General features: G+C 39.6%; 5 protein-coding genes, 1 long non-coding RNA gene and 1 pseudogene across 11 annotated transcripts; 1 reads left to right on the top strand and 6 right to left on the bottom strand.

Moving 5' to 3' along the window:
- The first annotated feature begins 26,387 nt into the window (after window positions 1-26,387).
- Window positions 26,388-29,724, top strand: LOC130100581 (uncharacterized; annotated as a pseudogene).
- Window positions 29,725-48,017: 18,293 nt separating this feature from the next.
- ssb (small RNA binding exonuclease protection factor La) lies at window positions 48,018-60,363 on the bottom strand. Of its 4 annotated transcripts, none has more exons than XM_056266050.1 (12): window positions 60,247-60,363; window positions 59,703-59,761; window positions 59,515-59,618; window positions 58,415-58,589; window positions 58,096-58,203; window positions 57,056-57,159; window positions 56,882-56,953; window positions 56,757-56,799; window positions 50,799-50,936; window positions 50,493-50,685; window positions 50,272-50,388; window positions 48,018-49,065 (listed from the first exon to the last, which is right to left on the bottom strand). In XM_056266050.1, the coding sequence occupies exons 2-12, from the start codon at window positions 59,757-59,759 to the stop codon at window positions 48,971-48,973; spliced, it is 1,206 nt and encodes a 401-aa protein (XP_056122025.1). In that variant the 5' UTR covers window positions 59,760-59,761; window positions 60,247-60,363; the 3' UTR covers window positions 48,018-48,970. The 4 variants fall into 4 exon arrangements, with proteins under 4 accessions (XP_056122025.1, XP_056122026.1, XP_056122029.1 ...); XM_056266051.1 differs by having other exon boundaries at window positions 59,703-59,764; window positions 60,247-60,360; XM_056266054.1 differs by having other exon boundaries at window positions 60,243-60,307.
- On the bottom strand, window positions 56,046-56,514 carry LOC130100570 (uncharacterized). Its single transcript, XR_008808892.1, has 2 exons — window positions 56,242-56,514; window positions 56,046-56,160 (listed from the first exon to the last, which is right to left on the bottom strand). It is a non-coding gene; the product is annotated as an uncharacterized LOC130100570 (long non-coding RNA).
- A 1,986-nt stretch (window positions 60,364-62,349) lies between the features above and the next one.
- Window positions 62,350-63,389, bottom strand: phospho2 (phosphatase, orphan 2). 2 transcript variants are annotated; one of them, XM_056266076.1, is made up of 2 exons: window positions 63,291-63,389; window positions 62,350-63,195 (listed from the first exon to the last, which is right to left on the bottom strand). In XM_056266076.1, the coding sequence occupies exon 2, from the start codon at window positions 63,192-63,194 to the stop codon at window positions 62,469-62,471; it is 726 nt and encodes a 241-aa protein (XP_056122051.1). In that variant the 5' UTR covers window position 63,195; window positions 63,291-63,389; the 3' UTR covers window positions 62,350-62,468. The 2 variants fall into 2 exon arrangements, with proteins under 2 accessions (XP_056122051.1, XP_056122050.1); XM_056266075.1 differs by having other exon boundaries at window positions 62,350-63,200; window positions 63,291-63,384.
- Window positions 63,390-64,340: 951 nt separating this feature from the next.
- ppig (peptidylprolyl isomerase G (cyclophilin G)) lies at window positions 64,341-80,489 on the bottom strand. 2 transcript variants are annotated; one of them, XM_056266048.1, is made up of 13 exons: window positions 80,366-80,489; window positions 79,566-79,630; window positions 79,386-79,460; window positions 78,839-78,946; window positions 78,708-78,752; window positions 78,542-78,629; window positions 78,247-78,276; window positions 78,005-78,144; window positions 77,247-77,415; window positions 73,705-73,908; window positions 73,480-73,561; window positions 73,072-73,223; window positions 64,341-65,545 (listed from the first exon to the last, which is right to left on the bottom strand). In XM_056266048.1, the coding sequence occupies exons 2-13, from the start codon at window positions 79,624-79,626 to the stop codon at window positions 64,612-64,614; spliced, it is 2,088 nt and encodes a 695-aa protein (XP_056122023.1). In that variant the 5' UTR covers window positions 79,627-79,630; window positions 80,366-80,489; the 3' UTR covers window positions 64,341-64,611. The 2 variants fall into 2 exon arrangements, with proteins under 2 accessions (XP_056122023.1, XP_056122024.1); XM_056266049.1 differs by lacking the exons at window positions 79,386-79,460; window positions 79,566-79,630; window positions 80,366-80,489 and having other exon boundaries at window positions 78,247-78,322.
- Window positions 80,490-82,345: 1,856 nt separating this feature from the next.
- On the bottom strand, window positions 82,346-91,973 carry klhl41b (kelch-like family member 41b). The gene is made up of 6 exons (XM_056266024.1): window positions 90,734-91,973; window positions 89,714-89,871; window positions 89,499-89,606; window positions 85,672-85,857; window positions 84,496-84,642; window positions 82,346-82,887 (listed from the first exon to the last, which is right to left on the bottom strand). The coding sequence occupies exons 1-6, from the start codon at window positions 91,835-91,837 to the stop codon at window positions 82,776-82,778; spliced, it is 1,815 nt and encodes a 604-aa protein (XP_056121999.1). The 5' UTR covers window positions 91,838-91,973; the 3' UTR covers window positions 82,346-82,775.
- A 2,829-nt stretch (window positions 91,974-94,802) lies between these two features.
- Window positions 94,803-141,182, bottom strand: col28a2b (collagen, type XXVIII, alpha 2b). The gene is made up of 36 exons (XM_056266025.1): window positions 141,112-141,182; window positions 140,341-140,517; window positions 138,641-139,194; window positions 124,654-124,674; window positions 124,500-124,559; window positions 123,712-123,765; window positions 123,585-123,629; window positions 123,460-123,486; window positions 122,758-122,802; window positions 122,637-122,681; window positions 122,502-122,555; window positions 118,333-118,401; window positions 118,186-118,254; window positions 118,025-118,093; window positions 115,968-116,036; window positions 113,404-113,472; window positions 113,235-113,303; window positions 113,048-113,116; window positions 111,530-111,601; window positions 111,366-111,434; window positions 110,142-110,213; window positions 109,951-110,019; window positions 104,840-104,908; window positions 104,701-104,769; window positions 104,509-104,577; window positions 104,339-104,407; window positions 103,099-103,167; window positions 102,943-103,011; window positions 102,781-102,861; window positions 100,884-100,919; window positions 100,767-100,803; window positions 98,797-99,354; window positions 96,920-97,176; window positions 96,653-96,842; window positions 95,158-95,349; window positions 94,803-95,066 (listed from the first exon to the last, which is right to left on the bottom strand). Coding segments are annotated over exons 1-36 (3,621 nt in total). The 5' UTR covers window positions 141,113-141,182; the 3' UTR covers window positions 94,803-95,058.
- Window positions 141,183-144,179: the final 2,997 nt, after the last annotated feature.

The following is a 144,179-nucleotide window of genomic DNA, read 5'->3' as shown; positions in this document are numbered from 1 at the left end:
TTTAATGACCCTTCGACAGCAGGGCCAGACGGTGAGTTGTCTGGCTCAGAAGTTTTGGACTCTCTCTAGAGGTTTGGACTATAAGGATGCAACATTGAAAAACTTTTTTAATGTCTGTCTCGATGATCCATTGCCTGGGTGGGAGATGAAGGGGCTGGAGATACTGGATTTTTGGGGGTTTACCAGCTATTTAATTCATCGGAGCCAGTGGGATGTATCGGAGCCTCGCCATGCCGATGCCGCCCCGAGTCCGGTGGTCCCGAGTCCGGTGGTCCCGAGTCCGGTGGTCCCGAGTCCGGTGGTCCCAGTTCCGGTGGTCCCAGTTCCGGTGGTCCCGAGTCCGGTGGTCCCGAGTCCGGTGGTCCCGAGTCCGGTGGTCCCGAGTCCGGTGGTCCCAGTTCCGGTGGTCCCGAGTCCGGTGGTCCCGAGTCCGGTGGTCCCAGTTCCGGTGGTCCCGAATCCGGTGATCCCAGTTCCGGTGATCCCAGTTCTGGTGGTCCCGAGTCCGGTGGTCCCGAGTCCGGTGGTCCCAGTTCCGGTGGTCCCAGTTCCGGTGGTCCCGAGTCCGGTGGTCCCAGTTCCGGTGGTCCCAGTTCCAGTGGTCCCGAGTCCGGTGGTCCTGAGTCCGGTGGTCCCGAGGCCGGGGGTCCGGAGGCGGAGGAGGAGGAGAAAGGCCTTCTCAACGACTTGTCCGGTGGCTCTTAACCCAGAGACCATTCCAGAGGTGACTGCCATCCTTGACGCGCCGCCCAGTCGCCCTGCTTTGCCGGCCCCGCCCGAGCTGCTCGCCTTGCCGGCCCCGCCCGAGCTGCTCGCCTTGCCGGCCCCGCCCGAGCTGGTCGCCTTGCCGGCCCCGCCCGAGCTGCTCGCCTTGCCGGCCCCGCCCGAGCTGCTCGCCTTGCCGGCCCCGCCCGAGCTGCTCGCCTTGCCGGCCCCGCCCGAGCTGCTCGCCTTGCCGGCCCCGCCCGAGCTGCTCGCCTTACCGGCCCCGCCCGAGCTGCTCGCCTTGCCGGCCCCGCCCAAGCTGCTCGCCTTGCCGGGCCCGCCCAAGCTGTTCGTCTTGCCGACTCCGCCAGTGTCTGTTCCTGAGCCGGAGCCAGTGTCTGTTCCCGAGCCGGAGCCAGTGTCTGTTCCCGAGCCGGTGGCTGTCCCTATGCCGGTGTTGGTTCCTGAGCCTCCGCCGTGGCCGTCTGAGAGGTCTTCTCCACCGTGGCCGCCTGAGAGGTCTTCTTTGCCGTGGCCGCCTGATAGGTCTTCACCGCCGTGGACGCCTGAGAGGTCTTCTCCGCCGTGGCCGCCCGAAGTGTCTTCACCGCCGTGGCCGCCCGAGAGGTCTTCTCCGCCGTGGCCGCCCGAAGGGTCTTCTCCGCCGTGGCCGCCCGAAGGGTCTTCTCCGCCGTGGCCGCCCGAAGGGTCTTCTCCGCCGTGGCCGCCCGAAGGGTCTTCTCCGCCGTGGCCGCCCGAAGGGTTTCTTCCGCCGTGGCCGCCAGTTGGACTGTCGTCTCCGCCCTGGCCGCCAGTTGGACTGTCGTCTCCGCCCTGGCCGCCCGATGGACTGTCGTCTCCGCCCTGGCCGCCCGATGGGTTGTCTGCTTTGCCCTGGGCGACTGTTAAGTCGTCACCTCGTGTTCCTGTTTCCCTGCATGGTCCTGGCCCTCCCATCCCTCCCTCGGATCTTCCACGTTCCACCTTACTCTTGGACTCTTGTGTTGTCTTGTTTTCTGTCATGGAGCGTCTGGTAGCCGCTCCGTAGAGGGGAGGTTCTGTCACAGTGTCTGGTTGTGTTTCCCTGGGTTATCACTAGAGGTCCTCGTTCTCACGGTGTCATTCACATTAGACTACAATTCCCAGCATTCTGTTCTGCCACTTATCTGATTATTGCACTCAGCTGTTTCCCGTCACCTTGTTAGTTCTGTGTGTATATATGCCCTGTCTGTGTTAGTGTTTGTTACGGAGTCCTTGTTTTATGTCCCCACACTTCCGTTCATGTATCTGCCTGTTTCTTGTTTGTTTCTGGATTGCCTTATTGGATTTTTGACCCTTGCCTGGACTGTTGTGAGTACGGATTACCCTATATTAAATACTGCTCTTGGATCTCACGTCTCTAGTGTGTGTGTTGTGACACAGACATGTTGTTCAGATGTGAAGATATAAACCAAAAACATCTCAAATATATAATTTATTTAATTTTTATTAAAAATTATTTGAATTATAAGGATAATTGATAAAACAAATATAGAAAGACTGAAAACAAACAGGCTTGATTAAAAGGACAGGGAAAATGATGCATTAGTGCACAAGCATTCGCTGAAAACCACTGAGTACAGTGACTAAAAAACAATCTTTTACTGCTGCTGTTATTAACTGCCTTTATATTAAGTGCTTCACTTTGTAAACACCGTTTTAATTTAACCTATTTCTGCGGTAGCGCTATTTTAATCCATCACTTATGTTGCGAGCGAACTGATTGCGCAACCTGATGCTCGAGACAGACATCCCAAGTCTCGCGGGAGTTCTGGAAGTCACCCGCATATTGATAGCGGCTCCCTGATGCCCGCAGAGCGCGCATGCGAGACAGAAGAGACTGTGCTCCAAACATATAGACTGTAAAAAAGATCTCTGCGCGCACGGCAGATCGGCGAAGGGAGAGAGACCTTGCGTGTGTCTCATGAAGCGCAGCGCATGTAAGACAGAGAGCATCATGATTGGCCTGTTTCAACCAATCACCAGTAAACGCTCCCCGTGACGTAAGCAGACCAACTAATCGATAATGACATTCGTTGACAACTATTTTAATAATCGATTTTAATCGATTAAATCGATTAGTTGTTTCAGCCCTACTCCAAATACTCCATGGTGTTGATGGATGCTGATGAGACGGGCGCGTTCACAGATAACCTGGTGCACACGCACTGACGAGCACGAACTCGGTGGGAGGGTATCCGCTGATAGTGGGGGAGGGGCATGAGAGTTGTAAACATTCAAAATTTTGCCTAAAACCACTCAATCTGCCGGACTTGCCGACTGCAGCTTTAAAGTGTGTAAAATAAACTTGTGCAGTGTTATTTTAACATCAGGGTAAACCACGGGGTTTAGGGTTTCAGGAAGGCCTACATTAGGTTTATTTCACAACATAAACTGAATAATCACATGTAAAAATATAACACTGCTTAGTTTTCACTATATGAATTAAATATATATATATACTGATTCTTATTAAAGCCACATAAGTATTTCAGCCAAGAGCAGCGAGTGAGTTTCTCTTTGTCTTTTGTTCATGACCAGTTATTGCAAGCCGTTGTGAAATGCATATCGCGATATTCCCATAATCTCGATATATTATTGTGCAGCCCTATTAGCAGTACACTATGTTCACCATAGTGAGAACTCATCATCACACACATTGACACACAGATTTTGGCACAGAGCAGCTTCAGTCAGCATGTGAGAGAGCATAAAGACGGCAGCTGTGACGAGGGAGAAGGTTAAAGATATGCAGCCCAGGGGAACGAGAAATGCTATGCAGTCACCACTCATTAGCTTAATATTTCCCCAGCATGATTACAGCAATCACTGTCTGTCCCGCTCCGACCCCACACCAAAATACCCCTCGCTATGACGCGTGTGCAACTGCTCCATTTTGTTGTCATGGAAACAAAACTATTTTACCCCCATCAGCCCGTGGTTTCTGCATCTAAAGCGTGCATCTCGTGTCCTCTGAAACAGAACGTTTCAGGGCTCTTTTAAAGCAAAGTAATGATGCTATCCAGATTTCATAGACCCCCCCCCCCCCCCCCCCCATTTTAAGCTTGAGCTACTGAAGTCATTTAAATCTTCTTGTCTTAAAATCTTACATCTCATTCGCTCTTATAAATGCTTCTCCATCCTCCCCATTTAGATAGCTTATCTGAATGTCAAGCTGGTACCTACAGCTGAGCTAACTCAGGAAAGTTCAAGAGTTTAAAGGGATAGTTCACTTTGAAATTCATTTTTGGTATGTTTTAGCTTACCTCAAGGGCATCCAAGATGTGGGTGTCTTTGTTTCCGCAGTAGTTTCAATTTTGATATTTTTAGGTCAAACCGTTCTTGTCTGTCAGTCATATAATGCAGGTCTATGGTCACCACCTCAAAGAGCATGCACAGAGAAGTCCAAATTAAACATGATTTAATGACTCGTAAATGTAAGTACACATTGATGGCCTAAGACACGAAACGAGCGGTTTGTGTGAGAAAACCAACAGTATTTATATCGTTTTTACCTCTTGTAACCACAGCCACGTCCAAGTGATCTGAGGGCGCCGGCGCTTCGGTCTGCGCAAGCGCTGGAAGTGATCTCTTCCAAAAAAACAAAAAATATTCAACGTTGTCTGTTGATATATCGAAATCGTCTTCCATTGCGATTTCCTGTATCTCTAAATATGTTTAGATCTTCGCAGTGAAAGGTAACACTTCCGAAATCTCTGTGTAAACAATGAGTAAAAACGATATAAATACTGTTCGTTTTCTCACACAAACCGCTCGTTTCGTGTCTTAGGCCATCAATGTGTACTTACATTTACGAGTCATTAAATCATGTGTAATTTGGACTTCTCTGGTCATGCTCTTTGAGGTGGTGACCATAGACCTGCATTATATGACTGACAGACAAGAACGGTTTGACCTAAAAACATCAAAATTGAAACTACTGCGGAAACAAAGACACCTACATCTTGGATGCCCTTGAGGTAAGCTAAAACATACCAAAAATTAATTTCAAAGTGAACTATCCCTTTAAAAGCTCAGTTCAACAGCCAGAGTCCCTCAGGAACATAGGGAAGGTTAGAGAGCTTACAGTGCTGTTACAGGTCTCCATCTCATTGATTTGTACTTCAAAATGTGTTTAAAGGTTGTGAATTGTCTTGCCGCCACTCAATACTCAACAATCACCAGATAATGTGGATCAATTGAAAGGAATGGAAGAAACAAACTCAAATCTATGCATATGCGGGCAAACTGAACACTATTCAGAAATTCAAATAAAATTTTCATTTACATTTATATTATCATGCTAACAATACAATTTAAATGGAAAATGCTTAAATCATAAAAGAATAGAAAATAAAAGCATTTTTTATTTTGTCGCAAAATGTAATATTATCACCCAGCTTATATCGTTATACAAGTTATATTGTGTGTATATATATATATATTTCTGTGTGTGTGTATATATATACAGTATATACATACATACATACATTCAATAAATACACTATTATAGCAAATCTCAACTGCTTGATTGCTTGCATTGTAGCAAAATGTAAATAGTAGCCAAAAGTGACAAATTGACATCTTTAACCTTTATTCAAATAAAAATGTGTGAAAGATTTTGTAATTATATTGTATAGTTGTGCTTGGAGTCAAATGTTTTATTTGTGATATTAAGGCAATGAAACATGCCAAATTATTCAACAACAATAATGTTTGACCAGGCTGTCATACAAAGAAATTATGAACCAATGAAATATTAATAACCAATTATGATGTTGTCAATGTTCCTGTGAGCTTTTGGTTTTTCTATGCATTTTTTTTTTTTTTTTGCATAGTAAAATAAAACCGGTAGCTGTATTACCTTTTTTTGTGCAGAAAAATGATGTCAGATAAATTCCTTAACCAAGTTTAGTGTTTTGTTCTTCCCTTCCAACTACATTTACAAAATATGAAACACACATTTACATGTAGTAACTATAAGTTATGCATAATTACATGAAGCTAAACCAAACCCTAATCCTAATTCTATAGTAAGTACATGTAGTTACTTAATATTACAGTATAATCACTGTAACAAGTACACCAATAAATGCAACTATAAGGCATGAAGATATTAAAATATTATAAAAATAAAAAATGCCAGTGTTTATACTGTGCATATTGCAGTAGACACTGTAAAAAATTATCGTGATTTTAACGGTAAAAGACTGTAAAAATGCTACAGTGAAAAACTGTTAATTGGTTAACAGAACCTTTCCTTACTATATACGGTAAATAACTGTGATAGATCTAATGGTACATTTCAGGTCATTTTACTGTAAAATACCGTTAAATTTACAGTTTTTGAAAGTGAAAATGAACAACTCATTATAATTTACAGTGAAAAAACGTAAATTGACATTCCCACAATTCCCTGCGTGACACTTCGCATTTGATGTATTTTTGTCGAAATAATGTTTCTTCTTAGTTTGCTTAGTCTTTTTCTAATCAGTACATTAGGGTTTTATGTGACATTTAATGTTGTTAAATTAATGTTTATTGCCTTTTTAAAATTTCATGTGTGTTACCATGATGGTGTTTAATGTTTGTGTGAATGACAGTGTGCAGCTTCTATATATTAATAATAACTTTCTTGTGGAAGAACATGTGACTAGCTTTGATTGATGTGACTCTCATCCCTGATGTGATGATTGTTGGTTGTCAGTGTATTACAATGGTACAAAACAGATATTAATACTTCAATAGGTCGGTAAATTAACATTATATCAGATAATGAAATACGGTTTATTTCTGTAAATTGTAAGTTAAGTCTGTAAAACCTTGCTACCGTAAAGTCTTGCTACTGTATTTTATACGGTAAATTTCTGGCAACCACAGCTGCCGGTATTTTACCGTAAATTGAACAGATTTTTTTTACAGTGTATTATTGTAATCATACTCGTGTCATATAATGTTTATTTAATATGAAAGGAACACGGTAAAAAGTGTTTACAGGTTTTCTGGTAACCTATAAAAACATTTAGATTAGCTAAAATTTGGTTTTATTCAAATAAAAAATATAATTTGAACAACAAAAGTCAGAGTTAGATGATGTAGAAATAGATCCTTGAGTTGCATGAATAGAGTTGAGCCTTTCATTGTGAGTCTACAGCACAACAGTAAAACACATCCTACGCCTCAAACACACAAGGCAGAAGCTTATCTTGACAAATCAAACTCAACGCCTCTGTTGCTTTTCTTTTAAACATGCCCAAGAAAAAAAACTGCTGATGGCAAAATGTGATGTAACCAACTAAAGAAATAGGTCAGAACAGAGCGTGGAAAGATACTGGACCCTGTTTACATTTCATTTATGCTTATTTTATTTTCATGCCTGAAAATATATATTTATGCATTCAATATAGAGGAGGCAGAGGCTGGCTGTCACACTTTTTAGCACATGAAAGATATTGAACATTTCTACCCCTAATGCAAAGGTAAAAATATATGCGGGGCATGTTGTCACAATATAGTGATTTGTCCCAATGGATTGAACAGCTGTAGGTTTTCAGTAACATTTAAACTATTTATAAAAGGGGAAAAATTCCAAACTATGGTTTTGCCAGAAAACGGTAATTAAATAAACTGAATCAATTTAAAGGATTTGAAACATGAGTGACAACTTGCTAGCCTGGTTAAAACCAGCCCATTCTCAGTTGTAACTGAGTTATGGTCTGGCAAAGCGTCATAGACAAATCATTTCCAGAGGGGCGTCACCAACGGACGTCGCGGATAGACCTAAACCCAATCAGAGCGATGAAGGAGATGACGTATGCAGAGCGGCGGAGACACATCTCCGAGTGTTGTTCTTTGCTCGGTTTTTAACTAAAAGGAAACGTTCAAATGGCTTAAAACAGACGCGATAGCTGATTGGAACGAGTGATGTTCGACGGCGGCATCCATCTTTGTAATGTAGGCTACAAAATCTGCTTCAAAATCCCAGCGCTGTCGTCATCGTGTAAAGCCCGCCCCAACGTTTCTGATTGGTGCCGCGATTTCGGCGGATTGGAAATGGGCTTGAATGAGCTCTTTGCCAGACTAACTTTCAGAGCAAATCTAAATTTGCCGGAAGTTGTCTGGGTTTTCCCAGGCTAACAACTTGCAGCAATAATCATAAAAATATCGTTTATTGAAACAAAAACACTACAAAACTAAAAGTACACCTTTTTGACTACTTCCCAGTTTGATCTTTAAACACTTCTAGCCATGATAGATCACTGCAAGGTTCAAATCAACATTTCTCTGAGCCATATTTCCTGTCACATTATTTTACATGTCATAATATGTCAAAGACAAATGGCTTTCCTTCGCAATATTACAGTAAACAACTCTTTAATAGCAGACGCACTTGGTCAAGGCAGATAAAGTTACAAGATCATTTTTAACCAGGCTTAGATGGATCCTAAAAGTGTTTTAGTGGTTTACAAGTGTTTAACAGATAATAAATTTGTGATAGAAACCACAGGGTGTGTTATACAGTGAACACACACTCACATTTCATTGTTGTTATAATTAAAAGCAGCATCTCCCCCAGGACACCGCATCAATGAGTTAATGAGCTTTACTGCTATTGAACGAGTGTGTGTGTGTGTGTGTGTGTGTGTGTGTGTGTGAGAGGGAGAGAGAGAACTATTCAAGAAAATAAAAGTTAATTGTTGTTTTTATTTGTCTGAGCATTTTATAATGTCTCTAATACTACATCCAGACACACAACACTAGTTGCAAATTAATTAATTTTATTTAAAGCAGGGTTATTATCATTAACTAAAACCATTAAAAAAAATGTGTTACTTGAAACTAAATAAACGTTAAAGTTAGACTCATTTTATTTCAGCAAACTGCTAAGGCAACATTTCTCATTTTCATTTAGCTTAATTTGAAGGACTAAAACAGGGAACACTTTACAATAAAGTTTCATTCGTTAACATGAACCAATAAACAACAGCATCTATTAATCGTATTTAATGTTAATTTAAGGATTTACTAATACATTATTAAAATCAAAAGTTGTATTTGTTAACATTAGTTAATGGACTTTGAAGTAACTGCATTTTTATTAACTAACATTAACGAAGGTTAATAAATAAATAAATAACCAATGTTAAGAAATGAGACCTTATTGTAGTGTTACCCTAAAATAACTAAAACGATAAACACACAAAAAAGAATAAATAAAAATTAATAAAACTGTATAGACATATAATATATAAAAAACGAATAAATTGAAATTACTAAAACTTTAACAAAAATTTAAGTAAAAATAGCACAATTTAAATCTAATTTAAAATATGAACAAAAACTTTAATAGTTAACAATGATACTAAAATAACATTGATTTAAAGTGCAGTGACATTAATATCTGTAAATACAGAAAAAATATAGATATAGATACAAAAATATATGTGATATGATAAGGATGAATGAATATGGACATCCCATTTCTCTCAGTCATTCACCCATAAATTTGCCTTTTCTCTCGTGATTCACTAGAATACAAATCTGAAAACCAGTTTCCTTCCACTCAGTTTAGCCAACAGATCTCTTCTCCACCTCTCTCTCTCTCTCTCCTCTCCTCTCTCTCTCTCTCTCCTCTCCTCTCCTCTCTCTCTCCTCTCTTCTCCACCTCTCTCTCTCTCTCTCTCCTCTCCTCTCTCTCTCCTCTCTTCTCCACCTCTCTCTCTCCCCTCTCTCTCCTCTCTCTCTCCTCTCCTCTCCTCCTCTTCTCCACCTCTCTCTCTCCTCTCTCCCCCCTCTCTCCTCTCCTCTCCTCCTCTTCTCCACCTCTCTCTCTCCTCTCCTCTCTCTCTCTCTCTCTCCACCCCCCACTCTCTCTCTCCTCTCTCTCTCTCTCTCTCTCTCTCTCTCTCTCTCTCTCTCTCTCTCTCTCTCTCTCTCTCTTTGAGCCCCAGGTGGGATCTGACTCTTCATTCGTCAGGCCGAGTGGAGGAAGAATATCTGTCATCCCTCTCTCACATCATTCCCTTCTCTGTTTTTCTTGCCGTGGAGAACACATCCTTTATCTGGACACATATGATTTAATGCCACACACACACACACACACACACACACGTGCACTCTCACACACGCTCAGGCTTTATCCATCTATGCTTTAGTACATTATTTTATTTCATTCAATATAGATATCAAGTGAGAGTTGAAAGTTGCCCTTATATTATACAAAGATATCACATATAACAATATATCATTGATCATTGTGACAGAGAGAGGATACACTAGCATTTCTCGCTCTGTCCTCTCATTTCACGCTTACACACATGCAACCTTTTCCCTCAGACGGTTTTCATCTGTTTCTTAACCAACTTGATTCAAAGAGAAATTTGTTTTATTTATTCAGAGAATAAATTGAGAGACATTTTGGTCGTTAAGATTTTTTTATGTTTCTAAAATAAGTATTTTGTGCTCACCAGGGCTGCGTTTTTTGGGTCAAAAATACAGTAAAAACAGGAAAATTGTAAAACATTATTAACATTTAAAATAACCATTTTCTATGTGAATATATTTTAAAATGTAATTTATTCCTGTGATCAAAGCTGAATGTTCAGCATCATTACTCCAGTCTTCAGTGTCACATGATCCTTCACAAATCACTCTAATATGATGGTTTGCTGCTCAATAAACATTTCTGATTATTTCTGATTTCTGAAAATGTTGTAAATGTCTTTACCGTCACTTTTGATCAATGCAATGCATCCTTGCTGAATAAAAGCATTCATTTCTTTAAAACCCCAAACTTTTGAACGGTAGTGTATGCTTTAAACTGCTTTTATTAATATCATAATTTGATATTAATAAGGAGAGTGAAAAGGAATGTGTTTGTGTATCACAAAACAGAGTCCATGATACATTTTCCTTTAGAAACAACATTTCAATTTCAATTTTGAACGACTTTTTTTTCATAGTTCAATGCAGTGCAGTTACTTCCATGTGAGGGAGACGTTCAGGAAGAATGTGTTGAGTCATTGAGTGGCTGTTGGTTCATTTGTTTTCCCCGCTCTCTCTTTTAACTCTTAGGGCGTAATGCTCTTTTAATAGAGTTCTGATAAACTCACACGCTGCTCTCTTTTCATCCCTCATAGTAAATGCCTTGGAAACCTAATGATGATGGATACCAGTGCAGACTACAGCACTTAACATGCTCGTTTAAACCTCACGCATAAATTCAGCCGGGAGCGGCTCTAATGATTGGCTAACGTGGGACACGCTGCTGCTAAAGATAAGGAGGTTAGTTACAGCAAGTTTGTTTTGTGGACCAAAAGAATTGAAAGCTATGATGCTTCCAGCAAACCCTGAAGACATGGGCGCTGTGAGGAAGTGTGAAGGCGATTCGACTGCTCAGAAAACTGGAAACTATTTCTTTTCCTGACCGTGACAGCTTTTACATAACATAAACAGTGTGAATACGAGAAGCCCTCATTAACCACTAGATAGTAGTGATGTATGTCTCGAGACCACTTTTACGTGGTCTCGTTCTTGTCACGGCCTTGACAGTCTTTGGTCTTGGTCTCGGACCTCTCGGTCTTGTCTAGGTCTCGCTGTCTCAGACCGACATAGTGGTCGGGGGATTTAGCAATACAATACTACAATATCCACGGCGATATCCGCAACGGATTGAAGCGCGCGTCCGAGTGAAGACAGTGCGGTGTGCGCGAGCCACACGAGAAAACACCGTATCCGCGCCACTGATCGCAGCGGCAACGAGCACTTTGATCACTTGATTTAACTTGGTCTCGGTCTTGGTCTCGGTTTCGACTTGGTCTCGACTTGGTCTCGACTTGGTCTCGGTCTTGGTCTCGACTTGGTCTCGGTCTTGGTCTCGACTTGGTCTCGGTCTTGGTCTCGGTCTCGACTTGGTCTCGGTCTTGGTCTCGGTCTTGGTCTCGGTCTCGGTCTTGGTCTCGGTCTTAGTCTCGGTCTTGGTCTCGGTCTCGACTTGGTCTCGGTCTTGGTCTCGGTCTTGGTCTCGGTCTCGGTCTTGGTCTCGGTCTTAGTCTCGGTCTTGGTCTCGGTCTCGACTTGGTCTCGGTCTTGGTCTCGGTCTTGGTCTCGGTTTCGACTTGGTCTCGACTTGGTCTCGGTCTTGGTCTCGACTTGGTCTCGGTCTTGGTCTCGACTTGGTCTCGGTCTTGGTCTCGGTCTCGACTTGGTCTCGGTCTTGGTCTCGGTCTTGGTCTCGGTCTTGGTCTCGGTCTTAGTCTCGGTCTTGGTCTCGGTCTCGACTTGGTCTCGTTCTTGGTCTCGGTCTTAGTCTCGGTCTTGGTCTCGGTCTCGACTTGGTCTCGGTCTTGGTCTCGGTCTTAGTCTCGGTCTTGGTCTCGGTCTTGGTCTCGACTTGGCCTCGGTCTTGGTCTCGGTCTGGACTTGGTCTCGGTCTTGGTCTTGGTCTCGGTCTCGGTCTTGGTCTCGGTCTTGGTCTCGGTCTTGGTCTCGGTCTTGGTCTCGGTCTCGGTCTTAGTCTCGGTCTTGGTCTCGGTCTTGGTCTCGACTTGGCCTCGGTCTTGGTCTCGGTCTCGACTTGGTCTCGACTTGGTCTCGGTCTCGACTTGGTCTCGACTTGGTCTCGGTCTCGACTTGGTCTCGGTCTCGACTTGGTCTCGACTTGGTCTCGGTCTCTACTTGGTCTTGGTCTCGGTCTCGACTTGGTCTCGGTTTTGGTCTCGGTTTTGGTCTCGGTCTCGACTTGGTCTCGGTCTTGGTCTCGGTCTCGTCTCGGTCTCGTCTTGGTCTCGGTCTTGGTCTCGGTCTTGGTCTCGGTCTCGACTTGGTCTCGGTCTCGACTTGGTCTCGGTCTTGGTCTTGGTGTCGGTTTTGGTCTCGACTTGGTCTCGGTCTTGGTCTTGGTCTTGGTCTTGGTCTCTGTCTTGGTCTCGGTCTCGACTTGGTCTCGGTCTTGGTCTTGGTCTCGGTCTTGGTCTCGACTTGGTCTCGGTCTTGGTCTTGGTCTCGGTCTCGACTTGGTCTCGGTCTTGGTCTCGGTCTCGGTCTTGGTCTCGGTCTCGGTCTCGACTTGGTCTCGGTCTTGGTCTCGGTCTTGGTCTCGGTCTTGGTCTCGGTCTCGGTCTTGGTCTCGGTCTCGGTCTCGACTTGGTCTCGGTCTTGGTCTCGGTCTTGGTCTTGGTCTCGGTCTTGGTCTCGACTTGGTCTCGGTCTTGGTCTCGGTCTTGGTCTCGGTCTCGGTCTTGGTCTCGGTCTTGGTCTCGGTCTTGGTCTCGACTTGGCCTCGGTCTTGGTCTCGGTCTCGACTTGGTCTCGGTCTCGACTTGGTCTCGACTTGGTCTCGGTCTCGACTTGGTCTCGACTTGGTCTCGGTCTTGGTCTCGGTCTCGACTTGGTCTCGGTTTTGGTCTCGGTCTCGGTCTCGGTCTTGGTCTCGGCTTATGCTTTCTGTACACCTAAAGACTTTGAAAAGATTTAGAAAATACTTTATAAGATTATCAGCTCACATCTAAAGACTTGGGTTCACAGTTTTTAGTCCCAGACTAAAGATTTTACAAACTCTGAATCTTGTAGTGACACTATTTACAGGACTACAACTAGATTATTTTAGCTTTTTATTCCCACCAAATTCCTCCCAGCATGCTCAGCAGTGATTTAACAAAAATGGAGAAGCAGCTACAGTTAGCTACTGTATCACATTATGTTGTATGATCCAAAATATTTCTGAAGGTAGGCCTACAGTGGTGGTGGTATATAAGATAAGATAGACCTTACATTCCCACAATGGGGAAATTCTCAGTGTTGCAGCAGCACAGTGGATAGTAAAAAAAAAACAAAATTATAATAATAATGTAAACAATATATACAACAAATAAACAGTGCAGTGATGGCTGCTCAGTGCAGTGATGGTGTTCTGCAGGGGGTGGGAGTCACTGTCCAAATTATGTGATTATCATCATTAAATAATAATAAAAATAATAATAAATTTCATTATCATTATTATTAAATTATATAAAGGCAACCATATAGTCGTGTGAAAAAAATAGGACACCATGAAAGCCTGTCTATTTTTCAACATACGGACATGTAATAACAATTTTAACAATACTGAAGGACCCTAGCCTAGAAATCTAGACGCACCCTAGCGGCAGCAAAAATAATTTTGCAGCAAAGTGTGCATCTTGATGTAGGTCTGGCTTGCCAGGCTAGAAGGACCCAGTGATTTAACTAAACTATTTAAAAATAAGGAAGGCCTTTTTAAGACTCTCTGTGAAATGTAATTTTAAAAGAATGCAATTTTTGAGGAATAAATTAGGACACCCCCCATATATTTCCCCCACACTGCTTATGAGTGTGGAAAAGGATTTAAAAAGATATCAAAGGACTTTGACATCAGCCATTCCACCATTTTACCTCACTGAATTAATTTCAACAAAGGGGGGTATCACTAGTTATTAGGGGTCCTATTTTTTTTCTTCCATTAAAATAGGCATTTTTATGCATATTTTTTGTTTGATGAGTAAAAAAAATATGAATTTATATTGTTTAATTACAACAAATCACTTTCTTTTCCAGGAATGAAAAAACATCAAATTAGACATTTCTTAATAAAGAGTTGACTAATGGGATGACAAGCTCGACAGGGCGCTCCTCTTTATCCACGGTCCATTTTCGCCTACTTGGCGCTCGTTGTGTTTCCACGTCCGTCAACATGTTTCTTTGTTGTGACTGATGGCTTCCTGTTTCCTGTTTCCGTTTTTCTGAGAATGATTTTATTGGTTGTTGATTGTTTTACGTCACTATGACTACGCTAGGACTTGCGATAATATCAAACATGTTTGATATGAAAGACTAGAGAAAGACTGGCATAAATCGGGTCGCCGACTGCAGATTATCACCTCACATTTAACAATCGAGACGACGGGAGCGCGCCGAGACTCCAGTAAGATTCCTAAAAACGGCCGGTCTTTAGTCTGGGACTGTGAAAATCCTTTGGTGTACGCCCGGCATTAGTCTCGGTCTTGGTCTCGGTCTTGGTCTCGACTTGTCTCGGTGTTGGTCTTGTCTTGGTCTCGATACCCTCTGGTCTTGGTAGTGTCTTGGTCTCGGTTTAGGCGGTCTTGACTACAAGTCTAGAGGAAGCAATGGGGTGCAAAAGAGACGAGTGATATAAAGCAGAAAGAGTCTGAGAGAGAGAGAGAGAGAGAGAGAGAGAGAGAGAGAGAGAGAGAGAGAGAGAGAGAGAGAGAGGCGTTTTCCGACTGTCACGACTCTACTCCATAAATACAGATAATCAGTGGCCTGCACACCAACCCAAATCTTTCACTTCCTTCGAGTAATTCATTTCTTGCTGACGGGTCTCATTCATTTAAACCTGTGTGTGATGGTTATCTTGTTTAAATGAAGTATTTTCTCTCTCGCCTGTCTCGTTGAAGAGAAGCCCTCAATCTATAGTTGCTTATCTCGAGGACAAAATCTCTGTGATAGAAATGTGCAAACTCCTGCTCAGCTTCAGCATCCTCATCTTATCCTGCCACTGATTCATCTGAACCTCATTTAATCCCTCAAGATTTTAAAACACATTGCGCGAAGGACGACAAGACAGCGTTTGCTTCAGGATTTCTGATACATGAAACCAACTGGATAACTGAACACCAACCATGAAACACACAAATATACACAACCATGCAAAAGTTTGGGGTCGGTAAGATTTTTTTTAATGCTTAAAGCCTCTTCTGCTTATCAAGGCTGCATTTATTTGATCAAAAATACAGTAAAATCAGTAATATTCTGAAATATTATTACAGTTCAAAATAACTGTTTTCTATTTGAATATATTGTAAAATGTACTGTGATCAAACCTTCATTTTCAGCATCATTACTCAGTGTCACATGATCCTTCAGAAATCACTCTGTTATGCTGATTTGATGCTCATTTTTTATTATTATCAATGTTGAAATCAGTTGTGCTTCTTCATCATTTTTGTGGAAACTGTGCTAAGTTTTTTTCAGGATTCTTTGATGAATAGAAAGTTCAAAAGAACAGCATTTATTTATTTGGCGTTCACTGCACGCCATGTCGTGATTTTGAGATTTCGACTTATTCTTTAATTCTGTTCGAACTCGAAATGACAAAATAATTTTTAACGATAACATAAACATTTAAAGACAGCCTTAGCGTGAGCTAAACGAGGTTGTTAATCGATAGTATTTGCTTCTGTTGAAGCCATCAGCCAGCATTATTTCAGCTTATTTAAAAAAAAAATCGTGTTTATAATAGAAAATTCGACCAATCAGAGTCGAAACAAGCTAAATCTTCCAAAAGATCTCATTAGCTCCGCCCACTCCCATGAAGCACTGTGAATGATGTAATCGAGTTCGGCCTCCTTACTCTCTCAAAACACTTAAATATCTGAATATATATGCATATTTTGCAAAAAACGTAAAATATATTGGGCCCTATTTTAATGATCTGAAACGCAAGTGTCAAAGCGCAAAGCGCAAGTAACTTTGTGGGCGGATCCTGGCGCTGTTGCTATTTTCCCGGCGGGATAAATGACTCTTGCGCCTGACGCAAATCTAAAAGGGGTTGGTCTGAAGTAGCTTCAGTATTCATAAGTGTGGTTTGGGTGTAACGTGAAATAAACGTGAAAAAATCAGAGCGTCTTCCAACATACCCTTTAAGAGCAGGTGCGCATGTTGCATGGCGGATTGCTATTATAACGGCGGATTTACCAGGCGCGCGCCAGGAGCGGTTCACAGCCGAGGAGACCGGCGCTCTTGTCAGGGCAGTGAAAGACAGAGAAGTGACGTTGTATGGGGATGGGAGAAACCCACTCAAATCAGCGTCGACAGGCGTGGGAGGAAAAAAACTACATTTTTTACATCTTCATGGACACCACAATGATTTCCCTCATGTGTTAATATTTTTCCTTGTTTTAATGTATGATTTGCAAAAATAACTGTTGCATCTGTGTAGATTACATGAGCAAAGTGTATTCGCGTTGTGCACGCTATACATTATGGCCAAGCATGCGCCCTTAAAATAGCATAATGAACAACGCGCAACGCGCCACTGACTTTAGACTCGGTTTTTTCTGGTCAGTGGCGCAATTGTTTTATAGAACAGCAAAATAGCATGAGGGAAAGTTTGCGCCGGAACACGCCTCCTCTTTGCGCTGAACCGCCCCGGGGAGCGCAAGTGTATTTCTTAGTTAACCGACGTGCGTCTGTGGAGGGAAAAGTCCGCTTTGCGCGGGTGCAAAATAGGAATGATACATGCGTCAGTGTACAAAGTCATTTGCGCCGGGTGCAAGATAGGGCCCATTGTCTTATTTACATATAATCGACATTTTTAAAAGAGTAGTTGTATATTTCTCCATCGTTTTTAATTAAATTATTGGAGCTAGTACAGCTCCAAGTAGAACGTCACATGTTGTCATCTCATAATAACAGCAATTACGACATGTGGTGAGCGCAGCATTTAGAAATATAACATCCTCACAATTCCATTCAGTTCTCTTCATAGCCTAAAGTACACTCACAAAAATACCAATTAATTATATTTAATTTCTTTAGCTGCATTCTATTCCCTTCTTAGTCACAAATAATCTCCTGAATGTACTGCACAGACACACACAAACAAACACAAGCACACACACACAACACACTTGAAATAAAAGTTGGCCTTTTCATCTGTGCATTATCATTACACGTCAAATCCTGCTCTGCTGACATCGGGGATTCAAGAGGTATTTCTGCATCTGAACAGAGTCACATGTCAGGCCTGTAGGACGGGAAGAGCCGAGGAAAAGCGCTGAATTAACCGCTTTAAAGTGCCCTGCAATTTGCCAGGTGCAGCAATTACTTGTTTCTATGGCAACCAGGCAGGACAGTTTTGTATTTTTTCGCAGAAGGATGAGAGGATTGGCTAACCTAAGACCGCCTGCATCTTCACTGTTTTTGTAATTGCGCATTCTGCGTAGACAAAGAGACCCTGTAAAACTCAAAATAACCCCCCAGGCGCTGTAGCTGAGTGTAATTTGTTTTTAAAGTTACCTGATTGGATTTCATGCCCTGAACTGAATAAGAAAGAACACTGTCAAATGCATCCATAAACCAATTTACACACCGAGATCTTTCCGCTCTACTGAAGGCCGGTCACTTGTTGTAAACTGAAATGTCACAGTAAGTCCACGACCCACTTATTAAAACTTTCAGAACTGCTTTTACTTACGAAAATCACAAACTACTCAACTGAAAATTAAAGGTCAACAAACCAGAAACAAATATTCTTATAAATGACGAATAATGATATGATTTATTAAAAAGCTTTTTGAAAAGAAAGGTCAGAAGAAGCTGCCCAGCATGAGGATAATAAAATGAACCAAAGAAAAGAAATAACATCTGCAATGTGGCAGAACAAACTGTTTAAAATGCGTTATGTATTTATGCACCTCTGTTCATTCATGGGAAACTTTAATGTTATGTAAATATTAAACTTTCTGTGAACTGTGTGTCTGAAAAATCAAACTGTATTATGTACTTTGTATTAAGGTTTTGAGAGTGTGGTTTATAATGTGTATATTAATGTAAAACTGTGTTTTGTAATTGGAAACGACTGTAAAACAACAAATATGGTAAAAATTTATACATTATATGGAACCGAACACTTTGTCTTGTCACATTACAATGATCCACTTGTCGGGTTTTGCTATTACCTCTTATGTCTCCGGGTCGGATTTTCTGCGAAAGCCATCGGATGTGACGTGCATGCGCGCTCCCGAGCCTCTCTCCATCTTCTATACAGTCTATGGGAGGGGTCCCCAACCCCCGGGCCGCGGACCGGTACCGGTCCGTGGGTCTTTTGGTACCGGGCCGCACAGAAAGAATAAATAACTTACATTATTTCCGTTTTATTTATTCACACATTTACCTGTTCACATATCGTGTCTTTTGCGCGCTCAAGTTTGTTATTTCAAATGTAGGTGCGCGGTATGCGCGCTCATAATTGAAGCGACGCGCCCGTTTTTTCCAAGCGCGTCCGCGCCGCATCGAGATAAAAACATCTCAACTTTTCAGAATGCCGCAAGCGCACTGTAGGTCACGTGACAAGAACCAACCAATCATCTTCCACACTGTAAACTGCTGCACTATTACTAGTAAAAAATATTAATGCTCACAACTGATTCCTTGTTAAATCCATCATTGTTTATACAGAATTGTTCTATATTCTATATATAAATGTGTATGTGTTTGCTATTTCTGTTGTTTTATGACCACTTCAGTATAGTCTAACCTCAGACAAATACAGAGCCGTTGCGCAGGAGAGATAAGTTAGTTTCACGGCAGAAGCTCCGTTTACTGATGCTTGGGCCAACTTTTCTTAAAATATAATCAAACTGGTCCTTGTCCACTCTGAAATAGGCTTTGAACTTCCCATTGTCCAGGCGGAGCTCCTGAATCAGCTGGGGGAAATTCCCCATGGTTTTTGCGTTTTTGTAGTATCGGTTGCACGGTCTTGCACCCAAACACTGCAGCGTTTTTTTTTACTCTTCTTAGTTAATAAATCTTGTTGTAACAGAGTTACAGCAAAGGTTTTTCGGTGGTGGAAATCCATTGCTGAAATTTCCTTGCTGTAACGGAGAGCGCAGCTGATGGTTGCTTAGCAACGACAGACGCCTCCGGAGTGCAACCTCTCGCCTAGCGTTTTCTACGCGTTTTTAGGAGCACCTTAAAGGCCGGTCCGTGAAAATATTGTCTGACATTAAACCGGTCCATGGCGCAAAAAAGGTTGGGGGCCGCTGGTCTATGTGATGGCACTGCAGCTGACGACATGGAGTCTGATAACACTAAACACGACCTGCCTCCAGCTCAACACACACCCAACACAAACTCCACATAAATATACAAAACTAAACAAAACAAAAATGTATCTGCTGAAGCTTGTCAGGCCAAACGTGAATCGGATCGACTTAGGACGAAAACACGGATCAACATCGGCAGAGCGTTTGAATTATGGAGAGACCTCTGCTATTTTTATTGTGATAAATTACAAGTTTTCAGATATGCTGAAATAATGGTAAACTGTGATGAAATAGCAAGGTAAACTACAACATACATGAGACATGAAATAAATACAAAAGACTGTTTCAGGATAACAAAAAGTAGGTGCTTTAGGATGTAACTTTTATGTACTAGATCTACTGTCTAACGTCACTCATCCCACTACTATCATATTGTTTATAATACACATTTCCGACACGTTCAGTGCAGTAATGTTACTTCCTAGGATCTTACTGTTACACTGAAATTGTTCAGTCTAGTTCACTAATCGTTTTCATTATCATATTATACATTCATCTAGGCTATGTTGACATTGCTGATTGTGAAAGATACACAAATAGTTAGTGAAATGCCTTATGCTAGATAACACCACAAATGTAACGTTATCATGGTACGAGCATGGAGCATTAGTTCAACGTTAAGCTGATAAAAGTAGCCTATTATTGTAAGGTTGCAGTGGGAGTTTACATGAGTTTCCAGCATGTTGTGTGATGCTTTCTCCGGTGTGTTGAAAGTCTCAGTGTGACCATGTGCTCGCTCTTGTGTTCGAGCACGAGTGCTCTTGTAAAAATTGGTTGCAATCTGAAACATCACCGATAGAGGCCGCTAAAAAATACATATAGCACCTTTAAATATAAATATAATACACACACAAGCAGTGATTCTCGCATGGTTCAAACACCAGACTATCACTATAAATACAGCATATAAACCTTAAAAAACGAACTTCTCAATAGCAGACTAAACAGGTTATACATGTTCGATTGGGTCCAAGGGTTTTAGACCACAAATAAAAATTCAGTTCTGCATTTAGAAAAATTATATTATAAACATAAACAGCAGCACTTGAGCTGCTTATTTGAGTTAAGTATCAATGATACTTACTTAACCTACCTATAAATAGTGCAGACATATTTATTTGATTGTAACACTATAATGTTCCTTTATTTTACATTGTTCGCAATACTAATTGTTTCTTCTTGTGCATTGAACCCCAGATTTGTAATGTGGTTGTAGGCATTTGGACGCCACTGTTCATATCTGATTTATATTTACAAAATGTAACCTTTCATGAATTGTATATATATATATATACTGAATATATATGGACACACACACACACACACACTCAGAGAAACCCTCCACCTTCCCCAGCTCCACCTGTATAGATCTGCTATGGGTAATTCATGTATGTTATATTATATTATATATATGTTTATATATATATATATATATATATATATACATATATATAAGAGCAATACAAATCACTGCAGAAGTATTAGTCCTGCTAGTGTGACATCGTGTGCGATCGAGAGGAGCTCCACAAAGACTAGAGGGCCAAACAAACGTGTCTCAGACACACACACACACACACACTCACACACACACACACACACACACACACACACACACACACACACACACACACACACACACACACACACACACACACACACACACACACACACACACACACACACACACACACCTGCTGTCTGGTACCTTCTGTTCCAGTGGGCATAAAGCTGAGCTCTGCTGCCACCTACAGACAGAAGGATTGACACTGTACACACTGTGCATCTGTAGGGTTGAACATTTTATAACAGGCTTTCCTAACCAGCTAATGCCATGACGTCTCTCAGAGTCGTCATCATGGATGACGCCATCACCGTGCCCCCGCAGTCGCCCGTCATATGCCATCGAGTGTCCGTTTATCATGAAGGATTCTCCTCTTGTCATACAACTTTCTATTGTTGTGCCTCAACATGTCAAAATCCATAACTTTTGATCGTTTGTTTGTGTGTGTGTGTAAAGCTACAGCAAATGCACAGTAGGTTTCCATATAAATATTAAAGACAAATTATACACAGTTAAACAATATATGAAGCAACTAATGGTGTGCAATGAAAACTCTCACATTCACATGTATGTCACGTTTATGCTTAGATGTTGGTGTGTTCTTCAATCAGTGTCAAGCTCACAGTGACAATGAGGAGCTGCGCAAACAAATATGAAATAGATGCAAAGCTAAACTGACAGTTAAGCGTGCACACACACACACACACACACACACACACACACACACACACACACACACACACACACACACACACACACACACACAGAGAGAGAGTTTAAAGCTAAAGTGACAGCTCTGCTGAGAGAGAGACTAAGCTTTTCAATGAGTCATGACAATCCGTGTATATTAAGGAGAAACTACCTTATTCACGGACACAACAGCGAGAGACAAATACATAAGCATGTTTGTCTAAAAGGTTTTATTGTATGGCTGTTTCTGAGCCTTTTGGCATCCTAAGCAATTGGTATTTTTTAAATAATACTAATCTCAAGATGTATTAAACGAAAAATAACATACAATAAACACATTAGATCAAGTCTCTATATATTTATGGTTAGTTTACATTTCTCTGGATGACATAAAATTAAGTAACTAAATTGCCAAACAAAAACCTTATATATAAATTAATTTTCATTACATAAATTTGAATTTGGCAGATCTTGCCCTACAATTAGGTGAACAAAAAATAATTTTACTGATATTCCCAGTATCAATTTCAGATATAATACGACCGAGATGGTGATCGATGCATTTAATTAAAATAATGATATAATTATTCAAAATATTTCATTGAGACCGAAATCTATTATCCTGATCTTTTTAGTTCCGTATATTAATGGAACACGTTTTGTTTTTCTACACAAATAAAACTGTGTTCCTAAATCAAATTATTTTAATATAGGCTAAGTAAGGCACTCAAGGCTGAATACATTGAATATTAGATATTGTGAATATATTAAAATGTATGCACTTGCTTACTATTAGTGGGAGGGACCATTTGAGAGCATTTAATTGGACAAAAATATGTTAAGTACAACACAAGTTATCAGTTTTTTTGGCCCATTGAAGAGAAAGACTCTCATTTTGTTTTCACGTGGTCTTTAATGTGAGCACTGTTTAAAAACAAATGCAACCCTCCATCATCCTATAATTGCACTGATGATGGAAGCATTTGTACTGAGGTAATTTTGGACCCTTTGAGCTTAGGGTTATTCTTGTTTTGTTTGTAAATGTATGACCTTGCACAAATTTTCTAGCAATCTTTCCTTCAAATGGAGAGCTCAGGCCTTTCATGATGTGTTTCAGTGCTTCCTAAAATAAGCTGAAAATGGGTCGCTGGTTATTCCAGCGTCTAATTCTGCTGAGCGGAGGAAAAGAGGATAATCCTCGCTATCCTGCCGAGAGAAAAGCCAATTTTACAGCGAAATGTGAACGGCACAGGGAGAGCATCTGCGGAGAGCTGATAAGAGTCACACACACACACACACACACTGAACACAAGCGAGGATGAGAGAGGGTAAGGTTCAGAGGTCACTGGTAATGGTGTATTAACACTAGACATTTGTGGTGTGCAAAAGATGAAACCCCAGAGGAAAATTTGCTCAGATGTTGCTCTTTCATAGCTCAGGAAATGTAATTGTGTTATCAATTATGTTTAATTAGGTTTCAACTTTGCCTCAGATGTTTCTCCTAAAATGAGAAATAAAAACAGACTCAAATGATTGACATATAGTAATAGGATAGAGCAGTTGAGATCATTTGATCTAGGAAGAATTCAAAGAGAAATATTTGAATTCATATTGAGATATCTGAAATCTGAGCACAGTTAGAGACATTAATGAGAAATCTAGAGGTGACGTGTGACTACTGGACTTTTTCCTCAAGAGAAACTAATGAGAAACACCACATAAGCTAATATCTTCAGTTAATCAAATTTTAATGGTCACACACACAGTACGACACGCAGTAACACTTTATTTAACACAGTATTTATCATTAATTAATGCATTAACAATAACTATATGAGCAATACATTTGTTACAATATTTATTTATTAATACTTGTTAACGTTAATTTATAGAAATACAACTGGTCATTGTTACTGCATGTTAGCTCAAGTACATTAAATAACATTAACAGATACAAATGTTGAAATTAAAATGAACTAAGATTAATAAATGATTAAGACATATAAACTAATGTTTAGTGTTTTGTTCTTCCCTCATATTTAAGATATAATAATAATAATAATAACAATAATATTTTCCTCATATTTTGATGGATTAATCGAACTTGTATGGGTATTAAAAACAAATATTCCCTCAGAAATCACTTTTCCCCACTACTGTATTTTAATTTCTGTATGTTGGCTTTTGATGTGAATGAGTTATGAAATATCTGATGAGGGCCTCCAGCTGGACTGGGCATCTGTATCACAAACCATAGGAAATCATTTTAATTGTATGATGTGGGAAAGGCTCAGCTCCTAAGAGGAGCATATTCATATAATCCTGTGAGTCATGACGATGAGCATGTGTGAACAACTGCATACGTCACGACTTCTGACAAGTGCTGTCAGCATCTTGTGTCAAGAGTTACTGGTATACTCTTAGTCACTTATTTACAGACATCAAGCCAAACATGTCTAAAGTTGCCCCAAAATGTCTTAAACCACATTTAAATAGGTGAATGTCACTGCCTTAAAGATACAGAATGATGAAAACACACAGGAATGTTCTACTGTTCTAACACAAATGTCACTTGCTCTGATATTTTGTGTATACTATATATATATATCGCAGTGACATTCAGAGACTTTTATGCACACCTTAAATGTCAAAAATACTTTTTTGGGTCCTGAAAACATGGGAATGCTTTAATTTATTCGTTTATATGTTTATATGCTATTGTATGTCGAACATTTTGGTCAGAGTATTTGATGACCCTGGATGTTAGAATAAAACGAATGACATTTAGTAGATAAAATGTAAAGCAGAGCTTGTCACTCATGGATCCTAAACCCCTTCATCACACTGACATCTCAATGACGCAAACGAGTTTGAATATAGAAGAGATATCTAGAGAAAAGAAACGGAGAGGCAAAGACATGGGACGCGTGGCAAGAATATAGATGACGTCCAAAAGGACACAAAGTGATTGGACGGGAAGAAGTGGCATATTTTAATCATGTGCGCCACTCACTCAGGGCTTTTCTGTGCAAAATGGGTGTGTCTTTAATGTCACAAGCCTCTAGGGCTTCCTCTCATCTGATTGGCTACTGTTATGCCACTCTTCTATTGGATGATACGTTCCACAGACTCACTGCTAATTGCACATGCTGTTCTCGCACCAACACAGCAGCTTGTATTTATATTTCATTTGCATTTGCATGGTATTTTATTAGGTGAAGCCAATAGCATTTTTCGTCAGGACACAAAATCAAACATTTGCCAACAATTAATAATATGACAATATTTAATCACCAGAAGGACACAAATTATAATTATGGGATGTATATACACATGGAATAAATACAAACCTTCAAAATTCAAGTATTAAAAATATCTAGTGTGTGTGTGACACTATTTGTGCATGCTAGCATGAAGCCCGTTGTAAATAGCTGGAGAGGATGTTAGCGTGAGGGTTAGTTAATCGCTGTAGACAGCTATCATAGCACATTAGAGCAGCCGAGAGGTGACCAAGAGGCCTTTTTGTGCACAAATTAAGGCAGAAATTTCTATTTGGGGTCAAGGACCTTTGATTTTCAGAAAAGATATCAAATGAACAGCAATTATTTAATCTATTGACTGAACAAAATATATGCTCCGTAGCTTTAAATGTTTCTTATGCCATCAAAGACATGCTTGCTGACGCTATAAGATAAACCTAATGTTGGCCAAAATCTATAAGAGCACTGCATATACTTCATTGATAAGGCAATCCCAGAATGCACTGTGCCTTGCTCATTGAAAAAAAACATTAAAGATGACAGACAAGGAAAGAGAAACGCTGATTATAAATATATAATTCAAAACTGAAAAGTGCACTAGTTCAATTTGAATACAAATTGACCAAATATTTATGTATGCCTTGTATTTTTAGGCTTATTGGAGTATTGCTGAGCAAACTGCTAATGCCAAACTCTAATGCAATTAATTGTGTGACAAATCTCCCATGCATTTCATGCATCGAGCGCTTCTTGTGAGTTTCTGCCTGTGTAAAGCGTTCCAAATCAGTTACCTTTGCCTGTATGGCTGTAGACGGCAAGGCAGCTCAGTGCTGTAGAGCAGAACCATAGAGTCAGAAACACACTCCATGATTCATGCTCTTGCACACACACAAAGACACTGAAATTATCTCTTTTTCTGCCCAGCAGGGAAACCCACTTATTCATCCCCATGGCAACCGCAAGAATGGAAAAAGATGCCCATGATGTCTAAAAGAGAAATGGCCTGTCAAAAGTCAGCCATTTTCGTTTACTGTGTGCGGCTTGGCACTCAGTGTTACTTTATCTCCCATGAACAGGTTCATCTTGCCAAACACGCTGTTGGAATCGGCATACGAGCATGATTACAGCACATTTGAGCTGGTAACAATGATTATACATAAACGGGTTTGTATATAATCATAATGTACACATAAACTGTCCAGATCCATGGTTTCCACTTTTAAAGACAACATGAAATACAAAATGCAAGCCATTTTACTTCAGAAAGATACCCCCAGGGGTGCCCGAGAGGGGGGGAGGATGAGCACCCCAAACATACGGATTTCACGGTACCTGATATACGCAATGGATTTTCGACGACAACAGCAACCTGCGTTTGTGGCAAGAGCTGTAAGAACCTCAGAGGCCTGAGGATCCATCAGGCCAAGATGGGCTGCATAAGGAGGAAGCAAGTGGAGCAACGCACAGAGACAGTGCTAAGCACTGATCCAGGTGAGACAGAAGAGGAGCAGGAACCGGAGTCACCCCACAGTGTCCAGAACCTCCATGCTCGACATGCTACACCTAGCAAACCATCAGAACACCGGCGGGTTTTATGGCCTGCTGCAAACAAGGAGGCCGAGTGGCGGCAGTTTGACGAGGTTGTTGAGGCTACTCTAGATGCATCATGCAGAGAAGAAGTTGATCAGCGACTGCAGTGGATGAGCATTCTAATCATCAGCATCGGTGCAGAGAGATTCGGCATCAAAGTACCGAAGGCTCAGAACACCGCTAGGCCAAACCGGCGTGAGACCAAGATCTCCCAGCTCAGGAAAGAGCTGAAGGACCTAAACCGAGGAGGCGAGGAGGAAAAGCCAGCCCTGACAGAGCTCCAGGACATCCTGAGGCAGAAACTTATCTTTCTACGGCGGACTGAGAGACACAGGAGGAGAGGCAGAGAGAGAGCTCGCAAGTGAATGGCCTTCGTTGCAAATCCCTTTAGCTTTACTAAGCAGCTGCTGGGGCAGAAGCGGAGTGGGACCCTGCGATGCCCAAAGGAGGAGATCAATCAGCACCTCAGTGACAAATACAGCCATAGCAGGAGAGAGGAGAATCTGCCCACCTGCAGAGAGCTACCCACACCACCAGAACCCTCTTTCCAGTTTAACATCAAGGAGCCCACCTTGGCAGAGGTCAGGAACATCGTACGAGCTGCATGTACTAGCGCAGCTCCAGGCCCAAGTGGAGTGGCATACAAAGTCTATAAATATTGTCCGAGACTCCTGGAGAGGCTGTGGAGACTCATCAGGGTAGTATGGCGGAGGGGAAAGGTGACCCAGCAATGGCGTCACGCAGAGGGTGTTTGGATACCAAAGGAGGAGAACGCGAGTGACATCACGCAGTTCCACACCATCTCTCTGCTCAGTGTGGAAGGCAAAATCATTTTCAAGATTCTGGCCAACAGGTTGTCTTAGTATCTCCTGAGGAATTCCTACATTGACACCTCGGTGCAGAAGGGCGGAGTCCCAGGCATGCCAGGCTGTCTGGAACACACAGGAGTGATCACCCAGTTGACCCAGGAGGCGAGAGAAAATCGAGGAGACCTGGCAGTCCTCTGGCTTGACTTGGCCGACGCCTACGGATCAATTCCACACAAGCTGGTGACAACAGCTCTGATGATACACTACATTCCTGAGAAGATCACTGAACTCATAAGGGACTACTACAGCAGTTTCAGCCTGAGATTCACCTCTGGAACAGTAACATCTGCGTGGCACCGCCTAGAGAAGGGCATTATCACAGGCTGCACCATATCGGTGGTATTGTTTGCCCTAGCGATAAGCATGCTGGTCAAGGCTGCTGAGGTGGAATGTAGGGGCCCCCTGTCCAGATCCGGCATACGCCAACCACCAATTCGAGCCTACATGGACGATCTGACTGTCACATCAACATCAGAGACAGGGTGCAGGTGGCTCCTCCGCGGTTTGGAAAGGATCACGGCATGGGCAAGAATGATGTTCAAGCCAGCTAAGTCCAGATCCTTGGTCCTGAGAAAGGGGAGGGTGGAGGACAAACACCGTTTTTATGTGGATGGAATCACTATTCCAACAGTGTCAGAGAAGCCAGTGAAGAGCCTAGGGAAGATCTTCGACAGCACCCTGAAGGACAAGGCAGCGGTGGAAGCAGCCCACATGGAGCTGAAGACGTGGCTATCAGTGGTGGACAAGTCCGGTCTTCCGGGGAAGTTCAAGGCATGGATATATCAGCATGGTATCCTGCCAAGACTCCTGTGGCCACTACTGATTTACGAAGTCCCAGTATCCCTTGTGGAGGACTTTGAACGTAATATCAGCCAATAACTGCAGAGATGGCTGGGTCTGGCGAAGAGCCTGAGAAGCATTGCTCTGTATGGGCACAACAACAAGTTGCAGCTTCCTTTTACTGGCCTGACCGAGGAGTTCAAAGTCACCAGAGCCAGTGGTGTTGCTTTACAGAGACTCAGCTGACACCAGAGTATCTTCAGCAGGCATCACGGTCAGAACTGGGAGGAAATGGCGAGCGCAAGAGGCAGTCGACCAAGCAGAAGCAAGACTGAGACATAGGGTCTTAGTTGGCTCTGTGGCAGTGGGAAGAGCTGGTCTAGGTAGCCACACAAAACCACGCTACGACAAAGCCCAAGGACGAGAGAGACGCCATATGGTGCAGGGAGAGATTCGTGCTGAGGTGGAGGAGGAACGTCTAAGTAGGACCGTGGCAATGCGCCAATTGGAATCATGCAGTTGCCCAGAAGATCACCTGGACAGAACTATGGAAGTCTGAACCCGCAAGACTTAAGTTCTTGATCCAGTCGGTGTATGATGTCCTCCCAAGTCCATCTAACCTTCATATCTGGGGCCTAGCAGAAACACCAACATGCCCTCTGTGCCCGGCTCATGGTTCCCTGGAGCACGTCCTAAGTTGCTGCCCTAAAGCACTAGGAGAGGGGAGGTACACTTGGCGCCATAACCAGGTGTTGAAGGTAGTAGCGGACACCATCTGCATCGCAATCCGGGAGTCTAAACATCAAGTCCCAGTGAGGCACAACATCTCCTTTGTTAGGGCAGGGGAGAAACCTCAGGGAGAACGTAAGGCCGCAACAGGACTGCTAGCCATTGCCCGTGACTGGCAGTTGCATGCGGACCTTGGGAGGCAGTTAAAGTTCCCAGACCACATAGCAAGGATGTCACTGAGGCCAGATCTGGTCTTAACATCTGACTCAACAAAGCCAGTTGTGCTAGTGGAGCTTACTGTCCCCTGGGAGGACAGGATGGAGGAGGCTTTCGAAAGGAAGAAGGCCAAATATCTTGAGCTGGTTGAGGCATGCAGAGGGAGAGGATGGAGGGCCCGCTGTGAGCCAATAGAAGTGGGCTGTAGGGGCTTTCTAAGTCAATCTGTGCATCGGGCATTCGGGCTCCTTGGCATCAGAGGGTTGCGTGAAAGAAGAGCCACTAAAATCATCAGTGAGGCCGCCGAAAAAGCCTCAAGGTGGTTATGGATCAAAAGGGGAGAAGTATGGAGTAGCGCGCTGCTTGGACACAAACCGGGGACTGATCAACCCCAGTTGGGTCGCCCAGGTGAGGGTGTCTGAAGATCAAAGACCCGAAACACCCTGTGACCCTGGGTCCTTTCTCTGAAGATGTGTCAAAGCTGCACCTTTAAGGTGTTTCAAAATCTGACATTTCTGAGTGAAACAATGTTTTTCAGGGTTTTAAGACTTCTAGTTCCCGCCCCCTTTTTCAGCAGTGCTGGTTCTGGAAGTATTTGGTCCATTTATTTTTCACATAGTGATAAAAAAAAGAATTATAAGCCATGAACCAAGCCAATCAGCCATGAGTTGAATCATAACATGCACTTTGATTTGAAGCAAAAAAGAAATTGAAAATCGGACAAAATGTCAAAGGTAAAAGACTGTTTACTTAACGGCTTTAGTGAGGGAAAGATCTACAATCCCATGAAGCATTGCGAACAGCATAATCGAATTAAATATAAAACTTAAGATCGACTCGATTACATAATTCGCATAGCTTCATGGAAGTGGGCGGAGCTAAAGAGCTATTTTGACGTGACCTTTTTTTTTTACTTACTGATGGTATAATTTTCTGTCCTGAACCAAGGGTAACGTCTTTTTTCACTAGGAATTCTGCTGTTAAATACAATTATATAAAAAATAAGCTAAAATAACACGGACTGACGGCTTCAACAGAAGCAGATACCATGAATTAACAACCTCGTAGCTCACAGTAGGCCTGTCTTTAAAGGTATACAAGTTATTTTTGAAGCAGATTTATGATTGAACCGCACGTTTTAAAATCTTCTCAGTCTACTGACATTTGTTGTGATGTCCGCTTCAAACATTACAATGTTCATGATAACTTTCGTTAACTCTACAATAAATGAATCCACTTCACAAGCTAATTCCTCTTTGACAGCGATGCCATAGAAATATACAGAGCTACTGCAAAGAAATTTGTGTGCGCTTGTTTCTCTGTATTATGCTAATGCTGCCCCCCAGATTGATTTGATTGGTCCATTGCTTTACAAACTGACAGTGAGCATTGCACTGTCAAAACTGAAACTATTTTTTTTAACTTGACACATAATAAACACACCATTCATGACACGAGTTTCTGAAAAAAAAGCTACTTAGCAGACAAAGCACGTCTACATACACTGAAAATTAAAAAATAAAGAATACATCCATGACATGCTCCTAAATCCAGTAAATATGGTCAATTCTGCCCTAGGACAGCTGTGCCTCATTATTTGGAGAATAACCTTCTGACGTAGAACATTATGACAATCATCTCTCTCTTTAACACCTCCTCTCGGTGCATTTATCTTTCTCTGTCACAGTCTCCCACCTCTCTTTTTCTGGGTGGTGATGGGGCAGAACAGTATTGACAGCGCCTCCACGGACCACTGGTCAAGAATGAGCGCTTTACGCCCCTCATCTCCCACTTCCACAGGCCAGAGGAGGGTTGTCATAGAAACAGACCAGGTTTAGCGGAGTGCGTGCGTGACTCTTCCGTCGTTTCTCTCTGCAGGTTGGACCACTGAAAAATTGGGTCACCACTGAACTCTTATTCTGCCATTAACATTTCCCCACACAGACAAGTTGGTGGGTTGCTGTTCTGAGTGGTTGTTAGATGATTGCTTACTGGCACGGGTCAAAAAGAGCCCAAGGGCCAGATTTACAAAACTATTGTCAGGATTTTCTAAAGACACGCAGTGAAAAATCAATGAGCGCTGAAAAGGTGTGGACAGGGTTATTTTTGCGACTGGCCTTATTGCATATGGAGTTTCCCTTTCAGACGCAAAATTAATGGGAGGAGAGTATTTAAATGAATCATGCAAGGTGATTTACTAAGGTTTGCGCTAGGGTTGCCACCTGTCCCGGTTTTACCGGGATTGTCCTTCTTTTTAATAACCTGTCCCGGGAAATTTACGCACTCTCCCGGGACACTGAATGTCCCGGTTTTCAAAGGGCTACGTGAATATGTATGTTCAAACTGTGTAGCGCGCGCAACGGCAGAGAGGGAGAGAGCGAGAGACCTTGCGTGTGTGTGCTAGTGTGAGTCGAGTCTGCCTCAAGAAGCGCATAAGAAGCGCATGTAATCGGAGTGTGGAGCGCGCTTGCTGCACGAGGCGCGGGCGCGAGCACTTCCGTTTTTCTATCAACAGTGGAAACAACTTAAAATAGGCCTACTACTCTATCATTTCTGGTCATAGAAAATAAACATCATTCGCAACAATACATCATTCGCAACTACTTTTATTTGTGTAAACTCACAATAACAAGAAAACGTTGTGCTTTTGTAAAATAAAATAAAACAATCAGTCGCGCTCTTTTATGGTCTCCGTGAACTGGATCGCGTCTCAAAATAAACAAGCCCATAGGCTAAAGCTTGAAATGTCCACTTTTAAACGAACAAATTCGAATCAAAAGAAAATACAGTCTGATTATGTAATCCATATGAATTTCTTATCTAAAGGCGCATCTGCTTTACAGCGGAGATGGAGATATGTTGCAGCCGATTTAGAAAATACTAGTTTATTAATAAACAATTAAAATGCCTCGTTACTTTTTCAGAAACATTTATAATAGCCTATAAATCATCTATAGCCTTAGAAATATAGTGTTTGGCCTTAGAAAACCATTTTATCCATATAATTTGTGAATATTTTAAATGCTTAATAAAGGGGCAAAAAAAAATCATGAACAAAAATCTGAAAATACGCGAATATAGGATATATTTTTGCGCAGCATTCGGTGTATAGGCCTACAGTTAAAATTTAAATTTTGGTGTTCAACCGTTCATTTTTGGTCTTCAAACACCCCCCCCCCCCCCCCCCAGTTGGGCGGGTAATCGATATGTCCCGGTTTTTTATCAGACATAGGTGGCAACCCTAGTTTGCGCTCGTCAATTTACTGGTATTTGAGCCATTATTCAATGCCCCCAAAAAAGCATGTTTTAAACCAGACGCTAATTTGTGCTGCTCTTGGTAGATTGTGTTGGTCATTATGGAAATGATCCGGCTGCGTCTGTGTTCATTAATTTGCGTGTTGTCAGTAGATCACGCGCTGAACTTTCCACTCTCATCAGCGCTTTTATGGGATTGTGCGCATGCTAATTTTCCCTGTTTAGTAAATCTGGCCCCAAGTCTTTATGCACTCAAATTCCTCCTCCAATGCCTTTTGGGAGTTTTATCATTCACAAAGTGAAAATTTTACATCCAATTGCTCAAAAAAGTACAAATACAGCATGACAATCCATATTATCTGCGTGGCATGTTAATAGTTTAATGGTTAGAGTCACACCAAATCCTAACCAGACATGACAAGCAGTTAAAGTGATTCTTCAATGTAAATGCCAAAGTTAGGGGTCAGTACGTTTTTTCCCCAAAATAAATTAATACTTTTATTCAGCAAGGATATATTCAATTGCTCAGAAGTGGCAGTAAAGACATGTATACCATGTTACCAAAGATTTCTATTTTAAATACATGGTATTTTGTATAGAAAGAAGGATCAAAGACACCTTTTTCTTCCTTCTATAAGGAGTTGAAGTGTCTTACGCGTCGTCAAAGAAACACACGGCCAGTCCGTTATTTTCACGAACACAAAAATGCAAAAACATGGAAAATCCTTGATATTCATTTAGCCTGTACTTCCAAACAGTGCTCAAGTATGGCTCCAATTTCTTTGAAATCTTACATTTCTTAAATCCGTACAATATCTTCCTTAGATTCCCATTTAGACAATTTTCTCATTTTTGACAGCCAGGCTGTAAGATAACAGTTTCACCTTCTCCTCCTACATCTCTTGAATCCCTTTAGATAAAACAGCATATACTTTTATGAACATATAAGGAGGAGTGGCTTTAAAGCAAACTTCAAGTCAAATATACAGACAACTTTAAAGATGCAGTCCTTAACTTTTTTGGGTTAAAAATTATCCAAAATAAATGTTTGAGAAAATACATAACCAGCCAGTGTTCAAAACTCTCTGCTTGCCGTAGCTCGATTCAAAGCGGTAAGCTTGTAATAGTGTTGTTAATTCCAGTGGTATTGATGGATTTCCGCCGGAAATTCAAGCATGTCTTTGCGTCATTACATCACATCTGTACCATAGACTGTAAAAAATATGGACAAAGCGTCTGTGACGTCACCCACAGACTCTCTGAAGAACAGTTTTGAGGCCGTTTATGGGGGGTATGGGCGGCGCCATCTTTTAAAAATCTTGGGAAATCCTAACCCCGCCCACCTTCTGGCCAATACATATATGGGTAAAAGGGCGGGCTTTGTGTGAGACTGAGCCGGCCGGTGGACGCGCCTCTTCAGCCAAGCAGCCTCAGCTATCTGTAACGTTACAAGATCGACTGGCAGACTAGGCTACTGTTTACAGCCAGTATCATTCTTATGTTGAAACTCCTTTTCCTCGATTTACTGAAGCCTATATGTAAAACGCATTTGCAGCTGCATAGCTCGCTCATAGGCTGTGCTGCGGCAACTGCGCATCCAATGGCGCGGGCGCCTCTGACGTGCGACCAACTAGCTCGCAGATCAGTCTATTCTTATGTTACATTTATTCATTTGGCAGACGCATTTACAGTGTTTCAAACGTCAGTTATAACCATAGGTAATGTACCTCGGACGCTAACTTATCTGAGGCGATTTAATGCTAACTGTTGCAGTGCCACTGCCCACAAACATTGATGCTAAATAGTGCTAACTACGTGAAATAGTAGTGGAATGTCACTTACCGGAAAAAAAGGAGCGATGTACTCCTAGTCCTACAGTGTCGGTTAGTGCAGTTTAGCAGAGCAACCCATGTTAGGCCATCCTTAAAAATATTTTGGTTTGCAGTAACGACCAAAATTCAATGAAAAAAAAAAAGGACAATTTTGGTCATGGTGATTACGTCGGTATGAATTTAAACAAATTTGCATATCGTGACGCCACTGACAGTGTCTTCAACCCATGCCTTTGGGCGCACCATTGCGAATCTCATTCTGATACAGGTTATAGACAACAAACAATTTGAAATCTTTGTCAAAAAACATGTTTATTGCATTAATTCCAGCTGCATTCATTTGGGGAAAAAGAGTGGATTTTCAGAGGGAAACAAATAAATTAATGACTAATCTCACCAGCGCCGCGCCGACCAATAAAACAGCGCATTTGGCACTATTCGTTTAAATTGGACCCATGAACATCTGCTATTATTAACGGAAATCAGTGAGGTCAAATGGCTAGGCGCATTGTAGAAACTATATTAAGTAGTCCTGACATATTATGGAATGGTCGATTTTCTTTAGTGTAATTTAGTACATTTCGGTATGGGATGTGCTGTTTTATTGGTCAGCGCGGCGCTGGTGAGATTAGGTCGCGCAAGCAAACACTTCCTCCCTGCGCTGTCGAGTCTGTCGCGCTCGCGCGTCTCGGTCCATTGAGCCACGCAGATTAGCTACATGTCCGCGCTGCGCGAACTCTGTAACACCCCGCCGTTTCGTCCCACTTTCGGTGTGTTTGGCTTCCCATACTTATGTGTGTTTGTCAGAGCCTGCCGTTGCTGTGTGACGCGCGTTCGCGGGGGCCATATCGTGACGAGCTGCTGACGCTCCGAGAAAAGGCCGTTAACATCTATTCCCTATTTGACCATTAAGAATTTCGAATAATGAGCGCCTAAATGTAGGCTCATACAGACGTATTTCACAAGCAGCCGCGCCGCAGCCATCATCACCGAGCGCGAACCATTGACAGTGAATGAAATGAATCGAACGCACAGACCATAGTGTGACATGCGTAAACCAATGGTGTAAACATAATCATCATATAGATGACGCCACGGGTTTTTATTTAAAAGAAAGAACGTAGCCTGCTTACTATAATATAATTGATATTTTATTGCATTTGTATTAGTTGTTTGAAGAGTAAAAAAAAAATCGGTCGGTCTTAATGCAAATTTACAACCGGCAAGTCGGTCGGACTAAAAAAAAAAAAAAAAAAAAAAAATTGGGTCGGTCCTAAATTGACAGGGTCGGTCGGGTTACGGCAAACAAGAATATTTTTAAGGATGGCCTTATGTACGATATTTCAATACAAATGTTCAGAAAGGATACAGAGGTGGTATGATGTGTTATGTCAGATCATGGCCGAGACGTCAAATTTCAGAAATCCCACTCGACGGAGCCCGTTATCAGCTGTAAATCAAGCTGTCAATCAAAGTTAACCACGTCCTTATTTGTCATTCATTTTATTTCTAAATACGATCTAAACTAACGAGTTAGAAAAAAATTCACCCCCCTCACAGTTGTCAGGCACACGGAACCTATCGAAAAATACAATAAAAGTCCATGGGACCAACCTGTAAAAACATGCATTTAGGCTGTGAAAACGGACATTTTAACATGGGGTCTATGGATATTTGCTCCCTTTTGGGACCTCCCTCTATTTTCGATGTATTGCCGTTTTTCGCACTTCCGGGTAGGCTTCATTTTTCAGATTAGAATGTTGCCACTTGATCTGTACACATAAAGAAGAGTCTCGGCTAGTAGACTATATTGAGTGTGAGGATGCTGGAGGTGGAGATTTATAGCCTTTTCTCACAGCACTTGATATAATTATACATATCAATTTGATGTAAAGTTGATAATTCCGTGAATGACTGCAATTGCAGATTTCGAACAGAGATGGCGACAAAAAGGAAAAACTACAGACTGCAGCTTTAAAGGTGAACTAAGTAACTTTGTTGCCTTAACCGAACAGCTTTGGAGTCATTGTAATGTTTATATTACTGATTTCGTGTTGAATGGTGGTCGTCTTGTCTCCTGGTGCCTGTGAGCTGCAAAACCACCCTTGCAACTTTGGGCTGGCGGGTGTGTGGTGTTCGAGGCGCACATACAATACAGACTGCCGACAGTTAAACAGGGCGCGCGCAGCTCTTAAAGGGGCCACACCTTATTTCCACTCGTTACAGCGTCCATCCTACTGAACAGCTACCGGTGTACAGGGGGAGGGGATCCGGCCGTGAGTGCAAGCCATCTCTGCGTGAGTGCTATTCACGACAGTACAAGTACTCCACAGCGACTCTAGGGGAATTCCTACTTAGTGCTGCTTTAAGTAAATCCTATTCAAGAAAACTTCTAATTTCTATTCAAGGAAAACTTTAAGTAAACTCTTATATACTACAGCACTGTACATAAAACAGAAATAAGTTGAGAATAATAAAAATACAAATTGAAAACATATTGAATTGGGTCTAACATTTAGAATTTTCTATTCATCAAAGTATCCAGAAATGCATGTTTTTCACCAAAATATGAAGCAGCACAACTGTTTTCAACATTGAGAACAGCAAGATTTGTTTCCTGCAGCAAATCAGCATATTCTGATGATTTCTGAAGGATCATGTGAAACTGAAGACTCGAGTAATGATGCTGAAAATTCAGCTTTGATCACGGGAATAAATTATATATTACAATATATTCACATAGAAAACAGCTATTTTAAATGATAATATTTCACAATTTTACTGCTTTACTGTATTTCTAATCAAATAAATGCAGCCTTGGTGAGCAGAAGAGACACTTCTTTCTAAAACATTTAGAAAATCTTACGAACACTGAATATCGAATATGACTGAATCCCTCACATTATATATGAGCAATAATAATAGTGCCCACTGAGAAAGAATAAAGGAAGAAAAGCAACATTATATTGAAGTAAATGTGTTTTTACGTAGCCCCCCATGCCCTAGTTACACAAAACGAATGTCAAAAGTGTCGCACACACACACACACACACACACACACACACTCCACACGACTGTGACCATCCGTGAGTCTCGCCACCCAGACGCTCCTCTTTCAGATGATGAATGCCTTTGTGCTCCACCGTTAAACATCTCTCTATTGTCTTTATGATTATGGCCGCACAGATAACAGCAATATTTCTGTTCATTGGCTTGCCTCTGCTTAGCGTCGGTGTGGTCATTAATATTGTCAGGATGGCTGATAGCGACCCCACTGCCATTTATCAAAGCAAAAACTCGCTAATCATATGCACATACGACCTGGGCATTAATATCACTACAGCTGCAATAACTGACAGCAGAGAAAAGCCCAATGCAGAGAGATGTTCAGCTGACCTTGAGACTACAGAGTCTGTGAGACTGAAGAACTGGGTAGAAAAAGGACGTGACCACACACCGCTGGTACATGCTATGAAAAGGGAAATTCGCCTTATCTGTTTTCTAAATGCATTATCATATTGTGACCAATTGATCCATGGACTGCTTGCAGACCAGATACACCACATGCTTGGTCAGACTGTCATTTTTCATAAGCGGAGAGGAATCATCAGACTGCTGTTTAGTTTACATTTCTGGAAATTATTAGAAAATCCATCAATCAATCCATCCGCTATGACAGGTAGGTAAGCAATGTTTGGCTAATTTGTTAAAGCTAATCATCTATTTAATTAGTGGCAGGTACAGAGGACATGCAACCAGGTACTAATTACTTTCTCACAGATACATACCGATATGGCTGTAGTATATTAGAGCCAAACATGTCTACAGAATTAACCAGATTTTTATATTTTCCCATGCAAAAATGTTGCTAGGTCTCCAGATAATAGCTTAATGTAAACTTACAGGATTTCATTCTCTTGTTTTACCCTCAGCCAGAAGAAAATCATAATTCAGATCGCTTCTTAAACATCACAATTTGAGGAGTCATTCATATCCGTAGCAAAAATCCTACTTAAGTTTAGGGGTTTTATCAAGTCTTCAACCCCATGTATGGGGCAAGCACCAATAATTAGGGATTCACAATATATCGGCCACCCTATCGTTATCGGCCGATATATGTTCATTTTTGATGTCATCGTTATCGGTCTGATTAGAAAATTTGGCTGATATATTAAAGCCGATATATACTGGATTATTTCCTTCAGCCGAGACACTTCAGATGCGCACTGTTCAACATGATGGTTTTGAATTGCTTAAAATATGATTGGAATCACTGTCATATATAGGTTACATAAAATTATAATGAGAACATTAAAATTGTGTGTTTGGGTCATGGCTTTTAAAGGCACAATATGTAAGTTTTTTCGCCACAAGAGGGCGCAGTTTCCAACAATAACACAGGCGTAGGTTGATGACGCAGTGATGAGCTGAATGATGGGACTTGCTCTCAAACTGATGGATCTAATAATGTTTATGGATGAGTGCTAACATTCGTGTTTTTTAACATTAAAGTGGTATGAAGCAGGTCGCGATTGCTAAAGAGACAGATATCACACGCGAGTCCCGCGGATATTGTTACGATGTTGGAAGGGTGAAGAAGGGAATGAACCCAATCGCAGACAGTAGTCACAGCACACGGTTTATTATGAACAAAAAGGGAAAACAAAACCCACGAGGGGGCGAAACACGGACAGGACAAGGACTCTTAGGCTGACAAGACTAAACTATGACTTCACAATAAACAGACAATAATACTAATAAATGCTCACAATGACAATAATCTCCACAAAGTACTCACAGGTAACACTTGGCAACATTTGGCAACAATTGGCAATGAACCGACACAAGACAGCAAACACAAGGGGATAAAATAAGAAGACTAATCAAGACATGACAGGTGACACGGGTAAAGCAATGATGACTAAATCAGGATAACAAGGGGGCGGGGTTAAGAGACGAGACAACACAAGCACATGACCAAAACACAAGGCCATGTGCTTGCACACAGAACATGGGTCTGTCATGATCCTGCCGCAATACTAAGAGAATCACGGACATGATGGCAGAATCATGACAGATATAAAGGAATAAGGACATTTAATTCTACCGAACTACCCGCGAGTGCTGGATTACTCACACAGGTCAGTTTATTAGACGAATTAAACTTGTGAGGTAACGCAGCGCTGCTTCACTTGGTCTAACGTTACACTATCACACTAAACGGCGTTTAAATGTGTGTTGAAAGTTATAATGTTATACTATGCGTTAGTTCGTTTGCTATACGAAACTAGCAGTAAGCTAGATCAACATTAGAATAACACACTGACCATATTCTAACATTTCATCATGTTGAGCTAACGTTATATAACATTGATTTGTTTTATGTACATTTGCTCACCTGTCTAATAAAGCTGTCAAGTCGTGACTCGTGAAGCTGTGTCGAGTCCAAGTTAGTCGCGGACGCTAGCTCTCGGCATCTCAAAAACGCCACGCTGATGTTGATCCTCATTTTAGTTCTCCTTGTTTGTCCCAAAGTCTGCTTGCTATGGTCTATGTTTGAAAGAAACAAGAACTGCGTGCCGCTAAACGTTACGCACTACGCGGTTGTCCACGTCTGTCGCCATGGTTACGTCATGGCTATGGCAGTATGAGCGGAAACCGAGGATAGCGGATATTGCGTCATTGACAGGCGACATTTTTTTCCGGGACGGCCACTTATTTAAAATTGGAATTTCTCTGAAATAAAAAATCTTTGGAGACTTTTGGGATATTGTAAGTACACAACTGCAGGAAATATATCACACTGTGCAAGTGATTTTTGGATATTTTATTACAAAATTCTTACATATTGTACCTTTAATTGTGAGACTTTTGTTTTTGTAACCAGGCTCTCAAAAATTATATGAAAATTTAAATTTAGATTTATCGGCCAATATATCAGCTTTCAAATATAAAGAATTATCAGTATTGGCCAAAATTCTCATATCGGTGCCAGAAAGAGATCTATGCATGGACAAACACAGAATTCATAAAAGTTAAAAATGTTATAGCCACTTATTTACATTTCGAACATTGTCCTTTATCTAAAAGGATAGGATTTGAAGACATCACTTAGTAATCAAAAGAGACCGCTCACATCTCTCAAGACTTGCAGCAAGTAGAGATCATAGCATGACTTTTGTTTCTGGACAGGACTAAATATAGAAATTAATCATCTTGTCACTGCGGTGTCAAGACAGCCTAAGGGAGAAAGAACTTCAATTTGATTCGCTGCCCTTGTACGTCTTATGTCAAACTACATCTCAGTCAGAATATCCAGCATTCATCAATTGCACGTTTTACCATGACCTTGAATAGAGGACATTCCCCATTTCTTGCGCGCAACACACATGGTTCTGCTCATCTAACCTCTACAACACTATATCAACTTAAAAAACTACTAACGGCTGCACATAATGCAGTGATGCTGGAATTAAACCTCCGTTATCAGGCTGATCTCTCCCTGTCCATTCATCTCTGAAAGATTCTCTTCCTAAAGCCCTGATTGCTCAGGTATTGACCAGCGCGAATGAGAGCGAGCTGTAGATGCCCGTCAACGTTATAATCCTGCACTTTTCAAGGACATGTAACAATGGGTGTCCATCAGCAGAGTGCATGCTGGGACAGAGTGACGTGACAGTTTCCATCAGTGTGAAGCAAGGTTGCTTACATGCAAAAAGGTCATTACAACACATACAGTAATGGCCAAAAGTGAAGTCCGGAGGGGATACTTATTTCGATAGTCCCCTTTAGACATATGTAACTTTGCAACTACATGTCAAGTAACTCTCATTAGAGTATTAGTAGACTGTCTGCTTAATATCTGCTAAATAACACTTTATTTTGATGCTCCACCAACAGACAACTTAAGTCAAACCTTATGGTCTACTTCAGTCTAGTAATACTCTAATGAGAGTTAGATGACATGTTGTTGCAAAGTTACTTGCAGTCAGAAGGGGACTATCGAAATAAAGTGTAACCGATATTTGTTTTTAACTAAACCTATAAGTTTGATTAAAACATCAAAATAATGGGAAAACTTTTAATATTTTTTCAATATTTTAACTATGAGGATAAATCAAATCATTTACTAACCTCAAATAAGCCTATCCTCAAATCAATTTTGAAGATATTTAAAAATAAAGTGTAACCGATATTTGTTTTTAATAATAACCCTATAAGTTTGATTTTAAAAAATCAAAACATCAAAATATGAGGAAAATGTTTAATATATTTTTTCAATATTTTAAATATGAGGGAAGAACAAAATGCTAAACTTGGTTAACATATCTATCTGACAAAATGATTTGGCAAAAAAGGCAAACTACAGATAAAAAAATTAAAAAATCATAGAAAAACAAAAAGCTCACACTATTGGCGACAAACAAAAGTAATATTTCATTGGTTCTCTCTAGTTTTTGCATGTGTTCATAATTTCTTTGTATGACAGCCTGGCCAAAAATGATGTCCGCACATTTGGCATGTTTCATTGCCTTATTGCAAATTGAGCACAACTACACAAAATTTTTATAAAATCTGAATAAAGGGTAAGGATGTCGCAGAACCTGATTTCACCAAGTGCAACATCAATACAAATCAACATTACAAATCAACCAATCAGATTTGAGGGACAAATTTACCGTTTATGCCACACGTTTAGGCTTACAACCAGAGCTAGGTGCTTCTATATCAGTGTTATTCATATCATTTTCCTCTGATATTAGGGATTAGTTATTAGGTTTAGGAGTAGGGATATGGTCAGGATTAATTTCAGACAGGAATGTTGTTCCAGGATCAACAAAATAAGTTCTAATGTGCGGTCGGACATCCCTTTTGGCCACTACTGTATAACACATGATATCCAGCCACTTGATAGCTTGAAGAATATGTCTACCTGACTTCAACATGTGCTGCGATATTCCAACTGATGCATTGAAGATATTGGATTGTGTGTTATATGACAAACAACAACCCATTTGTTAACAAACGATGCATGTCACGTTAGCGTGGTGGTATCTCTGTAAACGATCATAAACCCATTCGCATTCATTACACAGGACATGCTTTATGTGCCTTGAATAGCAGCGGTTTTGGTGTCACCGTCAAATGTTTGACTTTCAGGAGCTGCAGACATTGAAAGACACCGGGGACACTCATTGACATGCTGACGACTGCGTGTGCATGCAAAACAAGGCTGACAATAGACCGCGCGCCGATGCATGAAGACCTGTGTGTGTGTGTGTGTGTGTCAAATGAATACTGTAAGCTGCTCGATGTCAAATGGCGTCAAAAATGGGGAGAAAGGAAAAAAACATTGAAAAAACTGTTAAAATCTTCTAGGACATTTCAGAGGAAAATCATCAGAAAATAATTTTTAACATATATGAGTGATGTTTGCACATCGCCATGTTATTAGAGTGATTCCATAAAAAAAGAAGCTAAAAGCCTGAACTGGTTTGAGAAGGTTTATGTCAGTCGGCCGACCAGCTAAACCAGCTAAAGAATGACTTGGCCATGCTGGAAGACCAGCTTAACCTAGCTAAGACCAGCAAACAAGCGTAGGCTGTCTGAAGCTGCCTTTTTTCCCAGCTGAAGTTGGTTGCTAAAGCATTGTTAATATGCAGTTTTAGTGCGTTATGTATTTGCGGGTGGTTTCTTACTGGCCCAAGCCTATTATATTCTTGACATTCGCACTGGTTTTCACAGTGGAATGAACATCTATATGGACCAAACAGTATGAGGTTGCTCAAACAGAAAGCTCAACAAATGAGTCTCACATACCATGGTGGACGAGCTCAAGAGACTGCAATGCGCTGATGCAGTAAGCTGAGGATCAACACCAATTTACTGGAGATTTGGCCCGCTTTTCAACACTGCGCCAAAGGGACAACACAGACAGTAGAATTGACATTCTCACTCAAAAGCAAAACGTTAAAGGGCACAACCACCTCTAAGCAAAGCAAACCCTGAATTTAGCATGCAAAAACTGCAGTGCTGGACACTAAAAAGGAGTCATCACGCCCCCTGCTGGTTGCAAGCTGGTATCACAATAAAAACATTTATGAAAATCTAACCTCTAAAAGACATTGAGCTTTACACTCACTCCCTTCAAAACTTTAATGTACTATGTAAAGTCTTATGGAGGTCATAATAATGTAGAGCAGGTTGGCATTCTTTTAAAAGTGACTTTACAGGTCGTAGTTGAAACAATGATGATAGGCAAATGAAAAGAAATGACTTTATATGCATAATTCTTGGAGGATACATACATCATATATTTGCAATAGAATTACAAACAAATGTGCAATAGGGTAACAGTCTCATTGAATAAAGTTGGTGGACGTTATTATGATATTTGCCTTGTTTTGTAAACATTTAAACAAGACGTGCAAGGCTTGCAAATGTTCAACTGCTAAAATATCATTTAAAAAATAAATACTGCTGCATGCAGTGTTAATAACACTCACCTGTACTAGGGTTCAAACGAGCATGGCTAGCTACTAGAGCTGGGTATCGTCACAGATTTCACGATTTGATTTCGATTCACAAACTTGCGGTTCAACTGGCCTATCAAGTAAAGTATACAGGGAAACGCATTTGGTACATTACTATAATATTAAAGGTTAAAGCTGCTGTCCGTAGCTTTTTTGGGGTTAAAAATTATCCAAAATACATATTTGATAAAATACATAACCAGCCAGTGTTCAAAACTATCTGCTTGCCTTAGCTCGATGCAAAACGGTAAGCTTGTAATAATGTTTTTAATTTTAGTGGTACTGGTGGATATCCGCGGGAGATTCGAGCATGTCTTTGCGTCATTACGTGACATCTGTACACATAAAGAAGGAGTCTCGGCTAGTATAAGCTATATTGCGTGTGAGGATGTTGGAGGTAGAGATTTATAGCCTTTTCTCACAGCACTTGATATAATTAAACTTATCAATTTGATGGCGGATCCAGAAAGGTTCAAACGACGATCATCATCAGTGACAACTAGAGACTCACCCGCTGTAAAATGCAAAAGACTTCGTTCGGACTTCGGAGTGGCTACAGAAAAAAAGAGACTGCAACCGGACCCATGCGAAAACAAGGATACATATCGGAAGGACATTACATGATGTAGTCACGCAATGCTTGCTGACGTTGTTAACATTAACAATTAGAGAACATAGGATAGCTACTTTGCACGGTTTTGCGTGAAATGATAACTTATAAGCAATTGTTAGATTTAATCAGAGCGATTTACTGCAATGTCAGAACCAGAACAAAAGTGAATGTTTCTTACTAGTTCAGATGACATTTCCCGGTGAAAATTCTTATGTTGTAACTTGTTCATACTTCCAAAAAGAATAATCTGTGATTCTGAATGACAATATCCACATCGGCGCGGTGACTGACAGCTGCACACTCTCCTCAAACACTGTGTTCATCCGCGCTGTGCAGTGTCGAGGGTGTTGAACTACAACCCACGTAAAGTTGATAATTCCGCGAATGACTGCAATTGCAGATTTCGAACAGAGATGGCGACAAAGAGGAAAAATGCCGGACTGCAGCTTTAAAATCAAAATATTTTAATACTTTTTATAATAATGTTTTTGTTTTTTTAATGACTATTATGTTTCTAGTTTAAAAAACAACAACATTTAAATGGTGGCCGTCACAAAAACATGACTGATTTATTCAAACATAGGCCTACCCCTCCCCCCTTTTTTGTTTTTGTTTGAATAGACATGAAAATGCACATTACGAACTTAAATGGTTGTAATTCAAGAATGCTTTGGAATATGGACGCAAGACATTTGGCAGATTTTTGTAGAAATTAAATAAATTAAGAAAGTGAAAGAAAAAAAGTTTGAGTTTATGAAAATGTACAATGTAAAAATTGTATTATTCATATTTTGTATAAAATATATATTTTCAAAACATGTTGGACTCTAAAACTGCAAGAAAATCAAAGCCAAAAATCTGAACAAGTTGTGTTTCAAATTTTAGGTTGATATCTCAAAAAATGAGCTTTTTAAGTAAGATTTTGTTTGGGGCGCAGTACCAAAGTTTTTCACTTGACAACCAAACTCCATTGTGATCATCATCTGAACCATATATTTCCACAATTTTCATACAATTTATGAAGTAGACATTCTATTCGTAGTATGGGAAGCATGTCAGATTTTGATAAACACATAAAAATAACAAGTATGTGCGTGATAGCTCGCTGCCACATCACAAATGGTGAATCTATCATTTTTTTTCTTTATATTTAAAACATTTTCAGACCTTTTTTTAAAAAAAAATGTAATTGATGTTATCTTTTGAACTCTTGGCATGAAAACAAACTGAGGTTTCTATCATTCTTTCGTGATTTTTCATGTTCCTCGCCATTTCAAAATAAACACGCCTTCGGAGTATGAAAATATTCTTGTTGCAAATTGATAAATTACACGGCTCCTCTGTAATTGAAAATCAGTCACCAAATACGAAAACTAGAGATTGTAAGCTTTCAAATGATATATAGTTTGTCAAGATTAGTTTGGGTTTTAGGATACCGTTTTAAATATGTAATGGCTGTGGGCCGGTGACATTTAAAGGGGTCATATAATGGTACATGCGCTTTTACAAGTTGATTGTACTGAAATGTGTGTTGGCAGTGTCTGTACACAACCATCATATAATGATAAAAACCCATCCAGTGGTTTTGTTTTAATCTCCTTATATGTTTTCCCCTGCCTCAAATCGAGCCGTTCGACCGTGTGACGTCACACGCTCGGAAGCCCCTCCCACTATTGTTGATTGACAGCAGCGTTTCAACACAGACCCGCCCTCGCTCGTGAGCCAGCTGTCAATCATAGTCTGCGTGGACCGGCGCGGTCATTGTTGATATGCTGGAGCACTGTCTATGAGCAGAATGGCGTCTAAGCGATTGTGGTGTTCTGTTCTTGGGTGTAATAACGAACACAGTCATTTTAATGTTCCTAAATCCGAACCGCTGAAGACGCAGTGGCTGAGTTTGTTTTCGAAGGGAATATTCCCCACGAGCAACGACAATGCTCTCATGTTTGCGCGAATCATTTCTCAGCAGACTGCTTTATAAACGAGGGTCAGTATAAAGCTGGTTTTGCTAAGAAGCTGCTCCTGAATAAAGGATCGGTACCAGATATTCGTGTTCCTGCTGAACCTCTAGAACAACTGAAGTGAGTGTAACGTTTTATTAAACTTTATATTAATATTTATATCTTTGCAAATCGCTTCACGATTAATGAGTCCAAGGTTTACACTCAGGGTACATTACTGCATGTTTTCTATGTATGACGTTCTCCATATAATTCATAATCCCACGTTTATAATGAACAACGCGTTATGGTTATTGTGGCCCAATCCCAAATGGCACACTTCATGTGCACTTTCGGTCTTGTGGACTTACAATGGCTGCCGCGTGCGCGTGTCCGTTAAGTCCGTGAGACCGCAGTGTGTCCCATTTGTCATTTTTAGATCTCAGAAGGTTGCTCGTGAGCGCCCCCTCTGCGGTCGATTTGCGCCCTTGATGCGCACTTTTGCCGAGCCCGCGCCGATGCGGACTCCACAGCAAACTTCTTCCCGACATTCAAAGCGGCGTTACGTCGCGAAAGTGCGGACTCAGAGGAAGACCGCGAGTGCTTAGGGTTCCATTTGGGACAGGGCCTCTCTTTCTACAGTACTATACTGAACAACGCGTTATGGTTATTGTGTTACAAACGGTGTACGCACAGAATAGAGAGGCAGAGTGAGCAAAGCTCATTATCATTTAAAGGCATATGCACTGAAACGGCGTGCTGAAAACAGCTGTTTTTGACCAGGTAAAATAAGTGTTTTCTTACAATACTAATGAGAATTTTTAATTAAAGTATATTACAAACTTTTAATTTAGACCCTAAAGAATCATATTTGCTTGTACAAAAATGGCATTATATGACCCCTTTAAGGGGAAAAGATTGTATTTTTATGTAACGAATATGAAAAATGCCCCTCTCTGGAGTTAATCTTTTTAGCTAACTAGCGAGTTTATGGACATTGAATGAATTTTCTGAGGTAAGAGACAAGTAACATTAGCCCCTTTCACACAGTCGGCTAATGTTGACAAGTGGTTTCTTGATGTCTTTATGGCGATAAAAACACTGACTGACCAATTACACGAGAATAAGGATTTCGGTAAATTGCAATGTATCTTTCACCATACCTTCTGATGTCCATTCAGGTTTATTCCGTGCTGTAAATATAAAGCAGAAGAGATGGTTTGCGTCACGCGTGCGCTTCACTTGAACTGAGGTACTGCGATCTGTCACGTGACATTAAAGAGCGCAAAAACGTTACTTATTGTTTGAATTTCACTCACTCACACAACTAAATAATAATAGACAGAGTTTGAAAGCGGAGTAACAAAAGTAACAAAGTACAAATTTTATTGCAATTTATTGGATGGGAGCTACAAAGTTTTTTTATTTTAAAAGATCGATTTGTTTCATCAAAATGAGTGATTAAAATAGAAAAATAGATATTTTTAACCCAGCCCTACTAGCTACTGCATCAAGTGTCCATTTTCCATGTAAAACCACATATTACAGTTTTGATTTTCAAGATCTTTATTGAAATTCTAAATGTGTGTAATATTCATCTTAACACATGAGATACAGTAAAAAACAAGGGAAAAAATGAGTGCTTGTTGAAGCCCTGAAGGGGTAAATATGAAGCATGGCATCTAAAACAGCACTTTAGATTAAGAGACATGTTTCCGTTGCTGTGATAAAGAAAAGGTGAGTTAAAAAAAATCTTCAGTCAAAATTAAATACTCTTAATGAAAACTCTCTGGACCTACATGCCTCTGTAACCACTTGAAGCAACTTTACAGCAACGAAGAAAAAGAAATAAGGATTCCACACACTTATTGTGCTACGTTTGTGCAAGTGACGAAATTAAAGAATATTTTTAACAGGCAGAAAATAGGTTTTCGTTAATGAAAAAAAAAAAAAAACTAGATTAAGACTAAAAATTCAGACATTTCCCAAACCCTTACAAGTTTACTTGTAGGCCTCAAACATTTCTAAAAAATAATACAGTATTGCATACAAATGCTGTCAGAACCAATAATCAGCTCCTTGATAAAGCTGAAAAACTAATCGGTACAGAGTAATCAGACTGTCACCGCTCTAGGACTGAAAGAACACACAAAGATGTCAATAGTTACACAAGCGTTACCAGCAAACTGTGTTGAACAAGCTGAACAGATTTTGAAAACGCCACATTTATAAAGCTGCTTATGAGATCTTAAATCATACGTGTGTTTATGGCAAATAAATAACCGGCATCCAGGATGTTTGTTCAAAGAAAACAATTCCATAAGAATTTGATGCATGATGCCTTTTTCATGACGAGTTTAAGGGTAAAGTGTGGCGTAAAGCTTTTGTGCAGCTTTTAGCCTTTGACACAGGAAGTAGTCTGAGAATGCATTTTCCAGATCTCTTGAATTTAGGGAACATCTACAGTACAAAATGAAGGCCACGGCTCTTTGCCCTTAAGAACCATTCTCGCTTTTTGCTTGTTTGGAAACCGGTGCTCCATTATCTTGTCCATTCGAATCAAGGGGTCTCTTCTTTGGACTGGCGGGTGCTGTTGAAGGGGAAAATACATTTATGTTTTCATATGACTAAAGCCAAACTTAAAGCAAACTCAGCATTTATTTACTCAACACTTGACCAGTCTGTGGGTGATGGGGAAAAAACTAGCTTCTTAATAAAATAGTTGTGCAAAAAAAAAAAAAGCCATGCAAATCCAGTGCATGAAGGCAAAGACAACAATTACGTAGAACATCTTTAGCGTTGTCTACAGAACAGAGTGGAAATTATTTAAATAAACTTCTACTTTGGTGCAAAATAAGATGAATTATTATTATTATAGTAAATTTGACAATGAAAATATGTTAGACTTTGTCTTAAGTATAGAATAAAGAGATGCACCGATTATAATTTTCTCATTTTTTCTAACCACTTTACAGCACACACAAATATTTATTTTCTCTCTTTTCTTTAGTTGAACATTTTACATTTTGCATTGAACAGTAATCGCTATAAAATAGGGCTATATAAATGACTCCTGGTGTGGGAAATTCACACACATCTAAAGTGCAGTGTTATGGAAGAACCATTTCCTTCTTTTCACATCCAATATCCAACTAAAATAATGTGATCATTTCAAAAAGAAAATTCATTTTCTTTTGACATATACTCCAGTTCTTGTTAAAACACACCAGACATGCAAATTCTGTGCATTTTGGGCACTTTTTTGATAAATCATATTTATTTTGTCCATCAAAAGTGTGCTTTCACTTTAATTGAGCGTGAGCAGTGCAGCAAAAATAGACTCCTGCTCGCGGTGTGAACGCACTCACTGATTAACATGCACGCCGGAAATAATACGCGCTGCTCACGTTTGCGGTGTGAAACGACCGTAATTCACGAGGTTTCCTACATGTGCGTTCCGCGTGCACGTGTGACGCGATGTTAATCATGCGGCGCCCGATTGCATTTGACCGGCATAAAATAGGCATATGTCAGACTGACCGATCACGTGAAAATCGGCCAATTCCGGTCACCAGCCGATCAATCGGTGCATCTCTAATAGAATATAATTAAGCCTCTAAATGATATTAAAAAATTATAAATATTACTAGGCATGAGAACTTGGAGGTAAAGAAAATGTACTGCAAAAAAATAAATAAAACAATTATAATAAAGTAATGAAATTATATTTAAACCAAATAAATTATATTATTTTATTTTGTTAAAAATAAAACACCCACATGTGACACTAATTTACCTTCATCTCCCTCTTCATCACTATCAAACTTGGTCTTCTTTCCCCTGAACTGGGTCTGTTCTCGTCCTCCTCGGTCTCTGCGGCCTCCCCTGCCTCTTCCACGACCCCTGTGACCTCCTGCAATTATAGGATACGGCGTGGAACAAGTGCAAATGTTTTAAAAAGTGAGATAATATGGGTTCAAATACATGTGCGTGTCTTTACTGTGTCCTGTGAATTACCTCTGCCTTGTTTGCGTCTGTTAATGGACTCCTGCTGATCCTCGATGATTTTCTTCAGCATCTCCATCTCGGCGTCTCCCTCAAGTATCTCCCACTGAACAACATGGTCTTTAACCTTCGGATCCTCCCCTGCCATAGCCTCGCGGACTTTCTGCAGGGCATCCTTAGCGTTTGAGTGAAACAGAATGGTGCCCTGAGGAGGATATCAAAGACAAAATTAATGAAAGACATCCTTAAGGTATTAATCAAATGATTTACTTTATTTATATGATGTTGTCATTAGAGTGATACAGTCTCTGTTCTCACCTCTTTTGCTCCTCTGGTGAAATCAATCCATTTAATTTGGGCATGATCAGAGAAGACCGTGTGAAAATCTTCTCTCGAGGTCTGACCCAATTCACCGGAGAACTTCAGCAGACAGCCTCTCTGATCATTCAGGGATTTCTGGGTAAACAGAAGAGTGATATTATTAAAGGGGACCCATTATGCACTCTTTCAAAGTCTTGATTTTCTTTTTGGGGTCTACTAGAATAGGTTTTTATGCTTGAAATGATTTTTTTTTTTTTTTTTACATATTTGACATTTTAGCAAAAGTAGTAAAATTTAAGATAAGCACAACATGCTCTGATTGGTCGGCTGCACCAGTGTGTTGTGATTGGTCACCCGCTTCTAGTGTTTTGAAAATGTCACCGCCTTTAAAGGGATAGTTCACTTTGAAATACATTTTTGAAATGTTTTAGCTTACCTCAAGGCAGGGGTCGGCAACCCAAAATGTTGAAAGAGCCATATTGGACCCAAAAAATAAATAAAAAATCTGTCTGGAGCCGCAAAAAATTAAAAGCTTTATATAAGCCTTATAATGAAAGCAACACATGCTGTAAGTGGTATATTAGCTTTATTAGTATCAAAATGATAAGTAGCCTAGGCTACAAATTAGATCGGGCCCAAAAAAATCACGCCCGGCCCGACACATTAAACGTAATTATGAGCCCGAACCCGATTTTAACCCGACCATTTTTTAATGTGTGGGTCGTTATAACTGACATTCTCAACTTTCTTTCTCCCGCCCGCAACATTTATTTTTTGTCCTGCTCCCGCCCGCAAATAAACTTTTTTTCTGGACCTCCAAATACTTTCAAGTTAGCCTACGTGTCGCCACCATACATCCTCCTGATAAATTATGTGTTATTAAAGTATTAAAACACAAACCACTGTTAATTTAAAATAAAAGCAAGCAGTTTACTGCATGCATGGTTTGACTGAATCCGCGCAAAGTGCGCTCTCTTAATAATTCCTAAAAAGCTGACAGTTCATCGCGATCTCACACATCTCTGTTATTCTCAATGAAGCTGACTGCACAATGAATCTTTCATAATATCCACACTTTGTTTGTTATAATTAGAGGATCTGCCAGCATACAGAATTCAGCACTGAACAAAAAAGTCAGTTTAGAGCGGTGAGGGGAGTCTATCTTAAATGCTTCTCATTGGCCATTGCGTTCAAGAAATCAACACATATGTCTGTGATTGGCTATATCGCTCAACGCTGCAAACATGTTATGAATAGAAATTCTGGCCTGTAAATCGTTTCTATTTGGTTTTAGGAGAGTGAGTGCATTACCGCACGCGCCCGCGCTCGCACTTGGCCATCAAATCTAGTCCCGCGCCGCACTCTATTGCGTTGGGAGTGCTCAGCTATCTTTCTCTGTTTCCCCTTGGGATCCACGGCCCATGACACACCCGCCGGTTAGTTTGTTTGTTTGTCAGCCACCGGTCTGGCATCACGCCGATCTGACAGACACGTGTGTCACAGTCTATGACGTAAATTCTTCGTTGACAGAAATGTTGAAATTAAATATTTATTATACACATTTTTACAACGTTGAAAAACTTAGAATGTTTGTCATGTTTTTCCTCCTACAGAAATTATATTAAAACAAAAAATATTTTTTCCATTTTCAAATTTTGAAAAAGCTCCAGGGAGCCACTAGGGCGGCGCTTAAGAGCCGCATGCAGCTCTAGAGCCGCGGGTTGCCGACCCATGCCTCAAGGGCATCCAAGTTGTAGGTGTCTTTGTTTCCGTAGAAGTTTACATTTTCCGTTCTCGTCTGTCAGTCATATAATGCAGGTCTATGGTCACCACCTCAAAGAGCATGCACAGAGAAGTCCAAATTAAACATGATTTAATGACTCGTAAATGTAAGTACACATTGATGGCCTAAGACACGAAACGAACAGTATTTATATGGTTTTTACCCTTTTGTAACACACAGACCGAAGCGCCGGCGCCCTCAGATCACTTGGACGTGGCTGTGTTTACAAGAGGTAAAAACGATATAATTACTGTTCGTTTTCTCACACAAACCGCTCGTTTCGTGTCTTAGGCCATCAATGTGTACTTACATATACGAGTCATTAAATCATGTTTAATTTGGACTTCTCTGTGCATGCTCTTTGAGGTGGTGACCATAGACCTGCATTATATGACTGACAGACAAGAACGGTTTGACCTAAAAATATCAAAATTGAAACTTCTGCGGAAACAAAGACACCCTTGAGGTAAGCTAAAACATATCAAATTAATTTCAAAGTGAACCATCCCTTTAACATAACCACAACTTTCAACATTACACACTAAAGAAAGTTGAAAATTCCATTCATTTTTTGCTATAGGAGAGGAAGAATTGTCTAAACTTGTTAAATCTTCAAAATCAACATGTACAGTATGTTAGGCCCTATACCGACCAAGCTACTGAAAGAGAGGCTTCCAGAAGTCATAGAGCCTCTTCTTAATATTATTAATTCATCATTGCCATTAGAATACACACCAAAAACTGTTAAGCTGGACATTATTAAACCTCTCATTAAAAAACACACAACTTGATCCTAGAGAACAGGCCGATGCCGAATCTCCCTTTTCTGTCAAAAATACTGGAAAAGGCAGTAACCTCACGACTATGTTCCTTCTTAGAAAGAAATGATATCTGTGAGGATTTCTAGTCAGGATTTAGACCGTATCATAGTACTGAGACTGCTCTTATTAGAGTTACTAATGATTTGTTCTTATTCGATCAAGGTTGTATCTTTCTATTAGTGCTACTGGATCGTAGTGCCAACCACAACGTTATTTAGAATAGAAACAAATAATGTTGGCATTAGTGGAAGTGCATTGGCATGTTTAAATCATATTTATCCGACCGTTATCAGTAAATGAAGAGGTGTCACTCATGGAGTACCTCAAGGCTCAGTACTAGGACCGTTGTTTTTCCCCTGTTCATGCTACCCTTGGGAGATATTATTTGGAAGCATGGCGTTAGCTTTCTCTGCTGGCGTTAGTTACGCTGATGATACTCAGCTCTATATTTCTTCACGCCCTGACGAAACATACCAATTCACAAAATAACTGAATGCATAGTTGATAAATTTTTTTTTGGATAACTAGTAATTTCCTACTAAATTCTGAAAAAAACAGGTTTTAATTATTGGACAAAAACCTTCGCATGTAATAACCTAGAATACCTTCGCATGTAATAACCTAGAATACTGTCTAACACTTGATGGCTGTTCTATCAAGTCTTCGTCACGGTTCGGTGTACGAATATGCACGGAGAATACACGGTATAAAAATAAATAAATCTCTAAATAGAGATAAATATTGCTCTATTCGCGTTTGGTGTGAACGCAGCATAATTAACAGGCTGTGATGTCAAGATTGCAATGCTGGAGTGTGTGTGTGTGTGTGCGCGCGCGATCAAACTGTGTGTGTGTATGTGAGAGAGAGAGAGAGAGAGAGAGAGAGAGAGAGAGAGAGAGAGAGAGAGAGAGAGAGAGAGAGAGAGAGAGAGAGAGAGAGAGAGAGAGAGAGAGAGAGAGAGAGATCCAACAGTGGAAACATACTCCGTCATTTTGTTCATTCAGGACATAATTCAAACTGCTAAGTGTTTACTTTGTGTACAGTCGCAAATGGCTACAGCTAGCATACTAATCCTAATAAGTGACAAAATAACGCAAACATTTTCCTATTTACATGTTATTTGTACACTCTGTGACTATACAAATCACAAGGTCATATGAGACAGCCATCTTTTAACAGTATAAATATTTGGAACTATATTCAGAAGGCGGAACACAGCTACTTGGGCGGAGTGATAACCGCAGCACCGTTGTTTCTTCTTGTTTACCTCTAGCTCCGCTCATTTGTTACTGGGGCGATAGAGCGCGTTCGTGACAACACAATACTAACATTACAGGGGATACATGGAGCCCGGGAACAACTGCAATAGTAGTGACCACCGTATTCATATAATAGTGTCATTAACGTTACAGTAGATCCAGCTAATGGCACTGTTACAGTAGGCTAGTCATCTAAAAACATAACGCGACACTTACCGCAGCCGCTCCACTTTGTCCTGTTCTGTGCTATCGATGGGATGGCCATATCCTTCAGCACACGCTTCATGGTCCGTGTGGCAAATTCTTTTTTTTCTAAATAGTCGTCCTCAGTGAAATGTACTGAGCAAACACGATGGTCCTTGATGATCTCTTCAGGTGTGTTTGGATCAATATCCAGAGCAAGTAACTTAGCCATTGATTAATCAGGTCAGCGTTTTTGGTTGGAATTCTATGAAACATTATGGTGTTACCTGGTCTCCCGTTTATTGTCGCAGCTCTTTACAATACAGCGAACACCTATGATTGTAAACTATGCTTTTACTATCTAGTAATTGCTGACTCTATTACTCCAACTCTGAACGAACTCTCTGCTCCTCACCACGGTGCGTCTCAGGTGCTGCGGTAATCACTCCGCCCAAGTAGCAGTGCTTCGCCTTCTGAAAATATACTTACCAATATTTATACGGTTAAAAGATATCTGTGTCTCATATGACCTCGTTATTTGTACACTCTGTGACTATACAAATCACAACATGTAAATAGGAAAATGTTTGCGTTATTTTGTCACTTATTAGGATTGGTATGCTAGCTGTAGCCATTTACATCCAGTCTTTGTGCTAAGCTAGGCTAGCGGTGGGTGCGTCAAACAGAGTTACAACACGCACGGAGATGAAAAAGGTGTGTATGGACTTATCTAACTCTGGGGGATAGAGTGAATAAGCTAAAGTCCGAAAAAGTCGGAGTGTTCCTTTAATAAAACCTATTTAAAAAATGCCTTCTGCATTTTTGTTTTGCTTTTCACTCCATTGTACCGAAATCGTACCGAACCGTGACGTCTGAACCGAACCGTGACTTGTGTACCATCCACCCCTAGAACCTGGGTGTGCTCTTTGATACCAATCTTTTATTTGAAAGCCACGTTTCTAGCATCTGTAAAACCATCTTAAAAATATATCTAAATTACAACATATTCTCTCAACAAATGCAGAAAAATTAGTTAAGACCTCAGGGCTAGATTATTGTAATGCTCTACTAGGTGGTTGCCCTGCACGCTTAATAAACAAACTCCAGCTGGTTGAGTTCTTACTAGAACCAGGAAGTATCGCAGCCCTGAATGCCAGCAGAGACCGTGTCTACTAGAACAATTCCTTGTGAAGACCTCGTTGATATGACAGCCATCAGCACAGATCCTCAGCAAAGACCCCAAGAACCAGACAAGTCCTCCGCACAGACCCCTATGGCCAGCGTCGGCTCCATACCAGCTTGATGAAAACGATCTTCAAGCAGAAGGAACTGGATGAAATATTTTGAAAGCTTCCGATCCACAATCTGACTTGCAGCCTGAATTATAAACACACCGTGTTCTTTGGTTGGCCAGAGGAGAATTGGCCCCCCGACTAAGCCTGGTTTCTCCCAAGGTTTTTTTTCTCCATTTCTGTCACCCAATGGAGTTTGGGTTCCTTGCCACTGTCGCCTCTGGCTTGCTTAGTTGGGGACACTTAAGATTCAACAATATTATTAATCTGAATGTACTGACACCATTGTATGAGAACTGAACTGGACGATGACATCACTGTTTTCTGCAGAGCTGCTTTATAACTGAATTCAAATCATTTCATAATTGATGTATTTTACACCGAAATGAATGACCGTTTACTATCGTCTTTTTAGAGCTGCTTTAAAGCAGAATTGAATTCTGTTTGCATCACTGAATCGTTATTTTCCTGTTTATCACTGTAAAGCTGCTTTGAAACGATATGTATTGTATCAAGCGCTATTTAAATAAAGGTGATGCCTTGAAAATGTAAAAAAAATCTTAATAGGACCCCTTTAACACAAACATCTTTTATTTGAGTTTCTGCATGAAACTCACCAGCTCTTCTTCTTCAGCTTGTTTCTGCTTGTCCTCCTTTTCACTGAAATGCACAAGTTTACCAATTATAACATTTTAGATCTCATCTCACTTTTTAGTAGAAAATATGTATTGTTATGCGTTACCTTTTTGCTTTAGCTTTTGCTTCCACTCGATTTTGCTTCCTCTCTGACATCTTTTTAGTAAAGTAGGCTTCTCTACAGACAGAGGTCAAAGGTTAACACCTCTTACACCAGTATATTCAATGTCATTCAGTTACTAGGTAAACATGCAAAGCTAAATGGGGCAAAAGCACCTACTTCATCATAACGATCATCTCGTTCCCTTTGTACTCTTTGACGTCGGCACGTTCGACAAAAGCTTTGGCAGCCTCTTCAGATTCAAGAACCGCAAAGATTGATCCCTGCAGACGACAGCAACAGTATAGAGCTCAGTTTTGATAAGGTAGACAGCACCCGGCTACGGTTTTCATATATTAAAATTTAATGTATCCCAATGTTGTTAACTAAGGGCATTTTACACCTGTAGATTGTTTGCTTTGTTCCGAGACATTGTACATTTGTTACAATGTTGCATTTTCTTCTTGGTTAGGTTCACTTTCACAAGGCAACATTTCAAATAGCATCGAATTGTGTTTATGCAATTCACATGTGAGTAAAACTGAACGTGAACGCCATTGCCATGTTCATATGCCTAAACTAACTAGCCTGGTTAAAACCAAACCATTCTCAGTTGTAACTGAGTTATGGTCTGGCAAAGCGTCATAGACAAATCATTTCCAGAGGGGCGTCACCAACGGACGTCGCGGATAGACCTAAACCCAATCAGAGCGATGAAGGAGATGACGTATGCAGAGCGGCGGAGACACATCTCCGAGTGTTGTTCTTTGCTTGGTTTTTAACAAAAAGGAAACGTTTAAATGGCTTAAAACAGACGCGATAGCTGATTGGAACGAGTGATGTTCGACGGCGGCATCCATCTTTGTAATGTAGGCTACAAAATCTGCTTCAAAATCCCAGCGCTGTCGTCATCGTGTAAAGCCCGCCCCAACGTTTCTGATTGGTGCCGCGATTTCGACGGATTGGAAATGGGCTTGAATGAGCTCTTTGCCAGACTAACTTTCAGAGCAAATCTAAATTTGCCAGAAGTTGTCTGGGATTTCCCAGGCTATAAACTGACCGAATTAAGAAATAAAACAACAGTTTCTGAAACAAATGCCTTAAAACGAAAATTTTCCTTAATTGAGAAGCCATATCACTCAGAGATTCCTCAAAATTTGGAAAAAAAGACAATCACAACTTCCGTATCACGCCGGCTTGGACTTTCTTAAAACCCTTACTTTGAAAGTCTTCAGGGGTCCTTTCCTCATGTAGATGTTCTCGACTGTTCCTTTATCAGCAAGCCACTCTTTCACCTCATCCAGTGTAGTTTCAAGAGGAAAACCTTTCTGTTGAATTTAAACATTAACAACAGTCAACAAAATGCAGAATGTGGGTATAGTATCCTATTGTAGGACTCAAAAACAGGACAAGACAACATCTCCCAGTTTTACAGAGGACTAGACATGTTCAAATATTATTATAAGCTGTTTGCTTTAGAGCAAAAGCAACACGGGTAGGCAGAAAGAGGACTTAATGTCATTGTTCCCATTCGCTCACCATGTAGATGGATTTGTGTTTGAGCGCGTCCCTGTATTCCTCACTGTTCTCTGGAAGAGGTTTGCTCGGGTTTCGCCTTATTTTGGTTTTGTCTTCGCTGATCTCCAGCAGACCACTTTTAGATTTCTGTAGCGCCTCCACAATGAAGGCTGCTTCTGACGTGAGAGTCTTTAGTCTGCGAGGACAAATACAAAAAATGGGACACATCCGCAGCAAAGTTACATGGACTGACACAATGAAGAGTCTTCATGTAGCCATTTTCTCATTAAAGTAATTTATGTAACTTGTGAACTATACTTGTGCAGCTATGTAGAGAAACAGACCAAAATTCAAGCTATTAAATTGACTGTAAACTCACCATTGCAGCTCTAAAATGTAATTTCCTTCAAAAATGTTTGGCACGACACATCCAAAGGGGCCACACATAAATTTGAAAGACATTTGTGAGCTAAACTTCACTTTGTTCCTCACACAAACCTATCGCATGGCTCCATAAGACCATACAACATATAGTTCATTTATTGTGCATGATGAAGTTTATAGTGTTCTTCTGTCCATTCAAGATTTACGACAGTTTAAGTTGAAAATTTAATTTTCAGGTCCAGGCTCAAATTGAATAACTGGATTATAAATGCATCGTTTTTGACCGAAACACGAACAGTATCAGAGGGTTAAATGTTGTGGCGTTGTTTGTATGTTAGCCTAAAGACCAGCTTAATTTAGCAAAACAATTTCAAGAACATTGTGAGATACAGGCCAATGTTTTATTATTTATTTTTATTTATTTATTCAGGACAGTGCACATTAATGAACAATCTTAACATTTCTGTACAGACTGTAAATGAGCCAGGTTATAGCATAAATGCTAATTTTCACCTTCTTCCGTCCATTATAATAAAGGCTTTATGAAACTGCACAGCTTTTCCAGTTCATATAAATTTGAACCACATTTTTTATCATTTGAATGCCTATGAAAGACGATCGAGCCAATCAGAGTAGGCATGGGGCGGAGCGACACGTGTAGCCCCGCCCCGTTCTGCAGGCTGCAGCCAGGTGTACTTGATTTATTCAGAAACATGATGCATTTCTTTTGCAATTACCTATTAAATTTCAGCATTGTCTCCAGAGTGACCCAGCCGTCATCCAGCTGCATCTGCTCCTTCAGAAACTTGTCTCGGGGGAGATTGTGGTCACCAAAATAGTACTAAACACAGACCGAAACATTGATTATGCATGTCACTGGTATGATTGGCGGCTTGGAAAGATAACATACTTATGATTCTCTCACCTCAATCTGGTCTGCCACTTTCTTCTCCAGAGGAGACATTTCCTGATTGTCTGCCATCTCTACTAGGAAGATAAACAACACTTGCTTGCAAACGTTCAAAAGTCTGAACACATATATTGTTTATTTTTTGCCTATTCTGCTCAAAAGTCTGAACACATTATTTATTTTTTGCCTATCCTATCAAAATGTTACATCACAACCTATATAATCATGAAAAATGCACATGAACATGATTTTCAAACCACGTGTGAGTACAGCAGAACTCCTGCATGCAGTTTCTATTTTAATATTAATGTTGTCTCTTGAAGTTTATAAACCCAGTGTTTAACAGCACTAAAAATACGCCGTGTGAATAACATATATAAATTCAGGCAACAGCAGTTATAAGTGTTTATAAATCATGTACGCCACGCGCGCCACATGTCACGGAATGATACTGAACAAACGTCGCGCGCTCAATCTGTCAATCGTATGTTTTCGGTCCGATCTGAAACATCGCAACAGTCTAAATATCAGGAAAAACAAGAAATAATGACATACTCACTTTACTTGCGTTCTGAACCTGTCGGATCTCAATGAAACGCCACACTAAACGATATCCGATTCCGACCGTGAGTCAAGTATGGCGTCGCGCGGTAATGACGTCACGCAGAGACTGGGGCGATTGGGAAATTGAGTACAACACGGAATCCACTCATCTCCTAGCTTTTTCAGTTTGAGAATATTCATTTGGTAAACATTTTTTAGTTGGTAACATTGTTGGTCTTTTATAATATATCTTTAAGGCAAGACACCCGATAAAAATAAACCTGATAGATATCACCATGTTGAGTGATAACATTAAGAATGGTTTCTTATTACTTGTATTACAAGTTTTCTGAAATGTTATGTTTCAATATGCTAATGAGGCATTATCTAATCAAATAAGCACTAATTTGCATACATTTCTAGAACAAAAATCTGAACATTGAACATGTAATGTTTTTTTGTTTTTTTGACATATTAGAGTCAAAGGTTTTTACAGAGGGGATTTTGGATTTCTCTTTTTATCACTCCGACACAGTCCACAGCCCCAAACAATTAAACAATTTTCACTATTTTTTTTAGGAATGAAATGTATTAAATCAGGCAAAGAACAAACCCTATATTCAAACATTCAGAATATAGAATAAAACTGTAAAGTGTGGAGATTTCAGGAGATTTTTTTTTGTTTGTTGAGAAAACAGCCTTTAAAGATATTGTTATTGAAATCTAAATACGCAAATAAAGTGCTATAAAAAGATACACTTACAAATGTATTTTGAATGTTTTCTTTCCACTAGTCTGAAAAAAAAACTTGTCTCAAAACTGACAGATGCATGAAAAAACTGTTTTTGCCTGTAGTGTATCGCCTAAATAAAAGCCACAAGAAAATGCATCATATAATTATAACTAATGGTTTTCTTAAGCTTAAGAGGTTTGTGCAGTAATAAGTGCTGGACTCAGTTTAAGCTTCAGTAAATTACCGTCTCCTATCCGACACAGACAATTACTCAAAGAAACAAAAGACAGTCCATAATTTTTCTTTTATTCCTTTTTAATGGGACACTAAACATGTGTGTCACAAGTACAAAGGACACAAGATGTGTTGTAAATATTAACAGGAACAAGGTCTTAGTTTAGGTCAATATGGCGATGATCCAGTCATATAAATGGATTTGTTCTGACAGATCCAAGCTTCCCTGTAAATATAGTCATATAAACCAACACTAAAGTCCACGATCTCCTCCATTCATCTCTGTTTGCTTTGAATACAACACTCTGCATTTCCAATACACATCTAAAATTCAGGCTTATTCAAGAAGAAGCATTCACAGCACTGTTAATCTACATCAAGAGCAGCAAGTCTGACACTTTATATGCGGTCAGACTATATGACCCGGATGGCTTTATAAACACCGCTGGTGTCCAGAAAAAATGGGAGTCAAAAGTCTGAGACCACGTTAAAAATCTGGAAATAAATAGTCTGAGCATTTCAATAATAATAATAATAAGTTGTGCTGTATAAAAATTTTAAAATTCAAATGTTATGTCTTGCTTTTGGAAATAGTTTTTATATTTCCAGAATTCATAACTACAGTGGTCTTAGACTTTTCAGGCCCACAGTAAATATGAAAATATGATACTACTAAGGCAGATTAGGGCTTCCAATAATAATAATCTGGTTTGTATAATATATTCTAGGCTATTTTCATTTTATAGTAGTACAAGATTGCAGTCTTAAAGGATTTTGCATTCATTCATAACATGACAATAATGGCATTTATTGGTGTATTAATAGATAGTGATAGTAAAGGGGAATTTCTATATCGTGCAAATAAATATTTAGCCAGCATGTTAAAACTTTTACATTTGTTCATTTTAACGCTCTACAGCAAACCTCAGTGGATTAAATATAAACACCTCAAACTGTTAAATCCTCCGAGTCCTAACAGTGAGCTTATTTTATTAATTAAATCTTCAAGACAAGTTGCATTTATACTCTCATAAACACTTAAATGTAAATTAACATGTCAAATATATACTTTTTAAAATGTGCACCAAACATGAACTCGGATATTATTACACCATGCCCAAGTAAATTAAGGGATGTTTTTTTGTGTGTTTGTGTGTGTAAATTATCTATAGCCTAATAATAGTTCATGCACATGATGCATTTACTGCAGAATAAACATATTGATATTCTATTGGTTCAGTAAGTCTATCATTATCTCATATAATACTGTATTACTCAATTAGAGCTCGTAATTCCCGGAGGATTTCATTGCCACTGGTCCAGGGCATGATTTTCGCACTGAGAGCTTCTGGACTCTCTGAAATGGCTTTGCACAACAGTTTCTCTAGGGTGAATCCTTTCCTAGGCATCGCGATATCCCCTTCTCTCAATTCTTGAATGGGGCAAAAGTCATTTCCTCCATCTCCTATATAGCAAATCCTCTCATAATGCACACCAGCTTTAGCTTGATTCTCTCTGAAATCATGCAGCACTTTCCTCTTGCACAGGTTTATAGGACACTGTGTACAGTCATGCGCGTGGAAGCAGCGCACGCTCATGTAGCCGCGCGCATCGATGTTTGCAGGGTTGGTGAAGACGTCATCTATAGCCGACTTCAACCCTGATGCATGCAAAACCCAGTCTATGAAGACAGTATTCGAGTCGGAAATTATAATACAGTCGATGTCGCTCTTGTTCTCGGATATGAAGGTCAGGAGCTCGAGCATGCCCTCGGTGAGCGGGATGCTCTCCATGACCGCGCGCATGTGCTCCGGGCTCACGGACTGGTCCCCGATGTAGGTCAAGACTCGACCCATGTACTCGGTCCATCGGCCTCTCTCGTAGGACTTCTCCATCCAGTCCGGTAACGTCTGGTCGGGAGTGCAGCGGATCACCCATGTGTCGCTGTTGTCATCCACTATAGTGTGGTCAAAGTCGAACACTACTAAGGTCTTCATCCTGCGCTGGGAATAACACACAAAGACACAATGGCTGACGAACGAATGTTCAACGATGCTTTCTAAGCAAGTCAAGGAAATCAAATGTGTACCAACCTGAAGCGGCAGCCTGAGTGAATTATTCGATTTTGTTAGCGATTCTACACGGACACTTGCTTACAACACAAAGCATGATTAGTCACTGCCCGTCTCTGATAGGCTGTGGCTCACGTCACTCAAACGTCATGCGACGCTCTGATTGGCCACGCAAATCACTCAAGTCAACTTGGGGGCGTTCTTGCTTTCTGTTTCCAGTCAGTTATTCATTCAGTAAACCGAATCAGTTTATTCGAGATGAAACCGGTTTTGTCTTACTTATATATAGAAACTGCTTGGAAATCGTTTTTAGAAAAGTACAGTGCAGTCATAACTATGAAATGCGTCAGGACTGCAACAATAACTTCAAGCATGAATGAAAAAATAACGTTACAGACATAAATACATATTCTGGATGTTGGTATTTTATTTTTTAATTATTGAGTGATAAAAACAGATATCCAAAATCCTGTTTGTATATATATATATATATATATATTACAAACAGGATTTTGGATATATATTTTTATCACTCAATAATAAAAAATTAAATACCAACATCCAGAATAAATAAAATCATGTTTTTAGGAATATAATGTTATATAAACCCTCTGAAAAACCTAGACTATAGATGGGGGGGGGGGGGGACAAAAGTTTGTGCTTTAAAAAAATCTATAATCCATTAAATATCAAAAAGCTAATGGGGATGAACAATGGTGGAAATGAAGTTTGATATAAAACTAATGGAATTAAATATTTTTGCTGTAATGTTTAAACCTTATCTAACTGTAAAAAATCTCATATCAGCCAAAACAGATAAATTAAACTAAAAAAACCCCACCAAGATATTAATTTAGGAAGAGATTTCAATCAACAGGACCACTGAAAGCGAGGTTCACAGGTTCAGTACCAATTTTTATTTGTCAAATTCAGCAGAACCTCACATTGTCGTGTCTTTATAAACAGAAAGCCCTTACAAAACTCCAAGGTACGCAAACATGTCCCCAACAAACCCTTAAAAAAAAAAAACAGCTCAGATCAGACAGAAGATTTTTTTGTTGTTGTAAGCAACCATTTTCACTAAGAAACTCACTAAACATTTACGTTGAGATATGGGCGAGAGAAAACAAACGTCAGATAAAAGCAGGACAAATATAACCGATTCAGTTGAAACAAATTAGGTACGGTCTGTATCAGTGATTAAAAGTATTCCAGGGTGTGTCCACAATGTTTACACGATGACTAAAATGTCAGTCTCTTTGTATCGTTTGCTGAACAGCAGACCGTTGATGCTTGTGTGGGGAAAAGATAACTCAAAATAGGGAGTGGTACATGCAGAGTCTCAGTCACTGGCGCTGGAAGAGGCGTCCTTATTCTTCTTGGCATCTTTTCTTGGACTTTTAGATTTGTCCTTTGCTTTTGGGCTCTCGCTCCTTTTACTTTTCTTGCGTTTATCGCCGTCGCTCTCAGAATCGCTGCTTCCACTGTCGCTCTTTCCTCTCCTCTTCCTCCCGCTCGTTCGATCGTCTCGCTCTTTCTGGGAAGAGCGTTCTTTGGAGCTTCGGTCTCGTCCTCTGGTTTCTTTGCTCTTCGCCTCATCGGTGCTCTTCCTCTTGTTTCGGTCTTCTGCGTCTCTCCCTCGGTCTCGCTCTCGCTCTCTGCTTCTCGAGCGGCGAGAGGATCTTCTGTCCCGGCTGCTGCTGTGACGCCGGTCACGGCCTCTCTCGCGTGATTGGCCACGCTGACCGCGACCCCTCGACCGGGACCTACGCGACGCATCACGAGCCTTTTCTCTGCTTCTTGATCTGTCACGTTGCTGCTCTCCATTCTTCTTCTTTTCCACCTCCTTCGATTTCTCCTTTTCATTCCCATCCGGATGCTGTTTGGTCCTTTCTTTGCTTCGGTCTTTCTGTTCGCCTTCCTTCTCTCGCTCTTTGGCATCTTTCTCTTTCTCTTTTCTGTCCTTGCTGCTCGAGCGTCCCCGTTTGTCATCGGCTTTATCGCGCTTTTCCTTCTCTCTCTTCTTTTCTTTGCTCTGGCTGCGAGCTTTCTTCTTTTCCACGTCGGCATCAGTCTTTTTGCGTGCGTCCCGATCTCTGCTTCTGGAGCGATGTTTGTCCCTCTTCCTATCTCTTCCTCTGGATGGACTGCGTGATTTGTCCCGCTTTGCATCTTTCTTCTCTCGTTCAGAGTTCTTTTTTGCTGCTTCTTGTCCCGCAGGTTTGTTTTCGCTGGCTGGTTCAGTGGCATCTGCTTTGTCCTCTGACATATCTCCTCTAAAATTAAAAAATACACATGAAAAAACAATGATAGATATCGCAATATAATTTGATAAAAACGCTGTGAGATCCAGTGAGATGTGCTCGAATTCAGCGAAGAACACAAACGTCTCTGTGATTTAGTTTTTAAGCCAGATGAAACACATCGATGCGCATGATACAGTCAGAAGGCTTTTCAATCTACAAATCGCCAATTTCAAGAAAATTATAATAATAATAATAACTTCGGATTAGGGTTGGGCGAAAAAAACACTGTAGGGCTGTCACTTTTGTGAAAAAATCCTGATCGATTTTTGAGACATAAATGTCCATTGAATCGATTGTAAAATCTATTTTCCATGTCAAAAGACGTTTCCATTTTCAGCACCAAATACAGGCAAATCCACGGACACCTAACAGGCGTTAGGACGAACGCAAAGAGTGCGCTTGAGACACGCACAAGTCAGCAATATTTCTGAAGATTTATTGACATGAAGTTTCGTGCACAATGACAAACAGGAGCGCAAAATTGTCAAAAAACAATAAGCAGAGTGGACTGCCATAACATCAATGAAGAACATTACTGCAGGCTTCAACATGGCTGTGTTTACGATTAGAAATGTCAAACAAATTTCGCCTACGTAGGCGATTGTAGGCCGAATCTGTATCTGTACGCGGTAACACTTTACTTGAAGGGGTGTTCATAAGACTAACATGACACCTTCATAATCATGACATGACACATGTTATGAATATGAAGGAAGTTGTATGCATGTTTATGACAACTGTCATTAAGTGTCATTCGCTCAGTTATGACATTTTTAGTGCAAATATGACATTGTTTGAAATGTCTTTGTTATGACACCTTGACATAAACCAATACATCATAATCTGTCAGTGACTTGGTAATGACAACTTGACATTACTAAGACAACACAACCTGTCATAAACATGACATAGCAGATTAATTATCAAACTTAAGAAACCACTTAGCTTTATAGGTTAACATTACATTAAACTGTCATGTGGTTGGTTTTGACATTGGCTGTCATGAGGCCATTATAACATGTTAATGACAAATTGAATGTGTACCACTGTAGTTGAGGTCACGAAAAATATTCATGACACAGTTATAATGCCTCATGACAGCCAGTGTCAAAACCAACCACATGCCAGTTTAATTTAATTCAATGTCAAGTTGTCATAACAAAGACATCTTAAACAATGTCATATTTGCATTCAAAATGTCATTATTGAGCAAAAGACACTTAATGACAGTTGTCATAAACATGCACAGGGTTCCTGCACACTTTTGAAAGTCAAATTTAAGGCTTTTTAAGACCTTTTTAAGACCTTAAGAAATCAAAATTAATACCGTACATTAGGGCTGTGCAGTAATGACAAATATATCTTGATATTTTCAACGTTTTGTTGATAATAATTAGATGATATTTTACTGATTGTGTTTTTGTGCTGGTGCCTTGCTGACTCACGAAGATATTCATATTTTTCATATTCTATGCAGTGGTCGGTTCACAGCAGTGACAGAAATTAATATTTTGATTAAGGGGCAATATTTGCCACCTTAAATTGATTTTTTCAGGGGCATTTTCACCTATATATGGACATTTTTTCTAAACTTATTTAGAGTTATGCATCACCTTTAATGTCAAATACTAACATTCAAATTAAATTATACAGTAATTATACAATAATACTTAATTATATAATAATCATACAGTACCACTGTTACCAGTCAAATTAAATCATTCAATCAAAATCCATCTTTGCAGTGCAGAGGTGACAGAAGCGGCATCAGAAGTGGCATTAATATATTTACACTCCATTTACAACTGCATAAATAAAGCTATGAGATATATATTTTTAAATCAACATTCAATATTTAAATATGAAATGATTTCTAATTTTATTTAAAGGGTACTTTAAATATGAAACCGCAGCGGCAAATCACTGTCTTAATAAGTGAGTTGAGGGAGTCATTCATTCAACCGATTCGTTCAAACGGCTGATACATTCGGGAAAGAAGCAAGTGATTCGTTCAAACGGCTGATTCATTCGGGAAAGAAGCAAGTGATTCGTTCAAAACGCGGATTTCAGTCAAGAAATCATCGCTGTCGGTTGCATTGAGACTCTGCTACGGTTTCATTATGAAATTATAGTGGGCGAAATAAAGGGAAAACAAACAATATTAACAATAATGTGTCTAAAAAGTAGTTTCAATGTTAACTTATTGTTAATTTAACAGTTGTATAACATAAATATCACACTTGGAATCGTGCATGGGAAAACGGCACTCTTGCTGATGTGATATTCTAATATAAGAACATAATATGATATAAATATAAGACAAAAACTAATTTGGGGACATAACAGTTACACTGCACACATCACGCAGTGAAAGCACGAGACAAATGCGATGTCAGCTTGCAGTGCCTCGTACATTGTTAAAACAATGATTACAATATCATAATAGACAATACACATCGCACACCATACGCACATAAAGAATGAACTTACAACTGAACTGACATTTACGACCTTTCTTCTCCTCTCCTCTCGCGTGCAGGAGACAGTTATGCTGCCGCGACTCGCGAGTGACGCGAAATGTCACGTGAACTAGCAAATCCACAAAGATAGAATAATAAATCAATAAAAATACGTACGCTAATTAGATAGTTTTAATTTGGAAAGCTTTTAGATATGTCTAAGTCAAAGTGTCATCTAAAATTTAAGACCTTTCATAAGTAAAAATAAGACTTAAGACTTTTTATGGTCTTAAATTTTAAAAATCTAATTTAAGACTTTAAGGATCCGCGGGAACCCTGCATGCATAAACCCTACTTCATATTCATGACATATGTCATGTCATGGTTATGAAGGTGTCATGTCAGTCTAATGCACACCCCTTCAAGTAAAGTGTTACCCTGTACGTATGAGACTGTCTGAATACTGGCAGAATTCACATTTTTGTTGTAAAAAGAGACACATTATGCAGAAGTATAGTATAGTTTGTATGTGTGTGTGTCAGAGCCTGCAGTTGCTGTGTGACGTGCGTTCGCTGCGGGCGTGTCGTGACGAGATGGACGCGCTCCGAGAGAAGGCCGTTAATAGGTGTAAATATTAATCGATTCGTATCGATGCATCGATTATACAGCCGACGATTCGATGCATCGATGCGTCCGCAAGAGTATCGATTAATGCAGGAGTCACCAACCCGTCGATCGCGATCGACAAGTCGATCTTGGAAGCATTTTAAGTTGATCGCGAAGAGTTTTCAAAATCAGAGAAAAAACACCAATATTTGTATTCATTATTATTTATTACTTAAAAATGCACCATGTGTGAGCCTACTGTGTGTAGTAAATGGTGTCTAGGGGATCCAGAGGCGCGCGCGCCGTTACAATGACGTCATTTTGGGCTCATGCGGACGCGTCGAGTATAAACAAGGCTTCACGCTTTAACCAGCTCAGCCACTTCACACTACGCTCACATCAAGCTCTTCAAACTAACGATACGCAAGCTAACGAAACGATGGCACAACGGTGAGGGAGTAGGCTATTGCTAATTTGAAATCTGCAGGGGTTTTCCTGCATAAACAATTATGAGGCGGCCGCCTCCGTCAAATTTATAGTTAAGAAACAATATAACGTTATAGACTACACACGACCAGAGTGCTGTTTTCCTGAATGCAAGCACGATTGAAACCAAGATATTGATTTCATAACAGTTCAATAAACAAATAGCCTAGTTAAAATTAAGTTACTTACATTTTTAGACGCAATTACTGTTTTTGTTCTGTTTCAGCAGCGAAAATAGTTCCAAACAACAGAACCAGCGCATCTCACAGCAACACTCATCCATTATTCATCAATCATCACTGAATGATTCAGCGTTTTGACCTAATCGCTCGAGTCAAAGATTCAATTAACGTTACCCATTATTAAACCGCCTCATTCTGAATCAATCAGCCGTTTGAACGAATCGTTTGAATGAATGACTCAATGACTCGCTCATTAAGACGGCCGCCTGCCGCTTCTACTGGCGGTTTAGTTTCAAAGTATCATTCTTTTCAGCATTCCTTATTTGTATATTCAAAAAATATTCAAAACAATCTCATAATCTCATTTAATACAGTTATAATTTTTCAATGTAAATTATTTAATTTGATTGGTAACAGCCTTGTCTTATTATTTTAATTGAATGTATTGATAAAATGTAAGAATTTGAAATGAAATTTAGAGCATACCAGTACATTAAATAAAATTAGGGGGAAAATGCCCTTTATAAAGGTACAAAAAATTATTCCGATAAGAGTGTTTTCAAAAATGAAACATTGACAATTTAAGTTTAAAGGGATAGGCTAAAGCCTCTGTTTAGGCTATAAAGGAAATGTAATTTTGCCAAAAGAAGAACTTTTAATTTAAATAAATGTTAATTTTAAATCAGCCTACTTCAGTGTGATATGTTACCATATTATCATGCTTAATTGAATAATTGTAATGTGATGATCAGATGCAGATATCTAAATCAAAGAATATGGGTGGTTGGCAGGTGGATTATTTTTTATTTTTAACAACAGATTCGAGTGACTCAAAGTGCACCAGATTAATGAATTTATCTTTAAAATGTACAAATTTTTCTCACGGGGGGGCATGCCCCCGGACCCCCCTAGTGTTACGATTTTACCAACTCCGCCTCATTTTGAGACAGGAAAAACCCTTTATTGGCTATTGTTAAAAGGAGATCTGTGTTTTATGTTGTTGGAAACGGGAAAGAGAATCAGTGCTGTAGATGACTGTTTTAGGCCTGTAATTGATTGATTATTGAGGTAATGAATAGTAGTAGGTCTGTAATTTGTGTGAAAATATTTTTGAAGAATTGAAGGATGACTGTTGTTATAATATTTTGTATGCTAGTTGCACTTACCATTTTAATTTGAAATAGCCTATGTTTTAAAAGGGAAAATGAAACAGTACATTATTGGCTTAGGCCTGTAATTGACTGATTATTGTGTTTATATATGAGTAATAAGCCTGTGGATATATACTTAACAATGTTATATTACTGTTGAAAATGTTGAATTATAGTTGACAGTTTGTATAGTTATATATACTATTTGTATAGTTAAATAAATATTTTGCTAGTGACTAACAGGCAACAAAGAATGTCAAAGTAGAACTACATTGTGGCCTTGTTTTTTCATAATTTTCTGCAAGTGGTAGATCTTGGTTTACATTTGGACTTGGGATGTGATCTTAGGCTTGAAAAGGTTGGTGACCACTGGATTAATGTGTTTGTTTTGCCGCCTGTCTATTTTCAGCATCCGCTCATATGCGTACAAACGATTGTTGTTATGCACTGGGCTAACATTAGTTAGTCACCGAACTAAACTGCCAGTGTGAATGCACCCTCAGTCACTTAGTTGGCGAATTCCAAGCTAGCAGTTACTAACGTAAACAAACAGGCGCTAATGTGTACAAAAGGCTACTTCAACAGCTTACTTGAACAGTCTAGGGTGCTTTCACACCAACTCGGAACGGAACGGGCACGGTTCGCATGAAAAATCGCTAATTATGTAAACGCTGTCTGTCATGCGGACCCGGGTGGGCACTGGGGTACCAAACCCGAGACTGCCTGGAGGAGGTGCGCTGAGTTCGGTTGCACTCGAACCGTGCCGCGGTTCGCGTGAATGTGAAAGCATCACGGACTCGGGTGCGCACTTGTTCAGGAAGTAAGTAACCTGCGCATGCTTTTTAGCTGATTATGATGTATTTAGTTAAATAAAACACATGTAAGGGATGATAGTGTTGATAATTTACCTTGGATAAGAGCGAGAGTGAGTCTGTATTCGCACACACATAGCGCGTGGACTCAGGGCAACAAATTAATGGAAATCTACTGTCTCCTGCGTTTGCAATCAGCAAAAAGCCAAATGCGACACAGTAAACCGGTGTTGTTCACTCAGCTGTGCATAATAGCACCAAAAAACAAACAAAAAAAAACCACACAATATATTGACCCGCGTTCTGTTTTCTATCATGCGTCGTGCACGTTTGCGATGACGTAAGATGCACGGAAACGCACCAGGATTCGATAGAATCAAGTTTAGAACTGTATGCAGTAACTGTTATATTTGCTGTTCTATTTGCAGTGCATTAAGCACAACATACACATTATGTGAATAGAATACTGTTCCTGTAATTCTCAATAAAAGGCAAATTATAAAAAATGTTGTTGATTTATTTGAAACTTAATAGATATCATGTAAAAATATCGATTATTGAATCGTATCGAATCAAATCGAATCGTATCGCGGGGAATTCTGAAGTATCAAAAAATAATCGAATCGTTGGCTTAAGAAATCGGTATCGTATCGAATCGTCATGTAGGCTCCGATTTACACCCCTAGCCGTTAAAATCGATTCCCTATTTTCGTTTTCGATACTTGTGTTGGTTGGTCTGATCGATTGTGCAATCGATTTTCGAACGTAAAGTGACAGCCCTAAAACACTGAGATCCAGTGAGAAGCGCTCGAAGAACACAAACGTCTCTGTGATTTAGTTTTTAAGCCAGATGAAACACATCGATGCGCATGATACAGTCAGAAGGCTTTCAATCTACAAATGGCCATATTTACCATGGATTTACTGTAGTAACACTAACTGCACCACGGTATTGTGGCAGAAATGTGGAATATTCATATAGAATGTTATTATATTATTAATGTTGACATGTATTAAAATGTACTGTAATATAATTACAGTATGTTTTTATTTTACAGTGTCCTAGTTACTATGTTACATGTAGTTACCATAGCAATAAAAATAATTACATGCAACTAACCCTCAACCAAATCCTAACCCTATAGTAAGTACATGCCATTAATTGATATTACTCACTATTTAAATATATAATTACACTGTAACAATGACACCTTAAAATAAAGTGTAACCTTTTTTTGCGATTAATTTTAATAAAACTCAAACATTTAGAATATTTACATTTTACCATATAAAATTAGGTTGTTAATTTTTACAGATGTTACAGTTTTTGTTAATGAACAAATTAACTTCAGCACTCTAACTCAAGCTACTGTCAAATGTGTATTTCTAAGAGACAAAACATGTAATAATATTAATAATCGCAGCCTGCACCGCAAACTGTGCCAAAGAAACGTGCTAATAAAGTCAGGCGAGACAAATCTGTTGTAATTTTGAAACAATATCACCCGGTAGAATATGCAGAACTAAGAAAAAAAAAAATCTATTAAGATATTTATTTTAAGAAAAAAATAAAGAATTCTGACAGTAAAAAGTTCTTTAAAATTACTGGGCTGGTTTCTACAACTTTCACTGTGGAGCAAAAATCTGCCTTTAAAAAGATTTAACATTTATCATGATAATGATTGATATTGAATGATTTATTTGCCCACATCGCTCAGCTTCTAATTAAATAAGCTTGAAAATCCCTCATTACATGAATCCCGACCTCAATATTTGCATGTACTGTAAGATTGGACTTACTTGTCCCCTTTGATCCATCTGTCCTGTGTGGCGGCTGTGTTAGATTTAGCTTTCTGTGTCCTTTGCATCTCCTGCCTCCAGTGTGGAGGCGTCTCACTGCGCCGAAACCGATCCCACGACCGTGAGCGAGACCGAGATGGAGTCCGGTAGCGCTACAGCCGGACAGAACAGATCAAGTTCAAACAAAATACATAAATGAGCTATAATTAATAAGGAACAGATTATGTCTATTACAATAGAAAAGTTATTTGAGGGTGTAATAACACAGTTTTTACTGTATTATTGATCAAATAAATGAGACTTGTTGCAAAAACAGATCAAATCTTACCGACCCCAGACTTTTGAACGGCAGTGTATTTACATTTAACACATAATCGGTCTTTCAAAGCAAACCACAGTTATTCTCACCCTCGGTCCTCTTCCTTTAATCCTGCGCCCTGACCTGGTCATCACCAGTCTTGTGCGGTTCGGCCGTGAATTCGCCATGGGTCTGGAATATAACATACAAGTTGTGAACTGGGGAGGACAATAATAATAATAAAAAAAAAAAAATCACACAATATAAAAATTGTCTGTATGAACAAATGATCTTTCACACCATTATTGGGTGAAATATTAAAATACCACATCTACCTGTCCCTTTCCCTCTCTCTCTCCCTGTCCCTGTCTCTTTGTCTCTCTTTCCCAGAGTCCTCCTTCTTCTGTTCTTTCCCCTGCTCCTCTTCTTTGGCCTTCTGGGGGCTTCGCCTCATTAGGAAGCGGTTTTCTGGAATGGGCGGGACTTCCTCTGGGCGAATGGTTGACAAAGTTTGGGGATCAGCCTGTTCCTCATCAGACCTGGAAAAACATGTTAAAATTCTTACTCCATTATGATGAAGTTGTCAACAGTTGATGAAAACACCACTCAATGCACATAATAAAAGTAAACGAACCATATAATTATTGTGGAAATAATATGGCTGACTTTGTTGTCCTTTTAAACAGCCACTGTGCAGTTAAACTCTGCATTTTATAATCCTGCAGCTGCCTACATGCACAAGAGGAAAGCTATTATTAGAGCTTTTATTACACTTGTACGCACACCCAGTGTGCATGAATGGTCATGTGACGTGTTTTCAGTTGTGTAGTGTGGACGGAGATAGTTTCTGAAATGCCAGTATGGATGTTTTCGTTTTAAAACGAAAACACACTAGTGTAAAAAGGCCTAAGGCAGATGCTAACGTGGACAGGTTTTGTGACCTCGTGCTCTGATCCTTAAAAAAAACATGAGTGAAACTAGACAAAGGCAAATTAAAATACAGGTTCACTTTCAAAAAGGATGAACATGATTTGTACAAAATGAAACACGTTTTATTGGCTGCCGAAATCTTTTCATATATTTTAATTATTTGTATTTATTATATATTTTTAATACATAAAACGTATAAGGATTGTTTATTTTTCAGTAGGGCTCCACGATTCGGGCCAAGATGATAATCACGATTACTTTGATCAATATTGATATCACGATTAATTATCACGATTATTTGTTGATATTAACCAAAACAAATGTTATTGTCACATAGGCTAATTATAACTGCTTTCACATCCATATTGTGCTACATTCCTGCTAATGTACAACTATGTGCATCAAAATAAAACAGGTCCTCTTATTCACCGAAATTCAGTGCATCTCTTTAAAGAATAAATAAAAACAAATAAAACAATAAAGAAAATGTAGCAAAACTTTAACAGGGCATTATTTTACATTTTACATTGTGTAAATATATTTTAGGAAGCAAAATATAAACTTGCATTGTCACCTGATGTGAATAAAACGCGCAAAATATACAATCAATAAAAAACAAATATTCCAAAACAGAATGTAACAAAATGAGAACATTTCAAAGCAGAACTGCACTGTGGAAGTACGATTAATGGATGAAATTCAGAGTCACTGTTATGACGCTTAAGAAATGTAAAACCTGGTTGTGGTACAGTGTCAGTGATTAGTTGTGAAATCTTACTGCATAAATTGAATCGATTTCATCCTCCATATGAAAGTTTATGTGCTCGAATTATTTCTATTTTTAAAACAATAGTTCAAAACAAGACGTTTACTGATTATTGGAGTCCATTAATCGAACTTTCATGCCTCTTTTTATATAGTAATTATATATTACTATGTAGTATGTACCAATTCACTAATGCTCACAATCGGTCTCTCACGCGCACCAGGGCTGGACTGGCCATCGGGCATACCGGGCATTTGCCCGGTGGGCCGACGTGCTTTGTGGGCCGATACATCTCATACTTCTTTCTTTTTTTTTTTTTTTTTACGGCCCATAAAACTCGTATATCGGCGGCCCATTGCGTTTAGTTTTGTTTAATTGGCGGCTCTGGGATCTTTGTGCCGGTGTAATGCATTGGACAAAAAAGTCAGCGTAGGTTTTTCTTTTTCTCACAGACCGGCGCATGATGAAACGTGTGGATCAGCGGCCCATTGGTTATTTTCTTGATTGACACTGGGCTGGTCCAATCACATCTTTAAACTCCTCCCCCTTTGAGCTCTGAGTGAGCGAGCAGTGTCAGTGTGTATCTGTCAAAATAGTCAGAGCGATGGAGAAGAAACGCAAGGAATGTGCAGAGAAATAGCGTGAAAAAAGAAACTTCAAAGGCCCTTCAAGTGTCTGATGAGGATAGTGAGGAGGATAAGGAGAGAGATGAGTGAGTGCAGAGAACTGTGGTAAACAGAACTAGGCTACTGTCACAACACTTATGGTGTGTTCACACCGAACGCCAATAGAGCGTCAAATACGCGACTATCGCGTTTAGTTAGACGCTTGAACATTCGCTCGAGTTCAAATTTTTCAACTTGCGCGGAAGACATTCGCGGCAAACGCGTCGCACAATTCGCGTCATTCGCAACGCCCCCCCCGGCGCAAATGATGCGTCTATTCGCGTCTTTGCATTGACTTTGTATGTAATCTACTCACCCAAATAATTAAATTCGCGTTCGGTGTGAACACACCATTAGGCTATGTAGGAACCCACTACCCAGTTACGCATTATTTACACATCTGCATATTTGACGATTACGCATTTTATTAGAATTGTAATGAGACAATAATGAGTAATGAGTTTGTAAACCATATTTTTCTTCAAAATAAAAGCTTAAAATAAAAGATCATGTGCTTATCTCTGTATAGAAATTAGTACGAAACTAATTATGAAAGTTGCTTTTATTTTTCAGTGCATTTGTTTTACAACATATGGCTATTACTGCCATGGGATTAATATTATAACTATTATTATGTAGTAGTGTAATGTAGACAGACACTATATCACAACTAAAAGAGTTTTGAGTTTTTCTTTGTTCAATTTGCACACTGAATATGGGTTGGAGCTCTTTATTTTTAACTCTCAAAGTGCACCAGATTTATGAATTTAACATTAAAAAGCACAATTTTCTTTCCCAGCTTATAGCTTTCTTTAGGATTCATCACTGTGGAGTATAGTTCAACTTAGTAGTTATTTTCATCGGTTAACTCTTACTCACTCCTATTCACTTATGGCATTAGTGGTTTTAATAGGAGTTGGTATACATATTCAAGGGCGTGCAAAGTTCGGTTGTGTTATATAGTGGGCCAGTCTGGGCCAAAATGCCCGGGCCGATTTTTTGTCCCAGTCCAGCCACACTCGGTATCTCTCGCGCACTTTCGAGTGCGCTCTTGGACACCCGGTCTCTCTCGTGCACTGTCGCTCGCGCGCAGACACACTCGGTCTCTCTCGCGCACTGGGGCTCATGGAGGCACATGGTCAAACAGTGGTTTTACGGAGCGCTAGATTCGCAAATTGTAAAGCGCTTTGGTGGCCATTGGGTCTGTGGAAGCGCTATATAAATGCAGTCCATTTATTTACCATTTAGATTGGCTTTGCAAAAAAAAACCTTTGATACGGAGCGTGAATGGAATGATGCATTTTAAATATCACTCGATCACGCGAATTTGATCGTGGGAAGCCAAAATCGTGATCGTGCAGCCCTATTTTCAGTGATAATTTTGGTACCGTGTCGACCTTTTAGTACTGACATGCACAAGGAATGTGGAAAGCAAATTCTTCAAACAACTCGAATTGTTGAAAGGCGAAAGATTCTAATCGTAAATGTGCAAAAGTAAACTGTATTAGCAAAGTACCCTTTCTTCTCTTTCTTCTTGTGTTTCTGTTCCTTCTTCTTCTTATGTTCCTTCTTGTGTTTCTTCCGTTTCTTTTTCTCCTTCTCTGATTCCTCCGAGTCGGTGGAGCTGTCTGAAGAAGAGTCGTCATCACTCTCGCTGGATGACTGATGCTTCTTTTCTTTCTTTGCTAAATGAAAAGAGTTAAAACAATACTTTAAAACACACACTTTCATAATTTGACGATTAAACCAAGATTAAATTAAAGTGTGATGGCCACTATTAACTGTTTGGGATTCAGATATTTTTGCATTGCCAGGCATAACTTTAGTTCATACAAGTTTACAGGAATGGATATAAAACTTTCTGTATGAATGAATAATTCAAGTAAAGCCCCTTGAATAACACAAGTAATCATGAGAGACCGTGAAAGTAAATATTGATGCCCATAACACTGGACAGTCTCATCACAATTAATGTTACTTCATAAACGAGTATAATCAAAGTGCAAGTTAATTTGTCAAAATTTAAATAAGCAACTAGACTTAAATCATGTCTTAGGCAAAAAAAAAATTTTATACAAGTATGCAATATTATTTGGGTGTTGGAAAGGCACTATATAAATACAAAAATATAATTCGCATTCGGTTATGAATTGCATGCCAACATATTCTGAAATGCAATGACATGTGAAGTTGATCTTTTGTAGCTAGAAGCTAATAACTAATAAAAATGCATAAAACTTACTAAAAATGAGAAGAGAAAATATACAATATCACCTTTAGATTTGGGAATAAGTTCCCCACAGTTGAGCACTTTGACCTCAGCATAGGGTCGGCTGTTGGTATCCGTCTTCTGACTCTCGATCATCCGGATCACCTCCTGGCCGGAGATCACCTGACCAAACACCACATGAATTCTGGTGGGGGAAAGAGCAACAAAACCATTAAACACTGGGCATACAGCACATATAAAATATACTTCTAATCCATTAATAGATCACATTGTGCTGCACACTTACCCGTCCAAGTGAGGAGTTGGTTTTGTAGTTCTATGGTCAGGGACACAAAACAGTGAGGCAGAATGTAAATACAAATCTAACGAACACAAAAACAGTGATTAATGCACACCATAAGTTGATTTGGGCCATTATCATCCGCAGTTCATAACTCGTTCAAGACCAGACGAATGCACTGACGACATATACATTTATTTTACATCAAGGCTGCAAAAAAAGAAAGCAATAGTTGCAGATTATCATCCATTATCCAAGAGGAGAGTAGGGACGCCTGAAGAAGCCTGTGTGTTGGACTCACATAAAGAACTGTGAGCCGTTGGTGTCTTTCCCTCGGTTCGCCATTGACAGAAGGAACTCCTTGGTATGTTTCGTTGTGAAGCTTTCATCTAGAAAAAGAAAAATGGCAGAATATAGACCCCAGTGTTGTTATTAATATTGATAAGTAAAATCTTAAGGTCACTCACCTTCAAAGAATCCTCCATATATAGATTCTCCACCTCTGCCATTCCCTGTTAAGGCAAACATGTCTGTCAAACGTCACACACACACACACAGGGTAAACACAATACAACAGAAAAAAGCAAGACAGTGGTACCTTCAGTGAAGTCTCCTCCTTGTATCATGAAGTCCTTCACTATCCTATGGAACAGACTTCCTTTATAGTGCAAAGGTTTTTGGGTGGTCTTGCCAATTCCTTTCTCGCCTGGAGAAGAAAACCCTCACAATGCATAAATACAGACACGGGGGGTGTTTCTCAAAAGTAAAATGAGCTAAGTTGATCGTCGAGAACATTAGTGGCACTGGCAAGGGTCTCCACGATTCATTTGGGCTCACGATGCTTTTGGGAAACGCATCCCAGGACAGTGCAAGACTTGGGCTTTATCCGAAATCACATACTTCCCTATTATATAGTTAAAAGTGTTTGAATTCATAGTGCCCATAAAACAGTAGGCAAAAAGTAATTGACCAATTGTCTGTATTGTTGAAATAATAGTTCCTCTCACCAAAAAATTACCTTTCCTTTAATTTCATAGTAAATATATAAGAAGATATATATATATAAAACTGATAACATTTAAAAAATGTGAAATTAAGAGACAGATTTCCAGTTTTATAAAACAAAACTGCTTGTATTTTTTTACCTGTGCACAGGCAGCGGAAGTTTTCACATGTCTTGGGACACGCCTCAGAGAAAAGCTCGATGACGACTCGCCCCGCTGTAGAAAGGAAAACGGAGAGAGAAAGATCACAGGGAAATAAATCCCACATTTTCAGAAATTAAAGAGCAGCTGTCTTACTACAAAGTGCATATTGAGTCTTACCTGGCACATTACTGATGCCAACGTCAAAGAAGCAGCGAGGACGCTGCGCCTTCACCCCCATCACGCTGCAAACACAAAACACACATCAAACTGTAGTTCCAATAACAGATCTGTGCTTACAGACTCAATGCAACACCACAAACTTGTTTCACCAGTGTAACAAACTCTTACACAAACTAATGTACTCCCATAAAGTGCGTGCACTTGAATCTTTTGATTTAGTAGTGTATTATAACATGGATATGTCTATGACAGATTTTGAAACCTGTCCATAGAGAACACTGGAATTTATTATTGCTACATATCTTTAGTTTTTGCCTACTCTAGCGTATTAATGAAGTAACTGACCGTATATGTCAATGTAACCACTTTCACTCTCAGCAGAATAACACACATTACGGCTCTGAACACGACAAAAAGATCACTTCTACATGAGTTTATGACGGTTTTGATTTTCTAAATAACTTTTTGAATAAATCATCATTAAAACCTTTATTTTTCGTCATGCTGCATGTTGTCCTAGCCTGGCACAGATAAGCTAATAAATACACATTAACTGAAATCACCAGCCCCTATCTATCTAGTGTATCACATTGTTTAAACTGCATTATAATCTAATTTAGACTTGTGAAGTGTATAATCAGAACGGTTTGCTTTTACCAGCAATAAAATCGTAACATTAAACCTGTTAATGATTGAATGATTAGCATGCTAACATGCTATATGTGTCCATTATTGCGTATTTTAATATTTCCATTTCGTTCTTCCCTTTTTACTAGTAAACTCGGAGTTTAACTTACATGTTTGATCCAAGTTAAACCGGTTACACTAAAATGAAGAGAATATAAACAACATTGACTGTCGTTCTCGTGTCCTCAGCGCGCAGGTCTGGAAAAATGGCGCCGTGACGACTAGCAGAGCACTCTGGGTAAAAAGATGAACAGCCTCAACTGGAGACTATGGAAGCTTGATGCGGACAAAAATCACATGCGGTTTGCAGTTTTGCTTGAATGGATATTTCACCCCAAAAAACTTTACTTTACCCACCCTCAAGTTGATCCAAACCTGAATGAAGTTCTTTCTTCTGCTGAATACAAAAGAAGATATTTTGATGGGTCACATATATTGACTTCCATAGTATAGAAAACAAATACTATGGAAGTCAATGGGAACCAGAAAATGGTTGGTCACCCATATTCTTCAAAACATCTTCTTTTGCTGTATGTTCTACACTAAAACTCTTATTAATTCCCTGACGCTCAAGACCATGCGTGTTAATTTAGATTTGGTTTCCGTTCATGTCTCTGTGTTGTTTATTTCACCAGCAGATTGGTGATTCTTTACCCTTTTCACTGGAAACGTACGTATTGTAATGCTGTCTTGGCAGGCCTTCCAGCATGCACTGTCAAACCTCTGCAACTGATCCAGAATGCTGCAGCAAGAGTGTCTTTATCGAGCCAAAGAGAGCACTCTCTTCATAAACTTGCACTGGTTGCCAATCGCTGCTCGCATCAAATTCAAGGCACTGATGTTTTCCTACAGAACAACCACTGGCTCTGCACCCCTATATCTAAACACATTAGGCCTACTCCAGACCTATGTGCCCTCCAGAAGCTTGCGTTCTGCATGTGAACAGCACCTTGTGGTGCCATCAGCCCAAAGAGGCACAAAATCACTTTCACAGACCTTTACCTGCTGGTGGAATGACCTCCCGTCCCGACTTCAAGAAACTGCTGAAGACGCATCTCTTTCGGCAACGCTTGACCCATTAATACTAACACTTACTATTCTACGTCTATTTAAACAATCAATAAATAACTTGCTACGTGTACTGTGATAGACTAACTGGGATTGGTCACAGTAGTTTGCATATTGTTGCCCTACAGTAGTTCTATTGCTCTCCTCATTTATAAGTCACTTTGGATCAAAGTGTCTGATAAATGATTAAATGTAAATGTATTGTTAGACAAAATTTCATATATAAAATAAGTTTTATGCAGAAGATGAAAAAAAAAACAATGTAAAGTGAAGTTGAAACTGAGCAGAAATCTCATGCAGAAGCAGCTTCTTCCAGGAGGTTTGTGTCTCTTCAGCATATCAGTGATAAACATTAAAACATGCAAATGCCTGTGAAACAGACTGATAATCTGGCTGAGGCAAATCCATCAGAGGAGGACAAAATAAAAGCTGTGATGTACCAGTCTAGTCTAGTGTTATTATTCCAGCAGGTGAGTGTTCAGACATTGACCGGGTTTTAAATATTTGTGACATATCTCTCACAAATCTCATGCTCATGATTCTGACATTCATCAGTGAAGCGATGAAGGTCTTCAAGCAAACACCAGACAGAAACAAACTTTGACTAAACCAACACCATCTTCTGGTCTCAGGCATCAGAACGTGTTTGCTGGAGTCTGATGGACATGTTTGTCCCACCTGAAGATGTCAGATGTTTCTCCTGATGCTTTGACAGCAAACACTGCTTTGCGTCAAGTGAGACGTTAAACCCTATTTCTTTTTGTGTTTATCTTCTGTATGTTCATTTCAAAACTTTTTTTATGATTCTTTCTCACAGTGAGTCATTTTGGCAATGGAACCAAATCTTTGTGCTTCTATACCGAAGTCCAAACCACAGCCGTCGATCCCGGTCACCCAGTCTAAGTACTGAAAGAAATAGTATCTAGTTCAACTTCACAAAAGCAGTGTAATATATGAAAACTAAAAAGTCAATGAACCATAAATAATACAAATTTGTTGCTGTAAAAACAATGTGACTAACCATTTTTGCAATTATCAGGGAAATCAACTGTGCTAGAAAAACACCACAAGTTAGTTGATATGGTTTAAAAATGTTTATTTTACAAAATAAAATGCATATACATATAGTAACCTACTAGTATTGAAGTAGAATACTAGAGTTTTTATTTTTATTACAGTATAATAACAACACAGAAATAGGCGCGCACCTGTTCTAGCTGTCATGGCATTAAATGAAAAATGACTTGTTCACACACATACACATTCATTTCACATTAACTGTTAAATCTAAAATGTAAAAGAAAAAATACTTATAGAGAACCCAAAAAGCTTTTTTGCACTTTTAGTTCCATTGGTTTCTCATTTTAGACTACGCTTAAATGATCACAGCTGTGTGCTGAGGTCAAAGGTCACATGACCATATGGAGTCACACTTTAAAAGAGGGGTTTCATTTAGAGTTTGGGCATCCTGGCCGCATTCAGACGCATGCCAACGCAAGAGGAGCCAGAGGCGTAGCGCATCTCTCTCAGCATGCCACTCCATGTCTTTTTGTCATCTTCATACCTGTGAAAGAAAGCAGGTCAAAGCACGTGTCATCAGGGGTTAAAGTGGGCCGGAACGGTCCGGAACTGCGTTCCGGCACCTCAGATAAATAAATAAATAGATTCATTAATCTCAACGAATTTCGCTGGTCCCGAGCTGGGCCGACCGACCGACCAACTTCCCTTCCTCCCCGCTGAACGCGAGCGATTACAAATCTGAAATTCACTCACGGTGGTTGAGCGCGGTAAAGTTAGTTTTAGGTTCGGTATATTTCGCCTGACATTTGTTGTCCCTAGCCACTGTTCTATAGGGTCTTACAAAGATCAATAGCAGGATAAGTTTTAACATTATGTAACCATTGTATATCGACATGAAATATTCGTTCAAAATCACATACGTGCATCTTTATACCTGAGAATGCTTTGACGCGTTTGCACAGCGCATGATGAGGGAACGTCTGCCAATTCCACCAACTGCGTTACACGTAGCCTATAATTTGTATTATTTAAAATTACTTTTCAAATTCCAAAAGCTTGTAGAAGGTTCCTATTGGCAATACTGACCTGGTAGCCGAGTAAATTAACTTGTTTAAGAAAATGATTCATAAAATATAAATATCAGTTAAGCCCATGTTTACTTTCTTCACTGACACAGACGAAAATGAAAAGATTAATCAAAGTTCAGCTTTAGGAGGGGAAGAAATAGCCCAGGATAAGGAGACTGAGAGAAAAAGAAAGATGTAGATGAGGAGAAAGAAGGTATTGACAAAATAATCTAATGCCCAATGATGGTTTTAAAGCTATTTATTATCCATTTTTTGGGCCTTCAAAAGTCTTAAATTGCACATTTGTAGGTCAGAGAAATAATGTTTTTTGATGATAATTATACCAAAAAGTATTGCTATACCACAATGCTCAATATGTTGTCCCACGGTGAGTCATTTTTTCCTGTGGGGTTCCCCCACCTGCCAAATCCCACTTTAACCACTGCGTGTCATGTGTGTATCAATAGCTGTTTACATATGAAGTATGTCGTTTATGCGACACTAATGGCGTCTATCGGAATATTGTCGCGCCTCCCCGACTCAGACATTACAAACACAGCTCTTATGGGCGCTTGTGAAGACATGTCTCAACAGGTAAAAGTAGGAATACTTTTAGCTGTGTTGCTATGTGTCATGTAAGCAATTCAGTAGACTAACACTCTTGTCTAAAGTGAACGTGAGCGTGTTGACTATAATAAACCCATCCAACGTATCTGCACCATGTTTTTTTTTACATGCACCACAATAGTTTGAGGCTGTTTAAACTTGTCAATGTTAACATTATAAACTGGTACATTTGTCTTTTTGAATGGGTGCGTGATGCTGGATGGTATAGCGCGTTGCATCACAATGCCCCGTTTTCTTTGACATGTTTAATCTTTGACGGTCTAAATGCAGGGAAACTTCTGTAACTGAAGCTGAATGTCTTCAGTAAAAAATCTTACATAATTCACGTTTAGGAAGGAAACTACTTACTCATATGTTGACATCCAGTTCTATTCCAGGGCTCTTTCTTGGAACTTGACTAATTAGTTGGTTTATTTATTGATTGATTGGTTGGATGACACAAAATCAGGATGACTTACTGCCAAATGTCAGTGACCTCGGAGGGTCCGATGCTTTTGTCTTCCAGCTCTACAATAGCAAAGCCGCCAATTGCGAAGAGGTTTCCTCCGGTGCTCACAAGATTCACAGAGCTGCGTTCTTGGGGGAAGTCTGTGAATGTGTCCCACCTGAGAGCAAATTATATTAATTAATTTAATGCATTGTATAGATTTTTACATGCAGAAATAGTAAAGAGATGAAAAAAAGATGGCTAAGCACAAGAATACAACATCTAGAATGGTAAATATTATCATTTCGTATGGCAAGCAAACCTGTAAACTACTCGCAGTGAGGAACAGTGCTTTATAGTCAACTAAAACTAGAACTATTCTTAATTGAAATGAAGCTGAAATAAAAATAAAATATAAATAGTAGTTGAAAAACTGAAATTAATTTTAAGTACTAACATGAAAACTAGAACTGAAATAAAAATAAATGAAAGCTAAGTAGAAACATATAAAAATGACAAAAACACATAACAAAATGACTAAAACTTAACCTAAAATGAAAATAAATAGTAGAATTTATTGAAAGGATAGCCCCTTGAGATGTAACATCTCATTTTCAAGGGGGTCCTAAAAACATAAGCAATTTACAACACAGACAACATAAAACAAAACAACATTAAAAAAAAAAAAAAAAAAAAAAAAAAAAAAGCTCAACCTGCTTCCCACACTCTTGTGGTGTGGACTTCCCACACCCGAAACAGTTTCAGTACAAAATCTCATCATCATACATCATCAGCATAGAGCCACGTAGTAACAGCAAAAAGATCCTCAAATGAAACTCAACAGAGAGAAAAATACAAGAAATCAAAATAAAATCAGAAACATAGACAAGTTATTTTAAGATAAGAGAAAAGACATAACCTAAAACGACTGAGAGAGGTAATAGATCTCAGAGAAACAGGAAGATTATTCCAGTCAAAAGGGGCTTTATACAGAAATGACCTACGTCCAACTACACTAACAGTTTTTGGAACAAAGAAAAAAGGATGTTGCGAATGTCTAAGAGAGTAGGGAGATCTATATGGAATCAGAAGTTCATTCAAATAAGAAGGACAAGCAAAATAAACACATTTAAAGATAAACAAAAACCAATGAAATACTATAAAAGTATATAAATAATACTAAAATAACAATAGTGTGGAATCATACTTGTTTGTTCCAAAATCGTAGGCTTCAGATAGAGCTATGAGTCCTCCTTCATTCACTCCGCCAGCTACAATGATTTTTCCTTTATGAACTACGGCACCAAACATTGCTCTGCCCGTCTTCATAGCAGCCAGTTCTCGCCATTCAGACTGCTTGTGGTTGTACACGAACATTTTATTGATAGCTTTGCTGTGAGAGAGACAAGAGAGATTTATTTACTTTCAGAAATTTTCATCAAAAGGGATTTACAGGGCACTGATTTGTGTTAGCTTAACTTTATTTCTGTCATGACAATGTTGATATGTTTGGTCTTGGCAGAATAGATCTGCTACACTGCAGATGCAAATGCTGACCAAGTATTTAAAGGTTAAACAGCGAGCTCATTGGCTACTGATACAGCAGGAACCAATCAGCTGTGCCCGACAGAGAATCATGTGATTGCTGGCACTGGCGGATTGAGTTACTCGAGAGTTTCATGACATAACTTGGTATTTACATTTGTAATACAAATTCTTGGTGATGTTGTGTAAAAATTAATTGGTGCACATTATTTGAAAGAAAAATATGTTTTGTAATCATTAGTAACTTCGCCTCAAACTGACTTTCTGACTTTTTTATTAATTATATACTTATAGGCCTACAATGTTACAGAAATAATTCTCCAGAAGGTTCTGCAGAGCGGTAGGTGCTACACACAGAGAAGCAGTACAGGTTTGGCAAATTTGCTTTACTTTTTACTCACACTAGTTCTTCAGGTGTTTAGTAATAATAATGTCTAAGCTGCTCAATGTCAATAAATGCTTTTTTTGGACTGAAGATGAAGATTTGATTTACATGAAGGAAGATGAACGCAAAATTGATTCCTCATGATAAGAGGGCTTTAAAGGCCAATTCACACTGCATTGACAGACCAACTACAGTACGTCACTTCTCAGACATTCTAAGACCGACAAATGCAGATTCAACATGTTCAATCGGCGAAAACGAGAGTTGACAGATTCTGACAAAACGGATCTGACAAAACCCAATGAAGTGTCTGTTGCCTTAAAGGCAGGGTAGGTAGAAATCCCCAAAAATACTTTTTTCCAAATTTGTTTAAACTGTCTTTATATATCAATGCATAATTAAAATGTAAGTAATCTGGAAAAGAAATTCTAAAAATCGAGTGACTGTAGTCCTCTCAGGACTGCAATAAACACAGCTCATTATTCCATTCGGGGCGAAAGAAAATATTGGCTGGGGTGACTGTCACTCTCCCTCGCTACCATGGATACCACCTCTGCTGATACAGGAGCAGCCCAAATGCGCGCGCCCGTTTGAAGAGGCACGGAAGCTAGTAATAACAATTATGGCAGAGTAAAAATTCTCAGTACCTGCATATAAAGGCAGCGAAGTCAAACAAGTTAAAAAAGGAAGACAGTATTTGAAAAGGCTATGAACAAAAAGTCTTTGGATAAATCAAGAAATCATACGAGAGTCAATATCGGCGACCTCAAGGGGCCGAAAAGTGACTGAAAAGTATTTCTGCTGGACAGGTAATCTTGCTGTTTTCATTTTGATGGTATTTTTCATGAAGCATGTATAGCACACGTAGCTACCTAATATAACGTTAGCTACCTAACGTTATGTAGCATAACTAACGTTACACTGGCTTAGCTATGACAGTGTAACTTTGGTGTCGACTGTTATAACATTAGTAGCTATGTTTCCATCCACACGTTTTTATCCGCATTAAGTGATATCGAATGAAAAATGCGTTATGGAAACAGTAAAATTCGATTGAATTGCATGAATATCGACTCGTTCGGAAATGAAATACGTTCGGTCTCATCGGATTTTATCTTGATCGATATACGGCTTATGCGATAAACGCGGATGGAAACGTTATTATGGTGCGATCCATTTTGCCTAGTAAAACTTTGTTCGCAAATGTTGGCTTGAATGTTGTGCAATTCGGTGAGAAAATGAATGGAAACACCTTAACATGTCTCAGATCAATTCGATATACCAATTTGATCGCAAAACAGCATGTGACGTCATTACGCACAGGTTTTTATCCGCTTTAAAGCAGCACTCAGTAAGAATTCAGTTTTTGTCAAACAGCGACCCCTAGAGTCGCTGTGGAGCACTTGTACTGTCGTGAATAGCACTCACGCAGAGATGGCTCGCACTCACGGCCGGATCCCCTCCCCCTGTACACGGGTACCTGTTCAGTAGGATGGAAGGGGTTTAACGAGTGGAAATAAGGTTTGGCCCTTTTAAGAGCTGCGCGCCCCCAACACCACATGTATCCACCTTATTCCTACGCCCCATGATGCTTTGCGTGAATTATGGGTGTAACTTCCGTTAAGCTGTAAACAATCAATGAAAGGCTAGCTCTATGAACGCAATACGTTAAAAAAGTGTCACAATGAGATGACATTAATCGACACCCTTCAACCATCGAACATTAAAATGAAATTTAAAAGTTTAAAAGAATCAACAGACCAAAAATAGCCCCAAAAGCGCGAGTCTTTGGTTAAATATCACTGTAGTAGGCAAATATATATCTGTATAACAAAAATGTTAATTAACTTCAGCATTACGTGACACTATATTAAAGTTATTACCGTCATTTTGACAGATTATAAATTGCGATTACCTGTGAAAACAAACCTGGAAAGAGACGTGAGGATTTGAGGAGAATAACAAGATTCTTCATGCATTCCAGTGAATTATTCATGGAATATCGTAAATTAAATTCGGGAGAACAGACCACAGATGTGCCGTATATGTTGTCCTTTATCATACTTTTACAGCGGATTGCAAAGGAAAAAGAAAACCATCATGAGGAAAAGAAAGCAGCGACTGAAAAGAGCTCTTGCCATAGATATTCTTGATATAACATCACGTTAAAATACTAAGTATAACGTTATTCTCTTGATGTCTGAAAATAAATCATGAAGGAAAATTGACAGCTCATCCAGTCAATCTGACGGATCAGCTTTATTTGTAGGGCAACCTTATGATTTGAAATGATTCGTTTCAACCTTTTTGAATGGAAGTTCCCCAAACCGGAAGTGCCACCCATAATTCAAAACGCAGTAAACTCGTCAGGAATAAGGTGGATACGGCGCCGGGTTATTTCTGTTTGATGCTCATTTTATCAGAATTTTATCAGATCTGTTTTTTTGCCGTAAAGCAATTCGTTTTTGGGGTTGCCGGCCCAAAGTTGCAAGGGTGGTTTTGCGGCTCACAGGCACCAGGGGGGTGCGAGACGACCACCATTCAACACGAAATCAGTAATATAAACATTACAATGACTCCAAAGCTGTTCGGTTAAGGTAAAAAAGTTACTTAGTTCACCTTTAAAGCCGTTGGATGGAAACACACTTTCACCAGCTTTATTCGCATGAGGTTTTTTTTACCGAACTTCAGATAATTCGATTGACAAGCTGATGGAAACATGGCTACTGTTAGTGAGCCAGGGTTGAGACGATAAATAATCAATAGGCCTATCTGCAGTTGAAAGCTGTTTTGTTTAATTTCGCCAAATCTAACTTTAGGTTAAAAAGTTTAGGGGATCTATTTTTATACCTAGCTTTACCCTCTGCCCAAACTTTGTTCCTATGTTCACCGTGAACTCTACCTGCTCCGTTTTTTCATGTTTGGTTTGTTGTTATATGCTCTACATATGTTTGCTACCTACCCTGCCTTTAAGTGTCACATTGTAGGCCTACAGAGGATTGTTGAGGAACTTTGATGGAGCACAGACAGCTGCGAACTACACCATATGCGTGAATGAGAGCACCAATGATCTCATTCACACACACACACACACACACACTTACTTGTCATCTGTCTTTCCTCCAATGCAGTACACCAGGTTGTTATGTGAGACAACTGCATGGCCGTGAATATGCAGAGGAAGTTTCTTGGTCTCGCTCCATTTCATCTTTCTGCAATGAAATGAAACATTGAAGACACACGCCTGAGCCAGTAGCCCACTCATGTGTGAAGAGCAGTTAAACAGACAAAATTATGGACATTTATGATGAATTCATACTCAGTGTCATAACACATGACTGAGTCGAGGGACTCGTTGGTCTGCAGGTCTTTGCCGGCGACGGCGAACAGCAGGTGTTCACATTCACCCAGACTGAACAGGCATCGGGGGCTGGGCATTGGTGGCATTGCCCTCCAATCAGCAGCGATACTGTCCAGCTGGATAGGACAAAATAGTTTTAAAATGACAAATAAATTCCATAACACTTCGGTTCACTATGGTTCAACTCATTAACATTAGATTAGACATCATGAACTAACAATTAACAATTACTTTTACAATAACGTAGGTTCGTGCTCATTTAAAAATATAGGCTAATATTGATTACATATGCATATTATTTAAGATATTTCATGTTTATATATTATCACTCAGCTCTTGAATAAAGTTAGGGTGATGTATAGCAAATCTCAACTTCAATCTCAAAATCTCAATTGCTTGTTGTAACAAAATGAAAATTGCTCAGCTCTAATTTGCTAAATGAGACTATATGGTATGAAGAGATCAAGATATTATAAACATTAACATCATGATTTACTGTAAAGGTGAAATAATGTGTATTGTGAAAAGTGTTATACAAATAAATTTGCCTTGACTTGATAGGTACATGCATAGGTAATTCATATTGGTTTACAACATTCATGTTATTTTTTTAAAACCTGAAATAATAAAAATGTATTAGTATATGTAGAATATAACGTAACCTAAATGCGTAAAAGTATTGATCATTGTTGGTTCATGATGTCCAGTGTTAACAAACTGAACCTTATTGTAAAGCGTTATCGCAAGCTAACTCTAAACTGTGGTCTTTAAAAAAAAAGAAAAATGCCAGAAAAGTATCTTGGAAATTGATTTAAGTTTGCAGATGAGAGTTAATTTAGTTTAAAGACTATTTCCATGCTGGTCCAGACTGGATAAATGCTGGTGGACCAGCATAAAGACTATGGAGGTAAAGCTAGTTTAAGAAACCTAGTCTGGTTACCATCACACCAACACCCAGTTTTCAAAGTTGATTTGTACCTGGTAGAAGTAGCACTGCAGTGGAGACTCTTTGCTTTCTTCATCAACGAACAGGCCCCCGATGACAAAGAGCTGGTTCTTCTTGGTGCAGAAACTCACATGGTTCTTCGGCACTTGCTCTGACATGGCAGCCAGAAAACACTCATTCTCGGCCACGTCGTACGCAACAACAGCCGTGTCATTGATCATGACGATTAGATCACGTCCGTACATCCCCAGCCTACGAGTATCATTCAAGTAACCCGGCAGCAGCTCCTCTTCTTCCTCTTCTCCGGCCTCTCCTTCCTTCTTCTCTTTGGGTTTCTTCTCGGGGAGTTTTCCTCCGAAGGCATCTTTGATGACTTGCAGCTTCTTCAAGACTTCAGGATCGGCCTTGATCACGTCATCGTTCTCCACCTTCTCCCGGAAGTACTTCTCCGGAAGCAAGCGGAAGCGGATGCAGTCGAAAACTTCTCCTAGACTCTTGGCGCGCTTGGCCCTGTCGCTGCGCACCCACTTCATCACAGACTCGAACACGACTTCTTCTTTCTCCACATTAAGCGTGTCTCCACCAATCAGGGCCAAAAGCTCATGAGGTGCCAGTTGAAGGAACTCCTCCTCGGCAGACACGGTTTCGAAGCGGTCAGCGATGAAATCGCGAGCCGCTATGGCGAGCCTGGGAACGCTGAGGACAAGGCCGAGCCGGAAAACGGCTAGACAATTGGACAGCGAAAGCTTCTGCTGAAGGTAGTTCACGCATACTGTAAACACTGAGGGAATCTGGAAACGGTTCGCCACTGCAAAAATCTCCTGAACGTTGTCGTCCGTCAAGTCGATCTCAGCCGAATACAGATACTGGATGACCATGTCCATGATGGTGGGATCGACGTCATCCAGAACCACTTCTTTGCCACTCTCCTTCTCCTTGCCGTCCTCGGAGAAGAAGAGCTCTCTGAAGTAGGGGCTGCAGGCGGCCATGATCAGGCGATGGCAGGGAAAGCTGCGGTCACCGATTTTTAAAGTGCAGTCCACAAACTTGTTCTCATTCAGAAGTTCCTTCAGTCCATCCTGCAATAAGGTGCTCTGGAACAGCCGCAGCTCCTCCTTTATGGCTTTGGGATCCATGTTGTTGTGTTTCAAGATGGGAAATGAAGGGCTAGAGAAGAAAGAAGTGGAGAAAGTGGCTGCAGGTCTGCTCGCCACACCGTCCGGGCTGGAAAAGGACAGAGAGCTGAAAAGATTCCCAGGGTGAAGGGGTTGTTATTTAATCCTGCCATTCTAAATATAACCCTCCCGCTCTTGTCCACCCCCACTGCCTCTGTCATCCCTCAATCCTGGTTGTGAAGAAGGGGATCCCAATGTGATGGACAGCCAAGACGCCAGCTGCCATGGCAGGACGGGCCACACATAAAGATCTGAGGAGACCTATGAGTCTGCAAGTTGTACCAATCCAATTCTATTCTTCTATAGTTTGTCTAGAAGATTCGGTGCAAGAGTCTTTGAGTTCAATTCCTCACATAAATGAAGGGTTCGCTTGCAGTGTTTAGAGACAGCTGCGACTACAACAGGTGATGAGCCATTTTCAGCTGCCTCAAACACTCGGTGCCTCGAGTCACCCAAACTTTATTACACATGCGTCAGATCCTGGGAGGAGAACAAATGCTTAGTGTAGTTAGTCATACTTGGAAAAAAAGTGCAAAACAGGACATCTTCGTACCTTATTTACCCCTACAAGTTTTATAGTAGTAACATAAAGGTACATATTACTACTCTAAGGTACTAATATGAACCTTTTAGGGGTAGACAAGCTACAAAGTTGTACTGCCCCAGAGACAAGCTGTTGTACCCCTAAAGGTACAAAGATGAATACTTCCTAGTTAATTGGGGTCAATACAAAGACAGTTCAAAATGATCAATTGAACTTCATTGGAACATGGGTGCCATTCAAAAGGATGTGTAAACTTGACAATCACAAATACACTGGACTCCATGTTTTTCCAAACCTAGCAAATGGAATTAAGATCTCAGGGCTCAGGGGAGAGCGGCAGTCAGACTAGAGACACTATTACTAAAATTAAAACAGACAGAAAGGTGTTGGGGGAAGGAGTCATGTGTAATTTAAGTCAAAGCATAAGGGGCAGATGTGTGAGACTGTTAAAGCATGAGGAGATATCAATAACAGAGATACATGACTAAGGGTGTATTCACACCGGCCTTGTTTGGTTCGATTGAATCGAACTCTAGTTCGTTTCCACCCTTGGTGCGGACCTTTTGGGCAGGTGTGAATACAGCAATCGAACTCGGGTGCGGACCAAACAACCGAACCGAGACCCAGCTGAAGAGGTGGTCTCGGTACGCTTCCAAACGAACTCTGGTACGGCTCGTTTACGGTGTGAACATGAACCGACCCAATTGCAAGAAAGCACTGCGCCTTTGAGTTATAAGGCTTCCGTAGTCGGAGTTGCGTTATGGGAAAGTGATCTGTTGTAGCCTACTACATTACATCTGTTGCGCGTCTTTCTGCGCGTCGTGTGTGTGCATCATTGGAATGGAATGAATGAATGAGTGTGTGCATAAGGACATTCACATACAGAGCGTTCTCTTTAGTCTAATCGCGCATAGATGCAAAAAAAAGCATTTGCAGTTCATATAATGTAACGATAGTTACAATACAAGGATGATGCTGCGTTCATTTACGTTAAGCCTTTTTTGCCCTTCTTGATTTCCCTACTTGAGAATCCTTGTCCAATGAATGGACGACCTTAGCACACGTGTGGTTTTGTTTACAAATTTTGGTTCACTTGCAAAAAGAGCAGTGTGAAAGCGAACCGTACCAAAAAAAAAAAATATTTATTTGGTCCGGACCAAAGCAAGTGAACTATCGGACTTTCCTGGTGTGAATACACCCTAATATACCAGCCTAATCTAATATTTTAAAGGTGCTATATGTATTTTTTAGCGGCCTCTATCGGTGATGTTTCAGATTGAAACCAATTTTTACAAGAGCGCGCGTGCTCGAACATGTTGATCCGTGTTTTCGTCCTGAGTCGATCCGATTCACGTTTGGCCTGACGAGCTTCAGCAGATACATTTTTGTTTAGTTTTGTATATTTATGTGGAGTTTGTGTTGAGTGTGTGTTGTGCTGGAGGCAGGTCGTGTTTGGGTGTTATCAGACTCATGTCGTTCGCTGCAGTACCATCGCATAGACTGTATATAAGAAGGAGAGAGGCTCGGGAGCGCGCGTGCACGTCACATCCGATGGCTTTCGCAGAAAATCCGACCCGGAGACTTCACATAGAAATAGGTATACTGGCCTTCAGAGGTAATAGCAAAACCAGACAAGTGGATCATTGTAATGTGTGATTACAACCCCTTCACACAGAGGCAATAAAAAAGGATTCATTTTAGAAGAAAAGTTACATATAGCACCTTTAAGACAGATAGACTTTAGCTATGGTAAGTTTTTTTTTGGATGCTGCTTTCTTAGAATTTTTGGGTTGATTATCTTGGTGCCCAACTATATTTAACCAAATTTTTCATGCATATACATTTTTGTGAAAAGATAACAAAGATAACAAAGAAAGAGGTTTTGCCAACATATTGGTGTAGTATGGGCACAGTAGTAAGAAGCTAGCTGGATTATGCTAAGACGCCAACCCTTTACTCCAATTAGTCACATGAACAAAAATGGCAGGTCAGGACTGCATCCCATGCAACTGCCATTGAGATGAATGTGAATGCTAACGGATAGACGTCTAAAGTATTATAGTCATCTTTGGACATCACAATACCACAATGTGGTTTCTTTCCAGAAGATGGCAGTGTCTAACCACAAGAGAACCACATGTTTCCTCATTATAAATCTATTATAATACAGAGTTCTGTAAAAAGGAGCACAAATCCTCCTTGAGCGGAAAATTAAATACAGCATCATTTAGTGAACATGGGATTACAGAACTTTTGAATTTGTTGACAGTGTAACAGCCAAGCCATTTATCCACGTACAAAATATTTTATTACAAAAAGTACATACAGTACGAGATAAAAAAAACTTTCACTGATACTGAAAACATTTCAACACAGTTCTCAAAATCAAGAACACATTTCATTTATTACGTAAATGCCAATTCAATTAATGTTGTTTAACTATAACAGTGTACAATATTGCAAATTCACAGTTCTGCTGGTTGTGATATGAAATGATACGCTTTCTCGATGAGCTACTGTTGCATAACAATGTCCCTTAATAAATGTTCTTTCCTACAACATGTTTATGCTTTGGGTTTTTCAGTGCAGGTCCGTCGTGAGGAATTACAGACAAAGGAAAATGTCTCCACAGTTGATATCAGCCTCCTAAATGCAAAGAAAATAGTGTGACTAAATGGCAGGAACTGGTGTCCTTTTTCATTTGCTGTAATATTTACTTATCAGGTGTGCATTTTACCTGCTCTCACGACCACACATGTCCTCTTGCACTCTTCTTCTGTGTCAAAGCGGTTCCGGTTCCCATCACAGCCTCCATACCAGAACTGTGCGCAGGCGTTGGCCTGCCGGTCGTAGTACCATCGGATGTTATAGTCCCGACAAGGGCCCTGATCCAGGAGCAGCTCACAACGGGGGTCCAGAGACACAAACTCTGGACATAGATGTAAAAACAATGTTTAGCAAGATTACATTTCAGATCCTGTCTGGTGGGCAATGTCTGAGAATATGTCACTTGCTTTTGTTATTGGGCGAATTCCAAACAATGTTTTTGTTCCCTTCACAAAGCTGGTGTTTTTTTCTATATGCATGTGTTTTCTTTAGTTGCTGCACGTTAACCTCTCTCTGCCACCATAAATGTGACTAAATGCATGGTCCAAAGAAGAGATGGCAATTTTTTTAGGTTTTAATTCCGATAGGATTTCGCCCTAAGTAAGTAAGTAAGTAATGAATGAGTGACTACAAAATCAGGAATTTGCCGTCTTGGGAAAAATATATCTTTGTATTTTTATGTACACCAAATTTCAAATGTACGGAAGCGTATTGCATTCACTTGAAAAAGAAAAATGTACTCTGCTTTTCTGAATTAATGAGTTAATTATCTCAGAATTACAAGATAATTTTTCATGGAAAAAAGTTTTTGCTCTGTTTTTCTGAATTAACGAGTTAATTATCTCAGAATTACAAGATAATTTTTCATGGAAAAAAGTTTTTGCTCTGTTTTTCTGATTTAACGAGTTAATTATCTCAGAATTACAAGATCATTTTTCATAGAAAATTTGTTTTGCTCTGTTTTTCTGAATTAACGAGTTAATTATCTCAGAATTACAAGATAATTTTTCATGGTAAAAAAGTTTTTGCTCTGTTTTTCTGAATTAACGAGTTAATTATCTCAGAATTACAAGATAATTTTTTATAGAAAATTTGTTTTGCTCTGTTTTTCTGAATTAACGAGTTAATTATCTCAGAATTACAAGATAATTTTTCATGGAAAAAAGTTTTTGCACTGTTTTTCTGAATTTCTGAGTTTTTGAGATAATCAAGTCATTAATTCAGAAAAACAGATAAAAAAAAAAAAATCCATGAAAAATTATCTTGTAATTCTGAGATAATTAACTCATTAATCCAGAAAAACAGAATAGATTATTTTCTTCAAGTGAATGCAATACACTTCCGTACAAATGTTTGGCATCTGTAATATTTTTTTGTGTGTGTGTGTGTAAACCGTGATACATTTTTTCAGGATTTCTTGATGAATAGAAGTTCAAAGAACAGCATTTATTTGAAATAGAAATATTTAGAAATATTATAAATGTCTTTACAGTTACTTTTGACCAATTTAATGCATCCTTGCTGAATAAAATTATTAACTGAAAAAAAGATATATATAAAAAATGTTACTGACTCCAAACTTATGTGTATTTGGTATTGTATTAGTGAGTGTGTCATGTGTTTACCTCTAGGTAACGGTGGTCGTGGCGCTGGTATATACAGCACTGAGGATGATGACGAGTTCACAGTTGTTGATGATGATGATGTCCCTGATGAAGGTCTGATATTTGTGGATGTCCCAGTAATTGTTGGAGTATCTCCTCTACCGCTGCTCTGCTCTGAAGTGTTTGGTGTCTCAGTTACACGCTCAGCCTCCTAAGAGAACACACACACACACACACAAAATTAGAGCACAAATATAAAAATCCATTCATTATCTTCAGTGTACTAACCTCATTAATGTCTGGACCAAATGTTAGAGCAAACGTTTCTCCCTTCCCGCGCTCTTGAGTAACAGTGTTCATCCCAGATTGTGATCCCTTGTTCTCTCTGTTGCCTTCATTTATGTTGGTGCCAGAATTATACCCGCCGTTCCCATTGATGCGGTTGCCATTAATTCCATATCCGTTTTCAAAACCATTAATGCGACTGAAGATGAGTGCTCCGTTCTCATCCTCACAGAGCTGATTGACTAGTTTGGACTCCAGAGCTGTGTGAGGGACAATTAAAAAGAGGGGGAAAATGGGAAATATATTATTTCATTTAAAATAATTTTCAGTCAGTAAATTTCATAAATAATTACAAAAATGGCAAGTAACACATTGAATTAAACATGAAATGTTAAAGTATAAAGAATTAAATAATATTTTCCTGTAAAACATACTCCAAAAATCTTTGTTATATTACAAATTATTATATATATATATATAGAAAATAGTATGCTAGAGGTGTCAGAAAAGTACACCTATCATTTTTTCCTATGCTTTTTTCCCCCATGTCAACAACCCAGTGTGCTAACAGTGTAAACATGCAGCAATTTTTAAATGTATGTGTTTAAATCTAAAAATTAATAATAATGATATATAATGTACCGGTAATGAAACACAACTATGAATGATTCTAGCATAATTCTGCACCACATGATCTCTCTATTGTCCCTGTTGGTAACACTTTATAATAACTGCATGCTATTAATCATTTGTTAAGCATGAGTAAACAGTTAGTTCATCATTTATAAAGCATTAATAGACATTAATAAGCAGTTTATAAATACAGCTATAAACACTTTTTTCTTGATTTATAAGCTAATCTATAATGCGTTTAATAATTGTATTTTCATAGTTTGTTAATGATCAATTAATAATTTCTAAATGAAGTATAGCATGAGTTGTCAGTCATTCATAAGATCACTTAGAAAGTGTAAGTAAAAGTAGTAAATACAGGTAGTTATAAAGCATTTAGTTGTGGTCAGTTAACTATTTTGTGAGCTAATCTAAAGTGAGGACTATTCATGCCTTGTAAAGCATTTATAAAGAAGATTTGAAGGCGCATCAATCTTCTAAACAGTAAAATGTAACAAACACAACACAGTGATACAGAACATAGAAATATTTAACAGCCTTTAAATCTCCTTTATAAATGCTTTACAAGGCATGAATAGTCCTCACTTTAGATGAGCTCACAAACATAGTTAACTGACCACTATTAAATGCTTTATAACTACCCGAATTAACCCTGAATTACAGCATAAATACATGTTAATAAAGCATTTATTAACACACTAAGTAACCATCACTATATGTCTGAATAATAAGATGTATGAATGTACATTTAAATAGTTTATTAATCAATTACTTACACGTTCTAAGTGATCTTATGAACCACTGAAAACTCTTAAGTAACTGGTTTATAAAAAATGCAATTATTCATTTAGAAATAATAAATTGATCATTAATAAAGGATGAAAATACAATTATTAAATAAATTATAGATATGCTTGTAAATCAAGAAGAAAGCATTTATAGCTGTATTTATAAACTGCTTATTAATGTCTATTAATGCTTTATGAATGATGAATTAACTGTTTACTCATGCTTAACTAATGATTATTAGCGTGTAGTTATTATAAAGTGTTACCTATGACGTTTTTACACACAATCATAAGTAAAAATAAAAAGAGATGTGAAAAAAAAAATCATGCACATATTGACGGCAGACTGCACACATCCATACGTACAGTATTCAAAGGGTTACCATCACCAGAGAAGTACTTTCATACAGTTGAAGTATGTGACCTGGCATTCAGCCTCAAGCTTGCTGTCTCTATTACCTGGCAGGGTGTTGAAGTCGTCTATGTAGTACATGTGCTCAGTGTCAGGGTCCGACGCAATGAGATTAAGCTCCTGGAGAAACTCTTCCTGTGTCGGATCACTAATGTTAACAATCCCCAGCGCGTACATCTCGATGTTGGCTGCGTGCGCCTCTCTAACAGCGATCTCCAGCTTCACAGGCTCACGTTTATCTGTCTGCCCGTCAGTGATGACAATGGCAACCTTCCTCACACCCGTCCTCGCGCTGTAAAACGCTTCGTGAGTTGCTTTGCGGATGGCAGAGCCGGTGTACGTGCCCTCGCCCATGTAGGGAACCCTGCGTATGGCTTGTTTAACATCTTGTTTGGTCATGTAGCGAGCGAGGTTGAACTCAAGCTGGACCTCAAGGCTGTAACAAACGAGGCCAACTCGAGTGGCATTACGTCCCACGGTGAGTCTGTCCACTAGTGCGGCCACAAAGTCCTTTATGATCTCAAAGTTTTCAGGCCCAACGCTCTCAGAGCTGTCAATCACAAACACCAGCTCCATAGGACGCTCTTTACATTTGACTCCACAGCCTGAAAGACATGTATATTTCATGAACTTAAAACCAGTGAGACTGGACTAAAATTAGGCTATATTATATACCATTTAAAAGTTTGGGGTCAGTAAAACGTTTTAAAGAAATTAATACTTTTATTGAGCAAGGATGCATTAACTTGATCAAATGCGACATTAAAGACATTTATAATGTTACAAAAGATTTAGATTTCAAATAAATGCTGTTCTTTTGAACTTTCTGTTTAGTAAGGAAACCTGAATAAGTTATCACAGTTTCAACAACAACATGTTCAACATTGATAATAATAAGAAATGTTTCTTGAGCAGCAAATCATCATATTATAATGATTTCTGAAGGATCATGTGACACTGAAGACTGGAGTAATGATGCTGAACATTCAGCTTTGATCACAGGAATAAATGACATTTTTCAATATATTCAAATCATTAGCTAAAACTAAAACTATTACAAACATTGAAATGAAATAAAGCTGAAATAAATATATAAATATTAGTTGAAAAACTTAAAGTAAAGTAAAATTAGACATTTTGGCAATAAACTGAAATAAGTTTACTCTGAAGCACTAACATTTTTAAATGCAAATAAATGAAAACTAAAACTAAATTAAAACTGAAATAAAAATAAATTTAACCTAATATTAATATTTAAAAAAAAAACGTATACAATGACAAAAGCACATTTGTATTTCCAGAAAACAAAATTAACAATAAAAAAAAAAAAAAAACTACAAGCTAATGTTGTGGCAAAACTTCTGTTAAACATCATCACTGCGTAAGAGACACTCAGAGTCAAATTAATAAAAAGAGAAGTATTTATTCTTGCAAGAATAGGTTCAGTCCCAAACACACAGGAGTTCAATCTGTGCGAGAGGAGTGACACCCAACAGGAAGACATGAGACAGTCTGTATACTCTTTTCAAGGTTCCTCCTCACCCGCTGTACCTTTCACCCACTCAGATAAGGTCCTTACTGCTGTTTAGTCTCTACTTAAAGACACAAACTGGTACTGAAATAAACTGGCCAAAACTGGCTGTCCCTAAGGTCAATTGTTCTGTCCCATATGTTCCTGAAACGTCACGCACAAGCACGTACACACATATATTTTACACATTGAATAGGTTCTCTCTCTTATGATATCTGTTAGGGATCAATGACTATTAAAATTTACACAACACTAATTCAAAATACTAATAAACTAAAATAAGACTGATTCAAATAGAAACATTGTAATAATGTTTCACAATATTTCAGGTTTTACTGTATTTTTCATCAAATAAATGCAGCCTTGGTGAGCAGAAGAATCTTTTTTTCAAAATCATCCAAAAAAAATCTTACCGACCTCAAACTTTTGACCGATACATAAAGCCTATTACGTTGACGATTAAGTGTAATGTGGGATGCAACATACCACAAATCTCCCTGATCATTCTGATGATGTCGTCCCTCTAAAAACAAACATCATATTTGAATGAGTGAAATATGCACAGTGTGTTTTGAATTTTGTAGTATGATGTGAAAGACATACCGTTAGCCCAGAGTCTCCTTTGATTCCTGGTCTACCCTAAAAAAGTGAGTTATAATTAATGACACTACTGAGATTTATTTTTATAAACATCATTTTGCCTCTCTTTTACTCAGCTGAAATAATAAATGATGACTATATGGCTCGGTTCCACGACTTACTTTGCAGTCTACTATATTTAGGCTGCATCCTAAATGAAACAGAAACTCATGCATACAGTGTAATGACCGATTTTAAAGCAACACCAAGTAACTTTTCCTCTGCGGTCGCCCTACAGGTTGGAAGTGGAATTGTCCATTACCGCTGTGGTAAATAATTTAGCCTAGCGCAGCCGACTGTCGCACACCAACGCATTCTCATCCCAAAGCGTAATATATTGACTCTTTTGCCAAAGCGTCTATATCCAACGCATATGGCACCCTTTAGCGTCAATATAACACGCTTCGGTTTTGGGTAGGTTTAGGTCTGGGGTAGTGTTAGGGTTAGACCACTAGGAGGCGCCATATATCTGCGTCTCATATGACGCTAAAGGGTGCCACGTGCGTGGGATATAGACGCTTTGGCAAAAGAGTCAGTATATTACGCTTTGGGATGAGAACGGGCTCCGCACACACACTCGCTGTTTATCCAGCGCCGGCTTTGGAATGAATGATGTCCACAGACGAGCTAGAGTGTGTTGCATGATTTCGTGAAAGTATGATGTATTGCGACATCAGAAACGAAGAAAAACTAAATAATGACTATTGTAACGCTTGACGTGAAGCAAGTCAAATTTGTAGTTTTCTTATGTCTCATTAGAACTACAGAAACGCAATCTTACACAGCGTGGTTATAGCAGATATAGGAGCGCAAAGCGAATGCAGAAGTGCCTTTCACCCTGTTACGACTTAATGAACCACTGGAACCATTTTGGAAACATTATTTTAAAGGGATAGTTCACTTTAAAATTAATTTTTGGTATGTTTTAGCTTACCTCAAGGGCATCCAAGATGTAGGTGTCTTTGTTTCCGCAGTAGTTTCAATTTTGATATTTTCAGGTCAAACCGTTCTTGTCTGTCAGTCATATAATGCAGGTCTATGGTCACCACCTCAAAGAGCATGCACAGAGAAGTCCAAATTAAACATGATTTAATGACTCGTAAATGTAAGTACACATTGATGGCCTAAGACACGAAATGAGCGGTTTGTGTGAGAAAACGAACAGTATTAATATCGTTTTTACCTCTTGTAAACACAGCCACGTCCAAGTGATCTGAGGGCGCCGGCGCTTCGGTCTGCGCAAGCGCTGGAAGTGATCTCTCTCGCGCGTGTACGTCACTCATACAATTGTTTTATTTTTTTTAATTGTTTTCTTTTCTGACGGTTTAAACATCCCGGATAAGCGCAAATTAGTACCATTTTAATTAGCAGTCTTACCTACAATCTCTGTTCTGTGTAAACAATGAGTGACGTACACGCGCGAGAGATCACTTCCAGCGCTTGCACAGACCGAAGCGCCCGCGCCCTCAGATCACTTGGACGTGGCTGTGTTTACAAGAGGTAAAAACGATATAAATACTGTTCGTTTTCTCACACAAACCGCTCGTTTCGTGTCTTAGGCCATCAATGTGTACTTACATTTACGAGTCATTAAATCATGTTTAATCTGGACTTCTCTGTGCATGCTCTTTGAGGCGGTGACCATAGACCTGCATTATATGACTGACAGACAAGAACGGTTTGACCTAAAAATATCAAAATTGAAACTTCTGCGGAAACAAAGACACCTACATCTTGGATGCCCTTGAGGTAAGCTAAAACATACCAAAAATTAATTTCAAAGTGAACCATCCCTTTAAGGTAAAAAAATCTTACTTAGTGTTGCTTAAAATTCTGTTAGCGTCGAGGTTAGTTTACTAACTGTTTGTCCAGGAACGCCAGAATCTCCCATGTCACCTTTAACTCCCTTCATCCCTCTCTCACCCTGAGCTCCACGATCCCCCTGAGAAACACGAATGGACCTCGCATTACAATATACGAATATTCAATCATGTTACATAGATTATATGACAAAACCTGAGACCTTTGACCCCGGCATTCCTTCTCCAAGAGGTCCCCTTGGCCCGGTTACACCCTGCGACCCCTGATCTCCCTGTTATAGAGTATATAAGATGTGCGCTTAGGTTTAGATATAGATATGTGTTCAACTCTTTATGAAGTGTGTATGCCAGTGTCTCACTTTTGGACCCTGTATGCCTTGTCCTGGTGGCCCAGTTGGCCCAGGAGGTCCTGGTCTTCCCATGTTGCCCTGAGAGAGAGTATTCAGCATAAAACAAAAGTTAAAACACATTCATGCAGAGATAAAAGCAGAACTCGGACATCTGGAATGACGTTTATGTTACTGGATTACATTATCTGGATTTGTTGGACATATGTAAAAGATTTGAAGCAGGTGCATGTGTGTATCTGGTTGTGAATATACGATCATGGATACGGTACTATGATAAATGTGGCGTTAAGATGATGTGGTAATCGATGAAACCTTTGAGGAATGGGATGTATTCCAAAGAAAGTTTTTATTCGTGTGCTTTGGCATATACAGTGTCTCCAAAAAGGTATTTAGATACTTAAGACACACTTAAAAGATGTCTGAATATTATTGCATCAGATAACAAAACAAAGTAAGTGGCATTTATTTTAAAGAAATTTAGATTTTTTATTTTTTTTGATGAGAAAAGCACCATTTACATTTGTTTGCAGATGGCACTTTAATATTTTGTACTATAAAATATAAATTATACACAGCTCAAATATTGGTGGTTGATAATATTGTTTTAATGTTTTTAATAAGTCTCTTCTGCTCACCAAGGCTGAATTTATTTGATCAAAAATACAGTAAAAACAGCATTTAAAAATAAAAACTATTATTGCAATTTAAAAGAAGTCTTTTCTATGTGAATATATATATATATATATATATATATATATATATATATATCCTGTGATCAAAGCTGAATTTTCAGCATCATTACTCCAGTCTTCAGTGTCACATGATCCTTCAGAAATCACTCTAAAAACATTTATAATTATCAATGTTGAAAACAGTTAATGCTTTATATTAACATTATTTCAGGATTTTGTTTTTTAATGTCTTTATTTTCACTTTTGATGCAATTTAATGTGTCCTTGCTTAATAAAGGCAATTATTTATTTAATAAAAAAATCTTACTGACCCAAACTTTTTAATGGTAGTGTAAATATTACATTAACATAGAATTTATATTTTATATTTTCACATTTTAAATTAATTTTACTCATTTAATTATAACGTCTGCATCTTAACCATCCAATTTAGAAATCTGATGGCACAATGGGAGAAGATCGAATGCAACAATGTGTTAAATCAAGACTAAGAAGGGCTGAGAGAGATTGACAAGGGCTAACACATCATCACTATCAGACTGTGCTTGATGACGTACAGGTGGTCCTTGCAGTCCTTCCCCTGGAGGTCCAGGTTGGCCCGGTAAACCTCTGAAGCCGACATCACCCTGAGACACGGTCACGATAAAATATCTGTGTTTACACACTATATGTCCATAATATTCATATATATGATCTGCTTTAGGGTGACACATAATAGCAAACCCACCTTTGGTCCTGGTATCCCGATGCCCTCTTGACCATGTTCTCCTGGAAGACCAGGAAGACCGGGAGGCCCCTGAAAAGGAAGCCAACAAACAAATGACACACACAACAACAACAAAATATAGCCTCACGCTGAATAATGAAGATTTCTATCTATGATGCCATGAACATGTCATTTTGTGGATGTTTTACGTACTGAGGGTCCAGGATAGCCGTCGCCTTTAGGGCCGCTGAGACCAAGAGGACCAGGGTCACCACGATCACCCTGAGAAACAAACGAATTTTGATCAAGAACTGACATCATTTTGTTTTACAATTTTAACAATTAAATGTACCTTTGGTCCAGGAAGTCCATATCCTGTCTCTCCTACTAACCCGGGTGGACCTGATGGGCCTGAGTCACCCTACAATGAGACATTATAATGTTATTTTAAAGATTTCTAATTTTTGTTTGGAGTCTCCTACAATAGATTCACATGCATCCAAGGTCAAAAACACTTTAATTTTCTCATAATATGCATTGCACATCACATCATTTCTCAAAGAGTCTAAAAACTGTCTGATCAATAAGTTAGACCTCGTTTGATGGGGTGGTGATGGCGCAGTGGATAAGACACATGTCTTTGGTGTGAGAGACCCGGGTTCGAATCCACTGCGAGACACCAATGTGTCCCTGAGCAAGACACTTAACCCCTAGTTGCTCCAGAGGTGTGTGACCTCTGACATATATAGCAATTAGGGGTGTAACGGTACACAAAAATCACGGTTCGGTATGTACCTCGGTTTTAAAGTCACGGTTCGGTACGTTTTCGATACAGCAAAAAGAAAGAAATGCCAGAGAAATTTCTTATTTGTTAAAAGAAAAAAATATTTTTAAATAACTGAGTTTTCCTACATCTTGAAACTTTCAGGTTTATAAATGGGGGTCATCTTTGAAGGATGAACAAATAATGTTTTGGTCATCACATTAAAAATAACATTTAAATATATATATATTTATTTATATATTATTTGAGTTTTGAAGAGCTGGAAAAAGATGTGTGAAGTACTTGAAAGCAGTTCACTATTCCAGCCAAACTGGTTACAGTTAGTGTTACTATATTAAATCCATGGTGAATGTTGCTGGTCTGTGGACGTAAAGTATTAGTTCATTCACGGCACAATGTTTCTCCTGGTGTCCACGTCAGCGCTGTTTGATCTAGAGATCTACGGTTAATAACGGAGAAATGTGAATGCTTCTCACTAGATCTCGCAGTGGTGTTATTACTTCAGTGGCGAATTCAAATGTTTTCTTTACTGGATCTCTTAGCGCTGTGTTGTAACAGTGTCGCTTGATCGAGATGGGCTCGCGCTGCACAGATGTTGCTGGTCAAACGATCCGTGAAGCACAATATAATGAGTAGCGCAGTTTCGTTCCGCTTTCATTACGTTTGCCATTTGATGTTGCGCAACGTTGTGGTGGTCGCGCCAGCGCAAATTTTGTCGGCAAGAAAAATGGTCCAAGGAATCGTTCGGTTTGTATGCGTACCGAACCGGAAGCCTCGAACCGAAACGGTTCAATACGAATACATGTACCGTTACACCCCTAATAGCAATTGTAAGTCGCTTTGGATAAAAGCGTCAGCTAAATGAATAAATGTAAATGTTTACACTGCAGGTCTTGATGCCCAATTCTGATTTGTTGCCTATATCCGATTTTTTTTACCGTCCGTTTACACGTTCTTTAAATTGTGACCCATATCCGAGTCATGTGTTTACACTTGACTGAAACATCGCGCATGTTTAAAGGGGTCTTCTTGCTCAGATGGACGAACGCGCAGCGAGATCTCAGGACAGGTGGGAACATACAACATGATCTCATAAAAAGTGAGTATCTATAGCACAAATTTTAATTTCTCATGCCATTTATACGCCCAAAATAGTTTTTGCTTGCAAATGATATGCACTGTAAACGTGCGTATTAAACGCCATAAAGTGCGTATCATGCACGCAAAAACTATTTTTGGCGTAAATGGCACTTGAAAAAAAATCGTGCAATAAACGCACTTTCATGAGATCGTGGCGGGCTTTAACGAGGAGCAGTGGGTCCGAAATTTTAGGATGAGCAAGCCAACCTTTGATATGTTGTGTCAACGTGTGTCCACATTCCTCTACTACGACGACACACTGTTTCATCGGGCCATCCGTCCATCCGCAGATGCGCGTCGGGGTTTCTCTCGTCATTAAACCGCGGAGACGCAGCCTAATGCCTCGGAAAATCCGATCTGCCTGTTTACATGACAGTCGCATTGGCACATATCCGATTTACATCTGATTTATTTCCACATATGAACGATGCCTGAAACCGATCTCGAAATATCCGAATGCATGCGTTTTTTTCCTGTTTACACTGTCATAGAACACATCCGATCTGTGTCGCATACGAGTAAAAAATCGGAATTGGGTCACATTTCACTCACAGTGTAAACGAGGCCTTTGTCTCTCTAAACCCCTCCTTTATGAGAGTCTGCACTGATTGGTTAGACAGCCCAATCTGCTATGATTGGTCGACCGCTTACAGCGCGTGTTGGAAACTAAATTAAACTAAACTAAAAAATTACCATATCTGAATTTCAGCTCCGGAGGCTTCCTCAGAGCTTGATACACAGTGATATGAACAGTAACAATGCCGTTGGTTTTTCCATATCAATTATCCTTCTGAAGTTCATGCAAAGTGGATTCGCAGCTGAAAGCATCATCTACAACTAAAGTTTTGAAGGTCAAAGTAGACATTATTTGCGGGCAGCCAATGAAAACCATAGGCTGGCATTATGCAAATTTTTTACATTGTTACGAAGGTTTGTAACAGGAAGTGAAACTGAAATTGATGACGACTCGTTTCAGCAGTTCAGAATCGATTCTTTCTTTTAGAAGACAATCGTCGTGCACTTTTATCTTTAAAACTTTGCAGACCTTTTACATTCACAAACAGCTCAATTACACACTACATGAAAGGTAAAATTCGAAAAAGCAGATATAATTGGGCACTTTAAAGTCCCCAAGATATCAAAAAGTTTTTTGGGGCTTTTAGTATGAAAATCTTGGCCGTACGGTTATCTATAAGCTAGTGAGCGCCAAAACAATCACAAAATTTGCATTTAGAAGGCACAAGCATTCAAAACTTACAGTCTCTCACTTCCGCCAATATTTTGATGACATCACTCTGTCTGCACTTCAGCTTCTGATCAGATTTTCTGTCCAATCAACAGCTCTCTAGAATCTGAAGCCCCGCCCCCCTACACTACAAATAGACGCTGAAGCTGCGGCTAAAATCGGACACTTGTTCACACAATTACTATTTTGAATGGAACATAATGCACTGTATAGGGCACATATGCACTATATAATGGCACATAAATGCACTATATATATATATATATATAAAATACCGAGCTGTGATTAAAACAAAACACTATGGGCTATTTTAAATAGCCAATAGGTGGTGGAGGAGGTGCTCGGTATGTCCCGACATACTGTGTATTTGATAGGTTTTCTGTATATGTGTGTGTGTGTGTATATATATATATATATATATATATATATATATATGTGGGGTCCAAAAGTCTGAAAGTAACTTTAAATGTAAGTTTTCTTTGTTTTATAGTGCAAATACTAGGGCTGTAACGATACACCAAACCCACGATTCGATTCGTATCACGATTTTTGACCCACGATTCGATTCGTATCGCGATTCTATCACGGGGGCGGGGCTTGAGGGGGCGGGGCTTGTGGTGAAAAAAAGAGATTTTGAGAGAAGAAAAAAAATACCGGTATTTTTATTAAATAACATTAGGAAAAACCTGTATAATCTAAACACCAAAGAACAATAATAACTACGCAAATTATTATACTATACTAGGCAGTGTAGGCTGCTGCTTTTGGGCTATGTTCTGTACTCCAACTAAATTGATTTCAGGATGGTGCCGTAGGATATGCATCTGCATGTTGGACGTGTTGCCGGTCAATTGAGGATTAATTTAATGCACTTTCTGAGAATTTATATTTCAAGTTTTGGCTGCAAATTTCACGTCCATAATGCTGAAATTGCCAAATTTTAAATCATTTATCCTCAACTAGTTTTGTGGTGTAGGTCTACGTATTTTATAATGTTAACTTCAAATAATACTAATAGTAATTTAAAGATGTGGTAGTTCTCATGGGCCTGAATTTCGTTTTGGAAAATTGGGGGGGGGGGGATCCCCCCTTAGATTTTCCAAACAAAATTATTACATTTATCTTGCCTAAATGTTTGCGCTCACGCTCATTGCATTTTTACAATGGGGTAATAGCCTATTGTTGTTAAGAATTTACACATCACAAGGAAGCTTGATTTAAATTGTTTAATTCAATTGAAAAAAGTAGCACAAATAAATAAAATAGAATAAAGATACAAATAAAGACAATTAAAGAGAAAAGTTTTTGAATAGGTCTAATAGTAACGTTATTCATATACAGACACTGAATAAAGTAATAAAATGGAAAATAACACCGGGTAGTATTTTAGTCCTGAATAAATTAAATACATAGGCTATTAATCCTGATTCCTTTAACTTAAAGCCATCTTTTGTTGTTTTGACAACAAAATTAATGACAGACACATATGACTGCCGTCACTTTAAGAGCTAGTGCACGGATCCTGTGTTCATTATACTGCATGCGTTTTATGCTTATTAAAGACAAAACCGACTATATTTAGAGTATAGCCTACTCACAAAGACCGAAATTGACAATTTTGCGTGTTAAAGCAATATAATCCGCGAAAAATAGTTACTAGCCAGCCAGCTGTTTTTGAGGCGGATTTTCTATGAATGTGTGCATAGAAAATAATCTCAGAGACCGCGCGAGCACTGATTAGTTTAAAATCGCTTGAATGTTTAAACTGGTAAGACTTAAAAAGACTTCAGTCACGATGCACTGCTGGCCCGATTGTGCAAGTGAATATTCCGTCATGTCCCGACCTTACAGTCTATGGTCCCGACTCCAAAACGCGAGTGTGTATGATCGCCGCAGCGCTTGATGCCTGCCTTGCACAAAACATTATGAGAAGAGATTGAAGACGCGCGGCACCGCTGAACACTCACGCTGTTTGTGAAATTGCGTCTGGAAGATAGTTGTTAAAAGAATGATTTGATTTTATTATCTGTGTGGATTACAATTGCGGGAATTTCCCGCATTATAAATGGGAGACCTGCGGGAATGATTAGAATTATGCGCAATACCCGCGCCGAAATTCGAGCCCTGGTTCTGGACAGGAAGGATAACTCTGGGAGTTGGAAGGGGTGTGATCGCGATTCTGCCTTCTCACATCGCGATACAGGATCGTGGACCTGAGCATCGCGATTTCGATTTTATATCGCGTATCGTTACAGCCCTAGCAAATACCCAAAAACTTTTTAAAAGCGTTTACTTTTGGTCCTGGTATTGCACGTCCCGGTAGTCCAGGTAAACCCAGTCGCCCAGGGGTGCCAGGCTCTCCCTACAGAGACATTAATAAAAAACAGAATGAAAATTATTTTAGGTATTTTTACCCTCAAACTCATTTTGTATGATATGATATACCAAAAGACAAAATATTCCAGATTCACTGATCTCACTCACCTTTGACCCTGAGGGTCCAGCTATTCCTGATGGCCCTGCTAACCCACGGACCCCCCGCTGACCCTGATCACCCTGCACAACATCACATTAACAAAACACTACATCAATAAGCATCAAGCTGGAGTTCACAGTAAAACACCATACTGAAACAAGAACACACAATCATTTTCATTTCATGGGGTCTTCAACCCTGTAAAGCCTACCACATTAAATAAAAGTTCATATTAAACAGTTTGTTGAACCTTTAGACAAAAAAAAAAAAAGTTTTTTTTTTGTTGTGTGTCATATTTGATACATCAAACTTTTATGGCTCATATAGCATGTGACCAAAAAAGTAAGATAAAATTATGATAATGATCTTTATAACAGTTTAGCAGACTACTTACCTAAAATACATATAAATACCAGATGTCATTCAATATTCCCAATAATATGTCCCGGTAAAATTATAATTTAAATGCTTAGTTTTATGATCAAAGCTCTGTAGTTTTAATTGTGGATGGCAAATCATATAATGCAATGCAATGATAAACAAATAAACAAATAATTAAAAGCCTGATAGATCATATTTGATAATCAAATTTCACCATGATGTTTCTAAAAAATGATGTATAGATAATCAATTAAACCAAAGTCCAGTCCAGTACGCTTTCATCTTGAAACATTACTAACAATATCAAAGATTTCACAGCAAAAAGAAAAGTGAACCACAACCTGAAGGTGGACATTTTCACAATAACCGGTCCACTAAAAGGCCTATTTATTTGCTAAAAAAGTATGAACTATCAATCAGACGCCAGAAAACATGTAGTAGATTTTGTGCAACACTAGGTTTTACAGCAAAGTTTTGATCATCCTGATAATTAAGAGGGCTTAGAAATGTGCGCATTAATTATGATACAGTAGGCTTTATAGGGTTAAGATGATTTTAGAAAGGTAAACATATTACACAATAATTGACAGCTACTGGGAAGAGGAAGGACCAATACTAAAGAGAGGAATGTTTATTCTAATCAATTTCTTTTCAATTATTATTTTTATTTAATTTTTTTGTGTGCGTGGGAGGGTTCTGGAAGGGTTTAAATTGAGGCAGTCTGTAATTTCTTATTTTTAATTGAATGTATCATTATGTGTTGTCTTGTTAAATACCAAAAAAAAAAAAAAAATTTTTTTAATTAATTTAAAAAAAGAAAGGTAAACATGTGAGGAAAGTGAAAGAGATACTTTTTCACCCTGGATGCCCACTCCTGCGGCTCCTTCAGGGCCCCTCGACCCAGAGGCTCCTGGTTCTCCCTGAAATACAAACAGAGATACAACAATGAGTGTCTGTTTCTGATGTGTTGATGCTGAGCAAGTAAATGTCTCCCTGACTCAGGTGAGACTGGTACCTTCTGTCCTGGAGCTCCATCTTCCCCAGGTAATCCTGGTAATCCTGAAAACCCTGGAGCTCCAGGTTCCCCCTACACATGGATATAGACAATACTTGAAAATCAGGATCATTAGGAGTTCAGCATACACATATATACACTGTAAAAGCCAACTACATTCTTTAAAGGGGTCATATAATGATACACAGACTTTTTCAAGTTGATTGTACTGAAATGTGTGTTGGCAGTGCCTGTACACAGCCATCATATGATGATAAAAACCCATCCAGTGTTTTTGTTTTAATCTCCTTATATGTTTTCCCCTGCCTCAAATCGAGCCGTTCGACCGTGTGACGTCACACGCTCGGAAGCCCCTCCCACGATTGTTGATTGACAGCAGCGTTTCAACACAGACCCGCCCTCGCTCGTGAGCCAGCTGTCAATCATAGTCGGCGCGGACCGGCGCGGTCATTGTTGATATGCTGGAGCACTGTCTATGAGCAGAATGGCGTCTAAGCGATTGTGGTGTTCTGTTCTTGGGTGTAATAACGAACACAGTCATTTTAATGTTCCTAAATCCGAACCGCTGAAGACGCAGTGGCTGAGTTTGTTTTCGAAGGGAATATTCCCCACGAGCAACGTCAATGCTCTCATGTTTGCGCGAATCATTTCTCAGCAGACTGCTTTATAAACGAGGGTCAGTATAAAGCTGGTTTTGCTAAGAAGCTGCTCCTGAATGAAGGATCGGTACCAGATATTCGTGTTCCTGCTGAACCTCTAGAAGAACTGAAGTGAGTGTAACGTTTTATTAAACTTTATATTAATATTAATCTTTGCAAATCGCTTGCACGCTTCACGATGAATGCGTCGGTTTACACTCAGGGTACATTATGGCATGTTTTCTATGTACGATGTTCTCAATATAATTCATAATCCCACGTTTATAATGAACAACGCGTTATGGTTATTGTGCTACAAACGGTGTATGCGCAGAATAGAGAGGCGGAGTCAGCAAAGCTCATTATCATTTAAAGTCATATACACTGAAACGGCGTGCTAAAAACAGAGCTGTTTTTGACCAGGTAAAATAAGTGTTTTCTTACAATACTAATGAGAATTTTTAATTAAAGTATATTACAAAGTTTTCATTTAGACCCTAAAGAATCATACTAGCTTGTACAAAAATGGCATTATTTGACCCCTTTAATCAATGTCTTCAATGTCTTTTTTTTTTTCTTTGGCCTTTAACACCAGAAGTTGATATTTTGTTTATTTTTACTTTTTTAAGGCTTGGCTGTTTTTTGTTTTTTTCATATGTGTTGTTTCTTAATTTGTTTTATATTGTAGTTTATGCTTTGTATGAGTTATGTATTGTGTTTTTGTACACTGTTTTTGTATATTCTTCTGTACAGCACTTTGGTCCACTTCAGTCGTTTTAAAGTGCTTTATAAATAAAGTTTGATTTGATTAATGTGCATATAAAAAAACAAATGTTTTCATGTTGATTGTAGATTTAATAGTAAAGTGAAGAAAACGTACTTTAGCTCCCGATTCTCCTGCTCCTCTCTCTCCTGGTGCGCCACTCTCACCTGGTAAACCTTGGTCACCCTTCAAGAGCACATTTGCAAACATACAGACGTTACCACATGTTATCAAATAACGTTTATCCAGGACCTAATACTGTTTGGCGACTGTGTTTATAGCATGATGGGAATAGCACTCTTGCCTTCGATCCCGGGTAGCCCTCACCCGATGGGCCTCTGCTTCCCGGGGGTCCACGTGGTCCTTCCACACCCTAAAACAATCAGCATGTGAAAAATGATCAATGCATTCTTAGCTATGGATATACAAAACGTTTTTATGCCATCATGCACAGATCATAAGTTTGTCAGCACCTTCTGTCCTTGGATGCCTTCTCCAGGAAGCCCAACTGGACCTTGAAGCCCAGGAGGACCAAAATCACCCTGAAGGGAATAAACATAAATATGGTCAGTGCCACGCATAAGTAAATTTATCACCTCATGTACAATCTAGTTATTAAAATGATTTGGAATGTGTAGTAGATACAACATTGATATTATTCATATGTCTTGGCCACAGGCTGAGAACTGACTGCACTGCATGCTGTGACATGTTTCTCCAAACATCCACAGAGAGGGCTTCAATAATGCAAATTGAGCAAATAAGAAGAGCTGGGCGGTATGACGGAATATATCGTGGCGACGGCATAAAATGTCTATCGTTAGAGATTTCGCTACATCGTGTATATCGTGGTGTATAAAAAAAGTATAGGAATAGCACAGCCCTATTGACACTTTAGTGATGAAACGCATGAATGGGACAATAAAGATCGGGATGTACTTGATGTTAAAAAGATGTTAGTAGTGAAAAAGAACTGACTGGCACACTGATAAAGTGCGCGCATAGAAAGATGCCTCTCTCAGAAAGCGATCACGAATTTGGGACGTCCTCGATGTTAAAAAGAGTGCAATATGCTGTGAAAAAGAACTGAACGAATTATGTGAAAATGCACATTATGTGGAGTATTCATGTAAACACAGCCGATTATATCTCAAGTGAAAGTAATCGGATGTGTATCAGTATATGGATCTGTGCAATCGGTCTTAAAGTGACAGCAGTCTAATATACCTGCTGCTCTGTGACATTAATGTTCAACAAACAAGAGAAAATCACTCACTGCTCTTGATTGAATCACTTTTGTAGCTTTAATAAGAATAAATTTATATTTAATTCATACGGTGAAGACTATGCAGTATTTTATTTTTACATTTGATTATTCATTTTCTGTACTATTTCTAACTGCATGTTAAATGCATCTATTGTACCTGAAAAACTTAATTTGTTTAATTTTTATTGTTTGTAAATTGCATTTAAATAACCAAAACAAAATAAAAATAACTATATTGTGATATACACTCACCTAAAGGATTATTAGGAACACCATACTAATACTGTGTTTGACCCCCTTTCGCCTTCAGAACTGCCTTAATTCTACGTGGCATTGATTCAACAAGGTGCTGAAAGCATTCTTTAGAAATGTTGGCCCATATTGATAGGATAGCATCTTGCAGTTGATGGAGATTTGTGGGATGCACATCCAGGGCACGAAGCTCTCGTTCCACCACATCCCAAAGATGCTCTATTGGGTTGAGATCTGGTGACTGTGGGGGCCATTTTAGTACAGTGAACTCATTGTCATGTTCAAGAAACCAATTTGAAATGATTCGAGCTTTGTGACATGGTGCATTATCCTGCTGGAAGTAGCCATCAGAGGATGGGGGCATGGTGGCCATAAAGGGATGGACATGGTCAGAAACAATGCTCAGGTAGGCCGTGGCATTTAAACGATGCCCAATTGGCACTAAGGGGCCTAAAGTGTGCCCAGAAAACATCCCCCACACCATTACACCACCACCACCAGCCTGCACAGTGGTAACAAGGCATGATGGATCCATGTTCTCATTCTGTTTACGCCAAATTCTGACTCTACCATCTGAACGTCTCAACAGAAATCGAGACTCATCAGACCAGGCAACATTTTTCCAGTCTTCAACTGTCCAATTTTGGTGAGCTCTTGCAAATTGTAGCCTCTTTTTCCTATTTGTAGTGGAGATGAGTGGTACCCGGTGGGGTCTTCTGCTGTTGTAGCCCATCCGCCTCAAGGTTGTGCGTGTTGTGGCTTCACAAATGCTTTGCTGCATACCTCGGTTGTAACGAGTGGTTATTTCAGTCAAAGTTGCTCTTCTATCAGCTTGAATCAGTCGGCCCATTCTCCTCTGACCTCTAGCATCAACAAGGCATTTTCGCCCACAGGACTGCCGCATACTCGATGTTTTCCCCTTTTCACACCATTCTTTGTAAACCCTAGAAATGGTTATGCGTGAAAATCCCAGTAACTGAGCAGATTGTGAAATACTCAGACCGGCCCGTCTGGCACCAACAACCATGCCACGCTCAAAATTGCTTAAATCACCTTTCTTTCCCATTCTGACATTCAGTTTGGAGTTCAGGAGATTGTCTTGACCAGGACCACACCCCTAAATGCATTGAAGCAACTGCCATGTGATTGGTTGATTAGATAATTGCATTAATGAGAAACTGAACAGGTGTTCCTAATAATCCTTTAGGTGAGTGTATATCATTATCGTAAAATTTCCCATATTATGAAATAAGATTTTGGTTATATCACCCACCCCTACAAATACATTAAAAAAACTTTTTAGAGCTAAGAATATTTCAAATGTGGATGAATACTGAGAAAGGAATCTGCATCAGTGTTTTCTGAAGAAAACTAAACTTCTAGCATCAGCAGCTTTAGGTTACAGTAAACCCATGCATGAGATATGAGTTGAGAGAGAAAGTGATTAAAGGAATAGTTCACGTAAAAATAAAAATGATGCCATCGATGTGTCATTGAAAACCCATCTATTTGTTTTACCTTGTCTCCTTTAATGCCAGGACCTATTGGTCCCCTGGGTCCTTTCGGCCCCTCCAGACCCCTCTCACCCTGTAAAAGACAAATGTTTAAACCATCAAATAATTATTATTTCTGAAATTTACCAGCAATTTCTGAGTTCAAATTGTCTATCAGCGTATCACTGTACGGTATCCGAGTAGTTGCTACGTGGTTGCTAAGATGTTCTGGTTGTTAATAATGGTTACACCACTAGTCAAAATCACTCATTCTGCCCTGTGCCAACACACTTCAACTGGAGCGATAACAAAGCCAAAGTCATGGGTTTGATTCCAAGGTAACACTCACTAAATGCACTGTAAGTCGCTTTGTATAAAAGTAGGGCTGCAACAACTAATCGATAAAATCGATAATAATCGATTATGAAAATCGTTGTCAACGAATGTCATTATCGATTAGTTGGTCTGCTTACGTCACGGGGAGCGTTTACTGGTGATTGGTTGAAACAGGCCAATCAGGATGCTCTCTGTCTTACACGCGCTTCATGAGGCACACACGCAAGGTCTCTCTCCCTCCGTTGCTCTGCCGCGCGCTCGCGCTACACGGTTTGGAGCACAGTCTCTTCTGTCTCGCATGCGCGCTCTTGCTTGCGCGCTCAAATCCCGGGAGTTTGAACTAATTTGCGACCATCAGGGAGCCGCTATCAATATGCGGGTGACTTCCAGAACTTCCGGGAGACTTGGGATGTCTGTATTTTGCGTCTCGAGCATCAAGTTGCACAATCAGTTCGCTCGCAACATAAGTGATGGATTAAAATAGTGCTACCGCAGAAATATTAAATTAAAACGTTTTTTACAAAGCGAAGCACTAAATATAAAGGCAGTTAATAACAGCAGCAGTAAATTACTGTTTTTTAGTCACTGTACTCAGTGATTTTCAGCGAATGTTTGTGCACTAATGCATCATTTTTCCTGTCTTTTTTAATCAAGCCTGTTAGCTTGCTGCGTACCTCCATAACTTTCTCTTTATATAGCATTTGTCTACTATTAAGTTTTAATTGTTTTTCAAACGCGATCTACTGCGGCTCTATGTTCACACGCTTGTTTTCAGTCTTTCTATATTTATTTTTTACAAATTATCCTTATAATTCAATTAATTTTATTAATAAAAATTAAATGAATTATATATTTGAGATGTTTTTAGTTTATATCTTCACATCTGAACAACATGTCTGTAAATTTGTTTTAACAAAAATTGTGTTAAAACAATATGTTGGATATCAATGTTTTTGTTTTTTTTGTTTTTTACATTAGTGGTTGTCAACTTGCCATCAGCAATTATCATTAAAAACAATGCAAATTTTGATATTTGTAAAACTCAATGTGTGGCTTTTGCACTTTTTAAAGTACACTTTTACACATAAATATCCTAATTTAGGGTTTTATGTAACACTTTATTTTACGGTGTCCTTGTTACATATGTTACATGTACTTACTCTAGTAATAACAGTAAATTGTGCATAATTACATGCAACTAACCCTCAACCTAATCCTACCCTATTCCTATAGTAAGTATATGTAGTTACTTAATATTACTCTGTACTTAAATATATAATTACACTGTAACAAGGACACCTTAAAATAAAGTGTAAACGGATTTTATTTAGTCATAATAAACAAAAAATCTAATTGAATTTTTTTATCCGATTAATCAATTAATCGAAAAAATAATCGTCCGATTAATCGATTATCAAAATAATCGTTAGTTGCAGCCCTATATAAAAGCATCTGCCAAATGCATGAATATACAGTATCTGACACACCCTGCATTTTTCACACGCAGAGTCAAACAACAGCAGGATTGATTATGTTCCATTATTTCATGCAAAAACTGATGAAAGGATGCTGGATCACTCAGGAATATAAAATGAAGTCAAGGTTCAGGCATTTCAAAGGTTCTCTGATATAAACCACGCACACAAGACACTGCTTGCATAAAAAAAAAAAAAAAAAGGCCTTGATATGACTCTGAATCGGAAAAATGATGAAAACACTTAAAATTGTGTGCAATGATGTGTGTACCTTTGGCCCCGGTAAACCCTCTCCTGTAGGGCCCTTCTCTCCAGGCAAACCCTGCGACCCCTGTGGCCCCTGTAGAGGTGAACATGATAGTAGAGTTTAATACTGTGTTCAGTGTCGATTGCGCCCCCTAGTGTGAGCATTAACAAATTGCACATCTTTACCGGTAGACCCGGCTCGCCGAGCCCAGGAGGCCCGGGAGGACCCATTCTGCCTTGGAACCCCACATCACCCTACAGATTGAGAAAACACACGTTATGACCACATTGGGGTCCAGATATCATAGGTTTTTATATATAATTCAGGCCAACCTTTGGTCCAGGAAGCCCAGTGCCAGTCTCGCCCTGTATTCCTGGTGGTCCAGGAAAGCCTCTCTCCCCCTGAAGAAGCAGAACCATTCAGAACAATTACAACAGATCCAATATAAGTGTAATCTGCGAACGCAATGCTCTCCGCTGAAAAGACCAGATTAGACCATGATTAATAGTTCAGAGCAATTTTGTCAAAAATATCGATAATGAAATATCTGAAACTGTTCCAATACTCCTTTTCTGTAGTATCGCTACGCTTAAGCCTTAAAGTGACAGCAGCCTATTATACCTGCTGTTGTCTGTCACGTTAATCAAAGAACAAAAGACAACGAGAAAACCACTTTTGTAACTTTAATTGAAAGCATTAATCTGTATTAAATTTTGACAATAAAAACTATCCCAGTGTTATTTTATATTTGATTACTCTTATTTCTGTAGTATTTCTTACCTGAATACCACTGTTAGACCCACCTGAAAAACTTAAAGCCATGTTTATTTCATTTGTATCTCTTTATTCTATTGCGTTTATTTGTGCTATCACTTGCAATTTGTTTATTTATTCTATTACTGACTGTTTACGTGTGTCTTTGTTTTTGTAAATTTAGATCAACGATTCAAATGAAGACTCACTTATCTATGTGTAAGCTATTGCAGCCAAATTACCCAAATCATTAAAAAACTTATGAGATAATGACAAATTATCTGTATGACGGCACACTGTATATGGAAGTTTTCCCTCTGGTATCGAAAATCAAATTTTTTCAAGGTATCGTATCAAAGCTGGAAGTTCCAGTATCATGACAACACTAGTTTAGAGCAAAATAATACTCGTTTTATGCTGGTAAGGGTTTCTGCAGGGCTTTCTTCTTCTTTTAGACCTGCACAAACTAAATTATTACCATATGTCTATACAGAACAACCCGATACAATCTCAGAATAAATGTATATCAGATTCTTTTACATAATTAAACCACCTGAGGCCGACATTTAACTGCAAACCAGTGTAACTGGTTCAGACACCTTCAACATTTCTCACATTATCACAGTTTATTCGCTATTGTTTAGAAAATGGTAATAAAATATGACAAGAACTCAGAGTTATCAAATCAATCTATATTTCACTGGTTTTGTCCATTCTCCTGTTAGACTGTCTCACAGATGAATTATGTTGAATATCTGTCAGCTGTTAAATTTAACTACACAATTAGATAATACCAATTTAGGTCAACCAATTACCAAGCAATGCTTAATTTTGTTCAGTCTCTGGTGTAAAAAGGTCGCTCACGTACATAAATGAAATATAGTGTCCTGCACCCACTAGTAAAAAAATATCAAAAATAATGTCTGAATAACTTCTGGTTTGACTGCATGTATTGAAATTGGTCTATCTACATACGAATTTTAAAAATATTACAATTATCGATATTGGATCTTGCAGATACGATATTATCATGTGTTTAAAGAAAGGCAATAAAAAATATTATCGTGCCGATATGATAAAATCTATTGAATTTGTTAATAGGTGCGTTTACGCCATGATGTTATTACCGTCAACACGAGATTCAAATTTATAAAAAGCATTCACATCCTCATAGAACTCGTAAAGACAAGTTAAACTAGGGTCTGACTTGTACCATGTGACCACTGTACCACATGACCACTGCAGATTGATGTTGGCATTGACTGTGTCGCCATAGAACAGCTTAGAGTTGAACGTCACATGTTGTATCTCGAAAATATGGTAATTACGACATGGCATGGACACAGCAAATGTTTTAGTCTTTCCTTCCTGTGACGGGGCGTCCCAGAGAAAAGTAACTAAGTAATAATTCTGCAACCAAAATACCAATAATAGCCCAAATAAAAAGATTTAAAATGCTGGACTTATAATATTAAACAAGCCCAAAATACACAGCTTGGTATCAATTATATCAAATCTGTTACAGCCAACAAGGGTTTGCATCTTGACCGTCCCTGATCACTTCTGCTACCCGTTATATTAGAAAAACAACGTAACCACAATATTTCTCATTATGTTTTTACAGCGACATGAGGGTGAAGAGGGGGATCATATTCAAATCCAAATGGCAAATAATCAACATGAAACAGATCCCTGGGAAGTGGATTCAGCCATACTTACTGAATATACAGTCAGTGTGCTTGTCATCAAGCCTGTGCTAATATGGGCACCAAAATAAACACGTGCTGCTTTAAACTTGACTTAACCTTAAGGGAATGTGTCTGCTTTGAATATCAGCATCTATTAAATGGAGAAATAACAATAACCATGACATTATAAAAATAATTTCATGACTGTTATATCAGGCACACACAGTCTGCCAGCATTTGTCACTGGGCAGATGCAATGGGAGTCTTTGAAGACACATGGCTCATGTCAGACACATTGAGCTAAAGACTGCAATTACTGTGTTCACACACATTAGGCAGAACACCTTAAGCTGTCAAAGACAGAAATACTGATCTGTGCTGCTACACACACATGCATTCTGCGTGTGCAAGTCCAGACATTAATCTGTTGCTCGGCTAAAACATGACAGCCATCAGTACACGGAAAAAAAGAACATTCCAGAAAAATAATTAAGCTCTGCGTTCTCCTATAGCACTCAGATGCATATCAGCACCACAGAGAACTAGAAGAGTTTTTTGAGAGTAAAAATTAAAAATATGTTTTAATGTCAATTTTTTCGTGTCAGCACCCTACAAGCTCATACACAGGATTTAAGTTATCATGCATGAACATAGCCTAGAAATCTAGATGCACCCTAGCGGCAGCAAAAATTATTTTGCAGCAAAGTGTGGTCTAGCAACTCTCCGTTGGCTTTTCGAGCTGGAAAAACCAAACTCTAGTCAGGCCAATCACATCGTGTATAGAGTTGGTGGGCGGGCTTAACAATGACGGCAGAGATGTGACGGTTCCGCATGATTTCCATGGGTGATTTCCCTGCTAACGTTACTTGAAAACAAAGAAGAAGATGCTGCTGGCGAACAGCGGTCTTTCGAATCGGATTTGGCCGCGACTCTGCAGGACTTGGAGTTAAAGGAGTAGTTCACTTTTAAAAAAACTTTTGCTGACAATTTACTCACCCCCATGTCATCCAAGATGTCCATGTCTTTCTTTCTTCAGTCGAAAAGAAATTAAGGTTTTTGATGAAAACATTCCAGGATTTTTCTCCATATAATGCACTTTGCTGGGCACCAAACGCTCCAAGGTCCAAAAGACAGTTTCAGTGCAAACTGCAAACTGTTCAAAGGGCTTTAAACGATTCCAGACGATGAATAATGGTCTTATCAAGCGAAACGATCGGTCATTTAAAAAAAAAAAAATAACAAAGTTTAAGTTTTATAAGCTCAAATGCTCGCCTTGCTCTGTTCTGTGATGCGCGTTCGTGACTCTCCTGTTCGAACTCGTTCATCAAAATGAACAAATCTTTTTTCGAGTCATTTGATTCATTTAACGACCGAAATGAACGAATTGACTCGGAAAAAGATTTGTTCATTTTGATGAACGAGTTCGAACAGGAGAGTCACGAACGCGCATCACAGAACAGAGCATTTGAGCTTATAAAACTTAAACTTTTTTTTTTTTTTTTGAAATGACCGATCGTTTCACTTGATAAGACCATTATTCATCGTCTGGAATCGTTTAAAGCCCTTTGAACAGTTTGCAGTTTGCACTGAAACTGTCTTTTGGACCTTGGACCGTTTGGTGCCCAGCAAAGTGCATTATATGGAGAAAAATCCTGGAATGTTTTCATCAAAAACCTTAATTTCTTTTCGACTGAAGAAAGAAAGACATGGACATCTTGGATGACATGGGGGTGAGTAAATTATCAGCAAAAGTTTTTTTAAAAGTCAACTACTCCTTTAAGAGAACGTCACTTAAGTCATTCTTAAAAAAGGAAGATGTGTTCGGAGTTTTGACGACCGGATACGGCAAAAGTGTAATGTATCAACTAGCTCCGCTGGTGGAAAAACGCACAGGACTCACTCAGCCACAGCTGTTGTAGGTCTGGCTTGCCAGGCTAGCATGAACATGGAAGAATGTTTATGGCATTAGGTTGTCCCAAACATTTCCTACTTTTCCACCTGCTATCTGGAAAGTGCTGCTTTACTGTATTTGAAAGCTGAGATTGTTGAATCCAACTCACCTTTTTGCCCGTTAGGCCCTCTGGTCCAATGTCTCCATTAGGTCCGGGCGAACCCTGCAGATTGAATACGGTAAAATACTACTGTAAGAGAGATGCTTGGTTTGCATTTTCACAAATGCAGTTTTAAAGACATACCTGCAGCCCTCGACTTCCTCTGATACCAACAGGACCGTCCGGACCCTTAAAAGAACCAGATTCAGTCAAAATGACATGTTATTGTGCATGAAGTGCAGTGTGGAGCTGAAGCGGCACTCACTCGGTCTCCTTTGACTCCTGGTGTTCCACACTCTCCTCGCTCTCCCTAAAAAATATGTTTCATGGTCAGTACCACTTTGTGTATACACACACAATACAATTTAAAGGTATGCCAAGTAACTTTCTGAACTTATAGAAAAATGTACTTAGTACTTTTGACAGACATCTTTAATATGATATACACTCAGATGAGATGAAGACGCAGTGGCCTTTATTCTACATAAATTGTCTAATACTACTTTGTTTTGCTTTTCAGACAGGTAAGGAAAATACGTTTTTTTGTCATTTAGTTAGATTTAACACATTTTACATTAGTTAGCAAACATGTTAATCCTAAGTGACTGACAAACGAGGCATTTTAAACAATTTCTCAAATTAAATTCCACATTTGTTTAAATCATATTGTATACAGTAACTGTATATTTATTTTTCTATATTAACAGAGAGTTAAAAGCACAAGATAAACAGAAAAATGATTTAGTGCACCATTAAGGATTGCAAATAATTGCAAACAATTGCAAATTTGTTTATATTTACATTTATGCATTTGGCTGACGTGACTTTTTGCATGTTGCATTTCAAGGTATGCGTTTTTTTTAATCAGTTCATGCATTCCTTGGATTTCTAACCTATGAAATGGCATTGCTAGCATACATTTGTTTTGTAATATCAGCTGATTTTCTTCTGTGATGCATCTTTTTACCTTTTCTCCTTTGTATCCGGGTTTCCCCTAATGATCAGTACAGAACACATGGTGAGAAAGAGCAATTACACAAGCAGATAATGTCAAATTAGAGCGAATTTAGGCCTTGTTCTAGCCAGGTTCACCTCTGTCCCGTCTCGTCCAGGAGATCCACTGAAACCGCCCTCTCCCTGCAGGACGTTCAACACATTTTAGATGTTAACATGGGTAAATAATTCACAAATATGAGAGTTGATTAAAGACAACTTTGACCTTTTGTCCTTTAGCTCCTGGACTTCCATCGTCTCCAGGACGACCCTTTTTACCCTGTGGTTCTCAGAGAAAGAGTGTTAACTTACATTAGATTTGCTTAAACCGCTAAGACTAGTCATATAAGTTAGTCATTCAATTGTTTTTTTTGAAGACTGTTCATTCATTTTTTTTTAGTCAGTTACATAAAAACGTAGATTGGTTTAATTTGATACCAGTCAGACTATTTCTTAAGACACAGAACCGGAAGACAATACAATGCTGAATAAAGTCCTAGTTTTTGTTATTTTTGGACCAAAATGTATTTTCGATGCTTCAACACACTCTAACTAACCCACTGATGTCACATGGACTACTTTGATGATGTCTTTATTTCCTTTCTGGACAAGGACAGTATACCGTACATACATTTACAATGGAGGGACAGAAAGCTCTCGGACTAAATCTAAAATATCTTAAACTGTGTTCTGAAGATGAACGGAGGTCTGACGGGCTTGGGACGACACGAGGGAGAGTCATTAATGACATCATTTTCATTTTTGGGTGAACTAACCCTTTAAATCACAATCACAATAATTACAGAATTGAAATATTTGGCTGAACCATTTATTTGATAATTTTTCATAGCAGTTAAAATTATTGTTTGTTCAGCCACTTTAATCAATCTGGTGGGTGTTTCTCCTCTTTATTAAAAATGTACAGAAACATAAAATCTCTGAGTTTAAATTAAATCCATGTGTTTAAACATCACGTAAGGGGCTGGAAAGGGTTAAAGAAAGTTTGGCACTTACAGCGGGTCCACTGGGTCCTCGATCTCCTTTCTCACAAGTGCATTTTGGGGAAAGAGGACACTGTTGGAACACACACACACACACACAGACAGCTTTAGTCACAATAATGTCACTAATAAGTGTCCTAAATGAATGTGGTGAGACAAACACTTACCACTTCATTAGCTACCCCAGTCTAGAAGGGAACAAAAGTGACAAAGGTGAATTTACAAGAAAAATACACAAGAATTATAAGACATTTTCAAGAATGTAATTAACACAAAAAGTGTTGCATTTATTGGTATCAGACATCTAACGTAAACTGAAAAGGTGGTGAATGTCTGCAGGCGGTCTCTGAGAAATGCTGTCATCAGCTAGTTAACTTCTTTATTTTTTTTATTAAACTTAAACATGTAATACAAGTCACTGTAAGCTGTCAAGGCAAGTTCTCGAATATTAGAAGCCCAGTTGCCAGGAGGATTTATTATTAGGGGTTTCTCCTGCCAGATTTGACTAGAGGGTGTGTATTTTGCATGATTGGTGCACATGTGTAAGAATAAAGCAACAAAAAAAATTATAATAAGAGAAACACATTTCCAGCAACATTCCTTGGCTAAAAGATCTTGTTTAAACTTTAAAGTCAGTGATGATAGACAGATGGCGCAATCTGGGAATCACAGGCAACCATGAGAACAAAGGAAATTTAACTTCTTGATTGCAAACAGCATGCACACACCGTTGACATAATGACACATTGGAAAGACGCATTTCCTATTTAACTTAAAGTGTGTTTGCGATGAGCGACATCACGCTTAGTTTGTCTCAGCCTCTGTGTTTACATCTGTTAATCAGCTGCTCGTTCAGAGAAGACGATTTGAATGCTCCTGGCCTTCGATTAAAGCACCTAATTGTGCTTTTCTTGTCTCTATGACAAGCACCTGGATCAACAGTCATTCCAGAGCATGAATATAGCGTGCAGAAGGCTGGGTTAGATATTCATACTGCATGCAGGATCATGCTGCTCATAGTACCCTAAAGCTCTGACCCGGCACAAAGTCAATGAGAAACAGATGTTCCTTTTGCAAAAACTGCAACCCGCTAACTGTTATTCTGCTCTGATACCATACCAGTAATACTGCCATCGTACCAGCTTAAGGTCAAGCAGATTCTTCAGATGTACACTGGTCAAGACTATTTACATTCAATACATGAGGAAAATTACTACATTGTTCCTAAAGACTACATCAGATCTACAGTCGAGAAGCTAAACGCATTGGGTCTCTTTCATGAAACACGAGCAGAACGAATTTTTGTGTGAATCGTGTGTAAAGTGGTTCTGGCGTAAATTTTCGGATTCATTAAAATGTTGGTATTTTCCAAATGTTAGTTGGTAGGAAAGAAATCTACACCTGCTCCCAGCCACGCGTAAATAGTGAGTTTAACATCCGAACGTTTTGCTCATTAATAACTAAGGCTGCATTTTAATTCCCCTTAATCGGGTACATATTTACACAGCATTTTGAAAAAATATTATATATAGTAATTACATACGTTTTTTCTTTTTACTTCTGGGACTGTTTGATTAACAGATGAAACTCCAGTAACTGCATCTGTAATACGCTGCCAAGCTTGCTTTTTTTTAGGACCTGATACGCCACTATGTAGCCTACACTTGAAAATAAAATGTGGTGTTTTGAATGAACTTCTGATAATAAAACTTCGATTTCTGCATCTGAGAAATTTTTCTTTTTCATTCGCTTTTGAGAAGACATGTTGAAATCCTTCGTTTGGTGTCATAATATGATGCCCATATATAGTTGTCAGTCGGATTTAATGGGCGGGATTTATGGTAATTGAGAATGAGCGTGCACGCGCGTCCCATTTACGACTGATTGGAATTCATTAACACACACACACACATTTGACTATCACATCTGACGTTTACGAAGTATTTGTGAATCAGGAGATGAGTTTTCGGTAAGGTCTCTTTACGCGCAAATCACTCTCATATTTACTCGTATATTTACGAATGTTTCATGAATGAGACCCATAGGTTAGATCCACAAAACTGATACAATTTATTAAAAAAGAGATTTAAAAAATGAATTCGTTATTTAAAACCAGAGTAAACTGGAGACTATTTTGGTCAGCTTACTCTCAGAATTTGGATTTATCACAGATATTGTTTCACAGATATCACACATTGAGCCAAAAAACAGCCATTCCTGCTGAAAAAAAACAAAACAGTTTAAGGTGGTCAAACTGGTCAAGACAGGTCTACATCAGTTTAGTCAAAGTAGTCAATCATCTCTGACCAGCATGATCAAGATCTCAACCTCAGCCCAATAAACTGGTTTTCTGGTTAATTAAAACCACCACAATCTACCAGCTTGGACCATATAAGACCCTGCAAAACCAAATCGTTCATCACTGTAAATGAAGTTTAGCTGGATGTTCCAGCAGGGACAGGAACATTTCATTCGAATCTGCGAATGTGGGTCTGCCTGCCATAAAGTAGAGGTTTTCTCAGATATGTAACTCTGTTGAAATGACCAAAGAAAACAGCATTCCAACTTGCGATGATAAAACATTATAATGGGGTGAGCGATATATTCCGGTAGACACGATTAACCGGTGGAAATTTTGGACTATCGTCTCTATTGCGGTTACGCTCACGTGACCTTGCCGTTCTGTGCCGTCTAGAAAACTTGTCTTTTGAATGCGATTTTAAAGGGTTAGTTCACCCAAAAATGTAAACTCTGTCAGTAATGACTCTCCCTCATGTTGTTCAACCCCGTAAGACTTTCGTTCATCTTCAGAACACAAAAGAAGATATTTTTTATTAAATCTGAGAGCTGGATCACTCCTCCATAGGCTTCTTAAGGGATCGAAACTGGCCGGCCCAAAAGTTATGAAAGACATCGTTAAAATAGTCCGAGCGACTACAGTGGCTCAACCTTAAGTTTATCAAGCGACGAGAATACTTTTTCTGCGCAAAAAAACAAACAAAAATAACGACTTTATTCAACTAATCGTTTCCTTCCCTGTGGGCCTCGAGTGAGTTCACGTAGTGAAACTACGCAAAGCTTCTGGGTTGTACGTCACACGCATCACACACACATGACCAGCGTCGGCCAATAGTGAGCCTGCGTGTGACGTGCAACCTAGAAGCTTTGCGCAATATCACTACGTGAAATATCACGGCCGTACAGAGAAGGAAATGATTACCGGTAGTTGAATAAAGTCGTTATTTTTGTTTGTTTTTTGCGCACAAAAAGTATTCTCGTCGCTTGATAAACTTAAGGTTGAGCCACTGTAGTCACTCGGACTATTTTAACGATGTCTTTCATAACTTTTGGGCCGGCCAGTTTCGATCCCTTAAGAAGCCTATGGAGGAGGGATCCAGCTCTCAGATTTAATTAGAAATATCTTAATTTGTGTTCCGAAGATGAACGAAAGTCTTACGGGGTTGAACAACATGAGGGAGAGTCATTACTGACAGAGTTTACATTTTTGGGTGAACTATCCCTTTAAGTCTTGCGGTCTTTAAAACCGTTTAAGTGCAAAAAGCAGCAAAAGACGACTCATTTTGGTATATGCGTGCGCTGTCTTTTTTATTTATAGTGCTATATTTCTATTTCATTTGTGTCTTTGTTCTATTGTAGTTTTTTTTGTCTTGTCTATTGCTTTTAATTATTGTATTTGTTCCTATTTTATCACTGACTGTTTACTTCAGTGAGCTTGAGTATTTTAGTATTAGTATTTAGTAGCTAGTATTTAGTTTTTTATGTGATTGAAATTGGTGATCAATTAAATTTTTATATCATAAAAACTTTATTTAAAGCAAAAATAACTGTATCATGGTATATATTGTTATCATGGAATAAAATGATTCATATCGTGATATAACATTTTGGTCATATCGGGTCATATCGGCTTTTTACTGTAGCATTCGCCGTCGAACAAGCCTTTCAGCCTGAGCGAGCTTCTCTTCAGCAGACTTCGCCTGCACGTCGATTTCTCCTGACGCCGTCTCACCTGTGGCTATCCGGCGACATTTATATCCTTTGTTCTATATTGCTAACATTCTTTTCAGCATGCCTTGTCCATCCTGCGCCACGTGCGGAGGCCGTCTGCACGAGGCATACCAGCACACGAGCTGCATTTCCTGCCTGGGGATCGACCACGCAGAGAATGCTCTCTCTGCCGGCGGATGTGAGGCCTGCGACAGCATGCCTATCTCCGTGCTGCGCAATCGGCTAGCTCTCTCCCGGGACGGCGAGGCCGCTTCATCCACGCTTTCCATTCCAAGGAAGAAGAAGCGTCGCAGCCAACGGCAACCGGAGGGTATGGAGATTTGTGAACGCACGCCGGCCGCGTCCCCGCGTGCTTCACTTTCTCCGACTCAAACGCCATCACCGGTCCTGTTCGCAGGAGACCAGCGCCCCCCCTCACACGTGGCGGGCCTCGTCTCCTTCGGCGGATCTCTCGAGCGCGACGACAGCTTATCCATCGCCGCTTCTGAGGACGAGTGGCCGGGCTCTCTCGACCCCGTCACCGCTTCTCAATCGGTGGCCAGTGGATTAGCGACCAGGACGAACTCCGACGCCGAGATGCTTCGAATCCTGACGAAGGCCGTCGCGGACCTCGACCTCGAGTGGGCCTCGCCCGAGGAGCCGCCACGTAGTCGGCTGGATGGATGGTTTCTGGAGGGGCGCCAGCAGGCCCCGCATCACAAACCGGCGCCATTTTTCCCCGAGGTCCACGAGGAGCTAACCAAGGCCTGGCGCGCTCCATACTCAGCACGTGTGGGATCCGCAGTTTCCGCGACGCTCTCCTCCGTGGATGGCGCAGCGGAAAAGGGTTATGAGTCTTTGCCGCCCCTCGAAGAGGCCGTGGCAGCTCATCTTTGCCTGAGCTCTGCAGCTAGCTGGCGAGCTAGAGCCGCTCATCCCAACAAACCCTGCCGTAACACCTCGGCCCTCGCTCGACGCGCGTACGCCGCTTCCGTCCAGGCTGCATCGGCCCTGCACACGATGGCCGTGTTGCAGGTCTACCAGGCCAAACTCCTTCGGTCCATGGACGAGGCTGGCCCGGACCCGGAGACTTTTCGGGACCTGAGGAGTGCTACGGACTTAGCGCTGCGTGCTACTAAGTCTACAGCACAAGCCATCGGCAGAAAAATGGCTAGTTTGGTCGTGCTCGAGCGCCATCTGTGGCTTAACCTCACCGAGATCAAGGAGGCCGACAAGACGAGGTTTCTCGACGCTCCGGTGTCCAGCTCCGGTCTCTTCGGCCCGGCGGTGAATGGATTCTCGGAGAGGTACACGGAGGCACAGAAAGCGTCCCAGGCCATGCGACACTTCTTGCCGAAACGTTCGGGCTCCGCGTCCAGCAAGCCCAAACCTCCGCCTTCGCCTCATCCAGCCAAGCCGGCGAAACAGGCCTCTCAGCCCCGCCCTGCGGCTGATAGCCAGCGCCAGTCAAGGCCCGCGAAGCGCTACCCGCTCCCCAGGCGTCAAGGCCCTCGACCCAGCGCCGTGGCCGACCAGGCGCGTCCGAAGTCGTCCTAGCACGGAGGGGAAAGAGAGAGGGCTCGTGTCTCGCGCTAGCCGGACCACCCTCGAAGAAACCAGCAAAACTTCCCACAGCTCCCTGTTCAGTTCAGGCGGCTGGGGATTTTATTATTGTAAACAGGCCCGCAGCAGTGGGCCTGTTTACCGCAAACAAACCGCTTGTTCTCCGCAAACAAATGCCGTTTTCACGGCGACCCAAATAAAGCACAAAAAGAGCATGTTTCACAATCACAACACACGGGTTCACGGTCCCCCTTCACTAGGCGGCCCCCGCCCTGTTGTAACACTGACTTCCCCCCGGGCAAAAGCCTATATAGTCAGTCAAACACTCAGTATGTGCACAAATCACATTATAAGGGTATCAGGTCCCCCTATGTTAGGCGGCCCCCCCCATTCAGTGTGTCACGCCCTAGCCACACAAGTGATGGCCTGGCAAGCCATCCCTGGTGTGTCGAGTTGGGTCATAAACACTATAAAGCGAGGCTACTCGCTCCAATTCGCTCACAGACCCCCGAAATTCCAGGCGGTTATCAAGACATCGGTGAGAAGCGGCGTGAATCACGTGCTTCGCACCGAAGTTCAGGAATTATTAGCAAAAGGAGCGATAGAGTCAGTCCCTCCCGCGCTAATGTATTCCATGGGGATAGTTTCCAGGAGGAAAGTGGTTTTTACAGACGCATCCAACATGGGTTGGGGAGCGCTGCACGAGGGCAAGCCTGCCTCCGGCCTCTGGTCGAGCACGGAGCAGAGCTTACATATCAACTGTCTGGAAATGAAAGCAGTTGGTTTGGCCCTGAAAGCTTTTCTGTCAAACCTCAGGGGTCACCAAGTCTTGATCCGTACAGACAACATGTCTGTGGTGGCCTACATAAATCGCCAGGGTGGCATCAGGTCAGGCAACCTGTATGCAATGGCGAGGGACCTCCTCATGTGGGCACAAGCCAATCTGAGCTCTCTGAGAGCAGCGCATGTCCCGGGCGTCCAGAACGTGGGCGCGGATATGCTCTCAAGGGGCAACACTCCCCTTGGCGAGTGGTCCCTGAACCCTCAGACGGTCAGACTAATATGGGAGAGGTTCGGCGAGGCCGAAGTCGACCTTTTCGCCTCGAGAGCCAACACCCACTGCAGGGTGTTCTTCTCGAAAAACAGGGATGCGCTGGCTCATCTCTGGCCCAGCCGCCCCCTTTACGCGTTTCCCCCCCGTCTCGATGTTTCCACAGGTTATCAAGCGGGTCAGGGAGAGCGGATGCCCAGTCCTTCTGGTGGCTCCTCTCTGGAAATCCAGACCATGGTTTCCGGAACTGGTTCAGTTGTCAGACACGACCCCCTGGCCTGTTCCGATGAGGAAGGATCTCCTCACACAGGCCAACGGAACGATCTGGCATCCCCGACCCGATTTATGGGCCCTCCATGTGTGGCCACTAAACGGGTATCCGGGGACCTGCCTGACAGGGTCTTAAGCACTATCTCTGAAGCAAGGGCCCCGTCTACTCGGCGCCTTTATGCTTTAAAGTGGTCGGGTTTTTCCAGCTGGTGCTCGAGAAATCGTATTGACCCAGAGTCATGTGAGGTTTCGGTGGTGCCCGCCTTCCTACAGGAGCTACTGGACGCGGGCCGCACCCCGTCCACGCTCAAAGTGTATGTGGCAGCCATCGCAGCGCACCATGCTCTGGTGGCTGGCCAATCACTAGGAAGGAATGACCTGGTGGTAAAGTTTCTGAAGGGTGCTAGGAGGATTAACCCCTCCAGGCCCCCTTCGGTGCCGCCTTGGGACCTCTCCACGGTCCTTAGGGCCCTGAGGGGACCACCTTTTGAGCCGCTCCAGTCGGTTGATCTAAAACCACTTTCGCTAAAGACTGCTCTCCTGTTGGCATTGGCATCTATCAAGCGAGTGGGAGATCTGCAGGCCCTCTCAGTGAGTCCTGCATGTTTGGAGTTTGGATTGGATGACTCCAGAGTTATTCTCAAACCCATGCATGGTTATGTGCCCAAGGTGCTCTCAACGCCGTTTAGAGCACAAGTTATTACGCTATTAGCCCTTCCCCCTTCTGCTGAGGATGGGGAGGTTAATCTTCTCTGCCCTGTCAGGGCGTTGAGAATCTATTTGGAGCGTTCTGCGTCTTTTAGACAATCAGAACAGCTGTTTGTCTGCTTCGGGGGCCGATCTAAGGGGGATCCAGTCACTAAGCAAAGACTGTCTAGATGGATAGTGGATGCCATCTCTTTGGCCTACACCGCAGTGGGTCAGGTTTGCCCCATAGGTGTCAAGGCCCATTCGACCAGAGGTATGGCCTCGTCGTGGGCTTGGTCTTCTGGTTTTCCCATTCAAGATATTTGTGATGCGGCCGGCTGGTCCTCGCCTTCCACATTTATGAAGTTCTATAATATGGAGGTACCTTCCCTGCAGGCGAAGGTGCTTTCGGTATGATTGAGACCTGACAGTGGCTGGTCTTGTCTACAAAAATTACTGTGCATAATCACATACATATTTATATAAACCCGCTTCGGCCGGTAATAAGTTATACTAATAATCCCGACGGTGTCTGGTTTTGTTAGTATATTCTGTTAGTGGTTACTGACTTTATATATATATATATATATATTATTCAGACTCGACTGTGTCTGGTCTGTTATATATACATGTATATGCATATGTTATTGGGTTCTGGCTAGTTCTGTTAGCTCAGGGGTCCTGAGTGGCAGGGCAACCAGTTACTCAGGGTGCGGCGTTTTGCATGGTGTCCCCACTGCGTATAGCTACGCAATACGAAGTGACCGTTCGAAAGGGAACTACTCGGTTACTATCGTAACCTCAGTTTCCTGAGATAGGGAACGAGTATTGCGTTGCCGGCCGCACTATGGTAACTGGTGAAGTTGTCGCTTCAGTCGTATAAACCTGCTATAATGGCGAATTCGGGGGTCTATATAGGCGGGGCCACGCCCCCTCGACGGGCTCTGACGTTGGGCTAGCTTATTGGTCGTGCGTCAGATTCGCCCGCGCCATTGGATGTGCAGTTGCTGCAGCACAGCCTATGAGCGGGTCAGACGCTCAGTGTGCTAGCTGTGCAGCTGCAAATGCGTTTTACATATAGGCTTCAGTAAATCGAGGAAAAGGAGTTTCCCCACTGCGTATAGGTACGCAATACTCGTTCCCTATCTCAGGGAACTGAGGTTACGATAGTAACCGAGTAGTTTTCACACCTGAAAGTCCGCACCAAGGTCCGAACCAAAGTTCACGTTTTGATACATTTTATACTTTCAGAAAGTTTTGGTTTGGTTTCACACTGCAATTATGCGAGCGCACTAAAGAACTTTACGTGACTTGCGTCCTGTCGTCATCATCTATGTGGGCTGCATCTTGACATTGATTGGTTTGTAAATGAACGTGTATGGAAGTAAAATAATGTCAAATGTTTTTGAAACAAAAAGCAAGTTGAATTGCACCAATTGAAAAAAAATATGCATTGCGTTAACCATGCTTGCATTTTAATCCATTGTATTTTTAAGGCTTGCATTTTTATGGGCTGAAATTCAACATGGTTGAATATTTAAGCTGTGAATATTTAAATTAAAAACATTTCAAACACATTTTCATTATTAAAAATTCAATAATCCATATTCACCTTTCATATTTCACTTCCAAAATTTTCAAACTGTTTAAAAATACAACCTATAATATTCAACAGGCAATTTTCGGTCCATTTTATTTCGCCTTGAAAATTCGCTTCCACAAATTCCACAAAAAGGTTGATTAAGTACGGAGCCCGGGAGTCACCTGTTGGAAAAAAACAACAATAACCCGTGGCGACGGTTTTGCAATCCGTCCGCTCAAAAAAAAAATATATATATATGCTCGGTTAGATGCGTTTTTACTACTTTTTGTATTTTGTATAATTATATCTATAGGTAGGCTAATGAAGATATATTATCTGAGTAGCCTACAGTTTACAAACCCGTGGGAACGGATTGCGAAAGCGTGGGCACGGTTTATGAATTTGTGGGTACAGATTGCAAAAACTGAAGGCACGGTTTACAAATCTGAGAGCACGGATTAGAAACTCGTGGGTACGGTTTGTTAAACCGAGGGAACAGTTTGAGAATTCTTGAGTAGCCCACGGTTTATAAACTGAGCGGACGGATTGCAAAACCGTCGCCACGGGTTATTGTTGTTTTTTTCCAACAGGTGACTCCCGGGCTCCGTACTTAATCAACCTTTTCCACACACATATAAATTATAACTCGTACCGCTCTGTCCATTTCAGCAATTGACGTTTTGTGAAGGCCTCTAGTCTCTAGCTGTTGCTTTGGTGCTTGTCAACACGCGCTTGCACCCCCTGCTGGTGAAGCCGACCAACAGCAGCTGGAGAATATGCTCGGCAATCTACTGCTTTTCCTGCAGTTCCTGGATGTCAACGTAGTATTTTCTGTTGATTTTGAACCACTGAATTTGTGGAAGCGAATTTTCAAGGCGAAATAAAATGGACCGAAAATTGCCTGTTGAATATTATAGGTTGTATTTTTAAACAGTTTGAAAATTTTGGAAGTGAAATATGAAAGGTGAATATGGATTATTGAATTTTTAATAATGAAAATGTGTTTGAAATGTTTTTAATTTAAATATTCACAGCTTAAATATTCAACCATGTTGAATTTCAGCCCATAAAAATGCAAGCCTTAAAAATACAATGGATTAAAATGCAAGCATGGTTAACGCAATGCATATTTTTTTTCAATTGGTGCAATTCAACTTGCTTTTTGTTTCAAAAACATTTGACATTATTTTACTTCCATAAACGTGCGTCTGACGTCAGCGTGTCGTCAATTCGGCGGGTAACTTTGACAACATGAATGAACAGACGCATATCGTCGCAACTATATTGTTATTTTTATGGCATAATTACCCGCAGCACCAACTATACACAAGGCTAGTTCAAATTCGCCAAATGAACGTCCTCATCGTGCGAACATTTTATCGTCGCCGGCAGGAAAGGAGGAGAAGACTGCAAGTTGACTTCTTATTATGTCATCAGACCATACTTCAATTAAAAACCTCGTCTCCTCCTCTTCTTTTCCTGCCACCTTCAGTTTTTTTGGCTATGCGGGAACCACCGGGACTTCCTGTAAAAGGTCTGAAAGTCCGAACCATACAAAAATGCTTTCACACTAGAACCTTTGCTCAGTTTGATCCGGACCGAGACTACCTCTTTTCGTCGGACCAAATTTCATCTGTTTGGTCCGGACCGTGGTCCGGGGTAGTTTCACACCTGTAATTTTGATTCGGACCAAACTGAAAAGTCTGAAAGTCCGGACCAAACAAGGTAGGTGTGAAAGGGCCCTTAGACAAGGCAGCCTAACAGTCCTAACTAGTTATAGTCAACATCTACCAGGGGTGCATTTCCCAAAAGCATTGTTATCTAACTATGGTCGCAAGTTCCATTGATCTCTGTTGGTAGCAATGACCATAGTTGAACTTGTGACCATAGTTGCTTTTGGGAAAAGTATCTCAGTTTGTCCAGTCTGGAAGGAACATTTAAAACCATCAAATGCTGCTTCTGGCTGAATTTTCCAGGAGCTATAATGTGATGTCATGGGCTTGTTGTCTCTTCTGTGATCTGCTGTTTTCTATTATCAGAAAAGCACAGGGGAACCTCTAGCAGGAGACAGCAGCGCTGGCTAACATATTCCGTCGTAAAAGCTTCCTGACCATGTGCAGATGCTTTGTGCTGTGAGACACCGAGGTCAGAAAAGACATTCTGTAGGTTTACACCATTACAGAAAGACTAAGATCCAGGATTCCAGTCTACTAATAGGAAACAATCCTAAAAACGTCAGCCAAGGTCATTTGGAACTGTCAAAGGATTTTTAATTAGCCTGGGAAAACCCAGACAACTTCCGGCAAATTTAGATTTGCTCTGAAAGTTAGTCTGGCAAAGAGCTCATTCAAGCCCATTTCCAATCCGCCGAAATCGCGGCACCAATCAGAAACGTTGGGGCGGGCTTTACACGATGACGACAGCGCTGGGATTTTGAAGCAGATTTTGTAGCCTACATTACAAAGATGGATGCCGCCGTCGAACATCACTCGTTCCAATCAGCTATCGCGTCTGTTTTAAGCCATTTGAACGTTTCCTTTTTGTTAAAAACCGAGCAAAGAACAACACTCGGAGATGTGTCTCCGCCGCTCTGCATACGTCATCTCCTTCATCGCTCTGATTGGGTTTAGGTCTATCCGCGACGTCCGTTGGTGACGCCCCTCTGGAAATGATTTGTCTATGACGCTTTGCCAGACCATAACTCAGTTACGACTGAGAATGCTCTGGTTTTAACCAGGCAAATTTTTAATAAAACCATAAAGAAACATAGGGAGGAATCTCCCTCTTGAACACAGACAGACATGACAACCAGTTTTATTGGAAAGAATATGTTGGTTGACCAACTTCACCAGCATGAAACAACCTGGATCAGCAAAGAAATGATCCTGGTCTTTTCAGCTAGGTATTTCGGTGTATGGTGTCCGGTTATGGTTGCAAACAAGACGAGAAAAGCAGGATCTAAACGCAGTTGTGGCGATTATTAAACCCCAACTCAAAACAAAACACTCCGGATACTAAGACTCAAAAACACGAACACAACAACCAGTATAAATGACGAGAACAGACAGTGAACTGAAATAAACAGAACACACAACTAAACCAATCACCGAAATGAACAACAGGTGCAACTGATAATCAAATCAATGAAAAACCATAGAGAAACTACTGAAACACAGAAAGGAAACCCACCCAAAACAAACACAGATCACCCGTAACATACGGATGCACCGATGAAACATTTCTGTGCCGATATTAATATCCGATTATTTAGAATGACATCTGCCTATATAGATACTGATACTGAGAATTTGGTGGTTCTGCATTTTATACCTTGTTTCAAATTAATCACAATTAATTACACAATTTTTAAATAAAATGTAAAAAACAAGGAAAACATGTTATGGAGAGAATAAAAGTTAAAGAGAAACTGCTTTCAGTTATAAACAGAAAACATTACTTATAGTTCCACCTTGTGAAAGTCTAGCAGTGCAGAGATTACAAATTGCAATTCTGTTGCCATTGTCACTCAATTTAAAGTAAATGTCTCACAAGAGACATTTTCTTCATACACAGCATGATTTCCAATCAGTTTTTTTGCCCCCCTTTTGATTGACAGGATACAAGCGGCCCTGATAATTGGCTGTTTTTAAACAACCGGTCGACATCCAATATCATTGATAATGACTTTTATCGCCTAAGACATTGATGCATACCTGGAATTTCTTTTTTTCAGGTGTGCTTTGTATCTCTTTTATCAGGTAATGCAAAAAATGGCACTTTTCTCTAGTACTGCAAAGCAACTTCTCCTTTAGGGTTTTTTAACTTGAGATAAGCGGTGTATTAGGTGAACATTTACTCATTATGCCTAATGCCCTGTTCAAGGAATTCATAATCAACTTTTTTCCATGTCCTCAGGTGAGATACAGAGATAAGACAGCCCATTTTCCATAGGTACTACCGCAGATGTGTGGATGAAGACGAGTGAGGCAACACAAACACAAGCCCCTCTTAATCTAAGATCCCTCAAGAGACATAAATCCTTCACTTTGGCCTTCACAAGCATCTGAGCAACATCATTTCTACACTTCAAAGTTGGTCCCCAAGAACCAAAAAGTTATTGTTTTCACAGCTCTTGGCTCAACTGCCTTAATTGGACAATCCTGATGGATGTTTTATTGCTCAGATGTTGCTCTTTCATGGCTCACAAGACTTTTCAAGACGGTAACGCTTCCTTTTACAGTCCTGTTACCCATGTACTTACTATGTACTTATTATAGTAATTACAATTACCGGGTAATAACTAGATATTAACCCTGAACCTACCCCTAACCCATGTACTTACCTTATATTAGCCAGTACTTTCTTGGTAAGTACACGTAAGTACTGTACTGTAAAAAGAAGCGTTACCGATATTTCTTCAAACCGTCCTCAGGAGAAATAAAAATAGACACAAATGACACAACTGGTGGTGACATTCAGTATACATAACAGAGCTAGCTATAAAATAAATGCGGATCGCAGCTCAGATCAGTGGATCTTTTTTATATACAGGTGCAACTCGAAAAATTAGAATATCGTGCAAAAGTTCATTTATTTCAGTAATTCAACTTAAAAGGTGAAACTAATATATTATATAGACTCATTACATGCAAAGTGAGATATTTCCAGCTTTTATTTGTTATAATTTTGATGATTATGGCTTACAGCTTATGATAGAATAGAATATTGTGAAAAGGTTTTCATAAGCTGTAAGCCATAATCATCAAAATGATAACAAATAAAGGCTTGAAATATCTCACTTTGCATGTAATGAGTCTATATAATATATTAGTTTCACCTTTTAAGTTGAATTACTGAAATAAATGAACTTTTGGACCATATTCTAATTTTTCGAGTTTCACCTCCATTTGCTGTCCATTTATTTTGATTGATGTAAACTATGAAGAAAAGACTGACAAGATTTTCCTCTTGAAAAACAAAAAGCACTACTCACAATCTCTTTGAGGATCTTGTCCACGACGCTCTTGTCCTGTAGGTTGTGTACGTAGCGGGCGGCTGGAGGGCTGGCCAGTAGTCGCAGCTGTTCCACGTTGGCAGCGGATGTGAAACCTACTGTGAAGAATTTAATCCCTTGGTTCTTGGCATCAGCTAAAGCAGAGAAAATATCGGGATTCTTGGGATGCGACACGCCGTCGTACAGCAGAATGGCCACCTTCACGGTGCCAGGGCCAGACTCCTCCAGGTAGATGCGGGTGAGGTTGGTGATGGCGTAGGTAGTGTAGGTACCGTGCCCTATGTAGGAAATGGGCGCAATGCGGTCATGGAAGGTGGCCACACCTCTCCAATCTTTGAAGGTCTGCTCGGTGATCACATGACTGCTGTACTGAAGGAGAGCAGTTCTGAAGTTCAAGCCCTGTCCGGTTTGGAGATTGATGTTCTGGATCCGGGTAACGAGATCTGTAACGAAGCGCTTCTCTTGGGCATGGTTGCCTTTGGCACTTTCTGAACTGTCCACCAAAAATGCCAGTTCCAAATTACAGTCCTCATCTAAAAGACGGACGGAGAGAACAAAAAAAAAAAAAAATGTTAATTCCAAAATTTTAATTCAAAAGCAAGTTATTTTGACATATAATTTCAGAATGTATGTAAAAAACTTTGTTTCTGGCTGAGAGCAAATATCATTGACGTCAAACTGGTTTTATTGTTTTTATTTGGAGCTTGACTGTAAATATGGAGTGTTTTTGACTATAAAAGAGTTGTGTGAAGATTCTTCAAAAAATCTTGTGGACCAGCCAAAAAAATAACAGCATACTAGGATTGTTATCGATAACCAAAAACTAAAATTACTAATAAACATGAATTGAAATAGAAAAACAAAATTCAATTTTAATTCAAGGAAACATTTTCGTTTAGTTGAAGCACTAAAATAACTAAAGCTAAATAAAATAGAACTGAAACTATACAGACATTTTTTAAAAGTGTATTAAAAATGACAAACACATTTAAACTTTAAAATTAAAACACCAAATATAAACATTAAATCTAAATCAAAATTTAACAAGAACTACAATAGAATTTCACTGACACTAAAATGACAGCATACTGGTTTGGGATGCCATATTTATTTAAAAACCTTTTTTTGGGGATGAACTATTTTTTTTTTTTTTTACTATTGATTTTTTTAAGCCAGACTTTGTGAACACATACAGTATAATGTGTTCTGCCACTAAAGGACAGCCAGTGACTCCTATTTGACTTGAATTGTTTGATAACTGTTTAGGTATTACAAAAATACCAGAAAGTGTCTGCCAAAAACAAATGTAAAGGTACAATTAAATGTGATCCGTCTGAAATTGCCCAAGTCTACAGTAAATCACATTTATGAAGAAGAAGAAACATGTCCGAGAGGAAATTTGGCCCAGGACAGTGAGCAGGAGAGCAGACTGTTCGGCGAAGTATTTAAATCAGTTTCATATGTTAAAAATATCATACTCAATCAACATACTTCACATGTCTGAAAGTTGAGGACCAGACCCTGCATGAGTTAAATCAGTCTGGATTATCTCATAACCCCTGGACCAAAATCATACTTGTGCCTAGTTAAAACCAAAGGAGTTTTTTATCATAAAAAGTAAATACAGTATTTTTATACAGTATACAGATTTGCTGTGTTGAAAGGCAAATAATATTTACCGTTGTTTTTTGGGATGACATTTGAGGTGATTGGTTTATTTTTGTTTCTTCCATTTCTCTTGTCTGCTACATCATCAGCATCATCATCATCATCATCATCGAGATCGTCCAGCTGAGCCAAAACAAGCTGAACTCCCAACAGCAAAACCAGCCAACTCACACACAGCCGGATCATCACTACAGTACGAGAGAGAGAGAGAGAGAGAGAGAGAGAGAGAGAGAGAGAGAGAGAGAGAGAGAGAGAGAGAGAGAGAGAGACTGTATTAAGGATGGATAACCTTATTTTCAAATGCATCACATGTGTTGTCACATTCAAAGTTTGCAATCAGAAGCTGTTTATTTGCTTTTCACTCTAAATACTCTTAATATGAAAAAGTGGAATAGCAAAGAAGTGGTAACACTTTACAATAAGGTTCATTAGTTAACATGAACTAAGAATGAACAATACTTCTTCAGCATTTATTAATCTTTATTTCAACATTTACTAATACGTTATTAAAATCAAAGGTTGTATTTGTTAACATTAGATAATGCACTGTGAACAAACAATGAACAGCTGTATTTTTATTAAGTAACCTTAACAAAGATGAATAAATATCTTTAACAAATGTATTGCACAGTGTTAGTTCATGTTAGTTAATACATTAACTAATGAACCTTATTGTAACGTGTTACCAAAGAAGTTATTTTCTCATGATGAGACCAATTTTACTGAACTCTCCAAACAGAACAGAATCATAAACAGCTAATGTGAGTAAAATGTGCACTTACTGTGTAAAGCAGCTCTGATCTCAGTACAGTACCGGCTTGAGTACAACCTGAACGATGAAGATCAGAAGCTCATGACAGACTTCATAGCCTCTTCTCTGTATAAGATTCACACGCAATAAAAATATGCCATACGAAAGGACTGGGAATCCTTGGATGTGTGTGAAGAGCGCATGGGTTTGCTGTGTAAGAGAAGAAACGTAAAAATGTGCATCAGCTCCATTCATGTAAAGCGTCTGCTGCCATCCAGAGGAACATTAATATCCAGAGCTCCTCCCATAAACCCACACATTTTTACACATAATCCAATATATTATAACATATAAAATGCATGGCTGTGCATAAATGTAAAAAAGACTGTTTTAATTTTTTTTTAGTTTAAAATAATTTTCATTTAGTATTATTTTGTAAAACATACATTAACTACTGATCTACTACTAATTAAATCAGCTATGTATGTGGAATATTTATTTTAAATGTACAGTCGAATGCACAGCTCTTAATGATTTTGTAGGTGAATTGCCCTAATGTGGGACATTTTTTGCACTTCTGTGACATATTGCGATGTGTAACCAAAACATTAAATCCACAACCATTTTAAAACCCCCAGTATGTGTCCTAATCAAATCAAAAGGGAAAATTCAGACAACCCATCCATAAGAGAAATTATAGACATATTAGTGCTCTTATTCTGACAATCTGCAGCTTCCTAATGTGGGACAGTGACAAATCTATGATAAAATACCAAAAATCACATTGATATATGTAGAATAGTAAAATCTTATTTTATTTTTAGATTCTCTCTTAAATCTTAGTTAGTAATTTTCTTTGTTATGAATGAATGAAACATGTAAAATAACAATTTTTAGTTATATTATCCATTTCCAGTAAACCAGTATCACAATCCATAAACAAGACCATTATATCAGTTATAGTCATGAATTTGTAAAACACCTAAAAAATAAACAGATCAACTTTGGACCAAAATAATTTGGTATAATTACAACTAAAAAATAAATGTACAATTGTTTCTGTTTCCTCTTTCCCAAAACGCATAATGGAGAAACCCTTTCTTTAAACTTACTGATAAAATCATTACATGGATAATATCTATTTATTATTTTAAAGTGAGTTTCTTTGACTTATTTATTAGGAATTACATATTTATTAATATCCGACCACAGATTCTGAAAAAAGGTTTCCATTTCATCAATGCCTTAGGTGAAACATTTTTTTCTTTAGTTACGATTTGTCTAATATAAACATTATTCATATTTTTATTAAAATAAAATAAAAAATGTTTAAAACATGCCCCATCACATATTTTTGACTCATTGAAGTACTGTCCCACATTAGGCTGATCATACTGTCCCGGATTTGGAAACCACATTTCCTAATGTGGGACACTAGGAAATTTGATAAAAATATAAAATATATAGTTTATACACATAAAGTTACAACATTTTTTGATGGACAAACATTTCATAAGCATATTAGGCTAAAAAGTATCAGGATTGTAGCCTGGGAAAACCCAGACAACTTCCGGCATATTTAGATTTGCTCTGAAAGTTAGTCTGGCAAAGAGCTCATTCAAGCCCATTTCCAATCCGTCGAAATCGAGGCACCAATCAGAAACGTTGGGGCGGGCTTTACACGATGACGACAGCGCTGGGATTTTGGAGCAGATTTTGTAGCCTACATTACAAAGATGGATGCCGCCGTCGAACATCACTCGTTCCAATCAGCTATCGCGTCTGTTTTAAGCCATTTGAACGTTTCCTTTTTGTTAAAAACCGAGCAAAGAACAACACTCGGAGATGTGTCTCCGCCGCTCTGCATACGTCATCTCCTTCATCGCTCTGATTGGGTTTAGGTCTATCCGCCACGTCCGTTGGTGACGCCCCTCTGGAAATGATTTGTCTATGACGCTTTGCCAGACCATAACTCAGTTACGACTGAGAATGCTCTGGAGTTTAACCAGGCTAGCAGGATTGCTTTGTTTAAAATCTATTTAACTCCTTAACATCAAATTTGTTAAAACTCTATGTCATTAACCTTCGGATGGTCTTCACACAAGGTGTCTCCTGTTTGATGATTGCTTCACCCTCAAATATGATTGGACATTTGATAGGTCATGTGATTTTGATCACATGACACCACAGCTTTGTCTAACCCATAGTTTCACTGTCATTTAATGGGGGACCTACAAACACTAGACCGTAGGTGTTCCTACATTAGGCAGTGTCCCACATTAGGGCAATTCACCCTATATGTAATAACTTTAAATTAAAAAAAAAAATCACGTCAACAGTCTTGTAAATGCTTAAAGGATTCATGTAAAATCTCCAGCAGGGATTGTTAATGTCCTGAGCTGTTGTGATATACAGCTACTGTACGCATGTACACTCACCTAAAGGATTATTAGGAACACCTGTTCAATTTCTCATTAATGCAATTATGTAATCAACCAATCACATGGCAGTTGCTTCAATGCATTTAGGCGTGTGGTCCTGGTCAAGACAATCTCCTGAACTCCAAACTGAATGTCAGAATGGGAAAGAAAGGTGATTTAAGCAATTTTGAGCGTGGCATGGTTGTTGGTGCCAGACCGGCCGGTCTGAGTATTTCACAATCTGCTCAGTTACTGGGATTTTCACGCACAACCATTTCTAGGGTTTACAAAGAATGGTGTGAAAAGGGAAAAACATCCAGTATGCGGCAGTTCTGTGGGAGAAAATGCCTTCTTAATGCTAGAGGTCAGAGGGGAATGGGCCAACTGATTCAAGCTGATAGAAGAGCAACTTTGGCTACGTTCACACTGCAGACTCAAACGACCCAATTCTGATTTTTTTGCCCCTATGCGACCTGTATCTGATCTTTTCATGACAGTCTGAACGACACAGATCCGATCTTTTCAAATGCGACCCAGGCCACTTGGGTATGTGGTCCAAATCCGATATGTATCCGATCTTTTGAAATGCGACTTCAATTTGAACGGCCAGATCACATGTATCCGACCCGCACGTCATTGATATGCGACAAACGTCATAATCCTGCGTTGAAGTAGGCGG

Source organism: Rhinichthys klamathensis, unplaced genomic scaffold (genome assembly GCF_029890125.1).
Source record: "Rhinichthys klamathensis goyatoka isolate OS25496 unplaced genomic scaffold, OSU_Roscu_1.1 h1tg000244l_1, whole genome shotgun sequence".
Lineage (NCBI taxonomy): Eukaryota > Metazoa > Chordata > Actinopteri > Cypriniformes > Leuciscidae > Rhinichthys > Rhinichthys klamathensis.
Note: the sequence above shows the minus strand (reverse complement) of the source record. Positions and strands in the feature narration are given on the sequence as shown.

What these genes read in the sequence shown, in the direction of transcription:
- klhl41b (XM_056266024.1), bottom strand. Translation starts at nt 91,837, where the DNA reads ATGGATCCCAAAGCCATAAAGGAGGAGCTGCGGCTGTTCCAGAGCACC. An exon ending in GTCATGTGTTATGACACTGA is followed by an intron (nt 89,607 to 89,713) that starts GTATGAATTCAT and finishes ATTTCATTGCAG; the next exon opens with AAAGATGAAATGGAGCGAGA. An exon ending in GGAGGAAAGACAGATGACAA is followed by an intron (nt 85,858 to 89,498) that starts GTAAGTGTGTGT and finishes TCTCTCTCACAG; the next exon opens with CAAAGCTATCAATAAAATGT.
- ppig (XM_056266048.1), bottom strand. Translation starts at nt 79,626, where the DNA reads ATGGGGGTGAAGGCGCAGCGTCCTCGCTGCTTCTTTGACGTTGGCATC. An exon ending in CTTCCGCTGCCTGTGCACAG is followed by an intron (nt 78,947 to 79,385) that starts GTAAAAAAATAC and finishes TTTCTTCTCCAG; the next exon opens with GCGAGAAAGGAATTGGCAAG. An exon ending in TTAAAGGAAGAGGACCGAGG is followed by an intron (nt 73,224 to 73,479) that starts GTGAGAATAACT and finishes GTCCGGCTGTAG; the next exon opens with CGCTACCGGACTCCATCTCG.
- col28a2b (XM_056266025.1), bottom strand. An exon ending in CCGGATACAAAGGAGAAAAG is followed by an intron (nt 122,803 to 123,459) that starts GTAAAAAGATGC and finishes CATATTTTTTAG; the next exon opens with GGAGAGCGAGGAGAGTGTGG. An exon ending in TCGGGATACCAGGACCAAAG is followed by an intron (nt 104,408 to 104,508) that starts GTGGGTTTGCTA and finishes ACCGTGTCTCAG; the next exon opens with GGTGATGTCGGCTTCAGAGG.
- ssb (XM_056266050.1), bottom strand. Translation starts at nt 59,759, where the DNA reads ATGGCAGACAATCAGGAAATGTCTCCTCTGGAGAAGAAAGTGGCAGAC. An exon ending in AAGTGGCAGACCAGATTGAG is followed by an intron (nt 59,619 to 59,702) that starts GTGAGAGAATCA and finishes GTCTGTGTTTAG; the next exon opens with TACTATTTTGGTGACCACAA. An exon ending in TCACCAGAGGAGCAAAAGAG is followed by an intron (nt 50,686 to 50,798) that starts GTGAGAACAGAG and finishes TATCCTCCTCAG; the next exon opens with GGCACCATTCTGTTTCACTC.
- phospho2 (XM_056266076.1), bottom strand. Translation starts at nt 63,194, where the DNA reads ATGAAGACCTTAGTAGTGTTCGACTTTGACCACACTATAGTGGATGAC.